The sequence below is a fragment of the Ascaphus truei genome, chromosome 2 (genome assembly GCF_040206685.1).
Source record: "Ascaphus truei isolate aAscTru1 chromosome 2, aAscTru1.hap1, whole genome shotgun sequence".
Taxonomy (NCBI): domain Eukaryota; kingdom Metazoa; phylum Chordata; class Amphibia; order Anura; family Ascaphidae; genus Ascaphus; species Ascaphus truei.
This window is the reverse complement of record NC_134484.1, coordinates 215,113,243-215,257,421: the sequence shown is the minus strand read 5'-3', so window position 1 is coordinate 215,257,421 and position 144,179 is coordinate 215,113,243.

The following is a 144,179-nucleotide window of genomic DNA, read 5'->3' as shown; positions in this document are numbered from 1 at the left end:
AAATCTGTTCATCAATTTTCACCACCTTTTCATACTGTCTAGCAAGGACTGGGTCTTCCCTTTGTTTCTGGCAAAAGTCAGGGAGGTACAGGTCTGGTAAATCTCCAGGGCCCATATCCCCCTCCCTTTGGCCATCCCCAGCCATCACTTGTGACCTCTGACTACTAGAATGGTCACCTTGAGACCCAGATTTCTGCAACCAGTCCTGTTTGTCCAAGCGTCTTTGCTTCTGAGTCTTTTGAACCCGGTGTCTACTGGGATAAAGGTCTGCCGAGAAGGGGAACAGATTGCCAGGGTTCTCCTGAGCCCTAGAAGGAGGCTCCTCATGAAAGACTGGGGCAATTAGGTCCGAAAAAAATAAAGGCCAGTCCCGACCGAGCACAACGGGGGCAGGGAGCCAAGGAGCGACTCCTACTTCGAGGTAAGCCTCCTGACCTTTTACCTGTAGCCGGATTTTGGCCATCGGATAGCGTTTTACATCGCCGTGTATACATTCTATGCTCCATGGGGAGTCAAAAGAACACACGTTGGGCGGTAACAGTTCCTGGAGGACCAGAGTTTTCCCAGAGCCCGAATATACAAGGGCCTGGACATTTTTTCCCCCAATTGGGGCTGAAAGTAGCCAGGGCTTGTAATTTTCCCCAGTAAAAGCCGAGGCAACGGTTCTGCTGAATGAACAATCCATCAGTGGACAGTCCACATACTGGTGGCCTTGTTGTCTGCAGGCAGAACATGGAGAGGGTTCCCTCGCAATAGGGGACTGTAGATAGCGCTCCACTGGACCGGTTACTGGAGACCAGGCATCTGGTGGGTCCTGTGGGCGACGTCCTCGGAAGTTGTATTGCATTGTATTGTATTGTTTGTCTTTATTTATATAGCGCCATTAGTGTACATAGCGCTTCACAGTAGTAATACATGTGGTAATCAAATAAATAACAGATAATATAAATAACAGATCATGGGAATAAGTGCTTTAGACATAAAAGTAACATTTCGGAAGAGGAGTCCCTGCCCCGAGGAGCTTACATTCTAATTGGTAGGTAGGGAGAACGTACAGAGACAGTAGGAGGGAGTTCTGGTAAGTGCGTCTGCAGGGGGCCAAGCTTTATGTATCGGTGTTCAGAATATCCACAGTGCTACTGCACCGACACACTTTATTCGAGCAAATACCCGGTATGTACCTGGCAGATACCTGGAATGCGCCGCTCCTCACCTCTGACAAGCCCCGTTGCGTTTGCCTTCCCAGCCTGGGTTCATGCCTGGCTGATGGGCGGCTGATCTGTTAAATGATAATGATTAGGATTTAATAGGCTGCAATGCTTCGCGTGTCTACCAGATGGCATAAATTCATGAATTGTAATGCAGTATATATATATATACTGTGCAGTATTGCAGCCAGCGGGAATAAAATGCTTCAATCCCTGCTTGGAAAATAACTCAATGCACTCGGGCAGAAAACAGTCACAAACCTCAATACACCCGGGTATACCCGAATTCGTGGGACTAGCCAAGCTCGAATAAAGTGTGTCGCCAGTGTATTCATATGCTTCTTTAAGCAAGTGTGTCTTAAGGTGGGTCTTAAAGGTGGATAGAGAGGGTGCTAGTCGGGTACTGAGGGGAAGGGCATTCCAGAGGTGTGGGGCAGTCAGTGAAAAAGGTTTAAGGCGGGAGAGGGCTTTAGATACAAAGGGGGTAGAAAGAAGACATCCTTGAGAAGAACGCAAGAGTCTGGATGGTGCATACCGAGAAATTAGGGATGAGATGTAAGGAGGGGCAGAAGAATGTAAAGCTTTAAAAGTGAGGAGAAGAATGGAGTGTGAGATGCGGGATTTGATCGGAAGCCAGGAGAGGGATTTCATGAGGGGAGATGCTGAGACAGATCTAGGAAGAGTAGAGTGATTCTGGCAGCAGCATTTAGCATAGATTGTAGGGGAGACAGGTGAGAGGCAGGAAGGCCAGACAGCAGGAGGTTACAATAATCAAGACGGGAGAGAATGAGGGCCTGAGTCAGAGTTTTAGCAGTCGAACAACAGAGGAAAGGGCGTATCTTAGTTATATTGCGGAGGAAAAAGCGACAAGTTTTAGAAATGTTTTCAATGTGAGGGGCGAATGTGAGAGAGGAGTCGAGTGTGACCCCTAGGCAGCGTGCTTGGGCTACTGGGTGAATGATTGTAGTTCCAACAGTAATGTGGAAGGAGGTAGTAGGGCCAGGTTTGGGAGGAAGTATGAGGAGCTCTGTTTTAGCCATGTTGAGTTTAAGGCCTCGGAGGGCCATCCAGGATGATATAGCAGAGAGATATTCAGAAACTTTGGTTTGTACAGCAGGTGTAAGGTCAGGTGTTGAAAAGTATATGTGTGTGTCGTCGGCATAGACGTGATAATTAAACCCAAAATATGTTATTAGGTCACCTAGAGAGAGTGTGTACAGAGAAAAGAGAAGAGGTCCCAGGACAGAGCCCTGTGGTACCACCACAGAGAGATTAATAGAAGAGGAGGAGGTGTTAGCAGAAGAGACACTAAAAGTACGATGGGAGAGGTAGGATGAGATCCAGGATAGAGCTTTGTTCCGAATACCTAGAGTATGGAGAATGTGGAGGAGAAGACGGTGGTCCACTGTGTCAAATGCTGCAGAGAGGTCGAATAATATGAGCAGAGTGTAATGACCTCTGTCTTTGGCAGCATAGAGGTCGTCAGTTATTTTAGTGAGGGCTGTTTCGGTGGAGTGAGCAGTGCGGAAGCCAGATTGTAGAGGGTCTAAGAGAGAATAGGTGTTGAGAAAATGGAGCAAGCGAGAGAATACAAGACGTTCAAGGAGTTTAGAGGCAAAAGGCAGGAGGGAGACAGGTCGATAGTTAGAAAGACAGGTAGGGTCAAGCTTGCTGTTTTTGAGTAATGGTATGACTGTTGCATGTTTGAAGGAGGATGGAAAGGTTCCAGAGCAGAGGGAGGAGTTAAAAATGTGTGTAAGCGTAGGGATTATAGTAGGAGCTAGAGGTTTTAGGAGATGGGAGGGAATGGGGTCAAGTGGGCAAGTGGTAGAGGGAGAAGAGGCGATCAACAGCGACACATCCTCCTCTGAGACAGTGGAAAAAGAGTCAAGGAAGGCAGGAGGAGAGTTAGGAAGAGGTGTAGATGGGGGGAAGAAACAGAGGGGATGTTCTGCCGTATGGATTCCACCTTTTCCTTAAAATAGTCAGCAAAGTCCTGAGCGGAGATGGAGGAAGGAGAGGCAGCTGAGGGTGGTTTGAGTAGAGTATCAAAGACAGAGAACAGTCGGCGTGGGTTAGACTTGTGCATGTTGATTAGTGCAGAAAAGTAGGCTTGTTTAGCTTGCGAGAGGGCAGAGTTGAAACAGGATAGCATAAATTTGTAGTGAAGGAAGTCTGCGAGAGTATGAGACTTCCTCCAGAGGCGTTCAGAGGAACGAGTGGAGGAATGCAGCATGCGCGTGTGGGAATTTAGCCAAGGTCTAGGGTTAGAAGGGCGAGGGCGGCAGAGAGAAAGCGGGGCATGTAGATCAAGAGAGGAGGATAAGGCAGAGTTTTAGTTCCTGACCAGGTTGTCAGGGTCTGTAGCAGAGCTGAGAGAGGAGAGGGAGGAGCGTAAAGTGGACTCAAAGTCAGGTAAGTGAATAGAGCGCAGGTTTCTGCAGAACCAGGGGGTAGATGGAGGTGGAGAAGGGGAGAAGCGAGATAAAGAGAATGAGATGAGATGATGGTCAGAGAGTGGATAAGGGGAAATGGAAAAATCAGAGAGAGAGAAAATTTTAGTGAAAACCAGGTCTAAGTAGTGGCCATCCTTGTGGGTGCTGGCTGCAGTCCACTGTTGAAGGCCAAAAGAAGAGGTAAGAGAAAGAAAGCGGGAAGCCCAAGAGAGATAGGGGTCATCAATGTGGCAATTGAAGTCCCCAAGGAGAAAAACAGGGGAGTCTGAGGAGAGAAAGAAAGAGAGCCAGGATTCAAAGTGAGAGAGAAAGGCAGAAGGGGGATGAGTAGAGGTAGGTGGGCGATAGATGACCGCCACATGAACAGGGAGAGGAGAGAAGATCTGGACAGTGTGAGCCTCAAAGGAGGGAAAAGCAAGAGAGGGGGGAATAGGAAGGGTTCAGTAATGGCAGAGAGAGGAGAGCAGGAGCCCCACGCCTCCACCCCTGCCATCAGGGTGCGGAGTGTGGGAGAAGGAAAGGCCATCGTAGAAGAGGGCAGCTTCCAGAGCAGAGTCAGACTGAGTGAGCAAGGTCTCAGTTATAGCAAAGAGAAGCAGGGAGTGAGAGAGAAAGAAGTCATGCACAGAGAGGAACTTGTTAGAAAGAGAGCGTGCGTTCCAAAGAGCACAGGAGAATGGGAGAGAGGAGGTAGGGTGGCAGGGGATGGGTTTTAGGTTGGAGGGGTTGACACCAGAAGGAGTAGAGGTTGCAGTTGGCAGGCAAGGACGAGCACATGTAGGAATAAGGCAGGGACCAGGATTGGGAGAGATATCCCAAGAAGCAAGGAGGAGAAGCATGGATAGAAAGAGGATGTGTGAAGAGGATTTGTAGGGGTGTTTTTTAGTGCAGGGGATATAGCTGTGTGGTGTCAGAGGACGCAGGTAAGAAAGGAGTTCATGTGAACTGAGAAGTGATGAAGGAAGGAGAGATGGAGATATATGAATGGAGTTAGAGACATACTGCTGCGGCCAAGTTTATTCGAGCATTTGCCCGTTCTTGGCCGCAGCAGTAGCCTGGCGCGCGCCCGAGGGTGACGGGCGCGCGCCGAAGCAGCGGAAGAGCGCCCTCCGATCGGGGCGCTCTCCCTACCGCTGCCGGGTCCGCCGGGTCCCCCGGAACCCCCTGCCACCGTCCCGCGATCGCGGGACACCAGGGCTCCCTCGGGGAGCCCTGGACGCGCGTGCAGGGGGCGCAGGCTCCCGAAGACGCGTGACAGCGCGTCTATGACGCGCGGCACGCCGAGGGGCGGCCACTAGCAAGCCGGGAAATCTCCCGGCTTGCGGTACCGGCCACACTTTAATAAAGTGTGTCGGTAGTGTACTGAGGCTGGTAAAAAGAAGTGCATAATTTGAGAAGAAGTGAAGTCACAGCAAATATAAATGTTAAAGTCAGCATCACAGCAGTAATGATGCAGTCTGGTATAGATGATATCCTCCTTTCCAGCGTAGTTCAAATGCAGGAATCAGGGCCAGTTGGGGTGTCCACTTCTTCCTCACTTCTTTTGAACTTCCTTTTAAACTTCATTTGTTCAGTAGTCATGCCACTTATAATGGGCCACTTGGATAAGGGCTGCAGGCAGACTAGCTGTTCTGACTGGGTTTATATAGGCCTAAAAGTCACATGACAGTGTTGTTCTGTCTGCTTAATTAGCACATCCGAGGCACATTCAAACAAATAGTTTTCTACACAGGGTGTTCCCTGCCTAGGTGGCAACACTTAATTTGATTAGGGGTAGACAGAAATCAGCATTCAAATATGGATTTTACCTAGCATTGGATCACTTGCATATACTACAGGCATACCCTTGTTTAAGGATACTTACTTTAAGTACATTCACGAGTAAGTACATCTCGCTTAATAGGCAAACGGCAGCTCACGCATGCGCCTGTCAGCACGTCCTGAAAAGCAATACCGGCTCCCTAACTGCACCGAAGCTGTGTGCAAGCGGGGAGACTATAGAGCCTGTTACACATGCGTTATTTACATCAGTTCTGCACGTATATGATGATTGCAGTACAGTACATGCATCGATAAGTGGGAAAAGGTAGTGCTTCACTTTAAGTACATTTTCGCTTTACATACATGCTCCGGTCCCAATGCGTACGTTAATGCGGGGTATGCCTGTATATAATACACACAGCAGAGGCTTCAATGAGGATATAGAGATGGATTTTACCTAGCATTGGATCACTTGCATATACTATATAATACACACAGCAGAGGCTTCAATGAGGATTTAGAGATGGATTTTACCTAGCATTGGATCACTTGCAAATACTATATAATACACACAGCAGAGGCTTCAATGAGGATTTAGAGATGGATTTTACCTAGCATTGGATCACTTGCATATACTATATAATACACACAGCAGAGGCTTCAATGAGGATTTAGAGATGGATCTTACCTAGCATTGGATCACTTGCATATACTATATAATACACACAGCAGAGGCTTCAATGAGGATTTAGAGATGGATTTTACCTAGCATTGGATCACTTGCATATACTATATAATACACACAGCAGAGGCTTCAATGAGGATTTAGAGATGGATTTTACCTAGCATTGGATCACTTGCATATACTATATAATACACACAGCAGAGGCTTCAATGAGGATTTAGAGATGGATTTTACCTGAGGAGAGAAGAAGGATAAGATCCATTAGGGTATGAGTTCCTTCCTTTTAAACTTCAGTTGTTCAGTAGTCATGCCACTTATAATGGCCACTTGGATATGGGCTGCAAAGTTCCTCTCATTTTGCGACGAGCTGACATCCGGAAGGAGATGAGGGTCTCTGCGGGGACCAGCATTTGGACTCCGTCCTTGCTGGAACGACTGCTCCTTCCGTTGGACTTGGCGGTTCCGTGACGGGCCGTAGGTTCCCCATTGATCCGACCTCCCTCTTTGGGCGTCCGCAAGTGCCGGTGGAGTCGGGTCCAGGACACTCGCCTGCTGCTCAGCCCCAAGGAAGTTCTCCACGGGTCGGACCGCCAAAGGTAGGGTTTCAGCAGCGTGGCGTTTTACCCATGAGCGTGCTGCAGGGGGTATTATTTGTAGAAATTGTTCCAAAACCACCTGCTCAAGAATTGCCTCCTTAGTGCACTCCTCTGGTTGTATCCAGCATGTACACAAGTCCAATAATCGCTGAGCGAGGACCCGGGGTCTCATCTTAGCGGTGTACTTCATGTTCCGGAACTGCTGCCGGTAGATCTCTGGGGTCAGACCTAAGCGATCCAGTATGGCGGCTTTTACTTGTCGGTAGTCCATTGCCTGGTCTGTAGGGAGGCCCTGATATGAGGCCTGGGCTTCTCCTATGAAGAGCGGGACCAAAGCAGTTGCCCAGCGATCTGCAGCCCAGCCCTGAGCTTTGGCGACTCTTTCAAATGTCAGTAAAAAAGCCTCCGGATCCTCGTTCGGAGCCATTTTCCTCAAGGAGTATCAGAGGTCTGCTGGCCAGTTCTGCAACGGCAGACCCTTGTAATTGGGTCAGCAGCTTGGCAATCCGCTCATCCTGTGCTGCTTGTAGTCTTTCATCTCTCTCCGCTTGCAGCCGGGCCTGTTCCTGCATTAACAGTCCCTGCTGTTTTGTCTGCTCCTGCATTAACTGTCCCTGCTGTCTGGTCTGTTCGCACAGAAAGTCTTTCAAAAGTTCTTCAATTCTTGTGTGTGTGTGTGTGGCCCTTTAACTGCAGGAGCCTTTTGAAAAAAACCTTCCCAATTCTTGACACCATATGTTGCAGGGTACATGCAACTACACACATGGGTTTCTTGACAAGGCTTATTTATTTAGCCTTGCAAAATATACAGCACACAAAACAAAAATAGCTTTTTTCAGCAACCAAAGGAAAATGGCTTTTCTTTAGCAGACAGACAAAAACAGTTTCTCTTTAGCAGACAGTGTATATGGCAGTTGCCCTTTCCCATGCAGGGGACAGACAGTTCACAATTAATCTACTTTTCTAATCAGACCTTGTATCAGGAAACTCTTTAGCAATCTCTTAAGCAGCTTACTCCCCACTCCTCAACTGACCGTCTCCATGTGTTTACAGCCTGGGTTTTAACACACCTTGATTAGCCAGCTGGGATCCAACTAATTGTCCTGAGGTTCCCAGCTGAAGTTAACCTAGTCAGTGCTGCACTGCAGACTAGACATAGGTTTTCCAGGCATATAACTGGTGGCTTTTGTTTACCCTGTCACAACGTCATTTAAAGGAAATGACGCCAGTCAATCAGAATGGCTGTGCTTCATTTGCCTTTAATATGATGTCATCAAAAGAAAGATTGCCGCTGTAGGAGGACATGTGCAGAGGTACACAATGGAGACTGTTGTAAGGTGAAATTATAAGAAGGCTTTATTGTGCCTGTCGCTTAAAACAGCAAAAAAACAACATAAGCGAAATAGTGAGCCAAACAAAGAAAACCTATCTCTGCTTTGGAGACTATTTACACATGTAGCTTAGCCCTCTCTGACTGGGTTGGTTAGCTAGGCTCTTTTCCAGCCCCAAATCATGGAGACATTTATCAATACACAGACCTAGATGATAGTCTTATATGAAAAAGTCTTATCTGTTAGCTGGGCTGCTGTAGGGGAAGCTTCTCTGCTCTCCTTGATCCGCACTCTTGTGTGCACAGAAAATGTCAGGCTCCAGGTTAGAATCTTGTCTCTTTGTCTTGTGGTCAGCTTGTCGCTCAAGATATCTGCCCTTCCTTGGTTCAGCCCAGTTGTGGACTAAGGAATCTCTGCTCTGTCTCCAAAGTTCAGCTCAGGTGTGAGCAAAGGAGTCTCACTTCCTGTCTCAAAAGACAGGCTTTTCTAAGCAATCAGGCAGGTGGTGTTAGTTAATTGCCTACCAGCAGTTAACCACCACACATTTGTGAACAGGGATAAGTCCCCTGTTACAGCCGCCCTCACATGGTACGGTAGCCAATCAGAGCATGGGATTTACATTAAGTTCAGTTGTTAAGTATGAAACAATGTTACCGTTCTTTACGTTGTACTTTGCAGATTCTACAATCTTTTATTTCAGCAATGCAACCTGGAATAACAATGTCTGAAACCTTTGTAGGCGTATACTGAAGTGCACCACCAGAGTGGGAAAGACATCTAAATCTGCTTTTAAGCACTCCAAATGTCCTTTCTATTAGAGACCTTGTAGCTATGTGGGTCACATTGAATCTTTGCTCTGCTTGTGTTTGTGGATTGGCCAGTGGTGTTAACAGTCATGGTCTGATCCCGTATCCAGAGTCACCTAATGAACAGATGAAGATGAAAATGTTAACACATTGCAACGTTGTATAAAACATTTTAATGACACAACATTCTTTCATGCAGTCACGTACAGTGTGTTAGATATTTCTTATTCAATATAGGTGTACGTCTCCATAACATGCGAATATATGGACACATGTATTCATATGTGTTAGTGAACATATTTTAATATTCCATTCGTTTATGCCAAATCCCATCCTAATATAATGTTACAGTACATGTAATTTGTCAAGGAAACATCAGTTGTGGGCAACCTTTTCTGTAGCTATGTTGCTTTTACGAGATTTGTCAGGTTCTATGACATGTGATGTCTTATGTTCATACATTCATACTTTAATGGAATTCATAAGATTTGCATTTTTGCGAAGTTCTTCTTCATATTTCTATGTCATCAGTCTGAATATCAAAACATTCTATTAGCGTTATAACTATGGCTATATTTTGTAATATAGAACTACCATACTGTAACCAAATTGTACGGCTGTGCAATTTAAATTAACACCAATTAAACACTGCTATAACTAATATTATGTAGGGATTTGAAAGTTTATTTTTGGGATCTGGTTGTTGGCCATATCGATTTAGCACCTCTTCCACGACGCTTTCGCGATGATCTGACAATCAAGACTTTTTGGGGTACACTACCGATTAGTTCTGACTGTGGCTGGTTTTCTTGATCATTAAGAATGGATGAGGTCTGTGGCTGTTGTGCAGCTTCTAGATTACTTTGTTGTTGTGGCTTATGCTCACCGGGACTAAGTTCAGTTGTGTCCTTTTGCTGCAGATCATGTTTACATGTACTTTTTGGTGCCTCAGCGTCAGCTTCATTTACTTTTAAAGAATCAATATTTGCCAAATTTTTCCCTTCTTGTACGGACTGTTGTGTCTGGTGATGGTAATTGAAGTACATTTGTTGTGGTGCCATTTGCGGATAAGGTTCATAAGATGCATGTAGTAGATGTGGTGGCTGCTGATGTCGGTAAGGCTCACCAAAGTGATGTTGTGGCTGCTTTGGATATGGTTGCCACAAATATTGTCCTGACTGCTGCTATGAGGATTGTAATGTTTAGGGGCTGCCTAGTGCGTGCTGGGGGTAAACATGGACATTAGGTGTGTGTAACAATTGTTGGTGTGGGTAATAAGGAACCTGTTGTGCGTGTGTATGCTCTGCTAAGCTTGCAGATGTTTCATCATGCCCCTTATGTTGGATGGATTGTGTAATTGGGGCAAGTTGTGTCAATGGTGGGGTGGGAACAATTGAGTGTTGAACAGAAGTCTGTAAAGTCCCAGTACATGAATAATCTGTGTTTGGAATGTTAATTTGTTGTGTGCAACTTGGCCAAGGTGTCTTTACAGAGTGTTGTATACTTGTTGACACAGGGGGAATTATATGTGGTGATGAGAGTTGACGTTAGTTTGTCGGAGAATGGCCTACTGATGTTTGTGTGGAGAACACAGGTGAATCGAATGTTCCCATGTTAGAAGTAGGCCTTCCTGCAGAACAATCGGTTTTGCTGGCACGCCAACGGTTGTGTTCGATGAAACTTGCAGCTACAGTATGGATTGCATAGAACGATTCAGATTTTTCAGCTCTACAGTATTGTCATGCAATATGTCTTTGATGCAGCTGATTTCTGCTATCATTTTCTCCTGCACCTCCATCATTTCCTGATGCCAGGTAATGTGGCTCTGCAGCAAACTATTTTCGGCAAGCTCTATTGCAGCAACAGTATGTTGTGAGATGACAAGAGGTGCATTGGTTGGTCTATCATTTCTTGAAAGTGGATCACTAAGCTCTGCACTATGTAATGATAAACCCGGAGATTCATCAAGTCCAGAAATCAGACTAGGAGAGGGAACATCTATGTACATAAAATGATGACACTATTAACAACGTGTTAATGTCGTTGTGTATTGTACATGCTAAGTATGCATGAGCTGTACATGAAATGTACAACAATTCTGTGATATTTGAAATGATTACATATGGTATTATAATTATATGTATGTGTTGTTTATTAACATAGAATGCCTGAGAGAACTATACTATTTTTCTTAACTGTCAGTTATGAACACAATTGTAGCACTTACCTATCACCATATGTTAGTGCACACGTCTCGATTATACGGATTAACACATTTATAAGTAGATAATATTTCTAGTCACAGAATACTGCCTTTTCGGACTGTCAAGTTACAATACGTTTGGTTACAGTCAAAAATGTAGACAGAGGTTGTTAATGAAACACTGACCTTCGCTAAGTTCAGCTTGAAGTGTTGCTGCTGTCTGTTTGCCTGTGCCAATGCATGCATGTTGTTCTTCTGAATTGAGAGACCAAACAGTAAATATGACATATAAAGATATGTTACTACAGTATAAGATGTGACGCGATGAACTTTTTATTTTTAAACAATGGTATGTAAGCAAGTGGTCCAAATATATAGTTAAACAGAATGTTACGATTGAGTTTTATTAAATGGCAACGCTGCATTTTGAACATTGCTTGTGTATATTATGTTTGCTCTTTATTGCATTCACTATGTATCCATATAGTATGTGTACGACATATGTAATTAACGCGTACTGTACTGTACGTACAGTAATCTTCCATTGCTAACCATGCATCATCGTTACTGTTTTAGTAAAGTACAGCACTACTATAGTAACACACTGAATCGCATGACAGTTCGTAAACACAGAACATTTATGTCACGTTCAATGTCAAGGGGGTGTGTCTTCAGTAGTATAAACTTTGCAGATTGCAACTTCCATTTTGATACATGATCTATTTGCTCATTTATCATGATTTCATCAGTATATGTTGATCTGTAGATTTTTAGCACATAACATACACGAAGCACGAAAAGATACGTTGTTACAACCATCATTTTGATGTATGATCGACACATTAAAGTGATGACGGTTACAATTGCTACGTAGCGATTTTTTCCGGGCAAATCTAATACATGTTAACTACACACTGGGGAATGTTTGTTCTGCCGTTTCTTTGTGAAGTTCTGTTCGGAATATTATTTTTAAATTCATTGAAGAGGCATTCAGCAGCGACTATTGTGAAATGTATGTTTTCTGTTTGTGTCACTTTTCTTTAAAAGTGGTATCTGAGAATGTAGCATTAATGGTGTTAATTTTTCCTTTCACACTATGGTAACTGTTATCTTAATAGGAATGGTTACAATAACATAAGCAACGACACAGTATTTCAGGACGTGTTCATGTACATGCTATACAGTAGGTGCCATAGATGGCAAACTTCATGCAATAACTTTGTTTGTACACGTAAAGACAGTTAATAGTTATCGTGTACATTTGTCTATGTCCTAGGTTTGCATGAACATAGGGTAACATGAAGGCGGAATTGTGTATATGGTATGTCGTGCAATGTTTACATGGCATTCACTTGTTACTGGAGAATAATATGGAGTACAATTACATGTAAGTATACATGCTATATGCATATGTTAGTTACACATCTCCAATCTCTTCATGACCGAAACACAGTTACGCTGGTGAATGTATAGCTAATTAATGACAATGCATAATGGAACAACAAAAAATAAATTGTTGTTCATATACTGACCTTGTGGATTAGTATCAACATATATACCAATGTGAATTTAATTAACACACAAACCAGGCAAGCTCAAATGCCCACACCCACCTAATCTTGACTATATGTAATGCCACATAGAGTGCCACTGGGCTGTGGCACATGAATATAGCAAATGACAGGGGGTGCCTAGTGCTACATCCAAATGACAAAACATACATGGTAATAATTACAAGAAATAATGCTTCAGTACTAATAATAATGCTAATACTAATAATAATAAAATATGTTTTTTTTGTTAGATATTTTGGCCAAAGCATCATAAGCCTGCACACCAAATCGTCAAGGTAAACCATAATAAGTGCAAGTCCTACACTACACTGCATTTGTTCCCTATACCTCTGTATGAGGGGAAGAACCATAATAGATTCCTTACCTGCAGCAATATGAGATCCACCATTAAAAAGGGGGAGGTGACGTGAGCTCTGGGGGAGATGCCACAACCTCCATACAACTAATTCCAGTCAGAAATTAATTAACACACAAACCCAGCAAGCTCAAACGCCCACACCCACCTAATCTTGACTATATGTAATGCCACATATAGTGCCACTGGGCTGTGGCACATGAATATAGCAAACGACAGGGGGGGCCCAGTGCTACTTCCAAATGACAAAACATACATGGTAATAATTACAAGAAATAATGCTTCAGTACTAATAATAATGCTAATACTAATAATAATAAAATATGTTTTGTTTGTTAGATATTTTGGCCAAAGCATCATAAGCCTGCACACCAAATCGTCAAGGCAAATCATAATAAGTGCAAGTCCTACACTACACTGTATTTGTTCCCTATACCTCTGTATGAGGGGAAGAACCATAATAGATTCCTTACCTGCAGCAATATGAGATCCACCATTAAAAAGGGGGAGGATAGTGTAGGACTTGCACTTATTATGGTTTACCTTGACGATTTGGTGTGCAGGCTTATGATGCTTTGGCCAAAATATCTAACAAAAAAAACATATTTTATTATTATTAGTATTAGCATTATTATTAGTACTGAAGCATTATTTCTTGTAATTATTACCATGTATGTTTTGTCATTTGGATGTAGCACTGGGCACCCCCTGTCGTTTGCTATATATACCAATGTCCCTATCCCCGGGCAATCCTTCAACAAGAATTGGAAGCAGTTTTTCCTTTAACTGTTCCTCCAATTGTGTCAGCCTTAGATTGGCAGCTGGTGGTCCACCGCCTGTGCCTGAGGCATGTACATGTTGTTTCTGCACTTTTTCCTTTAATTTACGTTTAATGTCATCAAACCTCTTACGGCAGTTTTGATAAGTCCTTGCCTGATTCCCACAGGCTGAGACTGACATGATGATTTTGGCCCACAAGCCCTTTCTTATAAGTGAACTTGTCCTGCCTGCCATGCAAAACATTACACATTCAAGAAATGCACAGACTAATTAAAATACAAGTTATGTTCAATAACTTATGGTCGTCATGTTATAACCCAATTAACTTTTGATGTGCGCTACTATGTACATGTTAAATGAACATGAACACAAACATGATATATTTAACAGAGATTGTCAACAAAGTATACATTCCTGCCTTTTATAACAGTGCACATTTTTATATCATTACTTTCAGAATTCTTTGAAACAAAGAAAAACCCGGGCGCTCCCTGATTAAGTTCTTAAGAACAGGGGCAATGTGACAATGAAATTTACAACCTTATAAACAAAGGTCCCCTCTGGTATGTCTTCTTGTCCTATGGCTCAGACCCCAATAGGATCCTTATCCAGGATCCTTATTTGTACAGGGATATAGAGAGAAAAAAGAGGGAGCACAGGTTGAAGAATTAGGGGTATCTAGAGTATCTAAATAGATATTTGTGGGTGTGCTTGAAAGATATATTAAATCACTTACACGGCCTTGTGTAAATGCTCTCACAGCAAGGTTTACTTGTCTTAGTGTTCTCTTGGTCGGTTGCCTTCTTCTTTTCAGGACTTGGTTTTCTTTCTGGATATCTTCAACAGTCCTCGGCTTACAATGAGGATGTCTCCCTCGGAGTGAACAGATTGAAAAACAGTGGTTTAGAGCGGAATACAGACAGTATTGATAAAGTCCAATATTTTAACTCTAAATGCATATATATATATAAAGGCAGTAATTACTGCCAGCACTCACACGGGCTAGTGTGAGTACAATCCTAGGGGAAGGTGTCTTTTTATCCAAATTTGGTCTTTACACGTAGTGATCTATAGGTGTAATAAGGGTCTGGTGTGTAATGATATATATAAATCAAATAATACTCACACGGCCTTGTGTGAGTAGATACACATCAAGGTATCTTTATCTTGAAAGTCTCCTTTTCTTCTTTTCAGGTTCTTGATCTTCTTCCTGGTTTTCTTCGGTGGTCTTCAACTTTCAGTGTGGTAATCCCCCTCGGTGTGAACAAATTGGAAAACAATTGTTAGTGGGGAAACATCAGCATAATTCTGTGGTAACCCACTAGAAAAGCCCAAGCAGATACGTAAAAGCAGCAAAATGCTGCAGGCACTCACACGGGCAAGTGTGAGTGCAATCCTAGGGGAAGGTATCTTTTTTCTGTTGGTGTCTTTAAATCTGGTGCCCTGTAAGGGGAATGGTGATCTGATATGTATAGATCTATAAAAATAAAAATAGAAATAAAAATGATACTCACACGGCCTTGTGTGAGTAAATGCACATCAGGGTATCTTTAACTTCTTTGTGATACTGATAGTGTTAATCTCCAAGTGGGCCAGTGTAGGTAGATGACCCCTCCTTGGTGTAGATGTGAAATTGAACACTGTCACGATTTTCGTGGACTACAACAAAATTTATTATAAAAAGCTCTAAAAACAAAACATATATAAAAACAATAGGAAAGATGCATAAAAAGAAAAAGCCAGCCGTCTAAAGGAAATTGCTCGTGGGTCTCGTGGAGCGCAGCTAACTTGCTCCGCGTCCGGATATAGTGTTGCCTCCTCTCAGATCCACTCCTTGACGGTGGCTGTGCTGGGTCAAAATTGCCTAGTGGTGAGAGCAACGCGTCTCGACTTTTGGTCTTCCTCAGGCTCCGTAGTTTGGGGTTAAGGTTCATGGCAGATATTTATATTGATGTCAGCCAATCCCCATTCTACTTTAGGCAATGTCCTCTGTTGTTCAATTAGAACTAATGAGTGCTGTATGATGCACTCCGTTTTCTACTTCGGTATGTCATAGTAGATAAATAATTAAATAAATTGACGCATTCACTGGTTAGAAACTCGAACGTTCATACATATGAATGAAATCATAGTTAAGAATAAAGTTAATACATAACATAGAAAGCAATTAGTGACGTGCTCTACATAAAGTGTGAAATGATATGTGATATACCAAATAAATCTGAAGATGCCTGCGTGATTAGTAAATGCTGATTATTCCATCTGTGACTGGGATAAAATTCCATGAGTGATTAATGTGCATGTAATATTTCTAAGGTGTTTTTTGTGAATGGTTAAGTAAATGAATGTTTTTATACATTATGATTAATAAATATATATATACGACAGTGGGCTTGGGTGTCTGTGTTCCTTATTATACTTATTATAAAGTGTTAAGTGAGGTTTTAGTGAATGAATATGTGCTTATTAGCACACTAATTTTTAGTGAACGTTCTAGATAAAAAGGATAAAACTCAAAATGTGTTTTCACATAAAATAGATGGAAATAATCCATATTCATATTGTAGCCTTGTAGTGCCATAGAGAGTTTACATTTTAAACAAATGTCTTAAAATGATATCTTATATAAGTATAAATATATTTCAATATACACTATCATATTTTAATGAATTCGTGCTAAACTATTACTTGAAACATCAAATATTCTATTGCACTCAATAGTGCAGTTTTTGATACTCTATATATTCAGAATATATTGTATCATGAGATTCTAAAGAATGTAATCTTGAACTTATTTATTCCTCATATGGTGGAGGGTGATATCATATACCCTGTTTATACAAACATTGTCAGCCTATTCTTTAAAAACATTTCTAGTATAGTATACAATCTTAGACAAATATATTAAAAACGAATCCAATACACAGTTTATATTTTAAAAATGTAGTCTGATATACTTTTATACAGTGTAATCGTGTTGTAAACTAAAGCACCCAATATAGTGTTAAAATGACTATAGTAGTCTTTTAGACTGCTATATATAACCTTAAGCATCTATTATATCATGTCATTTCACAATGTGGTTGTGTACATACTTAGAGCATACAGTTTTATCGTACAGTTTCAACTTGTATATTAAAATTGAAGAATTTTTGTTTGATATCGTTGGTGAGTGATATCTGTAAAGAAGATCAGAAATGATAATAGTGAATTCACATGTGTGGTATTGTGATGTAAATAAATGGCGGGTAGGGGGTGGTGGGAGGGTGAGGGGAGACGGGGGGGGGGGAACTTTGGGAAAGATCTAGGGAAAGAGAATGAAGGGTAATGCTGAATGGGGAGAGACGGGGGATACTGGAGCTTAAATAAATGACCCCAGGTCTATATCTATATTCAGACCTTTTGGGGTCAAGGTTTTAAGTTTATATATCCAGTATGTTTCTCTTTGACAGAGTTTCCTTAGTCTATCTCCGCCTCTCCAATGGGGGTCTACCCTTTCTATTCCCTTGAATGTTAGGCCTTCTGGGTTTCCCCCATGATGTAAACTAAAGTGTCTGGAGACGCTGTGTGTTAACACCTGTTTACGAATGTTGCCCATGTGTTCCAATATGCGCACAATCAGGGGCCTGGAGGTGCGTCCAATATATTGGAGACCACGTGGGCAGGCAAGAAGGTAAACAACGTAATCCGTTCGGCAACTAATTGCTTGTTTAATTTTGAATTCTTCTTTTGTTATATGTGAATTAAAAGCTGCCTTGTCACCTTTCTTTACCTGTTTGCAGGCCTTACAACTGATGCAATTAAAAAAAAACATCGGTGGGGGTAACCAATTTTGACTGTTTTCTTTTATTTCTTTCCGGAAGGTGCTTGGCGCTAATTGTGCTTTGATGCAAGGGGCCTTTCTGAAAATTACTTTTGGGATTGGCGGGATGTGCCCCTTTAAAATTGGGTCCATTTGGACGACGTGCCAGTGTTTTTGTACTATTTTTTTTACTTTAGCAGCATCCGAGCTGTAGGTCGTAATGAATGCTGTAGAAAAGGGGGTATCAGTTCGTTTGATTGTTGGTTTTAGCAGAGTTTCCCTTGGGATCAAGTTGATTTGATCCACTGCTTTATTTAACAACTGTTGTTCATAGCCTCTTTCCAGAAAACTATCTTGTAGTGTGTTTGACTGTTCTTTGAAAACCTCTATGTCAGAGCAATTCCTCTTAATCCTCCTAAATTGACCATTGGGGATATTGCTAAGCCATCTTGGGTGATGGCAACTTGATGTTAGTAGGAAATTGTTTGCATCTGTTTTTTTAAAATATGTTTTAGTTTTAATTTCACTATTTTCTACATAAGTGGTGAGGTCTAAAAAGTTGATAGTATTAAAACTGTATTCTGAGGTAAATTCCAAATTCACTGTATTGTCGTTTATATATATAATGAACTCTTTCAGGTCCTCTTCGCTCCCTTTCCATATGAACAAGACGTCGTCTATGTAGCGATGCCATGAGACCAAGTTTGCACTGAAAGGGTGGATGGACCAAATTGTCTTTTCTTCCCAATCTGCCATAAAAATGTTCGCAAAACTGGGTGCAAACTTGGTCCCCATCGCAGTGCCACATAGCTGGAGGAATATTTCGTCATTGAACCAGAATACGTTGTGCTTCAAGATAAAATTAATACTGTCTAGTATAAAGGTTCGTTGTTCATCCCTGATGGTAGTATCTTTTGAGATTATATTATCAATTGCCCTGATGCCATCTGAGTGGTGGATGCACGTGTACAAAGATTTGACGTCACACGTGGCAAGCATAAAACCATTCTGCCATTCTATCTCCCCCAAAATGTTCAGAACTTGCATTGTATCTTTAAGGTATGATCTACCCTTAATGGCATACTTCTGGAGGAAGACATCCAGGTATTCGGATAGATTCTGTGTAAGGGAGCCGATACCCGATATAATCGGTCTTCCTGGGGGTGCCTCTAAACATTTGTGTATCTTTGGTAAAAAATAAAAAATGGGTAAGATAGGTTTATCTCTATGAATATACCCCCATTCTTTCTTGGTCAATATACCAATTGTTTTCCCCCTGTTGAGTATTTCATCTAGTTCCCGTTTATGGTTTGGGGTTGGGTCTCTGTTTAATTTTTGATATGTTTTATCGTCCCCAAAAATTCGTCCTGCTTCATGTAAATAGTAATCGGTGTCCATCACTACCACTCCTCCACCTTTATCGGCTGGTTTGATAGTGATGGATCTATCCTCCGTTAGCGTTTTGAGCGCCTCTTTTTCCTCCTTGCTGAGGTTGTCCCTATGATGTTTCTTTTGTTCTGTTAGTTCCTCTAGATCCTTTGAAATCAGTTGATGAAAAACTTCTAAAAAATGTCCCTTGCTGTTGCTTGGGTTAAAATTGGATTTCTCTCTCAAATCTGAGTGTACGAAATTAGTCTCTGGGTTTTCTGTTGGAGGTATAATTTCGCATGCCCCTACTACTTCCCTACTCTGGGCATCTTTATTGAGAAAGAATCTTTTCATAGTTAATTGTCTAAGAAATTTATTGGCGTCTAAAAATGTGGTAAAACCGCTGCTTTAGTAGTGGGCGCAAAATTCAGGCCTCTAGCTATTACACTTAGTTGATTTTTAGTGAGTATTTTTTTACTTATATTAAAAACTCCCTTTACTTCATTTGTTTCTTTTTGTTTCCTCCTTCTGCCTTTTTTTCCTCTCTTTCTCTTTTCCCTAGTTGTCTCTCCTCTGTGTTTATGTCTATCAGAGGATCGTACCTGTTCTTTGTTGCCGTGGGGTGTGGAGGGCTTTGTTCTAAAAAAGCTACACCAGCGTTTTGTTTTGTTCTTTCCCATACCGGGCTTCTGATTGGGGATCTACTGGCGTATATCCTGCTCTCTCTTTCTCTATCTTTAGGTTTTGATCTTTCTCACCTATCTCTGTATTCCTCTCTTTCATTTCTCCTCTCTGGTGGGTCTTTTCTATCTTCTCTTTCTCGTCTATATTCTCTCTCATGATGATTTCTCCATTCCCAGTCCCTATGCCTTTCTTGACTGCGGTTATCCCTTCTATGATGGTAACTCCTATCTCCATATTCGAATCTTCTATCTCCCCCTCTTGGGTGGTAGGACCTCCCTGGGTGATAGGGTCTATGGTGATAAGTTGCCCTGTCTTGCTCTTTCTTTTCCCTATCCCCTTTACTTATTTCTTCTTTGTCTTTTTTGGTTTGAGGGGGGGGGGAGTGGTGGTGGCGGAATAGGGATTGTTGGTGTGTTCATGTCTTTATTTGCTTTCTTTTTATAGGCATCTCTAGAATGTGTCCTATATCTCCCTGGTGTGTGGGTACTTTCATCTCTAGATCTTTCGTAATTCTTATACCCACTTTTAGACCCCCATTGCAGAGGCGGAGATAGACTAAGGAAACTCTGTCAAAGAGAAACATACTGGATATATAAACTTAAAACCTTGACCCCAAAAGGTCTGAATATAGATATAGACCTGGGGTCGTTTATTTAAGCTCCAGGATCCCCCGTCTCTCCCCATTCAGCATTACCCTTCATTCTCTTTCCCTAGATCTTTCCCAAAGTTCCCCCCTCCCCGTCTCCCCTCACCCTCCCACCACCCCCTACCCGCCATTTATTTACATCACAATACCACACATGTGAATTCACTATTATCATTTCTGATCTTCTTTACAGATATCACTCACCAACGATATCAAACAAAAATACTTCAATTTTAATATACAAGTTGAAACTGTACGATAAAACTGCATGCTCTAAGTATGTACACAACCACATTGTGAAATGACATGATATAATAGATGCTTAAGGTTATATATAGCAGTCTAAAAGACTACTATAGTCATTTTAACACTATATTGGGTGCTTTAGTTTACAACACGATTACACTGTATAAAAGTATATCAGACTACATTTTTAAAATATAAACTGTGTATTGGATTCGTTTTTAATATATTTGTCTAAGATTGTATACTGTACTAGAAATGTTTTTAAAGAATAGGCTGACAATGTTTGTATAAACAGGGTATATGATATCACCCTCCACCATATGAGGAATAAATAAGTTCAAGATTACATTCTTTAGAATCTCATGATACAATATATTCTGAATATATAGAGTATCAAAAACTGCACTATTGAGTGCAATAGAATATTTGATGTTTCAAGTAATAGTTTAGCACGAATTCATTAAAATATGATAGTGTATATTGAAATATATTTATACTTATATAAGATATAATTTTAAGACATTTGTTTAAAATGTAAACTCTCTATGGCACTACAAGGCTACAATATGAATATGGATTATTTCCATCTATTTTATGTGAAAACACATTTTGAGTTTTATCCTTTTTATCTAGAACGTTCACTAAAAATTAGTGTGCTAATAAGCACATATTCATTCACTAAAACCTCACTTAACACTTTATAATAAGTATAATAAGGAACACAGACACCCAAGCCCACTGTCGTATATATATATTTATTAATCATAATGTATAAAAACATTCATTTACTTAACCATTCACAAAAAACACCTTAGAAATATTACATGCACATTAATCACTCATGGAATTTTATCCCAGTCACAGATGGAATAATCAGCATTTACTAATCACACAGGCATCTTCAGATTTATTTGGTATATCACATATCATTTCACACTTTATGTAGAGCACGTCACTAATTGCTTTCTATGTTATGTATTAACTTTATTCTTAACTATGATTTCATTCATATGTATGAACGTTCGAGTTTCTAACCAGTGAATGCGTCAATTTATTTAATTATTTATCTACTATGACATACCGAAGTAGAAAACGGAGTGCATCATACAGCACTCATTAGTTCTAATTGAACAACAGAGGACATTGCCTAAAGTAGAATGGGGATTGGCTGACATCAATATAAATATCTGCCACGAACCTTAACCCCAAACTACGGAGCCTGAGGAAGACCAAAAGTCGAAATGCGTTGCTCTCACCACTAGGCAATTTTGACCCAGCACAGCCACCGTCAAGGAGTGGATCTGAGAGGAGGCAACACTATATCCAGACGCGGAGCAAGTTAGCTGTGCTCCACGAGACCCACGAGCAATTTCCTTTAGACGGCTGGCTTTTTCTTTTTATGCATCTTTCCTATTGTTTTTATATATGTTTTGTTTTTAGAGCTTTTTATAATAAATTTTGTTGTAGTCCACGAAAATCGTGACAGTGTTCAATTTCACATCTACACCAAGGAGGGGTCATCTACCTACACTGGCCCACTTGGAGATTAACACTATCAGTATCACAAAGAAGTTAAAGATACCCTGATGTGCATTTACTCACACAAGGCCGTGTGAGTATCATTTTTATTTCTATTTTTATTTTTATAGATCTATACATATCAGATCACCATTCCCCTTACAGGGCACCAGATTTAAAGACACCAACAGAAAAAAGATACCTTCCCCTAGGATTGCACTCACACTTGCCCGTGTGAGTGCCTGCAGCATTTTGCTGCTTTTACGTATCTGCTTGGGCTTTTCTAGTGGGTTACCACAGAATTATGCTGATGTTTCCCCACTAACAATTGTTTTCCAATTTGTTCACACCGAGGGGGATTACCACACTGAAAGTTGAAGACCACCGAAGAAAACCAGGAAGAAGATCAAGAACCTGAAAAGAAGAAAAGGAGACTTTCAAGATAAAGATACCTTGATGTGTATCTACTCACACAAGGCCGTGTGAGTATTATTTGATTTATATATATCATTACACACCAGACCCTTATTACACCTATAGATCACTACGTGTAAAGACCAAATTTGGATAAAAAGACACCTTCCCCTAGGATTGTACTCACACTAGCCCGTGTGAGTGCTGGCAGTAATTACTGCCTTTATATATATATATATATATGCATTTAGAGTTAAAATATTGGACTTTATCAATACTGTCTGTATTCCGCTCTAAACCACTGTTTTTCAATCTGTTCACTCCGAGGGAGACATCCTCATTGTAAGCCGAGGACTGTTGAAGATATCCAGAAAGAAAACCAAGTCCTGAAAAGAAGAAGGCAACCGACCAAGAGAACACTAAGACAAGTAAACCTTGCTGTGAGAGCATTTACACAAGGCCGTGTAAGTGATTTAATATATCTTTCAAGCACACCCACAAATATCTATTTAGATACTCTAGATACCCCTAATTATTCAACCTGTGCTCCCCCTTTTTTCTCTCTATTTCAGAATTCTTTATAAGAATAATGATTATCGATTAAAATATTTTGTTTCACAAAATAAACGTTTAAATTCATAAAACTGGCAACCTAGGCACAATGAGTAAGTGCAACAAACACACTAGATGGCGCTCAATACCTAATCAACTAAACATGGTGCAAGTGTGTACTAAAAATTTGTAAACAGAAGACCAATGTGAAAGATAAATATAAATGCAAATAAAATCACATGCAAAAAAAGGAACAAATAAACACTCAAACCTTTTAGAAGGACTGTTTCAAGGTCCACACAAACAAGAACAAGGAAGAACCAGGGGAGCGTTGATACCTTAAAAAGAAATAAAATACATAGTGCAACACTGTAGCAATACGTAACAAATGGAGCTCCCAAAAGAGCACCTCTACTGCTAAGATCTAACAGACTAGAGGGCCACCGATGGAGGCTATAAGGAGGAGGTGTAATCTCAAAAGAGAGAGACCCACTCAGAGCCCGGGTAAAAAATCTCACAGTTTATCCAAACACAATAAAAAATGGAGGCTTACAAGATCCCAATGGGATAACAGCATCGAACGTTGGTGATCACAATATCACATCACACCGTCTCTGCTGCTTCAAACCGCCATGGTGCATCACTGCCTGGAGCCGACACGTCACTTCCGGTATTGGAGCCGATGCGTCACTTCTGGTATCGCAGCCGATTGGAAAATGACGTCGCGGGATTCCAAGCAGTCTCTCTCCCTCTCGATCGTAGAGTCTCGCTCTACGCGTTTTGCCGTTTTGAATGACGTCCTGACGAAGCCGTCATTCAGAACGGCGAAACGCGTAAAGCGTGACCCTACGATCGAGAGGGAGAGAGACTGCTTGGAATCCCGCGACGTAATTTTCCAATCGGCTGCGATACCGGAAGTGACGCATCGGCTCCAATATTGGAAGTGACGTGTCGGCTCCAGGCAGTGATGCACCATGGCGGTTTGAAGCAGCAGAGACAGTGTGATGTGATATTGTGATCACCAACGTTCTATGCTGTTATCCCATTGGGATCTTGTAAGCCTCCATTTTTTATTGTGTTTGGATAAACTGTGAGATTTTTTTCCCAGGCTCCATGTGTGTCTCTCTCTTTTGAGATTACACCTCTTCCTTATAGCCTCCATCTGTGTCCCTCTGGTCTGTTAGATCTTAGCAGTTGAGGTGCTCTTTTGGGAGCTCCATTTGTTACGTATTGCTACAGTGTTGCACAATGAGTAAGTGACATGTCATGATTTGAAATTATTTTTTTATAATACCTGCTAGGTGGCCATACTACCTATCATAATGTTCCACAATCCCAGTCATTAGAACATTGTTCTCTTCTTCATTAAAATGGAGATTCCTTTATTTGGCAGATTTTTTGCGCCCTTTTTGCGTCCTTTTTTCGCACCTTTTTCTGCTCCGTCCCCTTCTTCATGTGGACGTGAGTCCATATCACAATCTCCATCCTCTGAGGTGTCACCAGATGCCATGACAGCTACAGTACCTTGACTGCAACTTGCCCTCGGACGATTACTCACAACAGGACAAGGAGACACGGTACAATCATTTCCACTCACAGCAACTCAACTCACAACAACTCCACTCACACATACTCCACTCACAACAACTCCACTTTCACCTCATTCAGTCTCTGCAACTGCACTCACTCCAACTCCACTCCCCTAACTCACACGTACCCTCACACGCTTTCTCTGTCTTCCACCACCGACAGTACCGGCAGCACCATCAGTACCACGGCTCCCGTCCATACCAGTCAAACAGTGAAAAAATTACATGAAATTAGCAAAACACTACAGTTAGTAACAGAAATGTAAACAGTACTGAATGAAAGTAAACACAACGAAAGAAAAAAATGATAAATGTAACGTTGGACAAGGAATACTACAGAAATTCAAACAAAATACAACAATGTAACATTAAAGACACATACAACAATATGTTAACACAATAACACACCACAATTCAGGCAAAAAAAATTAACCACAAACGTATGTTTCACACAACCTCCTTTCTCTACTCTCTATTTGTGTCTCTCACTTCACACTCCCACCAACAAAGACACAGATGACAGGAAACGCTGCCTTAAAACAGAACGCTGAAGAGATATTTATTTTTGATGACTTTCCCGCCCAATTCTACAAGAATTCATAAACAACACGTATTCCGCTAGTTGTAACATGAAGGCGAGTGTCTCCGCCGAATACTCGCAATCTACAAAAAAAACCGGAATAGTCATTTTCGCCATTTACTGCATACCGCTAATAAAAACGGCCACAAACATTGCGATTTATATTCTCTGGCGATTGACAATTCTCCCCGGTTACTGCATAGGCCCCATGGTTTTTATTTTATGTTTTTTTATTTTATGTTTGTAAGGTAAAAAATTGTATCTGTCAGCTATGTTCTTTTCAGGGACTGAATGGGTTAAAACAGTCAAGCTTTATTTTCTCAGAAGACTAGACGGTAAAAGTATTTCAGCTTTGGACCAGCTGTCCCAGAATATCTATTACATAAGAAATAAGATTATAAGAAACAAGACCACTAGTCTTGTTTCTGACCCCAATAGTAGTTATTGACCTTTTATACCTATTCCAACCAATTTAGGCCAGATGGTATATGTAATCTTAGATGTATGATCTATACATGGGAACTCAGTTTGTAACAGTTGTATGAAATTGACACACAATGTATTGTCCTTGCCTTTGGTATAAAAGTTTCATCTGTGAACATATTAAACAGAAGTGAGAACTCAACCACATTGTGTGCATTGAATTTCTGCTTCTCCGGGCTCATATCTATCATATCTGGGACCAGAAGCATATAGCAGATGCGTGATGAATCTCCCTGGGTCGAGTAAAATAAGTTACAGATGGACCTAACAATGTTTTTTTTATTTTATGGGTTCCTTTTTCCTGTGCGTGGATTGGTTCGAGAACATGCTGTTCCGAGTCGGTGAGTGGGTCATCTAATGGTAAGTAAACAAGAAAAATGTATTTTATTTAACTTGTACAGGTTTTGAATTTTTTTTTTAATGTGATTGATTTTTTTTAAATGTCCATTTATTGCCCCTGTATTTATGTATGTCCTTATGTATATACATAATACACAGCTAATAAAAGCTTGTATTGCTCATGTTTGCTTGCTTTTTTTGATGCATTTTTAACTGTATTTTGCAGCTTTGTGTGCAAATGTGTTTGCAATAGTTTATTTCAAGGGGAGGGGGCTTGCTTTTTAATAGTGGCTTTTTGTTGGTTAGATTTTGTTGATTGATGGTAATTTATTTCTGTTTACTTGTTTTGTTTCCAGGATTTGAATAGTGAATTGTGCAATTGATTTGGATTGTATTGTAATTGATTTGGGATTGAATTAGTTGATTGATGGTAATTTATTTCTGTTTACTTGTTTAGTTTTTAGGATTTGAATAGTGAATTGTGTAATTGATTTGGATTGGATTGTAATTGATTTGTGAATGGATTGATTGATGGTATTTTATTTATTTTATTTTATTTAGAGCATTGCTTGGAATACTGTAGTGTACAGTACATGATACACAGATTATTTGCGTCATGTACTGTAAACATTGTAAAATTACATTTTTGGATAGACATTTGTTAGATATTGATTTGTCTACTGTAGGTGCTGTATTCTTGGGAGATGAGATTTATTTTTATTTGCATGGTGCTGTTTTTATTTGGAGATGTTATGTGTCAGAATGTAATGAAGCTGCTTACATTTTTAATTTTTATTTATTGTGTGCATGAGCAGGGGGTCTCCTGAAATGAACAAAGTTTATTTCAGCCTCGGGGACCCCCTCCTTCGTGAGATACAGGCTCCGTTATGGGGTGCCCGTATCCCTTTAGTCCCGCGGTCACGTGACCCACAATTTTAACATGGCGGGGATACCGGCACCCCATAACGGGGCCTGTAACTCGGAAGTAGGGGGTCCCCGGACCTGAAATCAATGCGGTTCAGCTCCGGAGACTCCCTGCTACATAACTGTAATTTTAGAATTTTAATAAAACCCCCGTGATTTCCTGTGAAAAGTGCGCAGTTAGAGTGACTGATTCAGACTCTCTTACTGCGCGTCTATTACACAAAGGCAGACGCCGGTAGCATTCACACAGCAGGGGTCCCTGCTTTGGGCATCTAATGTGCCGTGGTAATATTTTATACACAGCGAATGTTGTCCTCGTTGTGATCACGGTTTTCCGCATTATTTACCGCGTGAAGTGTTCGAATAACGGCCCGCTGCATCAGTATGACCAATGCCTCACTGCCACTTCTTCCCCTGCTAATGGTGTTAACCTATTCGATTTAATACTGACTAACATTAAAACTCACCTCAAAAATCAAGCATCCCAATAGCCTGGACTCATGACTATTGTCCCACACCCACAGTCAATCCTAATAACCCTTGTAGCCAAGCACTGCTATCTACAGCACTTATTCCCTCACCTGCTTTCTCTGTATATCTCCCAACATACCACTTAGATTGTAAGATCTTCGGGGAGGCATTTATTTTCCTATTGTCTAATTTTGCTGCTCTGTGTTATAATAATTTCCTGTACTGTATTATTTGTGAAGCACTTTTGGTGTTATTTAAATAAATATATACATTCATACATATTGGCCAAATGCTTTTTTTGGACATTGTTGTAAGGGTTTTTTCTTATCAATCTCTTCTGATGTCACTAAAACACTTCACACTCATTGGCAGCTGCTTCTCTACTATTCATTAATATACTATTTTTTTGCATTTATTTTTTTTCATTTCCCTGTGTGGAGCATTTAAGAGGGGTGCATTGTGTGTTATCTTATACTGTACTTTGTAAAGGTCATTCTGAATCAATAAAATCCTATTATTCTCCATGAGTGCCTTCCCTTCTTTTCTTTGCTGCCCTCTTATAATTGGATATTCTATTCCAGAGATTCTTATTTGGTACATAATCACTTTAAAAGTAAATGGAAAAAGCATTACCTTATTTGAGGAACTTGAAACAGATTGATTTGAAACCAAAAGGGGTTAAGACACAAACTATGCTTGCAATTATGTTACCCAACTATGTCAACGCTATAAAAACATGTTCAGTATGATTAGAAAGCTTTTTAATGTCACATTTGACCCTCATAAATGTTAATGTACAGCTATTTAAAGATAGGCACATTTTTTAAGGAACAATTCAGTAAGATTGCTGCTTTCTGCTATCATTGTTCAGCTGTTGAACATTTTGTTTTGTTACTTTTAATGCTAATTGAGAATCTGTTGGTATGTACTAATACAATTAAGTTTAAAATAAGCCATTTACACCTATCATTCTATAAAACAAAACATATCAGACATTTTGTCTCACGTTTGTTTATATTACATTACCATTCGAGCAGGAGAGTAACTGTTAATAAGGAAGATATGAGTCAAAATGGCAAATAGTACTTGGATGTTAGGGCTGCAAGAATTGTCTACAGTATGTTATAATGTGTCACATTATTTGTTATTATTTATATCTGCTAGACTTACTGTTCCCTTGACTGCGGAAAACTAAGTGCAACTAAGTGCAATTCGACTCGTACTTCATCGTATGTTGTGGCAACATGAACACTGAGCTGTGGTTGTTTAATTGTGTATTGTGTGTTGTGTCTGCCATATTACTTTTCAGTAATGGTAGATGGTGCTATGGATATTTCACAGAATTGATAAATAATGACTTTCTAAAAATAAATTAGAGAAATATATGTACAGATGCAGCGGACGTTATCCGATCATTTCATGCGTTGTATTCCTTGCACACCCCATGTTGGTTTGAGATTTCTTGATATTTTCCTGCGATAAGACGCAAGTTTACTAGTGTTTTGATCGAGTGCAGAAAATGGCATTTTAGCGTTGACTGCAATACCGTCGAGAAACTCAAGTGGGTGATCGCGTGTTGTTGTCTTAAAAAATCTAATCACAATTCAACCTGTCTTTTATTCTCGTACAGTACTTCAAGTGTGTGTGTAATTGTAATTTGAAGTTTAAAAATATGAGTTTGTACTGTATACAGTGCAGTACATGGGAAAGAAGTTCTTTCTGAGGCTCCTTAACTTTTAGCCATACAAAAATTATCGAACTGTAGAATATTGAAAATATGAACACACACAACAAAAAGTATTTTTAACAAATAAAATGTTTAATTTGTACAGGATCATAAAGTTAAAATGAATAATACAAAAATACAACTTTGCTCCCCTTCCAAATCTAAAATATATAATCCGCACATGCGTTTATGTTAAATTGGAACTTTGTTGAAATGCACATGCATGTCATCACATTTCTGCGCATGCGTGTATGTCAAATTGTCTATTGTATCTGTTGTACAGTAGTACTGCTCTTTGTGTATCTACAGTACAGTACTGTACTTTATATAGTAAAAACACTGTTTATATGCTACAGTATACTGTAGTTATATATTGTAGTATACTGCACAATATCGCAATGAGACATTTTTATATATTTAAATGCATTTAGAACTTTACATTACAGTATGTACTGGATTTGAAAGATTTTTATAGTGTACTGTATATCAAAGATTGACAGTATTTAGATATACTACAGTATATTTAAACTACTGTACATCAGTACTTTATTTTTTTTATAGTACTATTAAAGCACTAAAAGCAACTTAATTTCAAGATTTATATACTTTATATGGTACTTTACTGTATGTCAGATATTTATATATATTTAAATGCCTTTACAACTTTATGTACAGTATGGTGTAGTACTGTACTTGTACTTGTACAGTACTACAGTAAGTATGTAAACAGTAAAACATGAACATACCAAAAAATAATATGTAAAGAATGAAACATTTCATTTTTCTGGATAACAATGGAAAATGCATAATACAAAAATGCAACTTCACCTCTTCTTCCAAATTTACATCTTGGTCTTTAAAGAAAGAGACACTATTATATATTTACAATCGCATCGTACATTATTCAATCCAGATTTTTGGGGTGTTTGGGGAGAAAGTGCATGACAAGGGTAACAGTACATTATGACTACAGTGCCTTGTATCTTCTGCTTTTGGAGGGGGGGATTGTAGGAGACAAAGCATGCATTGTATGTGCTACTGTACTTTACAGTTGTACTAGAGATTTTAGCGTGACTTAGGTTTTGGGGGGTTTAGGGGGAAAGGGAATGACATGGGGAACAGTAAATTATGATTACAGTGCCTTGTATCTTCTGCTTTGGGGGGGGGGAGTTGAGGAGACAAAGCATGCATGACATTGGCTACAGCACTTTACAATAATGTAGGACTACAAGTTTTCAGCGCCTTAGGTTTTGGGTGGTTTGAGGGGAAGGGACATGGCATGCATGTATTTGAGCACTGTGCCTTACCTGGTAGTATTGCTGGGAGAGTTTCCTACACCAATGAAATATGTATTCTGTACCCTAATGTTCAATTTTAACATAATTTTTTCATCTCTTGTTCCAGGAATCATGGACAAAGTATTTTTCCAAGAGCAAATAGTCACCCGTATTTTTGAATACATTAGGCATGATTTTCCATCTGGTGGTCACCGATTCTTCCAGGACAATAACCATAAACATACTGCCTACAGTAGAGGCAGCGATTATTCTAACAAAAACCAGTGGTAATTCCCCAAAAGACCCAGGTACACCCAGGTACATTCTGAATGCATTTCCTTAAACTAGCCCCAGCATTTTTGCATTGATTAATGGCCTATCAGATTAACAGCGGGGGTCCCTGGCAGTCCCATTCAAACTGAATTGGAATACCAGGGATCCCTTCTGTTTTAATCCTATGGGTCGTTAGTCAATGCAGAAATACCTTAAACGTGCCTCAAACTAGCCCAGAACATACCCAGCACATACCCTGAATGTAATCCGGCTAGTTTAAGGCAAATGTTAGAATAAGCGTTGCCTCTACTGTATATTCTTGCAAGCGATTTCAACTGGGTTAAGATGCCACCGGAGAAAGTGCTCCAGTGTTCATGAGCTTTTTCTCATTGTTTTAAACTGTTTGTATCTGTTCAACTAATTCACCATTTTTCCCCTCCTATTCCAGATCACCAGATTTGAACCCCATTGAACTGGTATGGCATGAGCTGAAGAATCATATAAGAAAGGTTGTTAAACCATCCAAAAAGGAGGAATTATTACAAGGAATAATGAGTTTCTTGAATGACATACTGACTGTACAAAGATGCAACAACATAGAAATATTAGAAGCGTTTTGCCCATTCTTTTACAGTGTAATGGGAATGCCACCGACATGTAGTAAGATGCAGTACTGTGCTGTTCTGTAGTAAGGTAAGTACAGGTACAGTAAGTATAGTACAGGTAAATATGATACTGCCAATAACCTGATTAAATGTTATCCTTCTATTAAAGGTAATTGTACGTTAACCATGTTATGTCTGTCATTACTATCCACTTTATATATACTTAATTATATACAGAACTGTTTGTATAGTATTTGTATTAGACATGTGTGTATTATCTATTTTATCTAAAAAATCATTACATTTCATATACAGTATACAGCAAGTAAAACTGTAATGTATTTGTTTTGTGTGGCTTTCAGTAGTGTAAACCAGTCAAGGCCTTCAGTTCACTAATCCTGCAGCCAATTTTTTTTCCTTTTACAGATGCAAAACTTCTTGATTTGGGGGGGGGGGGCGGCTGTCTGAGCTAATTGTACTGTGTGCAAAATGACAGTCAATAGTTTGTCCTAATCCATCCTCTCTAAATGACAGAAGGTCAACTGAGGTGACTCAGCTAAACCCCTAACTCGGCTAAACCCCATGGAATTAAAACACAGATTAGCAAAAACCTGAAATATTAAATATTAGTACAGATGTGTTTTGTGTTTGGATATCCTATTGAGACTGTGAGGTGTGGGGGTACTGGGTGGGGAGGTGCAACCAAAATGTTTCATCTTGATGTATATAATGCTGTGATGAGACTGCCCGATTAACGTTGAAAGAAATCATTTGAAATGTTGTAAAATACAATAAAAGTTATGACTGGACCTTGTGTGTGTGTGATATTTCCATAAATAGTATGATACTGTAAGCAGACCAAGCCTACCCAAAGTTGGAGGTATTGAATATAATTCCCCCTCAAAAAATAATTATTATTTTTGGTGGGGGTTTCTTCCCTAAATTAATTATACAAAAGGTATAATTATAATGCAAAATTCAACATCATAGAGAAAAAAAATGAAGTGATTTTATAAATAGAAAAATTGATAAAATATGAGAAAAAATGCATAACAAAGGTTTCCCTAAAATCACTCATTTATTAAGGCCTGCTCGAGGAAAAAAATATGACTTTATTTAATTTTTTTGGTGACTTGAATTTCACTTTGGCAGTGAAGTCATTGTAGAACATTTAGTATGCAGGACTTCTCAGGCATACACATGTGTGTGAAACGAGGCAAAGTAAATTCTCAGCCAAGAACAAAAAGCTCAAACATAATGTTACTTTCTGTTTAAGGTCCCATGGCCGATGGGAGTGGAGGTATTTATAAGGAGCCAAATTCCTTTTGCTCGGTTTACTGAGGGAGGTGTGGATGAGGGTGCAACTCCGTAAATTGTTTCATCTTTGTGTAATTCTGGGTTGACCATGATAAATTTGATAATATATTCTTGCTGAATAAATTACCTAACACTTGAACAAGTGACCACCAAGGGTCACTAAAAGCCCTATAAATTGCACTCATAAGTTACAGTGTCCATATCAAACACTGTTAAAGGTGGATAATATGTAATGAGTAGGACCAAAGGAAGGGTCCACTGACCCTATGACAACAGACTCAAAAGCATAATTAAAACCAAAAATAACAAAATTGTATTAACACTATTTGTGACAAAACAACATATATAATAGACATATACACACAGGATATAAAATCCTCGGTGGGAGAGACGGTTGAAATTGGGGATGAGCTGGTATATATCTACCCGTTGCTCATACAGGAACTAATGTCCTACTGGATATAAGTTATACAGGATATAAAAACAGTGAGTTGTACAAGAACAAATACTGTTATTAGGACTAGATACTAAGGAATAGTACTGGATGAGTTCATAGTATCTACCTAACACAGCGCAACACAAGGCACATATGTATATATCCCCAAACGATAAAAAAACAAAAATAGAGATATATCATACACTTATACTCGCTATATGGATAATTACCACAAATGGTAAGGTAGTGTGTATTGAACCAAGGTCGTGGAGGAGATTGTATTCTGCTGTGTCTGTCGCTGTGTTACCTTATCTTCGTATCCCCATTACCAAAACGTCTCTCCTGGTGTACGTCATACGTCTGATGTCACCATACCCCGACGTACGTTTCACGTGCTAGGCACGCTTCTTCAGGGGGAGGAGTTGCGATGGACACAGCTGATTATTCCCTTCTCTTCCGTGACTATACCATCACATGGAATGAGGCGCAGAATATAACATTTATTTAGCTGCAATCTCATATATAAACTTTTATGACACAATGCCGGTATACTGAGGAATACAATCTCCTCCACGACCTTGTGTCAATACACACTACTACTACATTTGTGGTAATTATCCATATAGCGAGTATAAGTGTATGATATACCTCTATTTTTGTTTTTTTATCGTTTGGGGATATATACATATGTGTCTTGTGTTGCGCTGTGTTAGGTAGATACTATGACCTCATCCAGTACTATTCCTTAGTATCTAGTCCTACTAACACTATTTGTTCTTGTACAATTCACTGTTATTATATCCTGTATACCTTATATCCATTAGAACATTAGTTCCTGGATGAGCAACGGGTAGATATATACCAGCTCATCCCCAATTTCAACCGTCTCTCCCACCGCGGATTTTATATCCTGTGTGTATATGTCTATTATATATGTTGTTTTGTCACAAATACTGTTAATAACATTTTGCATTTTTTATTTTAAATATGCTTTTGAGTCTGCTGTCATAGGGTCAGTGGACCCTTTCTTTGGTCCTACTCATTACGTATTATCCACCTTTAACAGTGTTTGATATGGACACTGTAACTTATGAGTGCAATTTACAGGGCTTTTAGTGACCCCTGGTGGTCGCTTGTTCAAGTGTTAGTTGATTTATTCTCCCTGTGCACCAAGTTTTTAACCATTTGTACTATTAGGTGAGCGATTAATCACTATGTTTATGCGAATAAATTACACCTGCAAAGCCCAATTATACAGTAAGAAGCAACTTCATTGCTAAAATAATAATGTTGTAATTTGAACAATATAGATTTTGATGAAATATTAAAAAAAGCATTACATAAAGTGTTTCTTCAAATCACTCATTTATGAATCCCTTCAAGATAATAAAAGAAAAAAAAAGGATATGCCTTGTGAAGTCATTCTAGCCAAATTACAGTGCAGTTCTTCTTATCAACCATGCAAGACCCGAAGCACCCATAATGTGTCTTTCTGTGTGAATGTCCGGGATCGGTCGAGGGAGGTGTTGATAACAAGTCGAATTTTCCGAGGTTTTGTGGGGGGGAAGGTGCAACTAAAATGTTTCATATTGGTGTACACTTTACAAGTACACAATGCTGTGAATAGATTGCAGAATTAAAGTTGAAAGAAATAATTTGAAATGTTGTAAAATATAAACAACATTTTCAGTCCCTTGAAGAGTCATAGAGAAATAAAAAAGTAGTGATTTTATAAATGTTAAAATTGATTAAGTTTAAAAAAGAATTAAAATAATACCGTATAGTACATTATATTTACCTTCATTATAAACTTTTCCAAATTGGTGGAGATGAGCCAATGTCAGAGGTGTATTTTGTGTACAAGCTGGGGTCATTCCTGTAGTCAGCATTATCTTTATCTTCATTATATACATTGCCAACAGAGTGGAGATGACGCAATGTCAGGGGTGTACAGCATTGTGCGTAACAGCCGGTATCAGTCATGTAATCAGCATTATAGGTGACAGGTGCCTGCTGAAGCCGGTAACCAGGCGGGGGCAAGGTAGCAAGGATTGCTGCTCACCAGGTTTTCAGTCACGGTCAGCCCATTATTGCAATAGCATTGGGAAGTCGGTTTGGGTACCTGTACACTGCAGGATCTGGAAGTACGTAAAGGTACTGTACAAATCTTAAATGGATGAAACCCGACCTTTCTTCTTTTCAGCCGCCATGAGCAAACATACCAGCAAAAGCTGAGAGTACAGACCAATATCCTCTTGTTCAGGTATCTCCCAGAGGAGGGGCTGTGTGAAAAAAGCAATCATCATTCATTAATGTTTGCCTTATCGAATGCTTCCAGCCACATTGGTTCGGGTGAAAATTTGAAGAATTCATATTTTTCAATTAGATAGTCGTATATCTTTGCTAAAATCGCCTTCTTTTCTGTTCCAGTATTAATTGCAGAAAATAGGAGAAATGCGTAACTACATTGTGGTTTAGTATAAGGATTTGACATGACTTGACATGACATGATGTCCATTCAGCAAGTGCAGGGATAGCAATGTAGAATAATGGGACAAGCATTGTGTATACTGTGGAGATTTTAATTATGAAACGCCTAAATTTGATAATGTCTTCAGAGACAAAGGTCAATTTACAATGGATGACTGCAGTAATCACTCTTTTTATTTAGTTTTTAAACACATGCAAATTGACTAAACACAATTAACTGGTTGCTCTGTGCAAAGGGATTAACTTTTGCCATCTGGCGGAAACACGTTGAACTGCACCCAAACAAATCACAATCACATTAATCATGGACAATCAGAAATGGTAAACATGTGTGTGATTGACAGATTTCATGGAAAATTAACGAGTGAATGCTGCGTGGAATACAGCAGACTTTACGAAAACTGCGATGAGAAATGATCGAATAATGGTTGCTGCATCTGTATTGTTCTGTTGATAAATATGGAAGTCCTCAGCACTAAAACAGAGAATGTTACAGTATAGTATACGAGGACCAGTTTGGATACCAAAGAAAAAATATTCAAAAGAGTATCCAATTAAAACATTTCATTTAATTGAAAATGTTGCATAAAAATATCAAAAGTGAATCACACACAAAAATAAATAAAAAAACCCAGAAAACAACAAGACAAATCTGATAAACTCAGATGATAATCCCAGTGGTGGTGGGGTATGAATCCAATGAATGGCTTAACCTTTTGGATAACACTGACATCATAGATAACGGTTTTAATTCTCAGCCACGAATAGATGTCAGTCAACCGAGTTTGAATGATACCTATGATAATCTCTCTCTCTCACCTTGATAAAGACTGCGTGGCAGTCGAAATGTTGGATTTTGTTTCTGAATTAAACCTGTTATACTGAAGACCAAGTGCCTCAACCTTTCCTATTTCATGGGATTTAAGCCTAAGTCTGTGTTCTATCCCTATGAGTCCAAAGGAACATATATAGAATTGTTCGGAAAATTAGTAGAGCAAGAGTTCCAAAGTCTGTGTAGCAACAATCAGTACTATGTTGCCAATGATAATCTTTCACAGCAGGAAAGACGAGCTCTTAAAGATCTTAATCAAAATGGGGATCTAATTATCCGAAAAGCAGATAAGGGAGGAGGTACGATATTACAGATAGATGACTAAATGTTACTATGTTACTTCAATATAGAACAACCTATCAGTAAATATAATAGAGGATTTACTGTTCCCCTTGTGCCTTAGCAGCTATCTGTCACAGTGGCCTCCTAAGTGCCATATAGAAAGTCACACAACCAAACCGAAACAATATATTCACCTGGTGATGGGAAGTTGTACTATTAAGAAACTTCCCACTATTTTGGGGGAAGACTTAATGGAGTAACATTGGCATCAGCTTATGTTCTGTGCAGCTCAACTATATCATCTCTATTATTAGCAGTGACATGATACATAGGGGCTAACTTTTCTGCTAAGGATACATAGATCTCCTCCTAGGGGTGCATTCCGTTTCAACAAGTATTATCTATCAGTAAATTAAAAAATATACTGTATATACTAAGATATACAACACAGGTACTAATTAACTTATCAGGCAGCACCTGTATGCCTACACGCCTATATCCAATTTTAATTGATGTTACTTTTCTTCTGTTTGCGTCATTGTATTATATTCCCAAACATATAATTTTTCAAAAATTTGTCAATAAGTTTATTTTATAAAGTTAAGGTGTTTTAGTGCAGCATAAAGGGATTGTTACTTTCTAAGTCAATACAATATATTTTGATCCCTGAGAGAACCACCCTTAATCTTTGTTTGGGATTTCACTCAAAACACACTTGTGCCTTCCAAGGCATTGAGCAGGGTTACACCACGTCCTAAAAAGCGTACTCCTTTTCATCAGTCTCTTTACTAAAAAGAGCTGATTCTAATCTGTTTCCTTGTAGTGTAATAGTGGTAGCCACAAAGTTTACTTTGCTTTCACTTACAGACATTGTGAACCCAATGGTGACAAGTGCATGATCCAAATCCCTCACAAAGTGAGCCATGATTCAGAATCCCTTGCCCATAACAGAAAAATTTAACCAATGTAACACACCAACATATATCCAAATTCCAAGAAACCTCCATTATATATACACATTGTTTTTCAAATCTATTCATGAAAATATTGGCTTACAGTGGCGGCCGCCTTTAGTCTAAATTGGCCGCCACCACGGGAATTTTTAAACCGCGGGCACACGCGGGCTTTTTTTTTTTAGTTTGGGTGCCGCAGGCGCTTTCATTGTTCAGCGCCATTAGCGCTGAACGGAAATGCGGCTGGCGTGCGGCCAAGAGATGTGGCTGGCGCGTGGCCAAGTTCGGCTGTAAAAGCAAACAGCCCCGAACAATTCCGGGTAAGTTTTAGAATAAACTCAGCCGCAACAGTATGTAGGTGTGAGATTGGATACCATGGCTGTCCCCTGGCATTACACATAAAAATGATCCTCAAATAGGAAGACATTGTCCCTCAAGATAATATTTAGCAAATCAAAAATGAACATATGCTCCCTTGGTGTGAACAGCTCATAATAGGGCATAGACATTATCAAAGCCTCCACATCATCAGTGTGTGGGTTGGAGGTGAAAAGGATATTCTAATAGAGGGTCAACAGGAGAATCCCCACATCCAGATCTGGGAGAATCTCAATATGATGCCGGAAATCAGAAATATTCTGTATGGATGATTTAGAACCAACCACTAAAGGTTTTAGTAATTTACCTAGGAATACTGCCATTGACTGAAAGATGGAAACTGAGCCCGACACAATGGGGCATCTTGAAGGTTGTGTAGGATCTTGTGAAGCATATAGAATACCTGAATCACAGTGTTCTTCTGAATTACATTTTCACTTTGTTTTTTGAAGATAAAATCACCATCTACAGCTTCCCTGACTAACTTCCATATCTTTTCAGCAATCTACATTGAGGATTGCAGGAAACAGGTTTATAGTTTGAGAGATTCGACAACCGGTTAAGAATTTTGTTCCTATATTATGCCTTGTTCATTAGAACAATGGCACCACACTTGTCAGCTAGTTTAATTACCAGGTCTTTGTCTTGTTCAATTCCCTTAATTATATATTTTTCTCTTTTAGTAGGATTGACATTTTTGCAATGTGATGTTTTTATTTTGGCATGTTTTGGTACTCCTTAAGCATTTCTTTGTATATTGGTTAATCATGCCCATGGGTAATTCTTTTAAAACAGTATATATATATATATATATATATATATATATTTATTTATATATATAATGTGGCAGGATGGTCGTGGTAAGTGAGGAGACAACACGTCTTTTCCGGTGAAATAATGCTGATGTGTTTATTTGTCCAAAAACCGGTAACTAAACAATGGGTACACTGTCCCTTTAAAATTGAAATGAAACAAAATCCTAACCCCGGTCGGGGTACTAGCAAAACAAAAGTGCAGGCTAACTATCTGGCTGGCTAGCTAACCTATTCCAGCCCAATAAAGTACAGCAAATGCAGTTGGCTCCTTACCTGGGAGCTTTATTCTTCCCTCTTGGGACAGGATCGCTTTGGGCAGCTTGTGTCTGTCTTAACACTCCTCTGTCTTCCCTCTATGCCTCAGAGAGAGAGACTGCCGCCCCAGAGGTATTTCCTCTTCCTGTTTTTAAAGCAGGTGAAGGAGCTTAATTCAAATCACCTCTGCTCTGCTTGACAAGCTGAGTTAACCCCTCGTTTACTGGATAGCATGCATACTGCCATCTCCTATTCACATACACAGAGTCAATGACCCTGTCACATATCCCCCTTCCCAGCGTAACGTTACTGAGTGGAGCAGCCCGTGCACCGAGACTGTGCACCCTAGAGAGTGCATCAGCATTACCGTGCAGTATTCCTGGCCGATGTTGGATCGTAAAGTTAAAAGGTTGCAACGACAGGAACCAACGGGTAACTCTCGAGTTCTTTTCTTTATTTCTGTGCATCCACTGTAGTGGTGCGTGATCTGTTATGAGTGTAAAAGACCTGCCTAAAAGGTAATATTTCAATGTGTCTGTTGCCCACTTTACGGCCAAACACTCTTTTTCCACTGTGGCATATCTTTGTTCGCGGGGACACAATTTGCGAATTAAATAGAGGACCGGGTGTTCCTCTTCTCCTACAAACTGGGACAGTACTGCTCCGAGACCTACTTCGGAGGCATCCGTTTGCAAAAAAAACTCATTTTTAAAATCCGGGGCTACCAAGAATAGGTGACTACAGAGCGTTGTGCGTAGGTCTACAAATGCGGTCTCCGCATTACCGTTCCATTTTACAACCTCAGGTGCCTTTGCCTTTACTAGATCTGAAAGCTGTGCAGCCCGGGTTGCAAAATGGGGTATAAATCGCCTGTAGTAACCTACAATGCCCAGAAACATCCTAACCTGTTTCTTTTTAAGGGGACGGGGCCAACTCTCAATGGCCTCAACTTTATTGAGCTTGGGTTTTACTCTCCCCCTTCCCACAACATAGCCAAGATATTTTGCCTCTGCTAGGCCGACTGAACATTTAGCTGGATTGGCTGTAAGACCCGCCTCCCGAAAGGTTCTTAACACTGCTTCAACCTTTACTAGATGTGAGTCCCAATCTGGACTATGAATTACTACATCGTCTAAGTACGCTGAGGCGTAGTTTGAGTGTGGGTGTAGCAACTTATTCATCAACCTTTGGAAGGTTGCAGGCGCCCCATGAAGACCAAAGGGTAAAACAGTATACTGAAATAGACCATCAGGTGTGGAGAAGGCCGTTTTCTCTTTTGCTGACCTTGTTAAGGGGATTTGCCAATAACCCTTTGTAAGATCTAAAGTGGTTAGAAAACGTGCCCTCGCTAACTTCTCAATTAACTCGTCTACCCGTGCCATAGGATAGGCATCAAACTTTGAGACTTCGTTTACTTTTCTAAAGTCGTTACAGAACCGTATTGTCCATCTGGCTTAGGTACCAAGACAATAGGGCTGGACCATTGACTATGGGACTCCTCAATTATGCCTAGATCTATCATTTTCTTTACCTCTGACTGAATAGCCCCTCTTCTAGCTTCTGGGATTCTATAAAGTCTTATCTTAATGACTACCCCAGGCTTGGTGACGATATCATGAGAAGCCATCCTAGTTTTCCCTGGTACGCTGGAAAAGACATCTCTGTTCCTTTTTACCAAATCTACAGCTTCTCTCTGTTGTTCAGGCGTAAGTGCTGCCGATATTTGAACAAGTGGTTCCTCCCCTTTCCTGGATTCGTTAGCTACTACGGACAGACATACCTCTCTATCCTTCCAGGATTTTAACAGTTTTATGTGATAGATCTGCTCTACCTTCCTCCGGTCTGGCTGTCGAATTTTATAATTCACCGGGCCGACCTGTTCTAGAACCTCATATGGCCCCTGCCAATGTGATAACAGCTTGCTTTCGGCCGTGGGAACAAGGACCATTACTCGGTCCCCTGGTCGGAAGTTACAAACCGTAGCCTGTCTGTTGTAGAGGTTCCGTTGGGCCCTCTGTGCCTCTTCTAGATACTGTCTGACTATGGGGGTAATATGCGCAATACGGTCTTTCAAATCTTCCACAAATTGGATGACATTTTTCCTGGCACAGCTTGTTGCTCCCACTCTTCTTTGAGGCTATCCAGAATCCCTCTTGGGCGTCTCCCATACAGGAGTTCAAATGGGGAAAACCCCGTAGAGGCCTGTGGTACCTATCGGATAGCAAACAAGAGATAAGGCAACAAGGTGTCCCAGTTCTTCCCATCACTAGCGACCACCTTTCTCAACATCATCTTCAACGTCTTATTAAATCGTTCTACCAGTCCGTCCGTTTGCGGATGGCACACAGAGGTTCTTACGGACTGTATTTTTAGCTCTACACATAAGTCTCGCATAAGCTTAGATGTAAACAGGGTACCCAGATCTGTCAAAATTTCTTTCGGTATCACGAGTCGGGAAAATTCCTGTAACAATTCCTTAGCTATAGCTTTGGAGGAAGTCTTACGTAAAGGTAGTGCCTCTGGATATCGAGTGGCATAGTCTAGGATCACCAGAATGTACTGATGACCCTTGGCAGATTACTCCAAGGGACCCACTATATCCATGGCAATCCTCTCAAATGGGACCTTAATAATAGGCATAGGGATCAATGGGGCCCTCAAACTTGGTCGGGGGGCTGTCAACTGACACTCGGAACAAGAAGCACAGAATCTCTTTACTGCATTATATATCCCTGGCCAGTAAAACCTTTTTAGGATTCTTTGCTGTGTCTTCTCTAAACCCAGATGACCCCCTCTTAATAATTCATCCTCGACTCAGCAAATGTCGGGATCATCTCCAAATACATCGGATCGAACACCTCCGGAGGCTTTCCCCCACTGTTACAGCCCTGGAAAAGTAATCGAACGTTCGGAGGAGAAATAATTGAGTCTGACACCAATGTGCGATCAAAAATATCTCCTGTTTATTAGGCGATTTCAGTCAGGTTATATAGCCAAGCGAAAACAAAGATGATTACATGCCAATTTCTATTTCCCTTATTTTGTGCTTATGTTAGACATAACAAGATATTAAATCATTTATTTGGAAACTCCCGTACATCACATGATTCAAGATTAAATAGCTGAGACCGTACATAAGTTCCCGTTTGTGCCTTATTTGGTCAATACTTCCTATTTCAACACAGAAGCTCAGCCAACATTAGATACAGAAAAAGGGTAGTTGGAAAAATGTTAGTTAAATCGTGTGACTAAGCATAATGGCAGTGTTAGTATAAAAATGGTTATACAGCAGACAAAATGGAGTCACCCCTGAAATATATATATTATCAGTCCCTCCTTTTGTCATCAAAATGACAACTCCTACACTTCGGGGGTCTCGTACTGGATTTGCATATTATCATAATCCACTAAAGGATAATCCACTAAAGGATAATCCACTAAAGGATAATTCACTAAAGGTATCGGGACACTAGTGGATGGTATTCTAGAGTCGTAGGTTATGGTTGCGGGACCAGGAATAGGGGCGTTAATGTTCAGTGAAGCATACATGTGGCTAACTGACTTAACAGATGGCATCATAAGTTTACATAAAGCCGAACACATGAACTTGCAGCATATAATAATAACAACTAATATTACAAATAAGAGTGTGCTAGCTCTAGGACCTTCCTCACTAATGAACTGGGTACTAACAATTTTTCTATTTCTTGGCCCTCCTTTTGGCTCACATGGTATAACAAATCATTCTTAATATAGAAATATGGATAGGATTCCTTTGTGGTTCCTTCTACCGGGACCCCATTAACTTCTACCGCCTGGCTAAACCCATTTTTCAACTGGGGATCATTAGCCTGTTCTCTACCAAAGTTAGTTAGGGACAGTTCTAGATTTCCAAAACCTTCCTCATCGGGAGTTTGGTCGGTTACCTCCACGGGTAACTCATACACCTGAGCATCAACAGGCCCTGTCTCGGACAACTCTTCTCCCTCTGGTCTCCCTCCGTTAGGAGTAGTGCCCAGTGCTAACTGGGGTGGGGGTGTACCTCTTTTTTTTTCGGTCCTACGTTCTCGTTTTGACTTAGGGGTTTTAGACACCTCGGAGACTAATTCGGGGTCTGTAAACGGAAAAAGCTCATCTGGAGTAGGATTGTTCAAGGTGAGCTGTCCTCTGATCAGGGTGTCAAAACCAGGGAAATTACAGCCTAACACTAGGGAATGGGGTAACTTTGGTACAATTGCTGCCATAGTTTCGATGACTTGCCCCTCGACCTTTACTTTTATCAGAGTCGTGGTGTACATAATACCCGCAACTTCTCACCCTGGGGTAACCGGAGAGGCTTAACCAACTTCCCGGATACCAAGTTAATATTGCTCCCTGAGTCTACCAGTGCGGAGACTGGTTTTCCATTTAACATCACCGTGGTGAGGAAGTTGTGGGTACGTTTTCCCTCGCGGGTCATACCCACCACTCCACAAAATTCATATTTCACAGAACCATATGCACACTCCATTGGCTCAGACAACTGTGGGCAGTGAGCCTTAATATGCCCCGTCTCCCCACACTCAAAACAAACAATTGGCCCAGTTCGTTCTTGAAACCCTTTCTGAAATTTAGAGTTTCTGTCCCTATCCGGGTTTTCTTCCACCCGCTCAAATCGTGCGAACGGTCATGGGTCCTGACGCCAGCTCTGGCCTCTACTGTTCGTGTTGGGACGTGGGTTGTAGTTGGTGCGAGTGGGGCGTGACAGTTCACGGGTAGCCAGAAACTGCTCCACTGCGCCTACCATGGCATCACAAGAGAGGGGATCTCCCTGTCCCACCCACTGTTGAAGGTCCTGGGGTAACGCTCGAATGAAGCGGTCCAACACCACCATCTCAAGGATCCGTGCCGGGCTATGTTCCTCTTGTTTTAACCACTTGGACGCTAGGGGAATCAAATCCCATAACTGGGATCTGGGCGGCTTCTGTTCCTGTTATTTCCACTTATGGAACCTCTGTGCAAAAACTGCGGGAGTCACACTAATAATTGCAAGGATTTCGCTTTTCAGACAGTCATAGTCTGCTGCGGCTTCTTCGTCAAGGTCACAATACGCTTTTTGGGCTTCCCCCAGTAGAAAGGGTGCGATAATCCCAGCCCATTTGGAGCGGGCCCACCTTTCCCGGGAAGCGATTCGCTCAAAGGACCTGAGGTATCCCTCGACGTCATCGTGTGGCGTCATTTTCTGTAGGTACTCGTTCGCCTGGACGGGCCGCGTCGGGGCTGTACTTGACAAGCCCATTTTAATCTGGTTCAGCTGCTCAATCAGCTGCTTCCGTGTGTCTGCAACAACATCAAGCTGGGCTGCAAATAACCAGTTTGTCTCGTGCTGTCCTATCCCTGTTTGTTAGCTTCTTGCTGGACAGCGGTGCTGTGTACTAAGGCCTTCACAACGTCCTCCATAGTGGCAGCTATCGCGTGGACAGTTTCCACCAGACGCAATCTGTAGCTCCACCCCTTTTACAGGGTGTTCGACATCCCACTTCTGACACCACGTGTGGCAGGATGGTCATGGTAAGTGAGGAGACAACACGTCTTTTCCGGTGAAATAATGCTGATGTGTTTATTTGTCCAAAAACCGGTAACTAAACAATGGGTACACTGTCCCTTTAAAATTGAAACGAAACAAAATCCTAACCCCGGTTGGGGTACTAGCTAAACAAAAGTGCAGGCTAACTATCTGGCTGGCTAGCTAACCTATTCCAGCCCAATAAAGTACAGCATACGCAGTTGGCTCCTTACCTGGGAGCTTTATTCTTCCCTCTTGGGACAGGATCGCTTTGGGCAGCTTGTGTCTGTCTTAACACTCCTCTGTATTCCCTCTATGCCTCAGAGAGAGAGACTGCCGCCCCAGAGGTATTTCCTCTACCTGTTTTTAAAGCAGGTGAAGGAGCTTAATTCAAATCACCTGTGGTCTGCTTGACAAGCTGAGTTAACCCCTCGCTTACTGGATAGCATGCATACTGCCATCTCCTATTCACATACACGGAGTCAATGACCCTGTCACAATATATATATATATATATATATATATATATATATATATATATATATATAGTGAATAAATGAGTACAAGGCACTCCGTCAGGTAGATATAGGTGGGTGCAAATCCTATATAAATCAAATAGGCTATACAATACCGTTTGAGTGAATATCAGAGGCAGCACTCCAGAAGGTAGTCAAATTTTTTTTATATTTAGTGTGACATATAAACCAACGTTTCGGTCCTCCACACGGGACCTTTCTCAAGGTGATGAACAAACAGAGTGAGTCATAACACATATATATACCCTAAGCAACCAATACAAACAGGTGCAACATATGATTTAATGTATTAATCACTTACATGCTGTATACAGGAGCTGCCCAAAGAAACCAGGCTGTGAGATGACAGCAAGAACGCTGTAGCACTCCTGCCACGTAGGCAGTGCTTACTGCGCATGTGTGTGTGAAAAGTTGAAGTGTCAGAGTGCTGAGACTCCTGTCACGTGGTGCCGATCCAGTGGAGGGCGCATCTAGGCAAAGGGAAATGTTACTGCGCATGTGTGAGCATAACGCTGTAGCAGGGAGAGATTAGTTCGTGGAGACCCATTGACTAACCATTGCGCATGCGCGAACCGCCTGTAAATAAATAAATAATGCAGAACTGTGCGCGATCAACAGCTAATGCGCTTTGACTCATGCTGGCACACAAAGTATGTTGTGGGTGACCATAGCACGTTTGTGAACTATGTGAAGCCAATCTGTGTCCAAAAACGAGTGCTAATACTCATGTCCCTTGTCTAATGGAGAACATCATATGAACAGTTAAGGGAGCAAATGCACATGTGCAAACTGGCAACAATAATTAAATAAATAATAAACGGAGCAAATCACTTTGAGAGCCTCTGCTCTCTGCTAATACAAATACTGAATGTGGAACCAGGCAAAGCACACCTGTAATGATAGCCCATGGTAAATTGATAAGCTGTATAGCAGCAAGACTATGTAACCAAAAGGAAAGTCTGATGCACTGCATCATGTATGAAAAGCTGCCAGCATATAATGTGTAGTAGCATGAGCTAATCTGTAAATGGGCTATCAAAGATAAGGGTGGGTTAGCCCCTGCAAGACTATCAGCATGAAATAATGTTGCACCAACATAAAACACCAATGTAACAGTGCAATACAGTGATACCCAATACATGTGAACATATAAACTGAGATGAGCTGACGCAATAGTAATACGAATACATCTGTATATACTGTGTTGGATCAACAGAATAAATGTATAAATAGACCGGTGTAATAATGCATTGCACCAACATGCCCAACAACGCCTAAATATCATCAATTAATGGGTAGAGTGCTGAATAGGCCTGTATAGGCAATCTAGGATAATCATTATGCTATGACGCATACCATATGTCATATCGAAATCGTGACAATATATAGCGGTGGCAATCGTAGTGTATATTAGCTATGTAAAGTAATTAGTGTCATAGCACAAAGACATCTACGGTATCAGTGAGGTAGATAAGCAGTAATTGGTGATGATAACCAATGCATAGAAACAAAATAAATCCTGTAGGGTTCAGTAATAATATGTGCGGCCGCAATCAATAATGCAAGCCCCATCCAGTAGGTTCCTGATCTGAGGGCAAAGAGATACATGAAGCAATTAAGTCATTGATTAGAAGCAACCAAGTCCCGATTAAGCTCCGTAACTGTCATGATAGATTGCTCAAAGGAAACAGCTCAGCGACAAATCTTCATTCAGTCCGCGTGGACTTAATGTGTCCAGTTTGTAGATAGTCAGGGCCTCCAATTGAAGGAGAGCTTTATTGCGGTCCCCACCCCTGGGGGACAGTGGAACTTGCGCAATTGGCATGCACCGTAAAGTAGCGAGACTGTGCTGTTTTTCTTTAAACTGAGGAGCCACCGGTTGTTGTGTGAGGTCTTCCTTATTGTCGGTGTCTGCCAAGGCCTTCCTTATTGTAGACCGATGTAAACTGAGGCGTTCCTTAAGCATCCTTATGGTCTTGCCAATGTAGTAAAGCCCACAAGGGCACCGGATGAAATACACCACGTATTTTGAGTCACAATTCATGAAGTCCTTGATGTAAATGCGATGTCCCTGATGTGGATGTGGATAACTTTTGCCAAGCACCATATACTGGCAGTTGACACATCCTCGGCATTTATGCACTCCCACTGGTCTAGTCAACCAGGACTGTTTCTTGCTATATTTGGAACGCGGATCTGCCTGTGTAAGCAAGGCTCCCAAATTACGACCTCTGCGGTAGCAGAACCGGGGAGGGTCCTTGAAATACTGTCCAATTTGCTTGTCGTTGGCCAAAATATCGATGTGTTGCAAGATGCTGCGTCTGATGAACCCTGACGCTGTTGTATAAGTGCTTTTAATGTTGAAGCGGTTATCACCTGTCTTCTTATCTTGCGGTTTTAGCAAGGTACTTCTTTGGATACCTCTTGCCTTTTCCAGTGCCACGGTCACCTCTGCCTGGTCGTAGCCACGTTCCAGGAAGGATTTCTTCATGTCTTCAAGTGCTGCCTCTAGACTTGATGGTTCACTAGTGACTCTGATTACCCTCAAAAACTGTGAAAAGGGTAATCCTTTCTTCATTGGTGCTGGATGGTGGCTGGATGCCAGCAGTAATGTATTTTTATCCGTCAATTTGCGGAAAAGCCTCGTTGCTAAATGACCATTTTCTTTGTACACGATAGTGTCTAGAAAGGCTACCTCAGTGGAGCTAAAACATAATGTGAAGCGTATGGTGGTAGGTAAATGGTTGAGTGTGTCAACAAATGCAAGTGACTCTGCCTCAGTGCCAGACCAAACCAAAAACAAATCATCTATGTAGCAAAAAAACTTGACCAGATATTTACTGTACAATGGATTGTTGAAAAAATGTTCACATTCATAGGAATCCATGAATAGATTTGCATACGATGGGGCCATGTTTGACCCCATCGCAGTGCCTATAAGCTGCAGAAAAAAATCATTTTCAAACTTAAAATAATTTTTATGCAGGATTACGTCCATTAATAACAGCAAAAAATCAGGTGGAGGGCCATCATGTGCAGTAAAGCTCATTAAATGTTCTCTGCCTTCTTGAATGCCATCAATGTGATTAATGTTGGAATATAGGCTTGCAACATCCATTGTTGCCAAAATGTAGTCATCTGCAATGTTTGTCAGAGTAGCCAATTGATTAATGAAATCAGTGGTGTCTTTGATATATGATTTCATTTTAAAGACCATTGGCTGTAGAAAAAAGTTTACATATTGTGAAAGTGGATGTGTCAATGAGCCACGTGCTGAAATAATCGGCCTACCAGGAGGTGCTGTGATGGATTTATGTATTTTTGGAAGAATGTAAATCACTGGAATGATTGGATTGTTTTAGAAATGCACTTGTCTCTTCAGAGATCCATCTGTTTGAGAGCCCAAGATCAATAATAGTATCAATCTCCCTTTTGTAGTTTAGTGTAGGATCCGAAGACAACAGTTTATAATGTGTGGTAACGCCTAATTGATTGCCAATCTCTTGTTTGTAATAACTGTAAGGCATAACCACAACACCACCCCCTTTATCAACTGATCTTATGATGATATCAGTATTTCAGCTGAGTGACTTGATAGCCAGATGTTCTTCCCTTGAAAGATTTGAATAACTGGTTTTATAGTGTTTTAATTTGGCTATGGTATCAAGTCCCACTAAGTGCATGAAAGTGTGAATGCTGTGGTTATGTGTCTGGGGATCGAAGGTACTGCTTGGTTTGAATTTATGCAACTGATTGCTTGTGTCACTCTCTGTAGGATCTGGTGGTATTTTACTAAAAAAGTCTTTTAATTTTAATTGTCTATTAAGACGGTATAGATCGACTTCCCAAGAAAAGGGATCTTGTTTATACGTGGGAACAAATGTGAGGCCTTTTGTGAGGAGGCTAAGTTCAGCAGGTTTGAGAAGATACATATAAAGGACACTAGATGGCGCTCAAACACTATACCTATGTGCAAATAACAGTGAAATAAACAATCAATTAAAATAAAACAAATTATATATAAACTTCACAGTGCAATAAATAAAAATAAAAACACTCAAACCCTTGTAGGACTGTTTCAGGGTCCACACTCAAAGTACAATGGAACGGAACCAGGGGAGCGTCAATACCTGAAAAAATATATACAAACTACCATAGTGTATACTGTATATAAAGCAACATAAAAACGGTAGGGCTCCAAGGAGCAACAGAGTGCTGGATTAGGGAATATAGTCCATAAACAGCATATAATTAGGGAGAATAGTATCCCAGAAGAGAGACAACAGAGCCAAGGATAAAAAAGCCAAATCAAATTTATCCGGAAATGGTAAAATTCAAGGCTTACAAGATACCAGATTCAAACAGGCGTGGGTAACAGGTTTAAAGATGGAACGCCGAGTCGCGACCTCGTGGACCTCCTGCACGTCTGACTTCTCCACCGGTATCTCCTGTACTGCAGACTGGATGCCGATACGTCACTTCCGGGTTTCACGGAACAATTGGCGCCAACGGAACATCAGCTGGAGACTGTCTCCCTCAGGATGGCACGTTGAGGGTTACGCTCTACGCGTTTCGCCGTATAGGGTGGACGGCTTCGTCAGGAGTGACGTAGACCCATGGGAGGATACTATATATACCCTTCCCAATTAAAGTGACCTTTCTCCCCATAGGTCACCACGTATGATGGTCTAATTAGTTGGGTAAATCATTTACACTCACCGCTATAACAGATCTCATCAGAATTTTATACAGATATATTAAAATACAATTTGTTCTTTAATACAATATATAACAATAAAAACCATATTTTTACTCAGAACTAAAAATATATAACAAATGGTAAAACACATCTAACTCAATAGAATTAATAAAATAATCTCCACACATTTCTCTAATTAGGAAAACGTCGATTGATGTATCTCCAAGGGAAAGAAAAAGAAGAAGAAAGACACAATGAGTGTTACTTATAACAGTATATACAATCTATCAAATTCTTTACTCTTTAGTGTACATTTCATTAGTAAGTTTTTGTATATACAAACTTATACTCATAATTAATGTACATCATTCATAGAAAAGCATTTAATTCGAAGTCCACATTAAGTCCCAGTGGAACAAGTGTTTTTAGGGTGAAAATCCAGAAACTCTCTCTCTTTTTCAGAGAGATGATTCTGTTCCCACCTCTCCAGTGTGGTAACACTTGTTCTAATACAGTAAACTTAAGACCTGATGTGTCTCCGTTATGCTTTTGAATAAAATGATTAGACAGAAAGTGTGTTGTAATACCTCGTCTTATATTCCCAATATGTTCAAGTATACGTGTTTGTACTTTTCTTGAAGTTTGACCCACATATTGTAGCCCACATGGGCAAGAAACAAGGTATACTACATGATCCGTTTTACATGTTAAAAGTTGTTTTATACCAAACCGTTTTCCTGTTACGTGTGATATAAAACTAAATTTATCATCCGTCCTGTGTTTACAGGCCGTACATGTAGTGCAACCGTAAAAGCCTTTATTTTGTGTTAGCCACCTGTTTGCAATAGGATTTAATTTTTGCAAAGCACTAGGTGCCAGTTTTTCTTTTAAGGCTTTAGCTCTTTTAAAAATAACATTTGGTTTATCTGGTACAATCTCTCCCAGTACAGAATCATTTTTAACAATATGCCAATACTTATGAATAATTTTTGAGATTTTTTCTGATTGACTATTATAGTTTGTAATAAATGAATACTCAAAGTTATTTTTTGAACTCAACTGATTTTTACTTTTTTCACACAACAAATCTTTTCTGTCTAGATTTTCAGCTTTTATTAAAGCATTTCTTATATCCTTATCTTTATAGTTTTTTTCTTTAAATCTATTCTTTAAAAAAGCTGATTGGGTATGGAAACTGCGATCGTCAGATCAGTTTCTCCTCATACGTCGTATTTGCCCATATGGGACATTTTGCAGCCATTTGGGATGATGACAACTATCCATAGATATATAGTTATTAATATCAACACCCTTAAAAAAGGTCTTGGTTTTAATCAGACCATCCTCAATGTAAATTTCTAAGTCAAGGAAGTTCACTTTTTCCTGACTATAATCACATGTAAAATGTAGATTTAGCAAATTATCATTCAGATAATGGGTGAACTGGATAAGTCCCTTTTCGTCACCTTTCCACACAAAGATGATATCATCTATGTACCTTCGCCACAGGCACAAATTTTCACCCAGCTCCGCAACAGACCATATATGGTCTTCTTCCCATGCTCCCATCAGGAGATTTGCGTAGCTGGGTGCAAATTTCGTGCCCATGGCGGTGCCACATTTCTGTAGATAATATGTACCCTCGAACAAGAAGTAGTTGTGCTCTAAGATAAATTTGATACCATCAAGAATAAAGTTAGCCTGTTCATTTGGCATCTCTAGATCTTTGGCTAATGCTCTGTCAACTGCCTCGTGTCCATCTCGGTGGTTTATACAGGTATATAGTGAGGTGACATCGCACGTCACTAAATACCATCCCTTTTCCCAGACTTGATTGTCCAACATACGCAAGATGTCAGTGGTATCTTTAAGGTAAGAGGGAAGTTCTTTTACATATTTTTGTAAGTAGACGTCTATGTAGGCGGATAGATGGGACGTTAGAGAGTCTATGCCTGCAATAATGGGCCTTCCTGGGGGGTTAATAATACTTTTGTGTAGTTTTGGAAGGTAATAAAATATAGGTCTAACGGGGTTATCTCTATACAGGAAATTATATTCTTCATTGTTTATTACTTCTTCCATTTTTCCTTTATCTAGCAGAATTTTTAGATCTTTTAAGAAATCTGCCGTTGGATCTTTTTTCAAAGGTAAATAGGTATGGCTATCTCCCAGAATCCTATTGGACTCAGCAATATAGTCTTTTCTATTTAGGATAGCTATACCGCCCCCCTTATCAGCTTGTTTTATCACTACAGATGTATCTTCCTGTAAAATTTTTAAAGCTGTTCTCTCAGAATTTGTTAGATTATTTTCAAACATTTTTCCTGATTCTACCAATTTTTCAAAATCTTTTTGTATCAGATTCGAGAATACCTCTAAGTTATTACCCTTTGCAAATTTAGGGTAAAACATAGAAGGTAATTTCAAACCGGAATGGACTAAAGTAGGTGTTCCTATAGACATATTAGTTGAGCAATTCTCTGTAGAATCTTTTTTCAAATTGTCAGATGTTCTCTGCTCTACTTCTTTTGTTCTGAAAAACCTTTTTATAGTGAGTTTTCTAAGGAACCTTTGTGCATCCACAAACAGGCCAAAATTACTGGGACCTACAGTTGGGGCATATTTCAGTCCCTTTGCCATTAATGATTTTTCTGGTTCAGTAAGTACTTTTGAACTAAGGTTGAAGATGTTGTTCCCTATCTCTTGCTTTTTTTGAGATATTTCTTTTTTTCTTCTTCCCCGTTTTCTTCTACTCTTGTTCTCTTCCTTTCTGACGAGGGATCCCTCCTTGCCAGTGGAGCATATTTGTTTGCTCCCTGAAAACAAATATGCTCCACTGGCAAGGAGGGATCCCTCGTCAGAAAGGAAGAGAACAAGAGTAGAAGAAAACGGGGAAGAAGAAAAAAAGAAATATCTCAAAAAAAGCAAGAGATAGGGAACAACATCTTCAACCTTAGTTCAAAAGTACTTACTGAACCAGAAAAATCATTAATGGCAAAGGGACTGAAATGTGCCCCAACTGTAGGTCCCAGTAATTTTGGCCTGTTTGTGGATGCACAAAGGTTCCTTAGAAAACTCACTATAAAAAGGTTTTTCAGAACTAAAGAAGTAGAGCAGAGAACATCTGACAATTTGAAAAAAGATTCTACAGAGAATTGCTCAACTAATATGTCTATAGGAACACCTACTTTAGTCCATTCCGGTTTGAAATTACCTTCTATGTTTTACCCTAAATTTGCAAAGGGTAATAACTTAGAGGTATTCTCGAATCTGATACAAAAAGATTTTGAAAAATTGGTAGAATCAGGAAAAATGTTTGAAAATAATCTAACAAATTCTGAGAGAACAGCTTTAAAAATTTTACAGGAAGATACATCTGTAGTGATAAAACAAGCTGATAAGGGGGGCGGTATAGTTATCCTAAATAGAAAAGACTATATTGCTGAGTCCAATAGGATTCTGGGAGATAGCCATACCTATTTACCTTTGAAAAAAGATCCAACGGCAGATTTCTTAAAAGATCTAAAAATTCTGCTAGATAAAGGAAAAATGGAAGAAGTAATAAACAATGAAGAATATAATTTCCTGTATAGAGATAACCCCGTTAGACCTATATTTTATTACCTTCCAAAACTACACAAAAGTATTATTAACCCCCCAGGAAGGCCCATTATTGCAGGCATAGACTCTCTAACGTCCCATCTATCCGCCTACATAGACGTCTACTTACAAAAATATGTAAAAGAACTTCCCTCTTACCTTAAAGATACCACTGACATCTTGCGTATCTTGGACAATCAAGTCTGGGAAAAGGGATGGTATTTAGTGACGTGCGATGTCACCTCACTATATACCTGTATAAACCACCGAGATGGACACGAGGCAGTTGACAGAGCATTAGCCAAAGATCTAGAGATGCCAAATGAACAGGCTAACTTTATTCTTGATGGTATCAAATTTATCTTAGAGCACAACTACTTCTTGTTCGAGGGTACATATTATCTACAGAAATGTGGCACCGCCATGGGCACGAAATTTGCACCCAGCTACGCAAATCTCCTGATGGGAGCATGGGAAGAAGACCATATATGGTCTGTTGCGGAGCTGGGTGAAAATTTGTGCCTGTGGCGAAGGTACATAGATGATATCATCTTTGTGTGGAAAGGTGACGAAAAGGGACTTATCCAGTTCACCCATTATCTGAATGATAATTTGCTAAATCTACATTTTACATGTGATTATAGTCAGGAAAAAGTGAACTTCCTTGACTTAGAAATTTACATTGAGGATGGTCTGATTAAAACCAAGACCTTTTTTAAGGGTGTTGATATTAATAACTATATATCTATGGATAGTTGTCATCATCCCAAATGGCTGCAAAATGTCCCATATGGGCAAATACGACGTATGAGGAGAAACTGCTCTGACGATCGCAGTTTCCATACCCAATCAGCTTTTTTAAAGAATAGATTTAAAGAAAAAAACTATAAAGATAAGGATATAAGAAATGCTTTAATAAAAGCTGAAAATCTAGACAGAAAAGATTTGTTGTGTGAAAAAAGTAAAAATCAGTTGAGTTCAAAAAATAACTTTGAGTATTCATTTATTACAAACTATAATAGTCAATCAGAAAAAATCTCAAAAATTATTCATAAGTATTGGCATATTGTTAAAAATGATTCTGTACTGGGAGAGATTGTACCAGATAAACCAAATGTTATTTTTAAAAGAGCTAAAGCCTTAAAAGAAAAACTGGCACCTAGTGCTTTGCAAAAATTAAATCCTATTGCAAACAGGTGGCTAACACAAAATAAAGGCTTTTACGGTTGCACTACATGTACGGCCTGTAAACACAGGACGGATGATAAATTTAGTTTTATATCACACGTAACAGGAAAACGGTTTGGTATAAAACAACTTTTAACATGTAAAACGGATCATGTAGTATACCTTGTTTCTTGCCCATGTGGGCTACAATATGTGGGTCAAACTTCAAGAAAAGTACAAACACGTATACTTGAACATATTGGGAATATAAGACGAGGTATTACAACACACTTTCTGTCTAATCATTTTATTCAAAAGCATAACGGAGACACATCAGGTCTTAAGTTTACTGTATTAGAACAAGTGTTACCACACTGGAGAGGTGGGAACAGAATCATCTCTCTGAAAAAGAGAGAGAGTTTCTGGATTTTCACCCTAAAAACACTTGTTCCACTGGGACTTAATGTGGACTTCGAATTAAATGCTTTTCTATGAATGATGTACATTAATTATGAGTATAAGTTTGTATATACAAAAACTTACTAATGAAATGTACACTAAAGAGTAAAGAATTTGATAGATTGTATATACTGTTATAAGTAACACTCATTGTGTCTTTCTTCTTCTTTTTCTTTCCCTTGGAGATACATCAATCGACGTTTTCCTAATTAGAGAAATGTGTGGAGATTATTTTATTAATTCTATTGAGTTAGATGTGTTTTACCATTTGTTATATATTTTTAGTTCTGAGTAAAAATATGGTTTTTATTGTTATATATTGTATTAAAGAACAAATTGTATTTTAATATATCTGTATAAAATTCTGATGAGATCTGTTATAGCGGTGAGTGTAAATGATTTACCCAACTAATTAGACCATCATACGTGGTGACCTATGGGGAGAAAGGTCACTTTAATTGGGAAGGGTATATATAGTATCCTCCCATGGGTCTACGTCACTCCTGACGAAGCCGTCCACCCTATACGGCGAAACGCGTAGAGCGTAACCCTCAACGTGCCATCCTGAGGGAGACAGTCTCCAGCTGATGTTCCGTTTGGCGCCAATTGTTCCGTGAAACCCGGAAGTGACGTATCGGCATCCAGTCTGCAGTACAGGAGATACCGGTGGAGAAGTCAGACGTGCAGGAGATCCATGAGGTCGCGACTCGGCGTTCCATCTTTAAACCTGTTACCCACGCCTGTTTGAATCTGGTATCTTGTAAGCCTTGAATTTTACCATTTCCGGATAAATTTGATTTGGCTTTTTTATCCTTGGCTCTGTTGTCTCTCTTCTGGGATACTATTCTCCCTAATTATATGCTGTTTATGGACTATATTCCCTAATCCAGCACTCTGTTGCTCCTTGGAGCCCTACCGTTTTTATGTTGCTTTATATACAGTATACACTATGGTAGTTTGTATATATTTTTTCAGGTATTGACGCTCCCCTGGTTCCGTTCCATTGAGGTTTGAGAAGATACTCACACATGTTGAACACTACACACTCTACGCTGTGTGCTTGTTCTGACCTCTGGACGTTGTTTGCCGTAACGGATACCTTGTGCTTGTGTCCGCCCCTCCTGGTTTTGTGCCTGTTTTGGGAATGGGGGGGGGAGGGGAGTGGTGGTTTGCCTTGTCCTAAAAAAGACAGAGGGCCCGCTACTGCACCTTCTGCACTGTCTGATTGATCAGTGTCACTAGTGTTGCAAGTGCCACTAGTGGCCGTGGTTTTCTTGTGTTTGGAAAAAAACCTTCTACAGTAGGTTTGTTTTTGGTCTGGTTTGGCTCATTGATCCCAAGCAGCCATCTATACACACGTCTGTCAGAATAATCAGCTTTGACAATTTTAAGCTTTTCCCTTTTATATTTTATCAGATTGTCCCTATATGCATCAATGGTATTCTGAATTTTATCCTGCCAATCAGTAGTCAGTGTCAGTGTCTAATGTGTCGGTGTCTAATGTGTCGGTCAGTGTCAGTGTCTAATGTGCCACCATACTCTTTAGTAATTGTTTCTATATTGCTTTTGATCTTTGTCAGCTCCTTGCTTGACTGCTCAATGACCAAAATCATTAAGTCAAAAGAGCATTTATTTAAAATCCCTATCCACTTTTTGCAGAAATTGGGGTCCCCCCTGCCAATAGTTGGTTGATTGCTGACGCGGAAGCCCCTAGGGATAAGACCTTCTTTATGGTAGTGAGAGATGGTAACACCATGCAAATAGAAGTCAACCTCTTTTTTCTTCAATTTTATCAAATCATTAAATACATCCGATGGTTTATCTGGTCCAAACACAGTTTGTATGTCATCTGTATACCTGATCTGAGCAATCTCAGTATCAGAGAAACTCACTGTATCCGAGATACCCGTGAATATGCCAGCCACATCATCAGTGTACACCATAAGTCACCAAAGGAAATGTTTCAATAATCGCACAAAGTAATATAGTCAATGATTGAACCCTGTAAGTCCTCAGGATCAACCAACACAAAGTAGAGGGTGCACTTAGTCCGTAATGCAATACAGTGAATAAATGAGAACAAGGCACTCCGTCGGGTAGACATAGGTGGGTGCAAATCCTATATAAATCAAATAGGCTATACGATACCGTTTGAGCGAATATCAGAGGCAGCACTCCAGAAGGTAGTCAAAAAAATGTGTATTTAGTGTGAGATATAAACCAACGTTTCGGTCCTCCACACGGGACCTTTCTCAAGGTGATGAACAAACAGAGTGAGTCATAACACATATATATACCCTAAGCAACCAATACAAACAGGTGCAACATATGATTTAATGTATTAATCACTTACATGCTGTATACAGGAGCTGCCCAAAGAAACCAGGCTGTCAGATGACAGCAAGAACGCTGTAGCACTCCTGCCACGTAGGCAGTGCTTACTGCGCATGTGTGTGTGAAAAGTTGAAGTGTCAGAGTGCTGAGACTCCTGTCAATGACTTAATTGCTTCATGTATCTCTTTGCCCTCAGATCAGGAACCTACTGGATGGGGCTTGCATTATTGATTGCGGCCGCACATATTATTACGGAACCCTACAGGATTTATTTTGTTTCTATGCATTGGTTATCATCACCAATTACTGCTTATCTACCTCACTGATACCGTAGATGTCTTTGTGCTATGACACTAATTACTTTACGCAGCTAATATATACTACGATTGCCACCGCTATATATTGTCACGATTTCGAATATGACATATGGTATGCATCATAGCATAATGATTATCCTAGATTGCCTATACAGGCCTATTCAGCACTCTACCCATTAATTGATGATATTTAGGCGTTGTTGGGCATGTTGGTGCAATGCATTATTACACTGATCTATTTATACATTTATTCTGTTGATCCAACACAGTATACTGTATACAGATGTATTCGTATTACTATTGCGTCAGCTCATCTCATTTTATATGTTCACATGTATTGGGTATCACTGTATTGCACTGTTACATTGGTGTTTTATGTTGGTGCAACATTATTTCATGCTGATAGTCTTGCAGGGGCTAACCCACCCTTATCTTTGATAGCCCATTTACAGATTAGCTCATGCTACTACACATTATATGCTGGCAGCTTTTCATACATGATGCAGTGCATCAGACTTTCCTTTTGGTTACATAGTCTTGCTGCTATACAGCTTATCAATTTACCATGGGCTATCATTACAGGTGTGCTTTGCCTGGTTCCACATTCAATATTTGTATAAGCAGAGAGCAGAGGCTCTCAAAGTGATTTGCTCCGTTTATTATTTATTTAATTATTGTTGCCAGTTTGCACATGCGCATTTGCTCCCTTAACTGTTCATATGATGTTCTCCATTAGACAAGGGACATGAGTATTAGCACTCGTTTTTGGACACAGATTGGCTTCACATAGTTCACAAACGTGCTATGGTCTCCCACAACATACTTTGTGTGCCAGCATGAGTCAAAGCGCATTAGCTGTTGATCGCGGACAGTTCCGCATTATTTATTTATTTACAGGCAGTTCGCGCATGCGCAATGGTTAGTCAATGGGTCTCCATGAACTAATCTCTCCCTGCTACAGCGTTATGCTCACACATGCGCAGTAACATTTCCCTTTGCCTAGATGCGCCCTCCACTGGATCGGCACCACGTGACAGGAGTCTCAGCACTCTGACACTTCAACTTTTCACACACACATGCGCAGTAAGCACTGCCTACATTGCAGGAGTGCTACAGCGTTCTTGCTGTCATCTGACAGCCTGGTTTCTTTGGGCAGCTCCTGTATACAGCATGTAAGTGATTAATACATTAAATCATATGTTGCACCTGTTTGTATTGGTTGCTTAGGGTATATATATGTGTTATGACTCACTCTGTTTGTTCATCACCTTGAGAAAGGTCCCGTGTGGAGGACCGAAACGTTGGTTTATATGTCACACTAAATACAAATTTTTTTGACTACCTTCTGGAGTTCTGCCTCTGATATTCGCTCAAATGGTATCGTATAGCCTATATATATATATATATATATACATACACTGGCGACACACTTTATTCGAGCTTGGCTAGTCCCACGAATTCGGGTATACCCGGGTGTATTGAGGTTTGTGACTGTTTTCTGCCCGAGTACATTGAGTTATTTTCCAAGCAGGGATTGAAGCATTTTATTCCCGCTGGCTGCAATACTGCACAGTATATATATATAAACTGCATTACAATGCATGAATTTATGCCATCTGGTAGACACGCGAAGCATTGCAGCCTATTAAATCCTAATCATTATCATTTAACAGATCAGCCGCCCATCAGCCAGGCATGAACCCAGGCTGGGAAGGCAAATGCAACGGGGCTTGTCAGAGGTTAGGAGTGGCGCATTCCAGGTATCTGCCAGGTACATACCGGGTATTTGCTCGAATAAAGTGTGTCGGTGCAGTATATGCAAATATAACTGTATGCTCATCTGCATGTCTTAGGCAGGTCTGCAACCCCGCCTTTCCCCATCATCACCCAGCATACAGCACTTCCACTGCAGCAAGGGATTCTGGGAAATGACATGAAAATGAGCACACAGTGTCACTTTTTGCCTCAATAACCATTTTTAACATGGTTCCCTATAGGCTTAAGCTTGCTGCATGGACACAGCTTTGAGCACAGCCAGGGTTAAGGTGCATACCCAGAAAAACACCCACAGACAGCTGTTTCGACCTTGATGGGTCTCATCAGTGTGGGGTTGATTTTACTGGGAATGCAAGAGAGGCTATGGGATAGGCTAAACCATAATACTGAGTTAAGTTATGGTGAGTAAAAAAAAGTGACAAAAACCCTCCACAGGAAAGCAAATATGCAAACATAACTGTATGCTCATCTGCATGTCTTAGGCAGGTCTGCAACCCCGCCTTTCCCCATCATCACCCAGCATACAGCACTTCCACTGCAGCAAGGGATTCTGGGAAATGACATGAAAATGAGCACACAGTGTCACTTTTTGCCTCAATAACCATTTTTAACATGGTTCCCTATAGGCTTAAGCTTGCTGCATGGACACAGCTTTGAGCACAGCCAGGGTTAAGGTGCATACCCAGAAAAACACCCACAGACAGCTGTTTCGACCTTGATGGGTCTCATCAGTGTGGGGTTGATTTTACTGGGAATGCAAGAGAGGCTATGGGATAGGCTAAACCATAATACTGAGTTAAGTTATGGTGAGTAAAAAAAGTGACAAAAACCCTCCACAGGAAAGCAAAAATGCAAATATAGCTGTATGCTCATATGCATGTCTTAGGCAGGTCTGCAACCCACTGCAGCAAAAGATTCTGGGAAATGACATGCAAATGAGCACATAGTGTCATTTTTTGCCTCAATAACCATTTTTAACATGGTTCCCTATATTGAGGCAAAAAGTGACACTGTGTGCTCATTTGCATGTCATTTCCCAGAATCCCTTGCTGCAGTGGAAGTGCTGTATGCTGGGTGATAATGGGGAAAGGTGGGGTTGCAGACCTGCCTAAGACATGCAGATTAGCATACAGTTATATTTGCATATTTGCTTTCCTGTGGAGGGTTTTTGTCACTTTTTTTACTCACCATAACTTAACTCAGTATTATGGTTTAGCCTATCCCATAGCCTCTCTTGCATTCCCAGTAAAATCAACCCCACACTGATGAGACCCATCAAGGTCGAAACAGCTGTCTGTGGGTGGTTTTCTGGGTATGCTCAAAGCTGTGACCATGCAGCAAGCTTAAGCCTATAGGGAACCATGTTAAAAATGTTTATTGAGGCAAAAAGTGACACTGTGTGCTCATTTGCATGTCATTTCCCAGAATCCCTTGCTCTATGCTGGGTGATAATGGGGAACGGCGGGGTTGCAGACCTGTCTAAGACATGCAGATGAGCATACAGATATATATATATATATATATATATATATATATATATATATATATATATATATAATCAAAGGCTCCTTACCAGGCAGACCAGAGAATCCAGGGAATCCAAAGCAGGCACAGCAAGGAAGAGACAGCACACTTGTTAGCAAAAAGAATTGTATTAGTGAAGCAGGCACAAAACACCAACGTTTCGGTCCTAGAAACAGGACCTTTATCAAGGGAGTGCTTGATAAAGGTCCTGTTTCTAGGACCGAAACGTTGGTGTTTTGTGCCTGCTTCACTAATACAATTCTTTTTGCTAACAAGTGTGCTGTCTCTTCCTTGCTGTGCCTGCTTTGGATTCCCTGGATTCTCTGGTCTGCCTGGTAAGGAGCCTTTGATTGTATTCATTCATATGGGACTAAGCACCTGTCCTCATCTGTATTTGTGTGCCATCTGCTCTGTTACCTATATATATATATATATATATATATATATATATATATATATATATATATATATATATATATATATATATATATATATATCCTGTTTTAAAAGAATTACCCACTGGCCTGTAGTATTGATATTTTGGTATGTTTGAATATCAAAAGGTGTTTTTTGTTCTCCCCTCTTAACTGTGTGCAGCTAATTGACCAACTGGAACTTGTTGGAGCTGATTTTTTGGGGAGGGGGGAGGGTCATGTGACTGCTTTAGCTGTATAAAACTAATACCCCCCCTGCATTTGCAGGAACTGCATTGGCATTATATAGTGAGGCATTTTAAAGCAAGCTTTTTAAGTGAGAATATATAATTAGACTATAGGGTGACTAGAGGTGACTGGGGACTTAATCTTTCTAGTAACTCTACTACACAAGGCAACAAACGGTGAGCTTACATGACCACACTATGACCCTATGCTTGTAGCCTGTTCAATTTAACCCCCCACCCCTTTACAAATTATTTCACTGTAGCCTCACCCAACACTGACTGCACACATCTACCTGCCTCACCCACACAGCCCACGGCAAACCACGAATAGACCCTAGCATTGCAATGCAGCAAAACATTTGACAAGGAAAAGGCACACCCTTGCTGTTTAGTCTACACACTCTTGTCTCACTACAGCTCCATGCAGCATTACCTACCTCTGGCATAATGAACCTGGTATGTACTTCAACTTTGTTCTTTCTCGTGGTCTCACGGAAATATTACTCCCTCTATCCACTACAAACTCCTCCATCCTGGCCCACACCCAACATAACCATACACCCTGGACTACACAAAAGCCTTTCACTATCTAGTGAATGTTGGTGGAGAACTCTGAAAACCAGCACACCAACCACCACACATTCAAATGGCAAACATCATAAAATTACAACTTGCATACAACTACTCAAATTTCTACTCCTACTATTACTCTCTTTAGCAGGTGATATTGGTCCTAACCAAGGCCCTCCCATTTCAACTCTGTCACATACCCCTGAGAATACCACCTTCAAATTCCAAAAGGGGCTATCTGTCGCCCATATAAATATCTGGAGCCTGCTGCCCAAACTGGATGAACTAAGAGCATGGTGCCTTATGCATAAACCAAAAGCCATTGTTCTTACAGAAACATGGCTACCCCTAAAACCCCTGATGCACATATTGCCATTCTAGGAGAGATAGGTCAAAGAGAGGAGGAGGGGTGTTTTTTTATATTGCAGACACCTTACAATTTACACTGCTAAAATTGCCCCAGAAAGCCCACCCTCTTTTGAAATCCTAGTTGGCAGAATCTGCCTCCCCTTTTCTAAGCCCATGTTGCTTGCTGGCATCTACGGCCCCCCTAAAGCCCCTCTACAGTCCCTGACTGATATCACCCAGTTTCTTGGCTTCATTTCCTCTCTGAATGAGAAGAGTGAGCTGCTAGTTCTTGGGGATTTCAACTTCAATTGGCCTGACCCTACAAACCACAAAATCCAGATACAAATCAAATCGCGTAACCTACCGCAACTCATTTCCAAACCCACATGGACAAACCTAAAATCGCACAACCATTCCTTGCTTGACTGGATTCTCTCCTCAAATCCCAACAGAATCCAATCCTCTGGCATCCTTCCTGACATTTTCAGTGACCATGCAATAGTGTGGAATGGAAGGGCTCTGGCGCAACTGCGCATGACAGACTCCAGAAGGTCCCGGATTAATTCAACAAACTTTATTGGCACAAAGAAACAATAGGGCTACACCACGATCTCCCCCTCTATGCGTTTCACCCTCTGGAATAGGGCTTCATCTCCGAGACGAAGCCCTATTCCAAAGGGTGAAACGCGTAGAGGGGGAGATCGTGGTGTAGCCCTATTGTTTCTTTGTGCCAATAAAGTTTGTTGAATTCATCCGGGACCTTCTGGAGTCTGTCATGCGCAGTTGCGCCGGAGCCCTTCCATTCCATGCAATTCTACTGAAGGCTGCACGCGGGAGCTGGAGAACAGAGGAAAGCAGGACCCAGACCGGAGTGGAGACATAGGTAAGGGTTTTTACTTTTTTACCTTCTCCATATACTCCGGTCACTCTAGTGGTCACACATAGCTGCCTCCTACCCAGCCCACATGATAACCCTGACACAATTTGGTGCACTTGCTGAACACCGAAGCGCAGGGCAGGCTTTTTCTTTGGATTACCATGCAATAGTGTACTGTGTATGGAAAATTAAACTGCCCCAATCAAGCCCTAAAGTTCTCCTCACTAGAACATTTAGAAACTTTAACCCACAACAGTTTCTGGCTGACCTTACCAACTGCCCTTGGCACAGAATCAACTTTATTCCCGACCCTGATTCTGCGCTCGACTATTTCCAATCTGAGTTCTTAAAACTCTGTCATACCCATGCTCCACTCTGCAGAATAAGGGTACGGGGTGTCCACCTTCCATGGGTTACACCTGACCAATTATGACTCTACCTATTCAGGGATGCCTTGTGGAAAAGCTACAAAGTAACTGGCACTACCAAGGATCTCAAACACTACAGATGCCTGCGGAACATGTGCACAAGGCAAACAAGACACGTAAAAGCACAATATTACTCTTACAATCTCCACCAGAATACATAAAACCCAGCTAACTTCTGGAAGGTTATCAACAATATATTCCATCCTTCTAACCATCAACATCCAATTAATATCACTACGGGTGATATTACTCTGACAAACCCCACTGACATTGCAAATGCATTCAATGATTATTTTGTGGGGTGTGCTACTAACGTATTAGCGAAACGCAACCCAAACCACAAACCTTAATCTCATCCTGGGAGTACCCATATAGCCCCACCCCCTCCCAACACTGCCCACAATTTTCAATTTGGCCCAGTATCCGAAGGGAAGATTACACAAGCGCTCCTCAAATTAAATCTAATCAGCCCATGTGGACCTGACTTACTACAATCTAGGTTCCTAAGACTTGGTGCCCCAGCAATTGCCAAACCAATTGCTTTCATAGTCAACTCTATCCTGTCTGCAAGCCATATCCCTAAGATCTGGAAAACTGCCAGAGTTGTCCCAATCTTCAAATGTGGGGACAAAAACACTGTCTCAAACTAAAGGCCAATCTCCCTTCTCCCAATCCTATCCAAAGTTATGGAAAAATGTGTCCACTCCCAATTAAGCGATTACTATACCAAGACAAATTTCCCTAGCCAATTCCAATCTGGCTTTCGCCCCAAACACTCTACCGTAACTACCCTGCTAAAAGTTTACAATGAAATCCAGTGTAGAATGGAACGGGTTCAACTCACTGGTACAATATTTCTAGATTTTGCAAAGGCTTTTGATACTGTTGATCATGCTATCCTGCTTAACAAACTCAGAGCTCTGGAAGGGAAGCATGCTTTAAACTTGTTTCAGTTCTACCTATCAGGTAGATCCCAACATGTGTCCATCTAAGGCTCTAACTCCAACACACTGGATATCACCTGTGGCGTCCCACAAGGCTCTGTTCTGGAGCCCCTTCTCTTCTCAGTGTTCATCAATGGTCTTCCCACAGTTTGTAAGGAAGCTTCAATACACATGTATGCAGATGACACAATCCTATATGCACACAGCCATAGCCTCTCCGACCTTTAACTCATTTTTCAGTCTGACTTTTTGAGACTCGAAACCTGGATTTCCCAAAACAAACTGTTTTTAAACACTGACAAGACTGTAGCAATGGTAATTGGAACCAAGACTACATTTTTAAAGCTTCCAGTGACTGAGCTCCAGATCAGAACCAACGCTAACACCACCCTAACTCCTGTTACTAGTTTTCAATACCTGGGCATATGGTTTGACTCCCACTTAACATTCGGAATTCACATTGATACCCTGACATCCAAAACCTTTGCTAAACTAGGTGTACTGTACAGAAACAAATCCTCCCTAAGCCTGCTGGTCAGAAAGCGTATTGCACAGCAGATACTAATGCCAGTTATCGACTATGGAGACATAGTATATGGCTCGGCACCACAAACCCACCTTAGCAAACTTGACACCCTCTACAATTCAATTTGTCATTTTGTTCTCCAATGCAATTACAACACACATCACTGCGAAATGCTCATAGAACTAGAAGTTCACCTTTCCTGTCTTGCCTTCAAATACTTTCTGGGCAAGCTACCCACCTATCTGAACGAGCTCCTTACTCCTACCACATGCAGCACTTATCATCTGAGATCAGACTCCAAAATACTGTTCATGGTCCCAAGGCTCAACAAAGTATCCAGCCGCTCCTCTTCTTACCGTGCACCCCAAAACTGGAACAACCTACCGGAGACTCTCACATCCACCACCAGTTTCCACCACCAGTTTACACTGGCGACACACTTTATTCGAGCTCGGCTAGTCCCACGAATTCGGGTATACCCAGGTGTATTGAGGTTTGTGACTGTTTTCTGCCCGAGTGCATTGAGGTATTTTCCAGGCAGGGATTGAAGCATTTTATTCCCGCTGGCTGCAATACTGCACAGTATATATATATATATACTGCATTACAATTCATGAATTTATGCCATCTGGTAGACACGCGAAGCATTGCAGCCTATTAAATCCTAATCATTATCATTTAACAGATCAGCTGCCCGTCAGCCAGGCATGAACCCAGGCTGGGAAGGCAAACGCAACGGGGCTTGTCAGAGGTGAGGAGCGGCGCATTCCAGGTATCTGCCAGGTACATACTGGGTATTTGCTCGAATAAAGTGTGTCGGTGCAGTAAGTTCTTTCAAAACTAAGGCTGTCTCACATTTTAATCTGGTCTGTAACTATTACATAAGCCAATAATATACATCTTCCCTAACTGTGCATGCAATGTATTGTATGTAATGTATACCCTGTTCATTTATGCAACTGTATTTGTAACCATGTATTATTTGTCATATTAACTATGTCCAGGACATACATGTATATATGTATATGTATATGTATTATATATTATATATTATATATGGGCATGAGGAAGCCACTGTACACATGAATGGGTGAAGAGTGGGGGTAGTTGCCTGGGAAGGCTGGGTGGTTATCGGGGCAGGGTGGGTTAACCCCTTACTTACTTTCACGGTTATTAACCAATAAGGTAATTAAGGGGTTAGGGGACATTGAATGTATTTGCTATGTATTTTTGTGGCAACGGAGGACACCTGCTGTATCCTGATGGGGACATCCATTATTTTGCTGTGGTAAGTAGAACTGTGTTAATTTACTTTATTTATGCTGGTTTATGTGTTTAATAATGGGCAAATAATCTATTATCCATATCTGGTGTTTTCGGTGGTGGTGGTGGTGGTGGTGGTGGTGGGTATTGATTTATTTAAATGTTGGACATGTTTTACTTTTTTTACATACAGGGTTGGAGACCACCTGAGGACCCCCAGACGCCTACGGATACCAACTGCAGACTCATGGGGACCCTTGCGGGGATGAAACGGGGGCCCCAAAGCTGTGATGGCCCCTCGGACCCTCAGCGACCACCCATGGTCCCCCAGACCCCTGTGGGAACCACCTGAAGGCCTCAGACACAAGTGGGGATGGCCCGGGAACCCCCTGAAACCTGCGGGCCCACCTGAGGACCACATTGTGGCACATGGTGACCCGCAGGGACCACCTGTAGGCCCACGGTGCCTTGCGGGGACAACCCAGGGACTCCCAGACCCTGTGGGAACCCCCTCTGGTGCACTGTGGGGCCTGCAGACACCCGTCGGGACAACCAGGGACTACCGTAGGCCTCGGGTATTAAGCCAGTAGGTATAATAATAAATATTTTTTTTATGGGGAGGGGCACAGGGGGTGGGTGGGTTATGTATTCATGTTTATTAAATATGGTAATGTTTATTGTGGGACCTAGGAGGTGGGTAGTGGGGCTATTATGTGTAATGTTTTTATTGTTGGTTGTGGAGAGGGGTGAAGAGTGTATTGTCCCAAAGGGGTGGTGGGTGGGCCTCCCGGGTTGGTAGTGGGGGAGGGTGGTTAGGCCTCCTGGGTAGGTAGTGGGTGAGGGTGGGTTAACCCCTTAATTTCTCTAGTGGTTACAAACCGCTAAGGTGATTAAGGGGTTAGGGGACATTAGATTGGCTCTTTTTATTCATGTGTATTTTTTTCAGCACCGGTGGGCAGGGACGGGGTTGGGATTAGGGCGGCATTCATCGTGGGTGCCTGGCAGGGGTGAGTGCAAGATGTATTTAATTTATTATGTCTGCATCTTGTGTTTTAAATTGGCAAATGCATTATTATCTATATATGGATAATAGTAATTTTGCCCATTACTGTACTGTATGTGTAAGGGGGCGAGAGGGGGGGTGTATTTGAAATAGTAATGTTTATTGAGGGTCTAGGAGGTGGGTAGTGGGACTGTAATGTGTTATGTTTTTATTGTGGGTAGTGGAGGTGGTTGAAGGGGATATTAGCTCCAAGTATGGGTATTTAGCCCTGCAGGTGTGTAGCGGTAGGGGTTAAGCCCATCATTACTGTAGCGGTATCAACCGCTAAGATAATGAAGGGTTTAATTCCACCCGCAGTTCCCTCGCAAGACCTAAACACCCACCAAGGGACAAATACCCCCTTCACCCACCCCCTCTTCCCACAATAAGCCTGGCATGGGTGGTTAACCCCTTCATTGTCTTAGCGGTTAGTCGCTAAGGTAATGACTTTGGCTGTAAATGCATTTTTCCTGCATCGGATGCATGCCGGGGGGCTACGGTGCTGATATTAATGGTTATCAGCTCAGGAGACCCCAGCATCAATCCGACATAGGAAAAGGGCCTGATTGTTTCTAAGTCCTGTCTCTCCCTCCTCGCCGCTTATCCCCAGCTTCTTGCCAACTCTTTGTGCTGGGACGAATTGGAGAGGAATTGTCAATTCTAGAATGGCGAGAAGCTGATCAGGGCTACTAGAATTCAGCGAGTTTAAAAAAGTGGCAAACAGTGGCTTTTCACCGTGCGTCTATGACACGGTAGACAAGGTCTCATCAACACATTAATACCGGGATTCTGGATTGAGCACAACAAGGAGGGCAAAATAAATTGTCATTTATTTTTTTTCAGACAAACACACAAATCTTCACAATTACACTGGATAAACACTTACTGGGATGGGAAAACGAAATCAAATGTCCATGAAAAGAATGACTTGAAAACAAAGTATCTGGGCACCCCTGCACGCATACAAGTGGGTGCGCGATTTGAGCTTTGTGACAGTCCTCGGCTTGCGTAACAAGTTGCCACCCCTTTATCTCCACTGGAGGAAATATGTTTGTTTAGTCCTTACAAGATTCGTTCGGGAATCCTTAGCTCAAATGAATTCTGGAAGAGAGGTGCAAATCTTCATTACGATGTAGTTAACCCCTCACACTCCGGAACCGCTGACGCTATAACGTGGCCGTACCTTGGTTGAACCAGGCGATTCTCTCTAGGACTGGGCTGCGGGCATTTTATAGGGTTAAGGGTCCTATCTTTAACATACCCAGCCAATCCTCCCTTGGGAACAACTTTTCCCACCTATCCCCGACTTGCCATTAACTCACATAAAGGGCATACATTGCTTCCCGGTCTGCTAAGAGCAAGCGCTAAGGTGACACCTAAGCAGCTTAGCATACCGGGCCCAACCACTTACCTGGCGACAGCAAGTCTTGGGTTTGGCTACCAAGTGTGAATAGCCCATACTTCACACCGGTATCTGGTACTTGGCAATATCCCGGCCACCCAAACACCTAGGGTCTCTGAGGCTTTTCAACTCCGAACTTCTCTAGACACTGGGGCGCCAACTTAGCAGTGTGCCCTTTGAAGTACAGAGATGAAAAATCCCTCAGCTCATTCATCCATAACATATTGACATGTTAATGGATTCATTGCTGGACTGGCAGGAAAGGGTTCCTGCCATTACATTTCAAAACCCCACTGAAACACATGGTATTTTTATATATACTTTCTGTATGTGTGGGGGACATAGAAACAATATGTATGTGCATGTTACATTTGCAACTATCTGCATTCCAAAAATTAGAGTGCTAACTGCTTCCTAGCACAGGTTAGCCACTTAATTGAATGGGCTCTTTGATGTGGGTTGCGGTTTGACCTATAATCGTTCCGGGTTACAAGACTGCATAAAATGTATCCATGCTGGCTTTGATCGGTAACTGCAGACTCACTTCACCAATTCATATTAAGTGGATAACAAGATGGCTGGATACATAGTAGCGCTCAGGTACTTCAGCGAGACTGCAGACAACTTATTCAATTGACTTTGCGGTTTAGACGTTTGTGGTTTAGAAAATGATACCCATCTTCAATGCAGCCACTTACTTGCAGGCACACATGCAATTAGCTCTTGGCAAAGCGCTAGAAGCTCCCCCTTGTGTCGTGAATACAGTTTGCACATTTTCCCATTCATTCATAACACTGCAGCTAGCTTCTGAGCTACAAAACAGGGACAATAAAGATATGGTATTGATGCAACGGCCGTTATTCGAACACTTCACGCGGTGTGTAGATCGGAATACCCATGCGGTGGCGCGCAATTTTTTTGAATCGTGCCGACTTAAACACGCGGGTTGATTATCGTTTTGTCCAGATCAGAAAATGGCATTTTAGCCTTGTCTGCAATACCGTCGAGAAACTCAAGTTGGCAATCGCGAGTTGATGTCATAAAATCCAATAGCAATTCAATGTAACATGTTGCCTAAAATCGGCTGAGCTGCCTGCCACGCATGCGGTAGTGCAATAAGCCCTTATAAATTTGCCTTCCCCCCACACACACATTTCAGTGTCTGATAGTCATGTCTGCAATACTGTAGTAGAATCAAATAATCAATAATAGACTTCCCACTTTATAATTATTTTATTATACACAGAGCATCGTGTATCTGTATTATACACAGAGCAGCGTGTATCTGTATTATACACAGAGCAGCGTGTATATTTGTATTATACACAGAGCAGCATGTGTATCTGTATTATACACAGAGCAGCGTGTGTCATACACAGAGCAGCGTGTGTATCTGTATTAAACATGGAGCAGCGTGTGTATTATACACAGAGCAGCATGTGTATCTGTATTATACACAGAGCAACGTGTATATCTGTATTATACACAGAGCAGCATGTGTATCTGTATTATACACAGAGCAGTGTGTGTATATGTATTATAAACAGAGCAGCGTGTCTTATACACAGAGCATCGTGTTTATTATACATGGAGCAGCGTGTGTATTATACACAGAGCAGTGTGTGTATCTGTATTATACACAGAGCAGTGTGTGTCTTATACACAGAGCAGCTTGTGTATTATACACGGAGCAGCGTGTGTATTTTACACGGAGCAGCGTGTGTATTATACACGGAGCAGTGTGTGTATTATACACAGAGCAGCGTGTGTATCTGTATTATACACAGAACAGCGTGTTTATCTGTATTATACACAGAGCAGCATGTGTATTATACACAGAGCAGCAAGTGTATTATACACAGAGCAGCATGTGTCTGATATTCATGCCTGCAATACTGTAGTAGAATCAAATAATCAATAATAGACTTCCCACTTTATAATTATTTTATTATACACAGAGCAGCGTGTATCTGTATTATACACAGAGCAGCGTGTATCTGTATTATACACAGAGCAGCGTGTGTATCTGTATTATACACAGAGCAGCGTGTGTCATACACAGATCAGCGTGTGTATCTGTATTAAACATGGAGCAGCATGTGTATTATGCACAGAGCAGCATGTGTATCTGTATTATACACAGAGCAGCGTGAGTATCTGTATTATACACAGAGCAGCATGTGTATCTGTATTATACACAGAGCAGTGTGTGTATCTGTATTATACACAGAGCAGCGTGTGTCTTATACACAGAGCAGCGTGTGTATTATACACGGAGCAGTGTGTGTATCTGTATTATACACAGAGCAGTGTATGTATCTGTATTATACACAGAGCAGCGTGTGTCTTATACACAGAGCAGCGTGTGTATTATACACGGAGCAGTGTGTGTATTTTACACGGAGCAGCATGTGTATTAAACACGGAGCAGTGTGTGTATTATACACAGAGCAGCGTGTGTATCTGTATTATACACAGAGCAGCATGTTTATTTGTATTATACACAGAGCAGCATGTGTATTATACACAGAGCAGCGTGTGTCTGATGTTCACGTCTACAATACTGTAGTAGAATCAAATAATCAATAATAGACTTCCCACTTTATTATTATATATATTTTTTTCTACATGCCTTTATGACCAACCATTACTGTATATGTTTTGATACTTTACTGTACGAGGTGGTACAGTATACTGTGATTTTTATTTGTATTGGTGGGAGGCACGGGTCAGCACATTTTTAATGAGCTGGCCAGAAGATATGATTTCAGGGGGAAAAAATGTACGGTATTAAAATTTTCGTTAATCCGGTCATCCTGTAATCGTTCACACACTCCAAGAAGCTTTCCCCCAGTTACAGTACTTTCTGTTCTTGTTCTTTCTTAAGCGGTGGACTTCAACTGGATTTGTAAGCAGTATCAACAACACAACACCCCTCCCCACCCCCCACAGAGCCATTCAAGAAAATGTAGCGTGCTTTTCTTGAACTGTTAATAGTAATAAGATTAACATGTTGCCTGAAACAAGTGCGATTAGCCCTACTAAACTGCTATTGTACTGTAACAAAACAAGTCAACTTGAAGTTCACTGCATATCAACAACGCAATGTCCCCCCCCCTCCAACAGAGCCATTCACGTCAATGTACTGTAGCGTTATATCATGAGCTTGGCAGAAAACATGTTTGATAATCCTTCATGCAGGAAAATAGTATTTTTCTTTAGAATTTTATTGGTTAATGAATAATACAAAAATACAGTAGCGCTTTTTCCTACAGTAAATTCCTGTACAAGCTTGTCTTTTTCTTTGTTATGGCTGCATTTGAATCTGTATTGCGTACTGTACAGTACTGAAAATAAAAAGAAACAATTACTGGTACTGAACTGCATGTAAGACATTGCGTTTTAACCAATATTGGACTATGGGAGGGGGGGGGGGGTTCGGCATGAAATTTCTTCTCTTTATCTTCTCCTTAATCTTACACCGCTCTGAAAATTAAAAGAAACATTTAATGCAGACATGGTTATTTTTACTGCCATACTTACTGCACCTGTATCATACTGACCTGTGCATTATTAACAGAAATAATTGATTAAACAATAAAAATATTATATTTTCTTTTTTTATAAAACATATTTTTTTATATATTTTCTCCCCCAAACTAATTAATATACAGTAACTACTGAAAGGAGAGGGTGGTAGAGGGGGGAGAGAGGGGAGTTTGTGTAAGATACAGGTTGGTTTGTACATGAACACAGTACTATAATCTTACAGCTCTGAAAATTAAAAGAAACAATTACTGCAGACATGGTAATTTTTACTGCCATACTGCTGCGGCAGAGTTTATTCGAGCATTTGCCCGTTCTCTGCCGCAGTAGTAGCCTGGCGCGCGCCCGAGAGTGACGGGCGCGCGCCGAAGCAGCGGAAGAGCGCCCTCCGATCGGGGCGCTCTCCCTACCGCTGCCGGGTCCGCCGGGTCCCCCGGAACCCCCTGCCGCTGTCCCGCGATCGCGGGACACCAGGGCTCCCTCGGGGAGCCCCTGGACGCGCGTGCAGGGGGCGCATGCTCCCAAAGACGCGTGACCGCGCGTCTATGACGCGCGGCACGCCGAGGGGCGGCCACTAGCAAGCCGGGAGATTTCCCGGCTTGCGGTACCGACCACACTCGAATAAAGTGTGTCGGTACTGTACTTACCTGTATCATAATTACCTGTGCCTTATTACTTTCCCAAGGCCTGGCCATTACATTGTAAAACAATAGGCATCACAGTCGCAATATGATCGATATATTTATGACATCTTTCTACGGTGAGTATGTTGTTCCAGAAATTCAGTATCCCCTTTTCTAATTCATCCTTTTTTGACGGTTTCCACACTTTTCTGATATAATCCTTCAACTGATACCATACCATTTCGATGGGAATAAAATCTGGTGATTTGGAATACAGTAGGAGGGGGAAAAAAGGTGAATTACTTAAAGAGATATAAACTGTGTAAAACAATGAGAAATGGTTATCCAACTTACTCCACTGGCATCTTAACCCAATTGATACCGTTAGCAAGTATGTGAGCTGCTGACGCGGTGTGTTTAGGATCATTGGAAGAACTGGTGACCAAATGGGAAATCATTCCTAATGTATTCAACAACATGTGTAATTATGTGGTCATGAAAAAAAGCTTTATTCATGATTCCTGGAACAAGAAAAGAAAAATGTAACATTATGGTACAAAATACTGTACAGTACAGCTGTCCAGTGCATAAGGCCACAGCATGTGGATTTGTGCATTATTTTACCCTCAAAGATGATGATGCATCCTGGTCCTTGTCTAGAGATGGCACCCCACACATGCATCTTCACTGGGTGCTTGGGACGCGACTTCAGAGATAGGCGTCCTTTTTTGTAGAATCCAAAACGGGCAAATCTTTCAAGTGCTTCAGTTGTCTCGTCAGTAAAGATGACATCCTGGAAAGTCTCGCCCCTTTCAATCCATGCCCGTGCCTGATCCACTCTTTTTATTTTGTTGGCTTCCCTTATCATAGGATATGCTCCGTAATGACAAGGAATAATGTTAGAGGTACTAAATACTGGAGATATGATGGTTACCAGCACTCAAAAAATGAAAAAATAAGTCAAAGAATCTATAGAAAACTAACAGTAATGTATTGAAACAATACAGTATATGTATTATTGTACATACAGTAGGCCAACCCTATTTACATAAAAATAGAGGACTAAACAATAAATCATAAGTCTGGAGAGGGAGGGAGGTGGGGGGAAAAATGTGGGGAATAACAACCATAGGGGGAAAAGAAAAAGCAGTAGAAATAAAAGTGAAAAACATGGGTGACGTATACCAGTACTAACTTAAAACGCCCATATTTCAATCCCAATTTCCGTCTCATCAACCTGATACTGGTCTCTGATGCTTTTATTTTGTGAGTTGCCTCTAGTGCATTCTTTACCCTTTTGGCACACGTCTCATCATTCTCTTCACTTATTTGGTCCACCAGAAGAGTTGTCGCCCTACAGTGTAAAGAAAAACAGAACAATTTGTTACAGTAGGCAAATTAAGCATCCCAATAGTGCACTGATTTCATATTGTCTGATTTTGCTGCGGCACTTATTGTACTGTGAGTACACTTTGGGCGCTATTGTATTTAAAATAAAAACATACACTTTGTTAAGCGCTGTGTACACTTTTAGCGCTATATGAATATATTAAATAATTTGCCCCTCAAATAAAGCATCCCAATAGCCTGCATTGAGTCACACACTCAGTCACTCCTACCACCCATTGTGACCAATCACTGGCATAAAAGCTGGTGACATACAGTACTGTACTGTTGATGCTTTGTGGGTGTGTGTGTGCAGTAAATGCAGGATTATTAGTTCAAAGAAATCAGAATCTTTTGAAAATATTACACTATCCCACCACCTCCTAAAGTACAGAATACAGTACATTACTGTAGTGTAGAATTACAAAGCTAGTGACTGATTGTAAGAATGGTAAAAATGTTATACTGTACAGTCAAATTTTAAATATTCATAAAATATTAATCACAGGCATACAGTACAGAACAAGACATTGTTAGAGTTATAGAGGACAATAAGTACTTACTCAGTAGTGACTATCGGCGTTCTTTTGACGTTTTTGACCTTCCCATGTGCATGATAACTAACAGTGCTTTTTGCTAAACCGAAGCCCGAAGCAACTAACCAGCGTTGGATCTGTAAAATTCCGTATTCTGTCTTGTACATATCCTGTATTTTCATGCTGAGATCTTTTGAAATCCTTTTCCTTGGCATCGCTGCTGTTAGAAAAAAAATGCAAGCACACACAATTCGTTGTGAATTCGATGTGTATTGAATGTGCATTGAATACACAAAATGGATGGTGTATTTATACTTTAATTTTTTGTGCCTCAACGTCACTCAACAGGTTTAGTACACAGTAAGACCACTTTTAACACCTGCACCTCGTGTCCATGCCCGCGAAAAAATTCAAATAAAAGGTGAGACAAATTGCATAGACTCTCACACACTAATCTCTATATGAACTTGCTGTTGTCCAGATACTACATTGTGCATTCATCCATCTGTTTCCATGTATCGCCCCAGATTCTACCAACACGGAAACCAGCTTGCTTCTGCCATGCCGGTCAAGCAAGAGGCGGAAGCTGTTTCGCTGCCAAAACCTAAGCGACAACCAAAGCAGAATAAAGAAAATATTCCGAAGGCTCCAAAGTTTAAGAACCCTGGGCCTTATTATGTAAAGAAGAAATTTGGTTCTGTTAGCACAGTGCAAGTCAAGTGGAATTCCAATCCTCTCGTTACACCCCCCCGCCCACATGCTCCACCAACCGTATTTGAGGCTGCTGTCCTGGCAACCCCCGGCTCACTTGCTGCACCAACCATCCTTAAGGCTTCTGTCCTTGCAACCCACGGCTCACCTGCTCCACCAACCATCCTTGAGGCTACTGTCCTGGTAACCCCCAGCTCACCTTCTCCACCAACCATCCTCGGCGCTGCTCTCCTGGCAACTCCTGGATCACCTGCTCCACCAACCATCCTCGACGCTGCTCTCCTGGCAACCCCCTGGTCACCTACCCCCTGGTCACTTCCTCCACCCATCCCTGACAACTCTACGGAGCAAAAGGTTGATCTTCTTTTGGAGACCATGTTGAATATTGATATGCGCATGGAAAGAAAGAAGGCTCTGCCAGAAAATTTAAGAAAGACCATTTTGAATGAAGTGGAGCGTTATTTCCATTTTACCCCTACAGTTATGAGAGCTGTGAGAGACACTATAAATGGCCTGTTGAGTCATACAGGGGCTCGTGCTTGGAGGAGCACCCCTCTTGCTAACAACTTTTCCCAAACTCTACCGTAGTGCAAAAGTTACTGTACCAGTAATGAAAAAGTTTTTCATCCATCCCCCAAAAAAATCCAAAAATAAATTAACATTGATTTGTTGTTTAATGTGTTTTATCATTTTCTGTTTTTTTTATTGTTTTGAAATATTGTTATTGTTTAATCATTTCTTTCTGTTAATCAGGCACAGGTAAGTATGATACAGTTACTGTACAGTAAGTACTGTACGGCACTCAAACTAACCATGTCTGCAGTAATTGTTTCTTTTCATTTTCAGAACTGCAGCAGTGAAAAAAGGAAGAGGGGGGAATGTGTAAGATTATAGTACTATGTTTATGTACAAACCAGCCTGTATCTTACAAAAAAAAACCTCTCCCACCCTCTCTCAGTAGTTACTCTATAGAAATTTGTTTGTGCAAAAAAAATGTGTTTTAAAAAAATCTTTAAACTATTGTTATTGTTTAATCATTTATTTCTGTTTCTGTTTTGCATGTCTGTAGGGGGGTGAAGATCAAGTGAAGAATTGTCCCCCCTCATTGTCTTACAGTAAATGCAGAACCAGTAATTACCAGTAATTGTTTCTGTCTATTGTATTTTCAGAGCTGCACCCCCCTCTCTCCCCGATCTCCCCCCATCTCGCATTGACATAACGAAGAGAAAGACAAGACAAGAGCTACTGTATTTTTGTATTGTGCATTAAAAAATAAAATGTATTTTTTGACCGACCCCCTATTGCAGAACTGAAATTCGTATGAACAGTTCAACAAATGTTGAAAAAGCTTCACATAATGTAATGAAAGGGCATTTCTCTTAATGGTTATTTAAAAAAAATGTCCAAACGAGATATACAGTACAGTACAGTGCTATACACGCATGTGCAAACCAGTAAAAGTAAAACAATATTTACTGTTGCAAAAGTTGAAAGCATTGAATAATAAATAATACATACAGTATAGAATAAAAGATATACATTTTTATTTTTGATGTTTATAAGAAATGTTGTGCAATGCAATGTACTGTAAAACAGTAGTGATGATGACAGTACTGTACAATGTAAAAATAAAGAATTGAATATTAAAACAGCTGCAAGCCCATGGCGATAACCCCCCAAAATATATACTGTATTTGTAAAACTTGAATTAAAAAAATAAAATGTATTTTTTGACTGACCCCCTATTGCAGACCTGAAATTCTTACGAACAATTCAACAAAGCATTGCACTTCACATACTGTAATGTAATGCAAGGGCATTTCTCTTACCGGTTATTAAAAAAAATGTCAAAATGAGACATACAGCACAGTACAGTAAAGCACAGTACAGTACTGTACACGCATGCGCATACCAGTAAAAGAAAAACAGAAGTACTGTTGCAAAAGTTGATAGCATTGAATAATAAATAATACATACTGTATAGAATAAAAGCTATATATTTTTATTTTTGGTGTTTATGAGAAAAGTTGGGATGATGACAGAACTATACAATGTAAAAAAAAGATTTGAAGATTAAAAAAGCTGCATACTGTACAGTATAAGGTTTTCTATAAAGCTCACAATTGTTCTATCAATAAAAATGGCACAGTCACTAAATGTTTGCCTACTTGCGCAAGCAACTTTTAAAAAAAAGCAATATTAGAGGTCCATCCAAACCCTTCTTTTGTCTTTTTCCGCTTGATGTCAAAGTTTCTTTTCTGGGAAAAACAAACAAATATGCTAATATTTGGAATTAAAGCAGCCGTTCAAGCAGTATCCTACATGTGTGTCTGTACGATGAGAACAAACTTCTGATTGGCTCTGACTATTAAGCCCCACCCTCTCCCTACATTTTTAAGCTGCAGCAGCGTCACATACTTCAATTAAAGCAGCCGTTCAACTGTTGTGGACGATGAGAACAAACTTCTGATTGGCTCTGACTCTTGAGCCCCACCCGCAGCAGCGTCACGTACTTCAGCGGCCAATCAAATCATTCTTCAAAGTGCACTCAACAGAGAAATATCCCCTCAACTCGCTTACAGTATTGTATTGATGCACATACAGTACTGTACTGTAAAGTACAGTACGTACAGTATTGTTTAAAAAATAATTTTGTTTTGACAAATGGCAGCTTCAACTGCAGCTCCAAACTTAATACTATAATGTACAGTATTGTGTAATACAGTGAAGTACATTACTGTATATTTACCTTCATTATAAACTTTGCCAAATGGGTGGTGATGACTTATTGTGACTCCTCAAGTCTGCATTATAGTTGACAGGTGACAGCTGGCCTGCTACACTTGTAGTTGACAGCTGATGAAGCTGGAAATCGTTTTGGTACTGGTAAATGCAAGCTTGCTGGTACCTGTACGCAAAATCATGCTCAGGTTGGAAATTTTCCAGGTTTTCTGGTGGGGACAGGTACAAAGGACTGCCATTTACCAGGCTATCACTGACGGTCAGACCGGCCGGTGCTGGTGCTGTTGCCGGCACATTGCTAGATTGGGATTGACGAATCTTATATGGGTTAAAAACGACCTTTCTTCTCTTAAATTGCCTTGATCAAACACTGTGAAATTCTGGCATGACACCACAATACCCGCAAATCTCTCCGGCAGGAGGGGCAATGCGAAAAAAAACACTGATCGTTACTTAAGGTTTTTCTTATCGCACGCTTCCACCCTTGAACGTCAGGTGAAAACTTGTAAAAATCGTAGTTCGAAATTAAATATTCATATACAGTATTTCAGATATAGTCGCCATCCTAGCTGCTGCAGCATTAATTGCAGAATAGATTAAAAATGCATAACTACAGTCAGGTTTTTTATACGTCTGTGGTGTATTCATAATGTCCACTCTGCAATTGTGCGGGGAAAGAATGTAAAAAAAAGGCACAAATTGAGTATTTAATGCTTTTTAATAAGAACGCCTAACTTGATAACGTCTTCGAAAAATCAAGGTCAATTCACAATGGGCCACAATAAGTATGTACCAGTATAGACGTGGGTGCTATCTGTTTTAAACACCTGCACCCTTACAAAGTAGTAAAGTTCCATACACATTACAATTTAATACAATTCATTAACTTCTGCCACCTGGCAGATACGCGAAGAATTGCATCCACAGAAATAAGAAACCATTAAATTTCTGCCCGGTGCCGGATTGCGCGAACTTGGCATGAATAGTGGTCAAATGCAGAAATACCGAATGGAATACAGCGGTCAACACGAAAACTGATTCGAGATGTGTTCGAATAACGGCTGCTGCATCAGTATTTTTATTTTATTTATATTTATTTTATAAAATGTTTTACCAGGAAGTAATTCATTGAGAGTTACCGCTCGTTTTCAAGTATGTCCTGGACATAGTTAATATGACAAATAATACATGGTTTGTAGACGGACGTTCACAGAGGTACACAATTGGAGACTTTATAAGGTGAAATTTTAACGAGGCTTTATTGTGCCTTTTCCTTAACATCAGGAAACCATACAAACAAGGGGGAAACACAGCTTCTATTCACTTGGGAGTGGTTCTAGTGAAATAATATGCAATTCACAACTCCCTCAGTTAAGCATGTCTCCCAGCCACAAACACATAGCATGAAATGAACAGATATAAAAAGTCTTGTAATAAAAGTCTTATCTGTTCTTTGTAGTTTGGATGGAAAATCTTCTCTGTCCCTGGTTGCTACCTTTTCTTCCGGGTTTGTCAGCATTCAGGTTTAGAAGTTTCCCCTGTGTCTTGGAAGCAGCTCTGCTGTGTCTTCTGGCAGAGCTCAAGACATGGTCAGCTCCAGAGATCTGTGTTCTCTTGGTCAGTCTCTCCTGGGAGACTCAATAACCTCTGCTCTGTCTCCAAAGTTCAGCTCACACGTGAGCTAAGGAGTTACTTCCTGTCTCAGCAGACAGGCTTTTGTAAGCAATCTAAATCAGGCAGGTGGTGTTTATTAATTGACTACCAGCAGTTAACCACCACACTGCTAGATTAAAGGCACATTACTTGAAAAGGGATTACTCCCCTGTTACATGGTTACAAATACAGTTACATAAATGAACAGCGTATACATTATATACAATACGTTGCATGCACAGTTAGAGAAGATGTATATTATAGGCTTATGTAACAGTTAAAGACCAGATTAAAATGTGAGACAGCCTTAAATTTGAAAGAACTTAAACTGGTGGTGGATGTGAGAGTCTCCGGTAGGTTGTTCCAGTTTTGGGGTACACGGTAAGAGAAAGAGGAGCGGCCAGATACTTTGTTGAGCCTTGGGAACATGAACAGTCTTTTGGAGTCAGATCTCAGATGATAAGTGCTGCATGTGGTAGGGGTGAGGAGCTTGTTCAGATAGGTGGGTAGCTTGCCCAGAAAGTATTTGAAGGCAAGACAGGAAAGGTGAACTTTGCGCTAGACTCGAGTGATGATCAATCTAGCTATTTGAGCATTTCGCAGTGATGTGTGTTGTAGTTGCATTGGAGAACGAAACAAAAAATTGAATTGTAGAGGGTGTCAAGTTTGCCAAGGTGTGTTTGGGGTGCCGAGCCATACAATATGTCTCCATAGTCGATAATAGGCTTTAGCATCTGCTGTGCAATACGCTTTCTGACCAGCAGGCTTAAGGAGGATTTGTTCCTGTAAAGTACACCTAGTTTGGCATAGGTTTTGGATGTCAGGGCATCAATGTGCATTCCGAATGTTAAGTGGGAGTCAAACCATATGCCCAGGTATTTAAAACTAGTAAAAGGAGTTAGGGTAGAGTTATGGCATTTTGGTGGACACACACTTAACCCCTTCAGTCCCAAAAGGGTTTAGGGTTAACCAGCCGGGTATAATACCTTAATTATTGGCCTGGTTAACCCCTTCACCACCACAGTCTGCCGGGAAAAAAAATTAGGCGATAAAAAAACGCGACTTTTTCTGTTCTCGCCAGCTTCTCGCTGCTTACTGAATCTACAGCTGCGGCTGCCTTTATCCTAATGTGGCTGTAGTGGCGCAACTCTGATAACCGCGGGAAGATGCAGTATATTTTTTTTTCCCGGAATATGTTCTGGTATTTTAGCGCTCCTAATATTAGCATTTTATTAGTGCTGTCTGCAATACTGCAATACCGTCTAAAAACTCAGGTGCGTGTTCGCAAGCTGTTGTCTTCAAAGTCTAATACTGTAGCAGTTCAACCTACGTCAGTACACAGTCTGCGTGTGCGCGCGCAGTAATTGTAAATTTGCATATTTATACATGCATGTAAAGTACAGTGCTGTATGTCTCATTTGAACATTGTTGAAACGCATAGGCGTGTACTGTAACAGTATCACATTTCGGCGTATACAGTACAGCGCTCTCCCCTCGCTCGCCCCCGCACATACACAGGCTAATTTACTGCACTGCAGTATTTCAACTTCTTATCTTATCTACAGTACACCTCTCCCACACCATTCCTTTGAATGGGTGTCTTTCTGGTTTCAATCACATTCCTGTCATCACATTCCTGCGTGTGTAATATACAGTCCAGTGCAGTGCAGAGCCTGGTTTGATTTATTCTGTGTTGATTATTAATGCTCATTGGGGAAAAAAAAGTTCAAGAGTGAGTGACCTTTTTCTCGTCATATTTTATTTTCTCAACATGAACATGTGCCTGCCTCAACCATCTTGATATTACGATATTCAATCTGTGCTGTAGCTTTTGACTGCGACACTGTGCATTTGACTGCACATGATTGATTTGTGTGATTTTTATGTATTTGGGGGAGTGGGGATCAAATTATTATGATGACCTGCCTGTTGAAAATATGTCACGTCTTTGAACTACAGTACAGCTACTGCACCGACACACTTTATTCGAGCAAATACCCGGTATGTACCTGGCAGATACCTGGAATGCGCCGCTCCTCACCTCTGACAAGCCCCGTTGCGTTTGCCTTCCCAGCCTGGGTTCATGCCTGGCTGATGGGCGGCTGATCTGTTAAATGATAATGATTAGGATTTAATAGGCTGCAATGCTTCGCGTGTCTACCAGATGGCATAAATTCATGAATTGTAATGCAGTATATATATATATACTGTGCAGTATTGCAGCCAGCGGGAATAAAATGCTTCAATCCCTGCTTGGAAAATAACTCAATGCACTCGGGCAGAAAACAGTCACAAACCTCAATACACCCGGGTATACCCGAATTCGTGGGACTAGCCAAGCTCGAATAAAGTGTGTCGCCAGTGTAATCCTTCATGCAGCTGTACCCTGTATCCCCCTCCCCCACGCACACAAACACAAGGCTCGCTAAACGATTTCAACCTCTTATCGACACCTCTCCAAAACCATTCATTTTCAAAAGCTTGTCTTTGTGCTTTTCAACCTCTCTCAGACCATTCGTTAATTTTCCTAGTGTTGCTTTCCCTTATGTTAATCTGATTATGTAACCAATTATTAAAAAGGTTATCAATTATTAAAACTGTATGTCTTCTTGAAGAATCCCCCCACACACATTCACAGTGAATTTAAATTTCAAAGAAATAAAATCTTAATGTTATTAAATATGTATTTTATTTTATCAGGAAAGAAAAATACAAATACTCATTTGTGTGAATCATGACTGTAGATACACTATTGAAGTATGCAGAAGAGAAATAACAAAATAGTACAGCACAGTTGAAAATGATAATTGATAAATTATTAATAAATTGATAATTAATAAATTGATAATAATAAAAACAGTAATACAAATTTTCCGTCTTTATCTTCTTCCTCATTCTGTGTAGTTCATTGAGAGAGGGGAGGTTTTGTGTAAATCATGACTGCAGTTTAGATACACTTAACTGTACACACAGTTCACAAAATTTACACATGATACCCCCCCCCTCTCCCTGTCCATCCTTTTTTCTCTGAAAAGATAAGAAAAGAAAAAAAATAGTGCAGTTATGTGCATACTGTATTATGGCATTGTGTACTGTATAGCTACTCCATATTGGACTACAGATACTGATGCAGCGGCCGTTATTCGAACACATCACGAATCAGTTTTCATGTTGACCGCTGTATTCCATTCGGCATTTTTTCGTTTTATCACTAGTCATGCTGCATTCACGCAATCTGGCACCGGACAATAATGGTTTATTGTTTCTTTGGATGCAATTCCTCTCGTATCCGCCATGTGGCAGAATTAATAAATTATAGTTTGGCTGCTATTCTTTGCGTATCCGCCAGGTGGCAGAAATGAATGCAGTGAATGAATTGGATTGAATTGGAATGTGTACCAGTAAATTGCATCGCTACTTTGTGTTTAAAACAGATGTACAAATTTACAGTGGTCCTGACTAGTTAGTAAAATCACAATATTACACAAGCAAAACAATAAAAATAAATATAAAGAAAGTAGTGATACTACAGTAGCCCTTCGTGAATTTTGCAGCTGAACCTAGAGAGGATCATCCCTTGATCCTCAAATGTTGGTAGAACCCCAGCAAGCTCTTTTTGGGAACCATTGAGCCCCCTCAAAATATACTGATGCAGCGGCCGTTATTCGAACGCGCCTCACATCAGTTTTCGTGTTGACCGCTGTATTCCATTCGGCATTTTATCATTTTATCACTATTCATGCCGCGTTCGCGCAATCTGGCACCGGGCAACCGGACACGGTTGATCTGTTTAATTTAATGGTTTATTGTTTCTTTGGATGCAATTCTTCTCGTATCCGCCATGTGGCAGAGTTAATGAAATATAATTTGGCTGCTATTCTTTGCGTATCCGCTAGGTGGCAGAAATGAATGCAATTAATGAATTGGATTGAATTGGAATGTGTACAGTACATTGCTTTGCTACTTTGTAAAGGTGCAGGTGTTTAAAACAGATACTGGTGTACATACTTACTGTGGCCCATTGTGAATTGACCTTGTTTTTTCGAAGACGTTATCAAATTAGGCATTCTTAATAAAAAGCATTAAAATACTCAATGTGTGCCTATTTTTAACATTCTTTCCCTGCGCAATTGCTGAGTGGACATTATGGCTACACCACAGACGTATAAAAAACTTGACTGTAGTTATGCGTTTTTAATATATTCAGCGATTTATGCTGCAGCAGAAAAGATGGCGACTGTATCGAAAATATATGAATATTTTAAATCGAACTACGATTTTTACAACTTTTCACCTGACGTTCATGGGTGGAAACGTGCGATAAGAAGAACCTTAAGTAGCGATCATTGGTTTTTTCGTATTTACCATCCTGCCGGAGAGAAATGCGGGTATTGGGGTGTCATGCCAGAATTTCACAGTATGTTTGATCATGGCAATCTCAAAAGAAGAAAGGTGGGTTTTAATGTGTATGCACATGTCAACTACAAGTGTAACAGGCCAGCCGTCACCTGTCAACTATAATGCAGACTTGAGGAGTCACAGTGAGTCATCACCACCCGTTTGGCAAAGCTTATAAGAAGGTACAGTATACAGTAATGTATTACACTGTATTACACTGTACTACAGTATAATGTATATGATAGTCTTAAGTTTTTAGCTGCAGTTCAAGCTGCCGTGTGTCAAAAACAAAATTATTTTTAAAACAATACCGTAGTACTGTATGTATTTTACAGTACATTACTGTACTTGTACTACTGTACTTATGTGCATCAATACAATGCAGTAATTTACTGTATGCGAGTTGAGGGGATGTTTCTCTGTTGAGTGCATTTTGAAGAATTATTTGATTGGCCGCTGAAGTACGTGACGCTGCTGCGGGTGGGGCTCAAGAGTCAGAGCCAATCAGAAGTTTGTTCTCATCGTCCACAACAGTTGAACGGCTGTTTTAATTCCCAATTAAGCGACTTGACGCATGCGCAATACCAATAATAATAACATATTTTTTTGTTTTTCCCCAGAAACGAAACTTTGTCATCCAGAGCAAAAAGACAAAAGAAGGGATTTGGATGGACCTCTAATATCGCTTATTTTAAAAGTTGCATTGTTTGCGAAGTGGGCAAACATTTAGTGACAGTGACATTTTTATCTATCTATTTAACAATTGTGAGCTTTATAGAAAACCTTAAACTGTACAGTACTGTAGTATGCTGCTGTTTTTATATTAATTTTTTTTACATTGTACAGTACTGTCTTCACCACTACTGTTTTACAGTACGTTTCATTGCACAACTTTTCCTATAAACACCAAAAATAAAAATGTATATCTTTTATTCCATACTGTATGTATTACTTATTATTGAATGCTTTCTACTTGTGCAACAGTAAATACTGTTTTCTTTTAATGGTACTGGTACTGTACTGTATGTTTCATTTGGACATTTTTTTTAATAACTGTTAAGAGAAGTGCCCTTTCTTTCCGTATTGTACTTTACTGTACTGGTACTGTATGTGAAGTGCGATGCTTTGTTGAACTGTTCATAAGAATTTCAGGTCTGCAATAGGGGCTCGGTCAAAAAATACTTTTTTTTTTAATGCATACAGAAATAAAAAAAAACAGTTGCTGTGGTCTTTCTCTTCGTTATGGCATTGCGAGATGAGGGGGAGAGAGGTGGCTGCAGCTCAGAAAATACGGTAGAAAGAAACAAGTATTGGTAATTACTGTTAAATTACCAGTAATTACTGGTAAAAAAAGATTAAAACATAACATTTCAAAAGATTTGTAAAAAAAACCAAAACATTTTTTTTCCCCCAACAGGATTTCTAAAAATGTACTGTACTGGAACACTGAGAGACGGTGGAAGAGGGGGGTTTGTGTAAGATACAGGCTTGTTTGTACTTAAAGTAAACACAGTATTGTGATCTTACACCTCCCCCCCCTTCCATTTTTGCACTGCAGCTGCTGAAAATCCTGTATACTGTAAATAAACAGACATGGTTAGTTTGATTAAAAACAACACATTAAAAACACCTTCTATTAATTTTTTTTGTTTTTTGCACAAACGAATTTCTATACAGTAACATACTTACCTGTGCCTGATTGACAACAAATGATTAGACAATATACAGTAAGTATTTAAAAAAAATTAAAACCCATTTTTTTTTTTGCACAAACAAATTTCTATACAGTAACATACTTACCTGTGCCTGATTGACAAAAAAATGATTAGACAATATACAGTATTTAAAGAAAATTAAAACCCATTTTTTTGTTACACAAATGAATTTCTATACAGTAACATACTTAACTGTGCCTGATTGACAAAAAATGATTAGACAATATCAATATTTCGACACAATAAAAAACAAACTAAAAATGATTAAACACATTAAACAATAATTTTTGTAATTTTTTGTAATTTTTTTTTGGGGGGATGAAAAATTGTTGAACTACTGTAGAGTTTGGGAAAAGTCGTTAGCAAGAGGGATGCCACTCCAAGCATGAGCCCTTGTATGCCTTAACAGGCCATTTATAGTGTCTCTCACTGCTCTTATAAGGGTAGGGGTAACACGGACATAACGCTCCAATTCATTCAAAATTATCTTTCTTAAATTTGCTGGCAGAGCCCTCTTTCTTTTATTTCCTTCATAATTTACACTGTGGGTGCCACCGCTGTACATCTCAAAACTGACGTGGTGTTTAAATATTGCCAGGGCAAATTTCTGGGCTACACAAGTAGATCCAGTCTTGTATTTCTCCCTGTCTTGCTGGGTCAGGTCGGTCAAGATGATATCCGGCATCGCTGGAAGCCTGGGTGGTGCTGGGGTACTTCTGGCAGCGGGAGAAGGTAGGCGGTGTGGGAGGATGCTTTCCTCCTGTTGTGGCCTTACCGGGGTTGTCACCTCATCCTCAAAGGCATACTCGTACATGTATTCTGATGTATGGTATGAGCGTGAGATGCTTGGTAGTGAAGGAAGCGTGAATGTCATGTCATGCTGGCCACCCTCCTGCTCATGTGTCGGACGTACAGGGACAGGGACAGGTACTCGAGAATACATCCCCACAATCTTCCTTTTCATCTTCTCCATCTTCCTTGCCATCTACTCCATGTTGCTTTCCATTTTCTCCATGCGCATATCCATACTCAACATGGTCTCCAAAATAAGATCAACCTTTTGGTCCGTACTGTAGACATCTGCGTAGGTGGGTGGTGGAGAAGGCGACCAGGGGTTTGCCAGGAGCAGAGCATCCTCAGAGATGGTTTGTGGAGCAGATGAGCCGGGGGATGACAGGAGAGCAGCAGCGTAGAGAATGGGTTGTGGAGCAAGTCAGCCGGGGGTTGACAGGAGAGCAGCAGCGTCGGGGATGGGTTGTGGAGCAGGTAAGCCAGGGGGTGCCAGGAGAGCAGCAGTGTCGGGGATGGGTTGTGGAGCAGGTGAGCGGAGGGGTGCCAGGAGAGAATCGGGATTCCACTTGACTTGCACAGTGCTAAGCACGCCGATCTTCTTCCTTACAAAATAAGGCCCAGGGGTCTTAACCTTGGGAGCCTTCGGAATATTTTCTTTATTCTGCTTTGGTTTTTGCTTAGGTTTTGGCTGGGAAAAAGCTTCCGCATTTCGCTTGGCTGGCACAACAGAAGCAAGCTGGTTCCTGCATCCGTAGAATCGGGGGCGATCCATGGAAGCAGATGGACAAATGCACAATGCAGTATCTGGACAAGGACAAGTTCAGATAGAGATCAGTGTGTGAGAGTCTATGCAATTTGTCTCACCTTTTCTGTAATTTTTTTCGCAGGCATGGACACGGGGTGCAGGTGTTAAAAATGCGCGGACTGTGTACTAATCCTGTTGAGTAACGTTGAGGCACATTAAATTAAAGTATAAATACACCATCCATTTTGTGTATTCAATGCACATTCACATCGAATTGCTCTGTGTGTGCTTGCAATTATTTTCTATCAGCAGCGATGACAAAGAAAAGGATTTCAAAAGATCTCAGCTTGAGAATAAAGGATATGTACCAGAATGGACATCGCATTTTACAGATCCAACGCTGGTTAGTTGCTTCTGGCTTCAGTTTAGCTAAAAGCACTGTTAGTTATCATGCGCTTGGGAAGGCCAAAAACGTCCAAAGAAAGCCGACTGTCACTACTGAGTAAGTACTTACTGTATTGTCCTCCATAACTCTACCAACGTCTTGTACTGAACTGTACAGTACTAGTATGCCTGAGTTCAATATTTTATTAATCTTTACAGTACCTTTCGACTGTACAGTATAACATTTTTGCCATTCTTACAATCAGTCACTAGCTTTTTAAGTCAACTCTACAGTAATATACTGTGCTGTCTTCTGTACTTTAGGAGATGGTGTGATAATGTAATCATTTCAAAAGATTCTGTTTTCTTTGAACTAATAATCCTGCAGTTTGAGGGGCTATTTATTTAATATATTCAGTCTGTAATCTGTAGCGCCCAAAGTGTACTCACAGTACAATACAGTAAGTGAAGCAGAAACATCAGACAATAAGAAATCTGTGTGCTATTGGGATGCTTAATTTGCCTACTGTAACAAATTGTTCTTTTTTTCTTTACACATTAGGGCGAATACACTTCTGGTGGACCAAATGAGTGATGTGAATGATGAGACGTGTGCCACAAGGGTAAAGAATGCACTAGAGGCTTCTCACAAAATAAAAGCATCAGAGACCAGTATCAGGTTGATGAGATGGAAATTGGGAGGGAAATATGGGCGTTTTAAGTAAGTACAGTATACAGTACGTCACCCATGCCCTCTTTTTTTATGTTAGGCTCCCTCCTAATACAGTATCATACTGTACTGTATGTCCAGCATTTTGCGGCTCTAACATTTTCCCTTGTCATTACAGAGCATATCCTATGATAAGGGAAGCCAACAAAATAAAATGAGTGGACCAGGCACGGGCATGGATTGAAAGTGGCGAAACTTTCAATTATGTCATCTTTACAGACGAGACAACTGTAGCACTTGAGAGGTTTGCCCGTTTTGGATTCTACAAAAAAGGACGCCTATCTCTGAAGCCACGTCCCAAGCACCCAGTGAAGATGCATGTGTGGGGTGCCATCTCTAGACAAGGACTAGGATGCATCATTATCTTTGAGGGTAAAATAATGCACAAATCCACATGCTGTGGCCTTACGCACTGGACAGCTGTACTGTATTCAGTATTTTGTACCCTAATGTTATATTTTTTTTCTTGTTTCAATGAATCATGAATAAAGCGTTCTTCCAAGATCACATAAATACACATTTGTTGAATACATAAAGAATGATTTCCAATCTGGTCACCGGTTCTTCCAGGACAATGATCCGAAACACACAGTGTCGATGGCTCACATTCTTGCCAGCGGTATCAACTGGGTTAAGACGCAAGCGGAGTAAGTTGGGTAACCTTTTCTCATTGTTTTACTGTTACTCAGGTGCTGCCCTCAGACCAGACCCGTCCCTTATACTGAGGTGGGGACGTATATGTGCATGCACCCGCAGCAAAAGGAGCGTGTTCGGAGTGTGGTGTTTTAGGCGTTGCCAGGCCAGGTGGTGTTATCTTTAGCAATATTTGCCGGTTCCGGTAAAGAAGAGCCATAGTCATTGCCGTTAGCCAAGATCAGGAGAATTCCGGAAGATCGGTGTCAAAGCAGGGGTCGCGAGCCAGAAGTTGACGTCCGCTAAGCCAAGTTGTGACCTGAGTGAATGAAGAGAGAAAGTGCCAGAGTAGACATCCGCAAGTGGAGACTATGTCGAGCGATGTGGGAATGGCAGGACAGGCATTATATAGTGCGGCTGGCGAATGGGAAGATGGGCAGACCAGGAGAAGTGTATGGAGCTGTCCTGGATAGGCTGCCTAAAGAAAAATATAGATGAGCATTCTTAGAGCCTGATTGTAGGGTGTGTGTGTGTTGGGGGCGGGGACTCACTGCAGGAGCAGAGAATAAATTAACAAGAATAGGCGCGCGCTCTATAATGAGGGAGGGCGCGCGCCCGTGTACAGCAGCAGCCATCATAGCTCGAGCCACCTGCGGCTCAGCGACCGCCCGCCAGGGACGAGGAGGGAGTCCCCCAACCACGGAGATTGGACGGGACCGGCGAGGGGGGCGCCCTGCATTAGCGGCTGGGACATAAGGTGAGGGGAGGTCATGCCGCGGACATCGTGACCCCCGGATCCTCACAGTACCCCCCCCCCCCCCTCAGGGTCAGCCTCAGGACGATCCTCCCAGGGTTTAGACGGAAACTTCTTTCGGAAACGTTTGAGAAGTCCAGGTGCATGGATGTCTTTTTGAGATACCCATGATCTCTCTTCGGGTCCAAAGCCCTTCCAATGGACCAGGAATTGAACCTTACATCTCGAGAGGCGGGAATTCATTATGGCTTGGACCTCATACTCTTCGTTGCCTTGTATGATAACTGGGTCTGGTCTCAGAGTGTGGTCCGGAAAGAGAGGGCAGGAAATTAAGGGCTTGAGAAGAGATGTGTGAAAAACATTAGGAATTCTCATGCTTGGAGGTAGTTGAAGACGGAAGGCCACCGGGTTTACCTGCTAAACGATAGGAAATGGCCCCAGAAACCTCAGTGTCAATTTAGGGAAAGGAGTTTTGAGGTGGATATTTTTTGTAGACAACCAAACCTTGTCCCCTGGTTTGTAGTTGGGTGCAGGTCTGCGACGGCGATCAGCCTGGATCTTAGAAGACAGGGAGGCCTATTGAAGTGCCGATTAGATTCTAGCCCAAGAGTCCTGTAAGAGGGAGATGTGTTCATCCACAGCTGGAACTCCAGAGGAGATATTGGAAATGGGTAGGCGAGCCAGGTGAAAGCCGTAATTACTAAAGAAAGGAGTCTCACCAGTAGAATCATTCCTTGAGGAATTAAAGGCATACTCAGCCCAGGAGAGTAATTCCGCCCAGTCATCCTGTGAGTCAGAGACGAAGCAACTTAAATACTCTCGAGAGATTGATTAACCCTTTCGGTCTGTCCATTAGATTGAGGGTGATATCCCGAAGAGAAGGAGGAAGCAATTCCCAGTCTACTGGTGAAGATCCTCCAGAATTTGGAAACGAATTGAGAGCCACGATCCGATACGATGGATGTGGGTATGCCATGGATCCGAAAAATTTCTTTGGAGAAGATATCGGCTAGGGTGGGTGAGGAGGGTAATCCTTTGAGAGGAATAAAATGTGCCATCTTGGAAAACCGATCCACCACTACTAGAATGGTGTTCATGCCATTCGACCGAGGCAATTCAACAATAAAGTCCATGGATATGTGTGATCAGGTGCGCTCCGGAATGGGTAAAGGTAAAAGAAGACCATGGGGTTTCTGACGAGGAATTGTATTGCATGCACATACCGGAAAGGCCCGCGTAAATTCAAGAATGGATTTGGCCATATTGGGCCACCAGAAGGTGCGACGGATGAGATCCAAAGTTTTCTTGAATTCTGGATGTCCTGCCGAGCGGGAGGCATGTCCCCAATCGAATATCTCAGGAATGAACGTGGGCTCTACGTACAAAGTGTCCTTCGGAACCTCAAGACCAGTCGAAAGATGTTTTTGTGATTTGATGATCTTCTCAAGATTCTTGAACGCCGCAACTGCTAGGGTCCTTTGTTTAGAAAGTATGGACTCGGTGTTCTTTTCCGGTCTCTCTTCAGAAGAGTATTGTCTAGAGAGAGCATCTGCCTTGACGTTTTTTGTGCTGGGAATATATCACAGAATAAAATTAAACCTGGAGAAGAATAACGACCAACGGGCTTGGCGAGGACATAAGCGGCGGGCATTCTAGATGTACAACAGGTTTTTATGGTCCGTCAGAATCGTGAATGGCTCTTTTGACCCCTCCAGAAGGTGCCTCCATTCTTGAAGAGCCAGCTTGACAGCCAAAAGCTCCCTATTGCCCTCGTCATAATTTCTCTCCGCTGGAGAAAACATTTTAGAGAAAAACCCGCAAGGGTGAAGTTTGTCCTAGGGAGAAAATTTCTGAGACAGAACCGCACCAGCCCCACAGTCAGAAGCATCAACCTCTAGGGTGAATGGAAAATTAGTGTTCGGATGTCGAAGGATGGGAGCAGAAACAAAGGCTTGTTTCAACGCTTTGAAAGCCGTGGCTGCCTCGGGTGACCAAGATGCAGGATCTGCACCTTTTTGGGTCAGTGCCGTGATAGGAGCGATGATGGTGGAAAAGTTGCGAATAAATTTCCGGTAGTAGTTGGAAAATCCTAAAAATCGCTGAATAGATTTGAGGGAATTGGGTTGTGGCCAATCCATTACGGCTTTCAGCTTCTCTGGGTCCATGGCCAAGCCTCTGTTGGAGATAATGTACCCAAGAAAGGAAGTGGTAGACTGGTGAAAAAGGCATTTCTCCATCTTGGCAAACAACCGGTTCTCTCTGAGACACGAAAGCACAAACTTCGTGTGGATGATATGGTCCTGTAAGTTTTGGGAAAAAATAAGGATGTCATCCAGGTAGACAATTACAAAGCGATTAAGGACATCCCGAAAGATGTCATTGATAAAGTCCTGAAAAACTGCAGGTGCGTTGCACAAACCGAAGGGCATCACTAGGTATTCGTAGTGCCCGCTATAGGTGTTGAAGGCAGTTTTCCATTCATCGCCCTCTCGGATACGAATGAGATTGTATGCCCCACGGAGGTCAAGTTTGGTAAAGTGGTTGGCCACCTGAAGTCTGTCAAAGAGTTCGGAGATGAGTGGGTGTGGATGACGATTTTTCACCGTAATATGGTTCAGGCCCCGGTAATCAATACACGGTCTGAGAATACCATCTTTCTTCTTGACGAAGAAGAATCCAGCCCCGTGGGAGAGTTGGAAGGACGTATAAAGCCCCGCTTTAAGTTCTCACGAATATATTCATCCATGGCTTCTGTCTCGGGCAACGAGAGGGGATAAGATTTGGACTTTGGCAAGGTGTATCCAGGTACCAGGTCAATCGGACAATCGTAGGAACGATGAGGGGGTAAGAGCTCAGATTGCGTCTTGCTAAAAAGGTCCAAAAATTCTGCGTACGGGGAAGGTAACTTGTTCCGTAGATGAAGAAGATTCCTCTGACCTTGATCTCCAGACAATGGGATTAGGGGAAACCCAATCGATGCGCATATTGTGCTTCTGCATCCAGGGCAGGCCAAGTGTGACTGGTGTACCCGGGGCATGAATCACGTCAAAGCCCAGGGTCTCTTTGTGGGAGTAAGAAGAAAGGGTGATTGGTCCGGTCTCCAAGGAGATATATGCCGGAGTGAGTGGCCGATTATCAATCCCGACCAAGGCAACGGGGGACTTCTTCTTAGAGAGTGGGATCTGATTTTGTTCAGAGAAGGTCTGATCCATGAAGTTCCCTCCTGTGCCAGAATCAATAAATGCTGCTGTGGAGGTGCGCAAGGTAGGGCCAGAAAGGGAGACGGGAATGGTCAATTTTTTAGGGAGTTCCCTTCTGGATCAGGGACAATGAGATTTAGCACCCAGGGAGAGACCCTTCGTACTCACTGGGTTTGGTCGTTTCCCGGAGATGGTGGACAGTCACGGGTACGCTGCTCAGAAGATCCGCAATGATGGCACGACTCTCCGGTTGAGCGAAATGGTCGTAAGGGTGCCTGAGGGTGCTGGACTCTGATTTGCATTGGCTCTGGGGATTCCAGCGCAGGCAGCGGGGAGAAGACGGGTCTCGAGGTAGTAGAGAACTTGGAGAAAGGAGCACGGAAAGATGTAGACCGGGGTTGCTGACGCTTAGCGCGGCGTACCTGGAGACGCTGGTCCATACGAATGGCCAGGGTGATGAGGTCCTCCAGATGTCCTGGCCTGGGTTGAGAAGCAAGTTCATCCTTCAGGGAGTCTGATAGGCCTTTCCAGAAGACGGAGACTAAGGCCTCCTGGCCCCAATGAGTCTCAGCTGCTATGGTCCTGAATTCCAAGGCGTATTGTGCTACAGGCCGACGTCCCTGTGTAAGCTGCAACAGGGAATCAGAAGCAGTCTCTTGTCGTGCGGGGGTATCGAAGACCTGTCGAAAGTCTCGTATGAAGGCTGCGTAATCTCGAGTAATATCGGGGCGTAGTTCCCAGATCGGGGAGGCCAATGCCAGTGCATTACCTGTGAGCAGACTGTACACATAAGCTACCTTTTTCCGACCAGTAGAAAACAGCTGTGGAGCCATCTCAAACTGGATCTCACATTGGTTGAGAAAGCCACGACAAGCGTGAGGATCCCCTGCGTAGGGTTTCGGAGCCGGAATCTTTGGACCTGAGGATGAAGTGGATGTAGAATCTGACTGCGCCGGCGGTGCAGCCGCAAGTGGTGCCTGTAGAGAAAGGTCCTGTACCTGTTGGGAGAGGAGAGCCACTTGATCCGTTAAGGCCTGGATTTGTTGGTACATGGCCGTCATCATAGAGTCCACATCTGTCTGGTCTGCGTCTTGTGCGCTCGACATAATGTTACGCCGGTGCTGCCCGCAGACCAGACCCGTCCCTTCTACTGAGGTGAGGAACGTATATGGGCACGCACCCGCAGCAAAAGGAGCATGTCCGGAGTGTGGAGTTTAGGCGTTGCCAGGCCAGGTGGTATTAGCTAGCAATACTTGCCGGTCCAGGAAAAGAAGTGCCGTCGTCGTTGCCGTTTTGCCAAGGTCAGGGATTGGAGAATTCCGGAAGGTCGTTTGTCCAAGCAGGGGTTGAGAGCCAAGTCGTAACCTGAGAGAAATAAGGGAGAGAATGCCAGAGTAGTAATCCAAGTGGAAACTATGTCGAGCAATGAGTGAGTAGGAGGACAGGCAATATAAAGTCCAATCGGAAGTGGAGTCAGACCTGGAGGAGTGCGTGGAGCTATCTTGGATAGGTCCACTTGATTGGCAGGCAGGTGAGAACTCTTATTTTGGCAGGGAGTCCTGTTCATCTGCTGAGGGCGTGGTTTCACTGCTAGAGCAGTGAATAAATTATCTTCACCCGGCGCGCGCTGTTCACGCGCATGGCCGGTACACATGGCAGCCGCATGGGAGAGGGAAGAGCTAGCAGGAGCGAGAGACCGTCGGGGACGGCGGGGAACCCCCAGAGCAGCAGGAGGTAAGTGGTGCCAGTGAGGGGCACGCACTTCAGCAGCGGGAGGTAAAGAAGATGAGAGGGGGCCGGGCCGCGGGCGCCGCGATCCCTGAATCCTCACAAATACCCATTCAATGGCGTGCAATTTGATCTAATCGTGCCAAGTTAAACACGCGGTTTGATTATCGTTTTGTTCGGATTTGAAAATGGCATTTTAGTGTGTTCTGCAATACCATCGAGAAACTCAAGTGGGCAATCGCGAGTTGTTGTCATCAAAATCCAATAGCAATTCTATGTCACGATTAACATGTTGGCTGAAATCGCTAAGCTGCCTGCCACGCATGCGCAAATTCCAAAGCCCTTTTACTGTAAGCTGTCACATTTCATTCATGTCTGCGATACTGTAGTCCAGTAGAATCAAATCATAAATAATAGACTTCACGCGTATTGTTTTCTACATGACTTTCCTTGGTTAAGGTGAACTGCTTATTAAAAAAAATTCTAAATGCCTTTCCGATCAACCATTATGCTGATTCGTAATGCTGCAGCCCATTAACAGAGTGAAACAGGGTTTGATTCTTTCCTCAGATGGTTTAAAATAGCCGAGCGGCTTTTTTACAGTACACCCGAGTGCGAATAGCAAAGCAGCATCCATTTTCAAATGCTTTGCTTTGTGGTTGCATTAATCTTCCCGAGCCTGCTCTCACCATTCTGCGCCTGCGTGTAATTCTCTTTTGTTCGGACCTGGGACCTTCTTCATTATTAATGCGCATGCGTGTATAACTTCCCATTCATTTGGAAGTTAGTTCAAGTTTTAAAAATATATACTGTACTTTATGCCTTGTATTTTTTATTTTTTTTGGTTATCGCCATGGCTTGCATAGCAAGTATGGATATTCTGAGATTCAAGTTTTATAAATGCAGTATATATTTTTTGGGGTTATCACCATGGGCTTGCATACTGTAGCAATTATGGATATTATGAGAATCAAACAGTACTGTTGCTTTTTAATTCCACACTAGTCATGTACGTTCTTTCAGAGGTGGGTGGCATACTGTAGTACTGTTTTTTTTTTATTTGGGGGTGTGGGGAGCAAAACATTATGATGACTTGTTGAGAATATGTCTTTAAACTACAGCTTGGAACTTCATACAGCTAGCACAGCTCGCACCCCCTCCCCCCCACCCCGCACACACACGGCTCAAGGATTTCAACCTCTTATCAACACCTCTGACAAACTATCCATTTTCAAATGCTTTGCTTTGTGGTTGTGTAACGGGTATTCCCCCCCCCAATCACATATATGGCGTATGTAGGGGAACCTAATGTTACCTGGTGTGGTGCTTTACCTGTTAGGCTCACAGGAGGGCTGAGCTTCCGCCGTGGGGAACCTGGGGCAAGTATAATATGAGTAACCCTGTACTCGGTGCAGCGCCTCCACCTCCGATGGCTCCCATCAGAGGGGGAGTGGTTCCTCGCAGGACAATATATATCACTCAACACACAGTATGGATAACAACTAATGCCTTTACTAGATGACCGTACTCATGCATCACAATTCAACAATTCAACAGGTGTCCCTCCCTAGAGGAGACACTAATTAATGCGTCTCGCAGGACGCTACCTCCACCTGCACCTCCACCGGATGATCACACCCAGTTACCAGTACCCTAACACAGTTCATCCCACCCTCAAGTGAGATAGTTATGTGTGACTGCGCAGCCACTATGTCCCGTGTGAATATGATATGACTCGTTGGTGCACTTGTTGATTGTTACCTGCCAGGCACTCCGGTGCCCAGGCCTGCCACGGAACTTCACAAAGGATCCTGATGTCGGCTGAACACAGGAACTGCCATCTGGGGCCATCCCACCCGGATGACAACAGGAACTACCGTCCGGGGCGATCCCACCCGGATGACTGCTGCAGCAACCACGAAGAACTGAGCCCAAACTTCTAGACGAACGCGCCGTGTCCGCTGGGTCCCTAACTGGCTCTGAATAGGGTCCCTAACCTGGGGCCTGTCCCTGACACAACTCACTCTACTGTGTGGCTCAGGGCTATCTCGGGCCTCGGGGGCTGCTGGCCTAGTACAGTTAGTCACTGACTCCTGCACCCTACCTTCTTCCCCTGGCTGCTCCTTGCACTGACTGACTAGCGTGGGCTCAGCACACAAAATGTATCTATTTCTCCTGCAGGGCAATCCTTCAGCCCTATTGGCTACTCGGGGGCACCTGGTGCCTTTCCCCCTTAGCCTCCTGGGAATTGTAGTCCCGTGGAGGCTATTTCTACATAGGGGCTGCGTGCGCAATTTTTCTGCGCATGCGCGACTCCCTATAAGCCATTGCAACTCCCTAGCTGCAACCGTGCATGCGTGATCCTAGCGCCTGCGCGCGAAACCATAATGGCGGCCCCCGCTATCCGGGTGCGCCGCCGAGCTTCCTGCGGCTCGGATCGCTCCCTGCTCGGCCCCCACCTTTGGGAACAGCCGGCGGGTCCGTCGCTGCCTCCGGCGGCACCTGCAACCGTGCTGACCCAAAGGAGGGGGGTCTCTGGGAGCCGGAGGGCACCGGGGCTACAGTTACATTAATCTTCCCGAGCCTGCTCTCACTGTTCTGCGCCTGCGTGTAATTATCTTTGGTTGGGACCTGGGACCTTCTTCATTATTAATGCGCATGCGTGTATAACTTCCCATTCATTTGGAAGTTAGTTCATGCCATGAAATTAGTTCATGGTACTGTATGCCATGTAATTTTATTTTTTTTGGTTATCGCCATGGCTTGCATAGCAAGTATGGATATTCTGAAATTCAAGTTTTACAAATGCAGGATATTTTTTGGGGGGTTATCACCATGGTCTTGCATACTGTAGCAATTATGGATATTATGAGAATCAAACAGTACGGTTGCTTTTTAATTCCACACTAGTTATGTATGTTCTTTCAGAGGTGGGGGGCATACTGTAGTACTGTTTTTTTTTATTTGGGGGTGTGAGGAGAAAAAAATTATGATGACCTGTTGAGAATATGTCCTTGAACTACAGCTTGGAAATTAATACAGCTAGCACAGCTCGCACCCCCCCCCCCCCCCGCCGCACACACACGGCTCAAGGATTTCAACCTCTTATCAACACCTCTGACAAACTATCCATTTTCAAATGCTTTGCTTTGTGGTTGTGTAACGGGTATTCCCCCCCCCAATCACATATATGGCGTATGTAGGGGAACCTAATGTTACCTGGTGTGGTGCTTTACCTGTTAGGCTCACAGGAGGGCTGAGCTTCCGCCGTGGGGAACCTGGGGCAAGTATAATATGAGTAACCCTGTACTCGGTGCAGCGCCTCCACCTCCGATGGCTCCCATCAGAGGGGGAGTGGTTCCTCGCAGGACAATATATATCACTCAACACACAGTATGGATAACAACTAATGCCTTTACTAGATGACCGTACTCATGCATCACAATTCAACAATTCAACAGGTGTCCCTCCCTAGAGGAGACACTAATTAATGCGTCTCGCAGGACGCTACCTCCACCTGCACCTCCACCGGATGATCACACCCAGTTACCAGTACCCTAACACAGTTCATCCCACCCTCAAGTGAGATAGTTATGTGTGACTGCGCAGCCACTATGTCCCGTGTGAATATGATATGACTCGTTGGTGCACTTGTTGATTGTTACCTGCCAGGCACTCCGGTGCCCAGGCCTGCCACGGAACTTCACAAAGGATCCTGATGTCGGCTGAACACAGGAACTGCCATCTGGGGCCATCCCACCCGGATGACAACAGGAACTACCGTCCGGGGCGATCCCACCCGGATGACTGCTGCAGCAACCACGAAGAACTGAGCCCAAACTTCTAGACGAACGCGCCGTGTCCGCTGGGTCCCTAACTGGCTCTGAATAGGGTCCCTAACCTGGGGCCTGTCCCTGACACAACTCACTCTACTGTGTGGCTCAGGGCTATCTCGGGCCTCGGGGGCTGCTGGCCTAGTACAGTTAGTCACTGACTCCTGCACCCTACCTTCTTCCCCTGGCTGCTCCTTGCACTGACTGACTAGCGTGGGCTCAGCACACAAAATGTATCTATTTCTCCTGCAGGGCAATCCTTCAGCCCTATTGGCTACTCGGGGGCACCTGGTGCCTTTCCCCCTTAGCCTCCTGGGAATTGTAGTCCCGTGGAGGCTATTTCTACATAGGGGCTGCGTGCGCAATTTTTCTGCGCATGCGCGACTCCCTATAAGCCATTGCAACTCCCTAGCTGCAACCGTGCATGCGTGATCCTAGCGCCTGCGCGCGAAACCATAATGGCGGCCCCCGCTATCCGGGTGCGCCGCCGAGCTTCCTGCGGCTCGGATCGCTCCCTGCTCGGCCCCCACCTTTGGGAACAGCCGGCGGGTCCGTCGCTGCCTCCGGCGGCACCTGCAACCGTGCTGACCCAAAGGAGGGGGGTCTCTGGGAGCCGGAGGGCACCGGGGCTACAGTTACATTAATCTTCCCGAGCCTGCTCTCACTGTTCTGCGCCTGCGTGTAATTATCTTTGGTTGGGACCTGGGACCTTCTTCATTATTAATGCGCATGCGTGTATAACTTCCCATTCATTTGGAAGTTAGTTCATGCCATGAAATTAGTTCATGGTACTGTATGCCATGTAATTTTATTTTTTTTGGTTATCGCCATGGCTTGCATAGCAAGTATGGATATTCTGAAATTCAAGTTTTACAAATGCAGGATATTTTTTGGGGGGTTATCACCATGGTCTTGCATACTGTAGCAATTATGGATATTATGAGAATCAAACAGTACGGTTGCTTTTTAATTCCACACTAGTTATGTATGTTCTTTCAGAGGTGGGGGGCATACTGTAGTACTGTTTTTTTTTATTTGGGGGTGTGAGGAGAAAAAAATTATGATGACCTGTTGAGAATATGTCCTTGAACTACAGCTTGGAAATTAATACAGCTAGCACAGCTCGCACCCCCCCCCCCCCCGCCGCACACACACGGCTCAAGGATTTCAACCTCTTATCAACACCTCTGACAAACCATGCAACGCATGCGCGCCATAAGCCCTTCAAAGCTTCTTCTATTGTGCTGTGCCAAGTCATCTTGGAGTTCACCGCTTATCAACAACACAACACCCTTCCCCCCCACAGAGCTGTTAGTAAGATATTACCACTAGTAATAAGATTAACATGTTGTGTGAGATACAGGCCTAGCTAAGAAAGCCCTTCTAAAACTGCTATTGTACAGTACTGTAATAAAACAAGTCAACTTGAAGTTCAAAGCTTATCAACAACACAACAACAGAGCCCTCCAACAGAGCCATTAACGTAAAAGTACTGTTGTGTGATTATCATGAGCTGGGCAGAAGATATGTTGGAAAATCCTTGATTAAACAATAAAAATATAATAATTTTAATAAAGCATTTTTTGTCTTTATATATTTTTTTATAAACTAATGTGAAGTGCAATGCTTTGTTTGTTGAACTGTTCATAAGAATTTCAGGTCTGCAAAGGGGGTTTAAAAAATAGATTTTATTTTTTAATGCATAATACAGTACAAAAATACAATACAGTAGCTCTTGTCGTTCTCTTCATTATGGCATTGCGAGATGGGGAGAGAGGGGGCTGCAGCTCTGAAAATACAGTATTTAAAAAGATTTTTAAATACATGTTTTTTTTTGGCAAACATGAATTTCTATACAGTAACTACTGAGAGAGGTGGGATAGGGGGGGTTTGTGTAAGATACAGGCTGGTTTGTACATGAACACCATACTATTATTTTACACACACCCCACCCTTCCTTGCTTGCGGCAGTTCTGAAAAGCAATAGAAACAATAAATGCAGACATGGTTATTTTTAGGGCCATACTTACCTGTATCATACTTACCTGTGCCTTATTACTTTCCCGAGGCCTGGCCATTACGTTGTATAACAATAGGCAACACAGTCGCAATATGATCAATATATTTATTGCATCTGGCTACGGTGAGTATATTGTTCCAGAAATTCAGTATCTCCTTTTCCAATTCTTCCTTTTTGGACGGTTTCCACGCTTTTCTAATATAATCCTTAAACTCATGCCATACCATTTCGATGGGATTAAAATCTGGTGATCTGTAATACAGTAGGAAGTGAGAAAAAGGTGACCAGACTGACATGGCCTCTATGATGATGGCCATGTACCAACAAATAAAGGCCTTAACGTATCAAGTAGCTCTCCTCTCCCAACAGGTACAGGACCTCTCTCTTCAGGCACCACCTGTGGCTGCACCGCTGGCGCAGTCAGATCCGGTATCCACTATGTCCCCAGGTCCGAAGATTCCGGCCCCGAAGCCGTACGCAAGGGATCTGCACGCCTGTCGTGGTTTTCGCAATCAATGCGAGATCCATTTCGAGATGGCTCCGCAGAAGTATTCCTCTGGTCGTAAAAAGGTGGCTTATGTTTACAGCCTACTCACAGGTAATGTGCTGGCATGGGCCTCCCGATTTGGGAAGTGCGACCCGATATTACCCGAGATTACGCAGCCTTTAGATGAGACTTTCGACAGGTCTTCGATACTCCTGCACGCCAAGAGACTGCTTCTGACTCCCTGCTTCAGCTTTCACAGGGACGTCGGCCTGTGGCCCAATACGCATTGGAGTTCATGACCATAGCAGCTGAGACACGATGGGATCAGGACGCTTTAGTCTCTGTATCTGGAGAGGCTTATCAGACTCTGTGAAGAACGAACTTGCTTCTCAACCCAGGCCAGGACTTCTGGAGGACCTTATCTCCCAAGCCATTCGTATGGATTAGCGTCTTCAGGTACGCTGCGCTCAGCGCCAGCAACCCCGGTCTATACCTTTCCGTGACCCTTTCTCCAGGTTCTCTTCTACCTCGGGACCACCTTCTTCCCGCAGCCACTCTGGAGGTCCCTGAGCCGATGCAACTCGGAGTCCAGCGTCCTCGGGTATCCTTACGACAATTGTGCCCAACCGGAGGGTCGTGTTAACATTGTGGATCTTCTGTGTATCTGACCCGTGACTGTCCACCGTCTCCGGGAAACGACCAAGCCAAGTGAGTATGAAGAGGCTCTACCTGGGTGCTAATACTCCTTGTCCCCTTTCCAGGAGGGAACTTCCTTAAAGATTGACCATTCCCGTTTCCCTCTCTGGTTCTATCTTCCGCACCTCCACAGCAGCATTTATCGATTCCGTCGCAGGAGGGAACTTCGTGGACCAGACCTTCTCTGAACAGAATCAGATTTCACTCTCTAAGAAGAAGTCTCCCGTTGCCTTGGTCGGGATAATTAATTGTCCGCTCACCTCGGCATATATCTCCTTGGAGACCGGCCCCATCACCCTTTCATCTCATTCAAACAAGTAAACCCTGAACTTTGACGTGATTCATGCTCCTGGTACACCGGTCACCCATGACCTGCCCTTGTTGACGAAGCACAATCCGCACATCGAGTGGGTATCTCAAAAGCCCACTGTCTGGAGGTCAAGGTCAGAGGAATCTTCTCCATCTATGGTACTTCCGCCACAATTGCTGGCTAACACATCCAATCCTAAGAGAGATTTACCCTCCCCATACGCGGATTTTTTGGATGTCTTTAGCAAATCGCAATCCGAGCTTCTACCCCCTCACCGTTCATGCGACTGTCCGATTGACCTGGTACCTGGATACACCTTGCCCAAGTCCATATCCTACCCCCTCTCTTTGTCCGAGATGGAAGCCATGGACGAATATATTCGCGATAACTTGAAGCGGGGCTTTACACGGCAATCCAACTATCCCACGGGGGCTGGATTCTTCTTCGTTAAGAAGAAGGATGGGACTCTCAGACCGTATATAGATTATCAGGGCCTGAACCACATTACAGTGAAGAATCGTTATCCACTCCCACTCATCTCTGAGCTCTTTGATTAACTTCAAGTGGCCAACCTCTTTACCAAGTTTGACCTTCGTGGGGCATATAATCTCATTCGCATCCGGGAGGTTGACGAATGGAAAACTGCCTTCAACACCCATAGCGGCCACTACAAATATCTCGTGATGCCCTTCGGTTTATGCAATGCGCCGGCAGTTTTTCATGACTTTATCAATGAAAAAAGGATTCGTATTGCAAAGGCGCCTGATGGTAAAAGGATATATATCAAACCAGTTGGAATGCCAGGATTAGGCTCCAGATGGAAAGGTTGTGCTTAAAGGGAGATAAAAACACAATACATAGCGTAATACTGTATGGTAAGGAGACAAACAACATATAATACACACAACATATATGACTAATGACTATCAGCTGAGATCAAGAGGTGAAGGAATAATTAAAAAACATTTAATAAAACATATATTAAACCAATGGACATATGAGAAATAAAAAATATAAAAATGTATTATATAAAGGTCAAAGGAAATTTCGGACCAACACACTGCTGCAACAGGTGGACTGCCCACTCACCGGATAGAAGATGTAAACGGGCGGTGGATAATTTGGAGAGTATCCCCTCTCTGCTGCTCACACAGCCACTGCAACCGGTCTGGTCTGTAGGTGGAGAGTTGCACACGCCAGCCGGCGTGTGTGCGTGTAGCCTCTCTCGACACTCAGTGAAGGACGTGCAGATAGGATTAGATGAGCCACAGCAGATTCGCTTGAAGTTAGACAATAAGCGTCGGTTTGCACCAGCTGATTCGCCACCGGATCCGATCGGGAAAGTAGGAATAAACCTGATGCCGCAGTAGAAGTCCAAAAGCCACCCTACGCATTTCGAAAGCGTGCTGATTTCTTCCTCAGGGGTTCTATAATAGTGTCCAATAGTGTCCGATTAAATAGGAGTCCAAATTAGTCCAATTTCACCTGGTATTTGCTGCACATGCGCATTAGGCACTCACAATAGTCAGTGTTCGTACTATGATATTAGGCACATGCGCAGTGATTGATTCAATCATTGAAAGGATAGTTTACTATATAATAGCAATCTCAGCTGAAATATATAGCTACTCTAAGACAAACTACAAAGAAGAATGAAAGAAAATATATAATGTGTGTAGTGAAAAAAATTATGTGTATAAACCTCTTATTTAGATAACATATACTAAATGTGTGAATTGAATTATAAATTATGGACACTTATATGTATAGTGCTGAATGTGTTACCTTATAACCAATTTATAAATAAAAACTATGTGTGTAAGTTTTGACATAAGGTAGATAACCCTTGGTGGAGTGATGTAACTAATAATAAATATTAAGAATCAACTCTAACTACTTAGTGTATTAAGGCTTAAATTACATAGATATTTAAACTAAGTTTATAAATCAAGACTATGTGTGTGAACTTTAACTAATATAAATCAAGGTGAACCCTTGGTGGGGTGATATAACTATTAGTAAATATTAAGAATCAACTCTTATTACTTAGTGTATTAAGGCATAAGTGACATGGATATATAAACATAATGTATTATGGTAACAAATTGCATTGTACAATAAACATACAGTATTAAATATATATATTTTTTATATAATTACACTATTACCAAATATACTAAAAAAAAAAATTCTTTACATACAAACTATAAACTCAAGGAACAACATGGATATAACACAATAAAGATTAATTAACCAAAAAAGCTTTTAAATCGAAGTCAACGTTGAGGCCCAGAGGGGACAGAGTGCGAAGTTCACAGATCCAAAAGGATTCTCTCCTCTCCCTGTAGGCTCACAACGTTGCCTCCTCTCCAATTAGGAGTAATGGTTTCGATCGCCATACACTTTAATCCTGTAGGATTTTGACCGTGCACTTGGAGAAAGTGATTTGATACGTTATGTGCAGTTAACCCTCTTTTTATGTTGTACACATGTTCGTATAAACGTCTTTTGACTGATCTAGTGGTCATGCCCACATACTGCAGACCACAGGGACATTCAAGCAAATAAATTACATATGAACTTTTGCATGTTATGTGAGGTTTGATAGAATAATTTTTTGAGGTGTTGTTAGATGTAAAATTTGATTTTTTTACACTATATTTGCACGCTGTGCACCTATTACACGGAAAATATCCTTTATGTGTGACAATGTTGCGTGGAGTCGCTTGCAATGATGGACAACTCAGAGCCAGCTTCTGTCCTATATTAGGTGCTCTAGTGAATACAATCTGGGGATGTTCTGGCAATATGCCCTCTAGTTCTTTATCTTTTTTAAGAATTGGCCAGTATTTTTTTAAAATTTCTTCGTATATTGGGTGCCATTTGGTTGTATTGAGTTACAAAAGCTAAATTTACAGATTTATTTGTATTTTTATTTTTATATTTCAGAATATTGGATCTCTCCATTGCTGCAACTTCAGTTATTGTATTGTCTAAGTCTTTAGAGGAATATTTCCTTTTTATGAATTTTTTCTTTAAATCTTCAGCTTGAATATGGAACGTTTCAACACTTGAACTGTTTCTTTTTAATCTAATAAATTGGCCTTTAGGTATGTTTTTAACCCATGATGGGTTATGGTGACTGCGTGCATGTAAGTAATTATTTGCTTGTACCGGTTTGAAATATGTGCTGGTTTCTATGCAGTTATTTTTTGCTGAAATAATTGAATCTAAATATTCTATTGAAGTAGAACTAGAATTAAATGTAAATAAAAGATTATAAATGTTATTATTCATGTGTGTTTTGAATTCTTCTAACTGTAACAAAGTGCCCGACCAAATAAAATAATATCATCAATGTAGCGCCGCCACAGGACCAAATTTGCTCCAAAGGGACAGCTGGACCAAATATGGTGTTGCTCCCAGATGCCCATAAATAGATTTGCATAGCTTGGAGCAAATTTGGTACCCATGGCGGTTCCACACATCTGTAAATAATATTTATTATTAAAATTAAAAAAATTGTGGGTTAAAATAAATTTAATACCTGAAATTATAAATGATTTAAGCTCCTTGGAAACAGGCTGATCGTTGTTTAATGTTTCCAAAATAGCTGCACACCCTTGTTCGTGATTTATGACAGTGTATAACGAATTAACGTCTGCTGTTACAAAATGATAATGTGGTTGCCAATGAATGTCCTTGAGGGTCTGCAGTATGTGGGTTGTGTCTCTTACTCTTACTGGCTCAATAGAATTTTGTTTAATGCTAGGAATGGTTTTTCTATAATTTGATGGTATTTTGTGGGAGTAATATTTTGATAAATATAAAGATAATAGTGAATTACCCATGTTGGAGACCAGAATTAAGAACAAAATGGATAAATTACAAAAAGAAACCATTATTTCAAAACAAATAAAGTTGCAACGGGACAAAGTTGACTATGCCACCGGTTGCTACAGGAATTGGAAAAGACCCAAACAAGAAAATGAAAGATATAAATCTAACAAAGAGAAGTATTCAAAAGATTACTCCCACAAAATACCATCAAATTATAGAAAAACCATTCCTAGCATTATACAAAATTCCATTGAGCCAGTGCAATTTGTCTCTCCCAAAACACAAAAGAAAACTTACATACAGCCCAAAACAAATTTGGTCACTCCACCAATAAGATCTAGCATCTTAGCCCCCTCCATGCCACCACTAAATCAATTAGAGTGAGATATGGACAATATTTTTGAGCAATACAATCATCACAATAAATACCAACCTCTAATTGATTTAGACAAGGAACGCCATCCCACCACCTCCAGTCGTGAAGAAGCGAGAACTACATTCTCTTTTTTAGATTGGAGACAATCCAGGGATCCAAAACATGCAAAAGAAGCAATAAGGGATTTATTGGGGAAAGACGGCCCCACAAGAGACCCACACAACAAAAAACGAAAAAACACCTTAGAGGAACGAGAGGAGGGCGAAAGAATGGAAAAGGTAATAAAACATTAAGATCAAAACCTATATATAACAATACCTTTAATATTAGTTAGCACCCTATATCTGTAAAAGAAAGTAAACTATTATCTAAAGGTTTATCCTTTGCACCAGTTACAGGCCCTGACAGTTTCAAACTGTACATAGACGTTCAACGCTATGTACGAAAACTGTGCCTTAAGAAATACTTTCTTAGGGATGCCTTGTCCAAAGCAGACACTAATAGCAATTTGCCCATGCCAACCGTACCACAAACTAATATAACATTTAAGAATCCATCTACTTTCTTCCCGAGATTTGTAAGTGGTCCTTTTGTGGATACCTTCGCCCAAATTGTCACGGATGACATGGACACTCAAAGCCGTAACTTTAAAATTAAAAATTATAATCTCAGTATTGACGATAAAAACACACTACGTGCACTTGAGGAAAATGATGCAATTATTATAAAACCAGCAGACAAGGGGGAAGGGTTGGTAATTATGCACAAATCCTATTACATCGAGGAATCTTTAAGAATCCTGGGAGAAAGGTCCACTTACCAACCCCTCCCCTCTGACCCCACCATTCAATACCAACAATTACTTTTTAATTTTTTAACAACAGGTTTAAATCAACAAATCATCACCAAACAAGAGTTCGATTTTCTTTATAATTCATATCCACGAATACCCTTGTTTTATATAATACCCAAGATACATAAAAATTTAGAATTTCCCCCCGGTCGTCCGATAATATCATGAATCTATCCCAGTACATTGACAATAAACTACAACCATACGTAGTGCAGTTGCCCTCTTATGTAAGAGACACAACCCAGATACTGCAGACCCTCAAGGACATTCATTGGCAACCACATTATCATTTTGAAACAGCAGACGTTAATTCGTTATACACTGTCATAAATCACGAACAAGGGTGTGCAGCTATTTTGGAAACATTAAATAATGATCAGTCCGTTTCCAAGGAGCTTAAATCATTTATAATATCAGGTATTAAATTTATTTTAACCCACAATTTTTTTAATTTTAATAATAAATATTATTTACAAGTGTGTGGCACCGCCATGGGTACCAAATTTGCTCCAAGCTATGCAAATGTATTTATGGGCATCTGGGAACAACACCATATTTGGTCCAGCTGTCGCTTTGGAGCAAATTTGGTCCTGTGACGGCGCTACATTGATGATATTATTTTTATTTGGTCAGGCACTTTGTTACAGTTAGAAGAATTCAAAACATACATGAATAATAACATTTATAATCTTTTATTTACATTTAATTCTAGTTCTACTTCAATAGAATATTTAGATTTAATTATTTCAGCAAAAAATAACTGCATAGAAACCAGCACATATTTCAAACCGGTACAAGCAAATAATTACTTACATGCACGCAGTCACCATAACCCATCATGGGTTAAAAACATACCTAAAGGCCAATTTATTAGATTAAAAAGAAACAGTTCAGGTGTTGAAACGTTCCATATTCAAGCTGAAGATTTAAAGGAAAAATTCATAGAAAGGAAATATTCCTCTAAAGACTTAGACAATACAATAACTGAAGTTGCAGCAATGGAGAGATCCAATCTTCTGAAATAATACATTATGTTTATATATCCATGTCACTTATGCCTTAATACACTAAGTAATTAGAGTTGATTCTTAATATTTACTAATAGTTATATCACCCCACCAAGGGTTCACCTTGATTTACATTAGTTAAAGTTCACACACATAGTATTTATTTATAAACTTAGTTTAAATATCTATGTAATTTAAGCCTTAATACACTAAGTAGTTAGAGTTGATTCTTAATATTTATTACAGTATTAGTTACATCACTCCACCAAGGGTTATCTACCTTATGTCAAAACTTACACACATAGTTTTTATTTATAAATTGGTTATAAGGTAACACATTCAGCACTATACATATAAGTGTCCATAATTTATAATTCAATTCACACATTTAGTATATGTTATCTAAATAAGAGGTTTATACACATTATTTCTTTCACTACACACATTATATATTTTCTTTCATTCTTCTTTGTAGTTTGTCTTAGAGTAGCTATATGTTTCAGCTGAGATTGCTATTATATAGTGACCTATCCTTTCAATGATTGAATCAATCACTGCGCATGTGCCTAATATTATAGTATGAACACTGACTATTGTGAGTGCCTAATGCGCATGTGCAGCAAATACCAGGTGAAATTGGACTAATTTGGACTCCTATTTAATCGGACACTATTGGACACTATTATAGAACCCCTGAGGAAGAAAGCAGCACGCTTTCGAAATGCGTAGGGTGGCTTTTGGACTTCTACTGCGGCATCAGGTTTATTCCTACTTTCCCGATCGGATCCGGTGGCGAATCAGCTGGTGCAAACCGACGCTTATTGTCTAACTTCAAGCGAATCTGCTGTGGCTCATCTAATCCTATCTGCACGTCCTTCACTGAGTGTCGAGAGAGGCTACACGCACACACGCCGGCTGGCGTGTGCAACTCTCCACCTACAGACCAGACCGGTTGCAGTGGCTGTGTGAGCAGCAGAGAGGGGATACTCTCCAAATTATCCACCGCCCGTTTACATCTTCTGTCTGGTGAGTGGGCAGTCCACCTGTTGCAGCAGTGTGTTGGTCCAAAATTTCCATTGTCCTTTATATAATAAATTTTTATATTTTTTATTTTTCATATGTCCATTGGTTTAATATATGTTTTATTAAATGCTTTTTAATTATTCCTTCACCTCTTGATCTCAGCTGATAGTCATTAGTCATAAATGTTGTGTGTATTATATGTTGTTTGTCTCCATACTATACATTATTACGCTATGTATTGTGTTTTTATCTCCCTTTAAGCACAACCTTTCCGTCTGGAGCCTAATCCTGGCATTCCAACTGGTTTGATATATATCCTTTTACCATCAGGCGCCTTTGCAATACGCATCCTTTTTTCATTGATAAAGTCATGAAAAACTGCCGGCGCATTGCATAAACCGAAGGGCATCACGAGATATTCGTAGTGGCCGTTACGGGTGTTGAAGGCAGTTTTCCATTCGTCACCCTGCCGGATGCGAATGAGATTATATGCCCCACGAAGGTCAAACTTGGTAAAGAGGTTGGCCCCTTGAAGTTTATCAAAGAGCTCAGAGATGAGTGGGAGTGGATAACAATTCTTCACTGTAATGTGGTTCAGGCCCTGATAATCTATACACGGTCTGAGAGTCCCATCCTTCTTCTTAACAAAGAAGAATCCAGCCCCCGTGGGACAGTTGTAATGCCGTATAAAGCCCCGCTTCAAGTTCTCGCGAATATATTCGTCCATGGCTTCCATCTCGGCCAAAGAGAGGGGGTAGGATATGGACTTGGGCAAGGTATATCCAGGTACCAGGTCAATCGGACAGTCGCATGAACGGTGAGGGGGTAGAAGCTCGGATTGCGATTTGCTAAAGACATCCAAAAAATCCGCGTATGGGGAGGGTAAATCTCTCTTAGGATTGGATGTGTTAGCCAGAAATTGTAGTGGAAGTACCGTAGATGGAGAAGATTCCTCTGACCTTGACCTCCAGACAATGGGCTTTTGAGATACCCACTCGATGTGCAGATTGTGCTTCGTCAACAACGGCAGGCCATGGGTGACCGGTGTACCAGGAGCATGAATCACGTCAAAGTTCAGGGTTTCCTTGTGGGAATGAGAAGAAAGGGTGATGGGGCCGGTCTCCAAGGAGATATATGCCGGGGTGAGCGGATGATTAATTATCCCAACCAAGGCAACGGGAGACTTCTTCTTAGAGAGTGGAATCTGATTCTGTTCAGAGAAGGTCTGGTCTACGAAGTTCCCTCCTGCGACGGAATCGATAAATGCTGCTGGGGAGGTGCGGAAGGTAGAACCAGAGAGTGAAACGGGAATGGTCAATCTTTTAGGAAGTTCCCTCCTGGAAAGGGGACAAGGAGTATTAGCACCCAGGTAGAGCCCCTTCGTACTCACTTGGCTTGGTCGTTTCCCGGAGACGGTGGACAGTCACGGGTCAGATACACAGAAGATCCGCAATGTTAACACGACCCTCCGGTTGGGCACAATTGTCGTAAGGATACCCGAGGACACTGGACTCCCAGTTGCATCGGCTCAGGGACCTCCAGAGCGGCAGCGGGAAGAAGGTGGTCCAGAGGTAGAAGAGAACCTGGAGAAAGGGTCACGAAAGGCGTAGACCGGGGTTGCGGGCGCTGAGCGCGGCGTACCTGAAGACGCTGATCCATACGAATGGCTTGGGAGATAAGGTCCTCCAGAAATCCTGGCCTGGGTTGAGAAGCAAGTTTGTTCTTCACAGAGTCTGATAAGCCTCTCCAGAAGACAGAGACTAAAGCCTCCTGATCCCATCGTGTCTCAGCTGCTATGGTCATGAACTCCAAGGCGTATTGGGCCACAGGCCGACGTCCCTGTGAAAGCTGAAGCAGGGAGTCAGAAGCAGTCTCTTGGCGTGCAGGAGTATCGAAGACCTGTCGAAAGTCTCATCTAAAGGCTGCGTAATCTCGGGTAATATCGGGACGCACTTCCCAAATCGGGAGGCCCATGCCAGCACATTACCTGTGAGTAGGCTGTAAACAGAAGCCACCTTTTTACGACCAGAGGAATACTGCTGCGGAGCCATCTCGAACTGGATCTCGCATTGATTGCGAAAACCACGACAGGCGTGCAGATCCCTTGAGTACGGCTTCGGGGCCGGAATCTTCGGACCTGGGGACATAGTGGATACCGGATCTGACTGCAACGGCGGTGCAGCCACAGGTGGTGCCTGAAGAGAGAGGTCCTGTTCCTGTTAGGAGAGGAGAGCCACTTGTTCTGTTAAGGCCTTTATTTGTTGGTACATGGCCATCATCATAGAGGCCACGTCAGTCTGGTCACCTTTTTTCTCACTTCCTACTGTATTACAGATCACCAGATTTTAATCCCATCGAAATGGTATGGCATGAGTTGAAGGATTATATCAGAAAAGTGTGGAAACCATCCAAAAAGGAAGAATTGGAAAAAGGGATACTGAATTTCTGGAACAATATACCCACCGTAGCCAGATGTAATAAATATATTGATCATATTGCGACTGTGTTGCAAATTGTTATACAACGTAATGGCCAGGCCTCGGGAAAGTAATAAGGCACAGGTAAGTATGATACAGGTAAGTATGGCCCTAAAAATAACCATGTCTGCATTTATTGTTTCTTTTCATTTTCAGAACTGCCGCAAGCAAGGAAGGGTGGAGTGTGTGTAAGATAATAGTACGGTGCTCATGTACAAACCAGCCTGTATCTTACACAAACCCCCTTCTCCCACCTCTCTCAGTAGTTACTGTATAGAAATTCGTGTTTGCCAAAAAAAAAAAAATGTATTTAAAAAAATCTTTTGAAATACTGTATTTTCAGAGCTGCAGCCCCCTCTCTCCCCATCTCGCAATGCCATAATGAAGAGAAGCTACTGTATTGTATTTTTGTACTGTATTATGCATTAAAAAAAAAATCTATTTTTTAAACCCCTTTGCAGACCTGAAATTCTTATGAACAGTTCAACAAACAAAGCATTGCACTTCACATTAGTTTATGAAAAAATATATAAAGACAAAAAATGCTTTATTATATTTTTATTGTTTAATCAATCATTTCTGTTAGTAATGCAATAGAATGATAATCACACAACAGTACATTTACGTTAATGGCTCTGTTGGAGGGCTCTGTTGTTGTGTTGTTGATAAGCTTTGAACTTCAAGTTGACTTGTTTTATTACAGTACTGTACAATAGCAGTTTTAGAAGGGCTTTCTTAGCTAGGCCTGTATCTCACACAACATGTTAATCTTATTACTAATGGTAATATCTTACTAACAGCTTTGTGGGGGGGAAGAGTGTTGTGTTGTTGATAAGCGGTGAACTCCAAGATGACTTGGCACAGCACAATAGAAGAAGCATTGAACGACTTATGGCGCGCATGCGTGGCATGGTTTGTCAGAGGTGTTGATAAGAGGTTGAAATCCTTGAGCCGTGTGTTTGAGGGGGGGGGGGGGGTGCGAGCTGTGCTAGCTGTATGAATTTCCAAGCCGTAGTTCAAGGACATATTCTCAACAGGTCATCATAATGTTTTGCTCCTCACACCCCCAAATAAAAAAAAACAGTACTATAGTATGCCACCCACCTCTGAAAGAATGTACATGACTAGTGTGGAATTAAAACAGTACTGTTTGATTCTCATAATATCCATAATTGCTACAGTATGCAAGCCCATGGTGATAACCCCAAAAAATATATACTGCATTTATAAAACTTGAATCTCAGAATATCCATACTTGCTATGCAAGCCATAGCGATAACCAAAAAAAATAAAAAATACAAGGCATACAGTACAGTATATATTTTTAAAACTAGAACTAACTTCCAAATGAATGGGAAGTTATACACGCATGCGCATTAATAATGAAGAAGGTCCCAGGTCGAACCAAAGAGAATTACACGCAGGCGCAGAACGGTGAGAGCAGGCTCGGGAAGATTAATGCAAACACAAAGCAAAGCATTTGAAAATGGATGCTGCTTTGCTATTCGCACTCGGGTGTACTGTAAAAAGCCGCTCGGCTATTTTAAACCATCTGAGGCAAGAATCAAACCCTGGTTCACTCTGTTAATGGGCTGCAGCATTACGAATCAGCATAATGGTTGGTCAGAAAGGCATTTAGAATTTTTTTTTAATAAGCAGTTCACCTTAACCAAGGAAAGTCATGTAGAAAACAATACGCGTGAAGTCTATTATTTATGATTTGATTCTACTGGACTACAGTATCGCAGACATGAATGAAATGTGACAGCTTACAGTAAAAGGGCTTTGGAATTTGCGCATGCGTGGCAGGCAGCTTAGCGATTTCAGCAAACATGTTAATCGTGACATAGAATTGCTATTGGATTTTGATGACAACAACTCGCGATTGCCCACTTGAGTTTCTCAACGGTATTGCAGAACACACTAAAATGCCATTTTCAAATCCGAACAAAACGATAATCAAACCGCGTGTTTAACTCGGCACGATTAGATCAAATTGCGCGCCATTGAATGGGTATTTGTGAGGATTCAGGGATCGCGGCACCCGCGGCCCGGCCCCCTCTCATCTTCTTTACCTCCCGCTGCTGAAGGGCGTGCCCCTCACTGGCACCACTTACCTCCTGCTGCTCTGGGGTTTCACCGCCGTCCCCGGCGGTCTCTCGCTCCTGCTAGCTCTTCCCTCTTCCATGCGGCTGCCATGTGTACCGGCCGTGCGCGTGAACAGCGCGCGCCGGGTGAAGATAATTTATTCACTGCTCTAGCAGTGAAACCACGCCCCCAGCAGATGAACAGGACTCCCTGCCAAAATAAGAGTTCTCACCTGCCTGCCAATCAAGTGGACCTATCCAAGATAGCTCCACGCACTCCTCCAGGTCTGACTCCACTTCCGATTGGACTTTATATTGCCTGTCCTCCCACTCACTCATTGCTAGACATAGTTTCCACTTGGATTACTACTCTGGCATTCTCTCCCTTATTTCTCTCAGGTTACGACTTGGCTCTCGACCCCTGCTTGGACAAACGACCTTCCGGAATTCTCCGATCCCTACCTTGGCTAAACGGCAATGACGACGGCACTTCTTTTCCTGGACCGGCAAGTATTGCTAGCTAATACCACCTGGCATGGCAACGCCTAAACTCCACACTCTGGACACGCTCCTTTTTCTGCGGGTGCGTGCCCATATACGTTCCTCACCTCAGTAGAAGGGACGGGTCTGGTCTGCGGGCAGCACCGGCGTAACATTATGTCGAGCGCACAAGATGCAGACCAGACAGATGTGGACTCTATGATGACGGCCATGTACCAACAAATCCAGGCCTTAACGGATCAAGTGGCTCTCCTCTCCCAACAGGTACAGGACCTTTCTCTACAGGCACCACCTGCGGCTGCACCGCCGGCGCAGTCAGATTCTACATCCACTTCATCCTCAGGTCCAAAGATTCCGGCTCCGAAACCCTACGCAGGGGATCCTCACGCTTGTCGTGGCTTTCTCAACCAATGTGAGATCCAGTTTGAGATGGCTCCACAGCTGTATTCTACTGGTCGGAAAAAGGTAGCTTATGTGTACAGTCTGCTCACAGGTAATGAACTGGCATGGGCCTCCCCGATCTGGGAACTACGCCCCGATATTACTCGAGATTACGCAGCCTTCATACGAGACATTCGACAGGTCTTCTATACCCCCGCACGACAAGAGACTGCTTCTGATTCCCTGTTGCAGCTTACACAGGGTCGTCGGCCTGTGGCACAATACGCCTTGGAATTCAGGACCATAGCAGCTGAGATGCGTTGGGGCCAGGAGGCCTTAGTGTCCGTCTTCTGGAAAGGCCTATCGGACTCCCTGAAGGATGAACTTGCTTCTCAACCCAGGCCAGGACTTCTGGAGGACCTCATCATCCTGGCCATTCGTATGGACCAGCGTCTCCAGGTACGCCGCGCTAAGCGTCAGCAACCCCGGTCTACATCTTTCCGTGCTCCTTTCTCCAGGTTCTCTATTACCTCGAGACCCGTCTTTTCTCCGCTGCCTGCGCTGGAAGCCCCAGAGCCGATGCAAATCAGAGTCCAGCACCCTCGGGCACCCTTACGACAATTTCGCTCAACCGGAGAGTCGTGCCATCATTGCGGATCTTCTGAGCAGCGTACCCGTGACTGTCCACCATCTCCGGGAAACGACCAAACCCAGTGAGTATGAAGGGTGTCTCCCTGGGTGCTAAATATCATTGTCCCAGATCCAGAAGGGAACTCCCTTAAAAATTGACCATTCCCGTCTCCCTTTCTGGCCCTACCTTGCGCACCTCCACAGTAGCATTTATCGATTCCGGCGCAGGAGGGAACTTCATGGATCAGACCTTCTCTGAACAAAATCAGATCCCACTCTCTAAGAAGAAGTCCCCCGTTGCCTTGGTCGGGATTGATAATCGGCCACTCACTCCGGCATATATCTCCTTGGAGACCGGACCAATCACCCTTTCTTCTCACTCCCACAAGAGACCCTGGGCTTTGACGTGTTTCATGCCCCGGGTACACCGGTCACGCTTGGCCTACCCTGGATGCAGAAGCACAATACGCGCATCGATTGGGTATCCCCTAATCCCATTGTCTGGAGATCAAGGTCAGAGGAATCTTCTTCGTCTACGGAACATCCACCTTCTAGCTAACACATCCAATCCTAAGAGGGAGTTACCTTCCCCTTACGCAGAATTTTTGGACCTTTTTAGCAAGATGCAATCTGAGCTCTTACCCCCTCATCGTTCCTACGATTGTCCGATTGACCTGGTACCTGGATACACCTTGCCAAAGTCCAAATCTTATCCCCTCTCGTTGCCCGAGACAGAAGCCATGGATGAATATATTCGTGAGAACTTAAAGCGGGGCTTAATACGTCCTTCCAACTCTCCCGCGGGGGCTGGATTATTCTTCGGCAAGAAGAAAGATGGTACTCTCAGACCTTGTATTGATTACCGGGGCCTGAACCATATTACGGTGAAAAATCGTTATCCACACCCACTCATCTCCGAACTCTTTGACAGACTTCAGGTGGCCAATCACTTTACCAAACTTGACCTCCGTGGGGCATACAATCTCATCCGTATCCGAGAGGGCGATGAATGGAAAACTGCCTTCAACACCCGTAGCGGGCACTACGAATACCTAGTGATGCCCTTCGGTTTATGCAATGCACCTGCAGTTTTTCAGGACTTTATCAATGACATCTTTCGGGATGTCCTTAATCGCTTTGTAATTGTCTACCTGGATGACATCCTTATTTTTTCCCAAAACTTACAGGACCATATCATCCACACGAAGTTTGTGCTTTCGTGTCTCCGAGAGAACCGGTTGTTTGCCAAGATGGAGAAATGCCTTTTTCACCAGTCTACCACTTCCTTTCTTGGGTACATTATCTCCAACAGAGGCTTGGCCATGGACCCAGAGAAACTGAAAGCCGTAATGGATTGGCCACAACCCAATTCCCTCAAATCTATTCAGCGATTTTTAGGATTTTCCAACTACTACCGGAAATTTATTCGCAACTTTTCCACCATCATCGCTCCTATCACGGCACTGACCCAAAAAGGTGCAGATCCTGCATCTTGGTCACCCGAGGCAGCCACGGCTTTCAAAGCATTGAAACAAGCCTTTGTCTCTGCTCCCATCCTTCGACATCCGAACACTAATTTTCCATTCACCCTAGAGGTTGATGCTTCTGACTGTGGGGCTGGTGCGGTTCTGTCTCAGAAATTTTCTCCCTAGGACAAACTTCACCCTTGCGGGTTTTTCTCTAAAATGTTTTCTCCAGTGGAGAGAAATTATGACGTGGGCAATAGGGAGCTTTTGGCTGTCAAGCTGGCTCTTCAAGAATGGAGGCACCTTCTGGAGGGGTGAAAAGAGCCATTCACGATTCTCACGGACCATAAAAAACTGTTGTACATCGAGAATGCCCGCCGCTTAGGTCCTCGCCAAGCCCGCTGGTCGTTATTCTTCTCCAGGTTTAATTTTATTCTGTCATATATTCCCGGCACAAAAACATCAAGGCGGATGCTCTCTCTAGACAATTCTCTTCTGAAGAGAGACTGGAAAAGACTTCCGAGTCCATCCTTCCTGAACAAAGGATCCTAGCAGTTGCGGCGTTCAACAATCTTGAGAAGATCATCAAATCACAAAAACATCTTTCGACTGGTCTTGAGGTTCCGAAAGACACCTTGTACGTAGAGCCCAAGTTCGTTCCTGAGATACTTGACTGGGGACATGCTGCCCGCTCGGCAGGACATCCAGGATTCAAGAAGTCCTTGGATCTCATCCGTCGCACCTTCTGGTGGCCCAATATGGCCAAAACCATTCTCGAATTTACACGGTCCTGTCCGGTATGTGCACGTAACAAAATTCCTCGTCAGAAACCTCAGGGCCTTCTCTTACCTTTACCTATTCCGGAGCGTCCCTGGTCACACATATCGATAGACTTTATTGTGGAGTTGCCTAGGTCGAATGGTATGAACATCATTCTTGTATTAGTGGACCGGTTTTCCAAGATGGCACATTTTATCCCTCTCAAAGGATTACCCTCCTCACCTGCCCTAGCTGATATTTTCTCCAAAGAGATTTTCCGGATCAATGGGATTCCTATATCCTTCGTTTCTGATCGGGGCTCTCAATTCGTCTCCAGATTCTGCAGGAATTTCACCAAGAGACTGGGCATCTCATCTTCCTTTTCTTTTGGATATCAACCTCAATCTAACGGACAGACCGAGACTGTTAATCAATCCCTCGAGAAATACTTCAGGTGCTTCGTCTCTAACTCTCAGAATGACTGGGCAGAATTACTTATCTGGGCTGAGTATGCCTTTAATTCCTCCAGAAACGAGTCTACCCGTGAGACTCCTTTCTTTATCAACTACGGATTCCATCCGGCTCGCCTACCTATTTCTAAAATCTCCTCTGGAGTACCAGCCGTGGACGAGCACATCACTCTCCTACAGGACTCTTGGTCCAGAATTCAATCTGCACTGCAAAAAGCCTCCTTGACATCTAAAACCCAGGCTGATCGTCACCGCCGACCGGCACCCAACTACAAACCCGGGGACAAGGTTTGGCTATCATCCAAGAACATCCATCTCAAGACTCCTTCCCCTAAATTGGCACCTAGGTTTCTGGGTCCTTTTTCCATTGTGGAACATGTAAACCCGGTTTCCTTCCGACTTCAACTACCTCAAAGCATGAGAATCCTGAATGTCTTTCACACATCGCTTCTCAAGCCGTTCATCTCCAGTAGCCTCTTTCCGGACCACACTTCTAAACCAGACCCTGTGATTGTACAGGGTAACGAAGAGTACGAGGTCCAGGCTTTACTAGATTTCCGTCTTTCGAGAGGTAATGTCCACTTCTTGGTCCATTGGAAGGTTTTTGGACCCGTAGAGAGGTCGCGGGTACCCCTTAAAGACATTCATGCCCCCGGACTCCTCAAACGCTTCCGAAAGAAGTTTCCATCCAAACCATGGAAGGATCGTGCTGAGGCTGACCCTGAGTGGGGGGGGGGGTTACTGTGAGGATTCAGGGATCGCGGCGCCCGCGGCCCGGCCCCCTCTCATCTTATTTACCTCCCGCTGCTGAGGTGCGTGTCCCTCGCTGGCACCACTTACCTCTTGCTGCTCTGGGGGTTCCCTGCCGTCCCCGGCGGTCTCTCGCTCCTGCTAGCTCTTCCCTCTCCCATGCGGCTGCCGTGTGTCCCAGCCGCGTGCGTGAACAGCACGCGCCGGGTGAAGATAATTTATTCACTGCTCTAGCAGACACCCCCAGCAGACGAACAGGACTCCCTGCCAAAATAAGAGTTCTCACCTGCCTGCCAATCAAGTGGACCTATCCAAGATAGCTCCACGCACTCCTCCAGGTCTGCCTCCACTTCCGATTGGTCAGCCGCACTTTATATTGCCTGTCCTCCCACTCACTCATTGCTCGACATAGTTTCCACTTGGATTACTACTCTGGCATTCTCTCCCTTATTTCTCTCAGGTTACGACTTGGCTTGGCGGACGTCTATCTCTGGTTCTCGACCCCTGCTTGGACAAACGACCTTCCGGAATTCTCCAATCCCTGACCTTGGCTAAACGGCAACGACGATGGCACTTCTTTACCGGTTCCGGCAAGTATTGCTAGCTAACACCACCTGGCCTGGCAACGCCTAAACTCCACACTCCGGACACACTCCTTTTGCGAGGGATGGGTCTGGTATGCGGGCAGCACCGGCGTAACAGTATTCCGATGTACACACCGCGTGGTGTTCGAATAACGGCCGCTGCATCAATAGTACTGTCAAACTAGTCTATACTGGAACTACTGTATACTGGAACTTCTGTTAAATACTTTGTAACCAAATGGCTAGTGCTGCTCTCTCAGGAAAGAAAAAATCTGTGCCATACTTACCTGTATCATACTGTACTTGGTGTGCCTGTACTTACAATACTACAGTACAGTACTATACCATACTACCTTCCTGATGCTTGCCCATTACGCTCGATCACAATGGGCAACACAGTCGCAATATGGTCAATATATTTATTGCATCATTCCACGGTGAGTCCTTTTTGGAGGGTTTCACGACTTTTCGGATATGATCCTTCTGCTGATGCCAGACCATTTCGATAGGATTGAAGTCTGGCGATCTGACATTGGAGGGGATAAAAAGGACAATTAGTTAAAGAGATACAAAGTAAAAACAGTGGGAAAAAATGAGACACGGTTACCGCACTTACTCCGCTGGCGTCTTCACCCAGTTGATACCGCGCTCAAGAATATGCGCTGTTGACGCGGTGTGCTTCGGATCGTTGTCCTGGTAGAAACGGTGACCATCTGGGAACTCACGTGTGATGTATTCCACAATCTCAGGCACAATTTGCTCTTGGAAAAAAGCTTTATTCATGATTCCTATAACAAGAAAAGAAAAGTGTTCAAAAAACTGCACACTAGTACAGCACAGTGCATAAGGCAAAAGTGTGTGACTTATTTTATCTTCAAAGGTGACAACCCATCCTGGTTCACACATAGAGATGGCACCGCACACATGCATCTTTACTGGGTGTTTTGGTAGCGGCATCATACTGCTGCGGCCAAGTTTATTCGAGCATTTGCCCGTTCTTGGCCGCAGCAGTAGCCTGGCGCGCGCCCGAGAGTGACGGGCGCGCGCCGAAGCAGCGGAAGAGCGCCCTCCGATCGGGGCGCTCTCCCTACCGCTGCCGGGTCCGCCGGGTCCCCCGGAACCCCCTGCCGCTGTCCCGCGATCGCGGGACACCAGGGCTCCCTCGGGGAGCCCCTGGACGCGCGTGCTGGGGGCGAACGCTCCGGAAGACGCGTGACCGCGCGTCTATGACGCGCGGCACGCCGAGGGGCGGCCACTAGCAAGCCGGGAAATCTCCCGGCTTGCGGATCTGGCCGCAGAGTAATAAAGCGTGTCGGTAGTGTAGATATGCGACCTTTTTTGTGGAATGCAAAGGTGGCAAATCTCTCCAGCGAAACAGTAGACTCGTCAGTGAAGATGCAATCCTGGAAAGTTTCTCCACTGTCGATTCATGCCTGGGCCTGGACCACTCTCTTGATCTTGTTAACGTCCCTTATCATAGGGTACGATCTGTAATGACAAGGAATAATTTTATAGGTACAATACACTTTCTTAAACAACACTTTAACCTACTGTACTGTCCAGTACTAATGATTTGGATCAGAACAACCGTCTGTAGAGTATCTGTCCCCGTCCTGATTAGTTTCCTACGTAGGTAATGCGTGCACTGAGAAAAAATCACGCTGACACACGTTCAGTATGATAATGTCTGACTTTATTCCTACAGAGCCTGCGTTCATATACAGGGGCTGTAGGGGAGGGGGTTTGTATGCAAAAGAGCTAGACAGCTCAATGATTCTTTGTTAGGTCTCAGTCCTTGTATGGTCTTGTTGTTATGATTTATGGTCTTGTTTTTGTAGTTTTTGAACATATCAGCATTGGAGTAGAATTCCTCGGTGCCATCTTCCTTACTTGAAGGGAGGGGTAGCTGTGGTAGCCATTTTGAGTAAGGAATCATAGCAAAGTATTACAGATGAAGAAATAGGCATTTTATCCAATCCATCACAGTCCCCCCTAGAAATGTCTATTTCTGAGTCTGTCCCTAGATGTGTACTAACTCATCTGTCCAGATGTGCCTGGGAACTCATTTGTGCTGTACGTTAGACGAGTCATGGCTTGTCCATGACCCCCCTTGCCACAGACTTTGCACATAAGGAAGTCAGATGCTGTCCCTATGGATTTATACTATTGTACTTAACTGGGAGGGACTGTAACGGAGTAAATGGACCATCTTCCAAGAGTGGAGTATTATTATCTGACTGCAGAAAAAAGGTAGGAGTGCTATTGTCAACAGCTTTGGTCATGAACTTTTTAAAACATGGGAGAACACAGCAGACAATAATCACAAACAAAACAAAAATAATAACTATTGCGATGCCTATTTGGGCAAGAATCTTTTGCCATCCTGTCTTTCCTTGCTAGACCATTTTGTGGTCGGTATCCCCAATCTGTTCCCGTGTTCCATCCTACTGCTCCCCAGTAATCACATTCCTTTCCCCAGTAGGAATCCGTTACGCATATATAAATAGACCTGAAACCGGAATTGCTATATCGATTATATTGCCAATGTGTTGAGGGGCAGCGGACTATATTACAATAATCAAAGGAGAAGGTAGCTACATGAGTATTGGATGAATTATACCAAAACGTGACTACTCCTTCATGTTGGGTGATAGCAACATTTTGTGCCCCCCCTAGACCCAACAAGCAAAGGATATATATCATCATTTTCCTTCTGAGGTTTCCTCGTTGGGAGCTGGAACCTTCTTGCAATGAGAGGCGTGTATCCAGGTGTTCTTGCCAGCTAGCTTGACTGATGTCGCTGTGGTCAACAGAACTTGGAAAGGACCATCATATCTGGGCTCTAGGGAGTGCTTCCATACAAATTTCTTCACGAGCACCCAGTCTCCGGGCACGAGTCTATGAGTCCCGGTATCTAGATCTGGATCTGGAATAGAAGAAAACACTCGACCATGCATATTGGTTAGTCCTTGCGCTAGGGCAGTTACATATTTTGTCAAAACATCAGACTGCATCTGTAACTGCTGTGGGTAGTAACAACCAAGTTTGGGGGCAGTACCAAACAGTATCTTAAATGGGGATAGAGCATGTTCCCCTCGTGGGGTGTATCGAACACTGAACAAAGCAATGGGTAGACTATCTGGCCAGGGCATATTTGTTTCCTGGGCCATTTTCAACATTCTAGTTTTCAGTATGCCATTCATTCTTTCTACCTTTCCGCTACTCTGGGGATGATATGGGGTGTGGAAAGCAAGGGTGGTCCCTAACGCGGACCAAATTTCTTTAGCTAACGTAGCAGTGAAAGCGGGGCCTTGCAAGGTGTTTCTGCGGTGGTTTTTCCACACATCCTGGGTTACACTTTGCACAAATTGTACATAATTTGCAGAAATTACTAGTCATTGGGGTAATTCCAGGCGCCACATAGTATTTGTCGATCAGTGCATTCATAAGAGTCTTCGAGAGATGTGCTGCTCCATGTGCCCATTGTACCACAGCAGGATACAGTGCCCGTGGCAGACAGAGTTTCTTTTTGTACTCATAAATTCCTTCTTGGGGTGATGCACCTCTTTTCTTCCAGCTTTCCTTTTCTTCTTTTGTTGCAGATTCTTGCAACTTCTTCAGATATTCTCGATTCACTGGGAGGTTCTGCATTAACGGAACCATCCTTGTCGTGTCCACTTGATCTTCCACTTCTCGTATCCCGCTGGCAGCTTGTTTTGCCGCAGCATCCGCCAGATGGTTTCCTCTGGCTTCTTCTGTGTTCAGTTTCCCATGGGCTATTACCTTTAGGATGGCCATATGGCTTGGAAGGAGTAGGGCGTCCATCAGAGCTTGTATGGCTGAGCTGTGTTTCACTGGTGTTCCTGCTGCTGTCAGAAATCCCGTGGTTTGCCAAATGACGCCAAAATCATGTGCTACACCAAAGGCATATCTAGAGTCAGTGTAGATATTCGCCGTTTGTCCTTCTGCCAGTTTACACGCTGCAGTGAGGGCTTGTAGTTCGGCTTCTTGTGCAGATGCTATTGACGGTAGTGTGCTTGCCAGTAGGACCACAGAGTCTGTGGTGACCGCATAACCCGTATGGTAGGTGCCTTGTTGATCAGCATATCGAGAACCATCCACAAACAGGATTAGATCTGGGTTCTGTATCGGCTTTTCACTCACCGTGGGAAGATGAGCAGTTTCTAGCTTCATGAGTTCGAAGCAATCATGGGGTAGGTCGACTCCAGCTGTGCTTTATTCTTATTCGTGTCCCTGCACATCTCCCCCCTCGGGAAGTGGAAGAAGAGTGGAGGGGTTAAGCACTTGGCACCGGAGAACGGAGAAGGGTGACATTGTCTGGAATGAGAAGCGAGCATTGCAACCTGAGGTGTCTGGCAGTGAACAGATGTTTTGGCTGTGTCTGATTAAGAATAGCAGCAATGTCATGTGGTGCCAGGAGAATGAGGTCATGCCCTAGAACGATATCCGAAGTTTTATCCAGCAGTGCTTGAGCAGCAAAGACAGCATGAAGACAGGACGGTCCACCACGAGCCACAGCATCGAGACGGCTGGAGTAATAACCAATAGGTCGACATCGGCCAGCGTGTGGCTGTGTTAACATTCCAGTTGCATGTCCATTTCGTTCTGATACGAAAAGTTTGAAGGGTAAATCATAGTCTGGGGGGCCCAAGGCAGGGGCCGAGGATATTACCTGTTTGAGAACAGTGAAATTCTTGGAAGCCTCTGGGGTCATCTGGAAAAGATTTGTTGTTAAAACATCGTACAATGGTTGCATATTTTACTGCTTGAGGATCTTGAACCATTCTATACTTATCAGGTTCACCCTTCGCGGTGCGTTTCTTCACAGGGAAAAGAGGGGTATTGCAGTTTACGGGGAAGCGGGCCCCTTATTTGAGCTTTACAACAATGGGCGGTACCCTTAGGTGCCCGTTATCCTCAGGGCCGGTGGATCATAATTTGGACGGGATCCTATCCATGACAGCGGGCGGTATACTGGCAGCTGAGGGTTTGTCCGCTAATGCCAAAAGTATCGGAAGGGAACAAAGGGCAGAGACATCTGACTCCCAGAGCAGGGAGGTTACATCAATGGTGCCGTCCTCTGAGAATATTATGGAGGCCTGTAACCTGGATAAAACATCAGCGCCAAACAGATTAAGCGGGCAAGTAGAGGAAACTACAAATCGTGCAAATAGTTCAGGGTAGGGACCTATCTGTAGGGGTCGTGTTAATGGGCTAGAGCACGGTGTGCCATCTACCCCCACACATGAAACATCAATATCAGACAAATAGGAAGGGTCGGGTATGTCTGCAGCTCTAATTACGCTCCTGGCTGCACCTGTGTCTACCAGGAAGGGGGTGAGGTGACATACATTATTGGGGCGCCTTCTACCTGCTTGGGTGTCTGCCCATATAACCTTGGGCAGCGGTCGGGTACTGGGGGGTGTCTGGGGTTAGTATTCCAGGTCATGTTTGCCTCCTGTGCAACGGCCTGTGACTCACTATCTGAGTCAAAACTACCAGGCGTACTATAGTGGACACTGCTGCTGGGTCTGTGTGCTATTGTTGTGTCAGGGTAGACTTGAATCCCTACCGCTGGGGCAGTGGTTGTTTGGGGTGAAAGGGCTGGCATTAGGGGCACAGTCGGGGTGTAATAGGAACCATCCGCCTGCATCACAGGATATAGTTGTGCTACATAAACAGTCAAAATTGGTTTGTCATTCGTGGGCGGGGTAGTGGGTTGTATAGGTGGGGGTGATGCTGGAGCTGAGAGCGAAGGTAACAAAGGAGTGAGTATAGATAAATCAGTCACACCACAATTAAAACAATCTTCCCTCCCTTTTCTATCTCCTGCTCGGTCCATTTTTCTCTGGACAGCCTTGGTAACATTAAACCAGGCTTCTGCTATCTTCAGCAGGTTGTTATCATTCAAAATTCCTCTCTTTTCTTTCAATATCTTTCGCCACTCTTCTGGCTGTAACCTGCCTTTTGCTGCAGTAATACTACATACTTTAAACAGCCTACTGGCTTTATTTTTCACTTGTTATTATATTAACTTCTGTCCTGGCAATGATAAAATAAATGCAGCAGGACCCTTCTGTCCCTCAACAGAATTATTTTGACTCATACTAACGTAAGGTATGTTTCCCTGTGGGATTCAAAAAAAACACAAGACTGCTCTCCCTGAACTTCTCCCTCCCACAGAAAAAGACCCCTCTTTCTAGTTGCCATTAGAACAGAAGGAAAAATAATATTTTCTGGTTTTAAAAGACCCATTCGTGTGGCCAATACGAACAAATCTTTCAAAAATAAATAAATCTTTACCAGTTACCGGGAAAGCTGCTCCCATTCCTCTTCGTTCTGTTCTCTCTCTTTCTGCCACTAGGTGGCAGGCTAAGACTCATTTCCCTGTCTTACTTGCCTGTGCTCAAATGTTAAAACTGCACCTTTTTTTTTTTTTTTTTTTTTTTTAGCTACACTGCAATTACTTGCAAAAATGTCCTGCCTTTTTTCACTTAGAACACTTTCTAATTGTATCCCAATTTCTGCATATAAACTTTTCATAAAAATAACCCTCAATACTTACTTTCACAACACAATCATATGCCTTTATTATCTATCAGCAAATTCACTTGCCTATTTCTTTCCTATTCACTTTCTTTCTTTCTTACTGCAAAGCGTACGTTAACGCGGAAAAAACAGGAGTTCGGGCAGTTTAACGTCTAGGGGTTATCGCCCAAGCACCTATGGGCTATCTCTTCTACTCTCAACAATCCCCACCCGTCCTCATGAATTCTCAACACTAATACACAAACACATTTTGGACATAACATACAACTTGATTACGAGAGAGGGAAAGGTTGTTCAGGGATCAATCGACAGGATTCCGCGCAGTTACCAACCGTAACGCGCCTTTAACACCCCTCCCTCTGCAACGCGCCAACCACGCAGTCACTCCAGGGACCATGTGTTCCTCTCTGAACCGACTATACCTTACTCCCCCTTTACCCCTCCTTCCACCAAGTTTACAACGGACAATGACACGACCTCTAGTCAGCCAATAAAAATCCCACTACACTTCGGGCTCCAACTTGCGGCACTGTCTAACATATACAACATGTAAACATATACCGAGTGACAGATAGTCTAGGTAACAGGTTTGAGTTTAAAACGGGCTCTGGGCAAGATATCTACCTGTCTTTAGGTGACCTTCGGAGAGCCGTATGAGACACAGAAATAGACCAACAGCGGAGACAGTGCGTATCGGTAGATAATAAATGTTATCTTACCGTACTCCAGAGGTGATCAGTCTCCTGCCGCGTCCGCACTTGGTCCACCTCGGTCCCTCTGTGCACGGCTGTCTGTTGGTTCACAACCCAGGGCCCCACGTTAGAGCGCCAGCTGATTTGGATCAGAACAACCGTCTGTAGAGTATCTGTCCCCGTCCTGATTAGTTTCCTACGTAGGTAATGCGTGCACTGAGAAAAAATCACGCTGACACACGTTCAGTATGATAATGTCTGACTTTATTCCTACAGAGCCTGCGTTCATATACAGGGGCTGTAGGGGAGGGGGTTTGTATGCAAAAGAGCTAGACAGCTCAATGATTCTTTGTTAGGTCTCAGTCCTTGTATGGTCTTGTTGTTATGATTTATGGTCTTGTTTTTGTAGTTTTTGAACATATCAGCATTGGAGTAGAATTCCTCGGTGCCATCTTCCTTACTTGAAGGGAGGGGTAGCTGTGGTAGCCATTTTGAGTAAGGAATCATAGCAAAGTATTACAGATGAAGAAATAGGCATTTTATCCAATCCATCACACTAACCTCACATGTCCATATTTCCATCCAATTCTGCGTCTGATCTTCTTTATGCTGGTCTCGGATACAGTGAGATTGATTTTTCTGCAGAGTGTATTTGACCCTTAAGGCACTCTTCTCAACATTCTCTTCACTTATTTTGTCGACCAGAAGAGTTGTCTCCCAACAGTGTAAAGAAAAACAACAATCCTGAAGTTACAGTGCAGTAGGCCACAAGTACAGCACATCATTTACACTAAACAATAATAGATAGATACTGTATACTGTATTATATAGTAATATAAATAAACAGAAATAACTATAATATTAGATATATCTTTACTATATAGTAATATTAATATGCAGCAATATAAACAATAATAGATAGATATACTGTATTATATAGTTATATAAATATACAGAAATAACCATAATATTAAATAGATCTATACTATATAGTAATATTAATATGCAGCAATACTGTATAAACAATAGTAGATAGATATACTTTATTATATAGTTATATAAATATACTTGCGCGTTAGTTACCGTTGGTGTCCTCGTGCATGATAGCACACGGTGGTTGTTCGTGAAACGAGGCCAGAAGCAGCTAACCAGCGTTGGATATCTGCAATTCATTGTCCGCTCGTGTACATCACCTTAATTCTCATGCTGAGATCCTTTGAAATCTTTTTAACAGGCATTGCTGCGAGTAGAAAGAAATACAAGCACAGGAATGTATATTCAATGTTTAGTCGATGTGCATTCAATGTGCATTGGATCCACAAAATGGATGGTGTATTTATACGTTAATGACTCACATTAGAGTACGCCCACTTTTAACACCTGCACCTCGTCACCATGCATAAAAGGTTGCACACTTTGCATAGCCCACCACTCGATGATCTGTATCTGAACTTTCCCTTGTCCAGATACTGCATTATGCCATCTGCTTCCATGGATCAACCCCGATTCTACGAACGCAGGAACCCACTCACCTCTGCCGTGCCAGTCATGCAGAAAAAGCGAAAGGCGGCAGCCGTTTCCAAGCCAAGGCCAAAGCGAAAGGCTACGGCTAATAAAGAAAACCTTCTGCTTACCCCAAAGGATAAGGGTTTTAATACACGTAAGCTTTATTATGTCAAGAAGAAATTCGATGACACTCAAAGCAAAACAAATGGCAGCCAATAGATCGAACCCGCAGGCCACTTCCTCGATTACGCTTCGACGACTCTGCCACTGCTCTCCCGGAAATCCACAGCCCATCTTCTCCACTACTTGTTCACGATGCTGCCGCTGCTCTCCCAGAAATCCACGGGTCAGTTTCTCCATTATGCTTAGACGACTCTGCCGCTTCTCTACCGGAAATCCACAGGTCACTTTCTCCATCCCTCTTCGACGACGCTGCTGCTTCTCTCCCGGAAATCCACAGGTCACCTCCACCATCCTTCTTCGACGACAGATGGAGAAGATGGATCAACGGATGGAGAAGATGATCAACGGATGGAGAAGATGGATCAACGGAGGGAGAAGATAGAGACTGACATAGCGGGGATACATAATTTGCTCGGAGTTCATGCCCCTGTATCTCTGACGCCAGAGCAGGATGGTGGCATGGATGGGATGAATGGGACCTTCGACAGCCTTCCATCACAAAGCGCAGCCCCTCCACCAGAAGAATATGTGTACATGTATGCCGTTGACGAGGATGACATGACAACCCCGTCAAGACCACGCCAGGAGACAACACGGCAACCAAGACAGGAGGAAAGCATCCTCCCAGACAACCTACCCTCGCCCACCGCCACAAGCACACCCGCTCCCAGAAGAACACCCACTGCCAGAATCCAACCCACATACACTTGCATCGATACGGTGCCTGACATCATCCTGCGCGAGCTGCTCAATCCACTCAGGGAGAAGTATAGGGTGATGAGTGCTGGTTTACCCCAGAAGTATGGCATGTTAATTTTCAAGCACCACGTATCCTACTTTGGTGTACTGCGGGTGGGCCAACAATGTAAACTACGAAGGAAATCGCGAAAAAAGGGTGCTTCCTGAAAATTTAAGAAGTACTATTGTGGAGGAATTGCGGCGCTGTTTTTCAATTACAGATCCTGTAATGAAAATCGTGAGAGACGCCATAAATGGCATTTTGCGTCATGCAAGGCATCGACCTTGAAAGGTCAATCTGGTGGGGATTGAATTTGCATGACTGTTCAAATGTTGTTTATTTTTTGACTTGTTGCTTGTTTTAACTTGTATTAATAAAGAAATGTTTTTACTAACACCATACTGTTGTGCTGTAAATGTTTTGACTTTCTGTACTTTAATAAAGGAGATGTTGCGTGTTTTAACTTGTATTAATAAAGAAACGTTTTTACTAACACCATACTGTTGTGCTGTAAATGTTTTGACTTTCTGTACTTTAATAAAGGAGATGTTGCTTGTTTTAAATTTTATTAATAAAGAAATGTTTTTACTAACACCGTACTGTTGTGCTGTAAATGTTTTGACTTTCTGTACTTTAATAAGGAAGATGTTGCGTGTTTTAAATTTTATTAATAAAGAAATGTTTTTACTTACACAAGACCTGCACAACTCCAGTCCTCGAGGGCCGCAAACAGGCCCGTTTTTTAGAATCCTGAAAACCGGGCCTGTTTGCGGCCCTCGAGGACTGGAGTTGTGCAGGCCTGACTTACTGTACTGTTCACCATCCTACTGTAAAAGTTTTTACTTTCTGTACATAAATGTTTTTACTAGCAGTACACCATACACCTGTAAATGTTTTGAAATGCTGTACATTTTAAATGTTTATAAATTGTATTTGTAAATAAATGTTTTTACTTACTCCATAAATGTTTTTGTACTTACTCCACCAATAAAAGAAAATGTTGATTTGTTTTAAATGGTTCCAATGTCTCCTTTTATACTGTAACAAAATACAGTGTTTCTAGAACATACAGTACAGTACTTTCCAGGCATACTGTACAGTACTGTACTGTATACTGTAGGCATGCTCAGTACATTACAAGAGTAATAAAACAATATATGCTGTACGGGTATAGAATACACATATGTGTCATGGGAGAGGGGGTTTGGCCGGTATTAACGGGGTTACACCCCATTTTGCCACCTCCTGCTCTCACTGGGAGGCGAGGGATTAACTGGAATGATGTCCAGTACTGTAGTTATGCCCCTGCTTCAGCACCAACTTTGTATCCCCCTGTGAATATGTATTGTTCCCATTCCAGTGTCTGCACCGACCCATACACTGGGATCTATGCGGAAGGGAAAGGGTTAATGTTAATTCTGTGTTTATGGCCCTTTGTCCCTTTTCCTGCCTTTGCAGGCTCCATTTTGCAGTCTCTCCAAAGGTGGAGATTCCGGCGATATTGGCCTGATATCGTAGAAGACCTGCAGGTGGCGCTCGAGAGGAGGAGCGGCGGTTCCCCATTGAAAGTGAATGGAGTAATGCAGTTCAATGAGGATTCCTGGAAGCCGACCTCCAGAGATGAGCTGGCAGTCAGCCAGACTGCAAAACCGCAAGAGCGGAAACATTGTCAAAAAAGAGCTTTGATCGCGCAATTGGCGTTGGAACGAGGGCCTCGGTCAAGTTCACGGCCAATTGATGTGGGGACTTCTGTTGTAGGGCACCTAGAAATAAAATTCCTTTAGCCCCTAGATGCTAGGAACCCCCTCACTTGACCCCAACAGGGTTCGACAAGTACATGGCAATTTCCAGCCCTCTCCCCTCAACCGGACGGAGTAGGGTTTACTGTTAAAAAGTGTGTGTTTCCCATTGACTTCAATGGTAGCGGAGGTCCCATTGAAGGCTATGGCCGCACCGGCCCTAATGATTCTAATGGAAGAAAGCCGCAAGGCTTTGAAACGGCTAAGTCCAAATGTGTATAAAGTGTAAACCTATATCTCCAGTTCTGTGAGTACCAGAGGGCTGGGATTTTGGTCGTATGTAGTCACTGTTCCGGCATGACTGCATGGCCATTTCCAGCCCTCTCCAATCAACCAGACGGAGTATGGGCAAATGTGAAAATTGTGATTTCCCCATTGACTTCAATGGCGGAGTTGCTCCATTGCAAGCCTATAGCGGCGGAGCCCATTGATTTCAATGGAAGAGTGAAATGCAGTGATTTATTTTAGCTTATAGCGGAGAATCCTGCATTAAAGTTAATAGGGGATTTTAACTTGATTTCTGTATCTTCGGTTCTGGGGGTCGTGCAAGGCTGATATTTGGCCACTATGGCAAGGGTCCTCCGGCATGAGGACCTGGCAAATTTCAGCCCGCTCAGACCCACAGAATGGATTATTTTAATATGTGTAGATATTAAAGAATGTACTGTTTTGCAAGGCTGGTATAAAAGCCCGGGAAAGTTACTGGCTCTGCTTTATGTTAATGCTCAGGAGGGCGACCCTTTGTCTACAACAGTCCCCTGATCAAAGGTAAAACCACCCTGATTGTGTACAATTGGGTGGAGAAAAGCAGAGATTGAGTGGTCTGTAAGTGTTGTAATTCACACCTACAGACAAAGGTTTTTCTGTCCCAGGCAAACCTTGAGGAGCCTAGCCTTTTGGGAGGGGGCTAGGGAAATGAGCCCATGATTAGAATAATGCACACCCAGTGGGCAGGTATTAATTTGCCTCTCAAGTGAGGTGGCAAGGAGGGATTGGGTGCAGATAATTGTCATCCAATGCCTTGCACCTCATGTTAGGGTATGGGGCTGAAACTCAATATAAATGAGTGTAAGCTCTATGCCCAGTGTCTTTTTCGTGATGTCTTCATTTGTATCCTGTATTGCTGAATTAATTGCCAATCCTGTACCTGATTGCTTCATTTTCCAACACCTAAGTTAGTGCTATATTTTGTCTGTTATTTGTATCATCTTGTGTGTTCACCTATCTAAGGAATAAACTATATTTATTATATCTCAGTCGTGTTCAATTCAACCCAGATATTTGGTGTATATTATAACCTATCACTAGCTACCGTGACAATATGTACTGGAATACATGTAGAATAAATGCATACTTTTTATTTTTCGAGTTTATTATTCAGTATACAGTATATATCCCTCCATTTGCCGTTTTCCACATGAGATGACAAAGTTTTCTTTTCTGAGGAAAAAAAAGTAAAAGTTTTACTGTAATGGTCAGTCAGTCCCCTAAAGAAGTTCCCACAGTCAGTCCCACCAATAATTTTCTCGGGGGGCATCTCCTGTTCACATGCGTATGCGCCTACTGTTGATGTGATGACACGCATATGCGTTTCAAGAAGGTTCCAATGCGCATGCGCCTAGCTTTCCACCAATTGTTCAGTATCTACTGTAGAAGCTTCTCAGTCAATGATATTTCTTACAGGAGAATCGCTTGACTGTGCATTGATATTGATATTTCAAAAACAGAATAAAATACGACAACATTACTCACCATAGACTTTGCCAATCAGCTGCGCCGAGCCACTGCCAGTCCCGTATTCTTGATTATACACGTAGTTGACAGGTGACAGCGGGACTACTACACCTGTAGTCAGCTGATGAGGCTGGAAATCGTTTTGGTACATGCAAGCTTGCTGGAATCTGTACGCTAAATCCGGCTCAGGCTGCAGGTATCCGGGAGGGGAAAAACAGCAAGGTGTTGCCTGTCACCAGGTTTTCACTGATTGTCGGACCGTTTTTGGAAGCCGGTGCTGGCGCTGGCGCATTGCTTGCCTGTGACTGACATTTCTTAGTTGGTTTTAACATGACCTTTCACCTTTTAAAGTCTCCATGATCAAAGATACGGGAAAAATCTGGTGCTACATACCAATGTGTGCTTTAACACCGTGTGCAGGATCAATACGAAAAAAACACGGATCGATACATAACTTTTTCCTTTTTCCCCGCTTCCACACATGAGCATCTGGTGAAAATTTGTAAAAGTCATAGTTTTCGATAAAATACTGATAAATTTGACCAACTGTTGCCATCTTATCATCTGTTGCATTAATCGTGGCCCATATTAAATAAGCGTATGTTATGTCGGGTTTTTGGAACACGGACTGCAGTGGTGCACTCATCTCGGAACTCTCAGGACAATAGAATACCAGACACTGCGCATTTAGTTTTTAATATGAAAAGCCTAAATTGATACGTTATTGTAACTTCTTCAGTACCAGGTCAATTTACAATGGACCACTGTGGTATTTTTTTAAACACCTGCAAGTCGACACATTACTGAAGCGCATGCGCATTACAATTCATGAATATCTGCCACCTGGCGGATGCGCGAAGTATTGCAACCAATTAAATTTGAACCATTATCAATAAACACATCAATAAACATATCAACCACGGGTGACGCCGGCATGAATGCAACATGGACGCGGTGAAGTGCGTGGCATTCGGAAAAAATCCCGCAAAAAATTCGGAGATGTTGGAGAATAAAAGGGGCCGTGGCTGTAGCAGGCATTTTGGGTGAGAAACTGGTGAAAAGTGCCTTTTGGCCACTTATTGCATAGACCCCTATAAGATTTCGTAACAGGTCTAAAGACTTCGTAAGAGCTGAGGTTCCAAGTACCAATACCACAGTGGCAGAATGAACGAACCAGCTCTGTTGGAGTACACAGTGTTGGCAACTTGCACCGCTGACTGAGTTTCCAGCTCTGTTTGCTTGCAGCTCCCACTCCTAGGAAATCCTAGAGACTCTGTTTTGCAAGATTTCGTTTTGGGAATAAGATATTTTGTTTGAAACCATCCCAGTAAGTATATTTTCAGTCTAATTGTGTAACATAGTGTGTATGTCATTTGTGGAAATATATTACAATGAATTTCTTCGCTTTGATATCCCGGGTATAAAGATGTTAAAAGTGCTAGTCTCCCATGACAGGTTTTTTTCTGGTGGCAGCATTGGGATAAGATTGAACCTATGGTATAGCATCCTGCGGGATCCTATAGCATAGCAGGAGACTCGAAGATTGCGAGCTCCCAAAGCAAGTGGCAGCATACACACGTTACACAAGACCACCAAAAAATATAGTTTCACCTTTGTCCCATAATTTTGCGCCTGCAGGTGCAGGTGAACAACGATAAGCGATCTGAATGGTTCCAGTCCTGGGATCGTGCTCGAGTCGTGGACCGGTGTGAAAGTTATGGACTACCGATCAAAGGTACAATTGGAGGAGGACTTGGAACAGCATAAAGCCATCATTTCTTCACCTTAGGGCAACGAGCCCTTACCTGCAGCTGCAGTGATTACACTTCAGCCCCCCAGGGTGCAGGAGTTTCATCTATCCCCAGAGGGAGATGTACATGGGAAGGGAGAGGGCGAAGACTGGGATAATTGTGAAGGTCTGGTTCTTGGGAGTGCGGCCGGGGTAGCCCCCATGGCTACTGGACCCGCCACCCCTGGAAACACTGAAATTCTTGTCTCATGGGGAGAGAGGGCTACAGCAGATGAGAGGATTTGGAAGCTTGCTGCAGTACAAGGTAATGTGTCCCCTCACTCCGACCTAATCAATGGGGAGCAAGACTTTCCCGAGTGGATCACCACAGTTTTAACAAGTTTGTGGATGGCACCAACAAAATAGATGGATTCCTCAGTGACTTTGAAACCCATTGTCATAGATACCGGGTGCCACCACAAGACTGGGCGTTGCGATTACACCCCTTGTTGTCCGGAGTGGCCAAAGAGACTGTGCAGGTAGAGTGAGGGCAAGTGCGTGTTTGACAAGCAGTGAGACACCCATAGTAAATACAGATAATAATAGAAAACTTCTAAAGACTAAACCAAGTGGGCGCAGAAAGGAAGGAGCAGATAAGATAATAGTAAAGGCTGAATAAAACTTACATGCATGCTTGCTAACAAAAGAACCTAACTGAAATATCCTAAACAAAATAGCGCAAGACCTACAAAATGCACACATAAAAAATGACAAATAACATAGTTAACAAGTGAAAAGTGATTATAGCCACTAAAGGACCTGAATGAGGATCACCTGTTGATGGATGCTGCCTAGGGGACCCCAATAACAAATTTCTCAAAGAACCTGTTATAGAGGTAACACCATACACAAATGAAATCCCCGGCGCATGGAATGGACAGACAACAGAATGGATTACCACTAAAGTTGACAAGTTTCCAATAGATATCCACAGTTGATAAAAGTCTGGATATTTTCCATATAAAAGTTCTGCTCCAGTGCTGTCCTCCTCAGCGAACAGCACCGGAGCAGCAGAACTTTTATATGGAAAATATCCAGACTTTTATCAACTGTAGATATCTATTGGACTCTTGTCAACTTTAGTGGTAATCCATTCTGTTATTATTTATTTATTTTATTTATTTATAAAATATTTTACCAGGAAGTAATACATTGAGAGTTACCTCTCGTTTTCAAGTATGCCCTGGGCACAGAGTTAAGACAAATAATACATGGTTACAAATACAGTTACATAAATGAACAGGGTATACATTATATACAAGACATTGCATGCAGAGTTAAAGAAAATATATATTATGGGAGTATGAAACAGTTACAGACCAGATTAAAATGTGATACAGCCTTAGATTTGAAAGAACTTAAACTGGTGGTGGATGTGAGAGTCTCTGGTAGGTTGTTCCAGTTTTGGGGTGCTCGGTAAGAGAAGGAGGAACGGCCAGATACTTTGTTGAGCCTTGGGACCATGAACAGTCTTTTGGAGTCTGATCTCAGGTGATAGGTGCTGAATGTGGTAGGGTTGAGGAGCTTGTTCAGATAGCTGGGTAGCTTGCCCATAAAGAATTTAAAGGCAAGACTGGAAAGGTGAACTTTGCACCTAGACTCTAGTGATGGCCAATCTAGTTCTTTGAGCATTTCACAGTGATGTGTGTTGTTGTTGCATTGGAGAACAAAACGATAAATTGAATTGTAGAGGGTGTCAAGTTTGCTAAGGTGGGTTTGAGTTGCCGAGCCATATACTATGTCTCCATAGTCAATAATTGGCATTAGCATCTGCTGTGTGATACGATTTCTGACCAGGAGACTTAGGAAGGATTTGTTCCTGGAAAGTACCCCTAGTTTGGCATAGGTCTTGGTTGTCAGGGTATCAATGTGCATTCCGAATGTTAAGAGGGAGTCAAACCATATGCCCAGGTATTTAAAACTAGTGACAGGGGTTAGGGTGGTGTTAGCGTTAGTTTTAATCAGGAGCTCAGTCGCTGGAAGCTTTAAAAATTTAGTCTTGGTCCCAAATAACATTGTTACAATCTTGTCAGTGTTTAAAAACAGTTTGTTTTGGGATGTCCAGTTTTCAAGTCTCAAAAAGTCAGACTGAAGTATGTGTTCAAGGTCATAGAGGCTGTGGCTGTGTGCATATTGGATTGTGTCATCTGCATACATGTGTATTGAGGCTTCCTTACAAGCTGTGGGAAGATCATTAATGAACACTTAGAAGATTAGGGGCCCCAGAACAGAGCCTTGCGGGACACCACAGGTGATATCCAGGGGGTTGGAGTTAGAGCCTGAGATAGACACTGTAGAGGGAGAGGGGGATGGGCCCAGTATTAAAGGGGTTGCACCCCATATGGCCACCCCCTGACCTCACCAGGGAGGCAAAGGGTTAACTGGACTGCGGTTCATGAATGTGGTTTTTACCTTGCTGCAACATGAAAATGTGTGTTTCCCTGCTTTAGTGTATTATCACCATGTAAGTGTCTTAACCATACAAACAATGGGAACCAATCGGGAGGACAAGGGTTAATAGTTAGGAAGTGATTATAGCCATTTGTTTAATTTTCCCGCCTTTCAGGCACCATTTTGCAGAGTCCCATAGGTCGCCATTAGAGCTCCATTCAATTCAATGGCGGATCTAGCAGTTTTGGACCTGTTTCCCTCGAAGACCAGCAGGTGGCGTCCGAGAGGAGGAGCGGCGTTTTCCCATTGTAAGTCAATGGGCCCATTGACTTCAATAGAGATTCCTCGACGGCGATCTCCAGGAATAGGTTGGCAGCCATTCAAACCGCAAAACCGCAAAGAGGAAACATTGTCTAAAAAAGAGCTTTCATCACTGTTAGTTCAAGGTCAACGATAAGTGGCGTGGGAATCTTAGGTTCTAGGGCACCCAGGAATAAAATTATTTTTGCCCCTAAACCCTAGGCCTCCCCACACTTTACCACCACCGGGTCCAAGAATCCAGGACCCCCAGAAAGGGTCGCGCTGGCCGAGCGGGTCATGCCATAGGCTTCAATGGCGGCGAGAGAAGCAGCGCGAGAAAACGGCTAAGTCCAAAACCCTGAAAAGTATAAGCCAATATCTCTGGTTCTGGAGGGACCAGAGGGCCGGGGTTTGGGGTGCCTGCAGTCACTGTTCCGGCATGACTGTAGGTCCATTCTCGACCCTCTCCGTCCAACCCGACGGAGTATGGACCACCGTAAAGGTCCGTAAGTTTTCCCCATAGACCTCAATGGCGGCAGTTTCCCCATTGACCGGCTATGGCGGAGACGTCCCATAGACTTCAACGGCGGCGGTGCCCCATTGTAAGTCTATGGCGGCGGACTCCCATAGGCGCCAATGGCGGAGTTTCCCCATTGAAAGTCTATGGCGGCGGGGCCCGTTGATTTCAATGGGAAAGAAGTGAAAAACTGAGATTTATTTTATAGCGGAGAAATTTGTAATAAAGAAATAAACGGTTTAACTTGTATTTGCATATCTCCGGTTCTATGGGTCGCAGCGGGCTGAAACTTGGCCACTATGGTGAGTCAGTTCCGGCATGAAGAACTGGTTCATTTCGACCCGTTGGGCCCAACAGAACCGGTTATTTTAATATGTGTGTATATTAAAAACTATACTGTGTTTCAAAGCGGGGACAAAAGCCGCGAAGATTCCTGCACACTGAGGAATGCAAATGGTCAGAGGGGTGACCTAATGTCTAAGAAACAGACCCCTGATCAAAGGCTCAGCCTCTCTAACTGTTTACATGAGGGCGGAGAAGCACAGGGCTGGAGTGGTTTGTAGGTGCCATAACTCACACCTACAAACAAAGAATATCCTGATACCCCATCTGGTAGACTGCCCGGTGCCCCTGACTTGGGTGTGGGGCTACAGAAATGAGACCCCCAGGGTCCCAGTACGCATGTACCATCTAGCTGGCGGGCATGGGTTAACAATGATCCCACGTTAGAGATTGGGTGCAGGTAATTGTCCTCCAATAGCCGGCACTCAATTGTAAGAATAGGGTTGAAAAGATATATAAACTGATGTCAACCCTACAGTCTTTGTCTTCTTGTTACATCTTGATTGATACCTGATTGCTGGAGAATTGCTATTTGACTACTTCTTCATTCCAACCCCTAAGTAAGTGTTACTTTCTTGTCTGTTAATTGTACTATCTCATTGTGTTCACCTATCTAAGGAATAAATATACTTTATTATATCTAAGCCTCGTTCAGTTCAACCCAGTTATTTGGTGTATATTATACTGTATCTTGTCATAAGTTACCGTGACAAGCTTATAATAAACTGGTGGCAGCGGCAGGACTGAACTGAACCTGTATTACAGTTTACTGCGGGACTCTGTAATACAGTGGGAACTCAAGGTGAATTGCGAGTTCCTGGGACTAAAGAAACAGTTGTGCAACATTTAACACAAGTTGTAACACCACCTCATTGCTTCGACTGAACATCTATCAGCCTTGAACCATGAGTGAGGGTGCCGGCTCAACTAACGTCCAGACCCGCGCTCAGCTACGGAAAAAGTGCCAAGAAGATGACCTGCCCACGGAGGACCAGGATGCCGAGCAGGTGATAGAGGCGATCAGGACACACGAAGCCCGGCTTGCAGGGCCCCAGGGAACGGCTCAGCTTGTCCTTGTGCCGCCGCCTGGAGAGCAGGGAAGGAACCCGGTGCCGGGGCGGCAGGATCACGGGGAGGGAGCAGGAGCACCTCCCGGGAGCAGTGCAGCAGGAGGGGTATTGGTCGCTGCGGCTACCAGTCCGTTCACCCCTGAAATTCTGGCACTAATTACTGCGTGGCATGACAGAGGGACACCGGAGGAGCGGCTGCAGTTTATCACTATGGCAGTGAACAGACCCGCTTATTACCCCCCTACCCCCCACGACAGAAATGTTCTCAAACTGGACCATCACAGCCTCACCAAGTTCGTGGAAGGTACTGATCAGATCGACAGTTTCTTAAAGAACTTTGAAACACAGTGCCGGCGGTACAAAGTGCTTCCCCAGCATCGGGTTGCACGTTTGGACCCCTTACTGTCCGGCTTGGCTAAGCAGATGATGATGGCACTTCCAGGGGAATATGCTGACGACTATGATCACTTAAAGGAGCTGTTGTTATTTCAATATGGTCTCACCCCTGAAACCTGCTGGAAGAAAGACAGCCCCTGGAGTCCTATGTGACTTACATGACCTGCATGGCCCTGCATGGGCTCAGATGGGTGGAGGGCTATGAGGCCAGGACTTACCAACTCCTGCTGGATCTGATTTTCCAGGAGCAGCTCATGCAGCAGTGTCCGCTGGCGGTGAGGCTTGGGTGTATGACAAAAATCCCAAGACTTACAAGGAGGCGGCGAGGCTCGCAGATGATTATGTCGCCAGCCGGGCGCTGATGCCCGCCAAAGCAGCAGCCAAAGCGGCAGCGGCGGTCCCAGCTAAAAGACTATCAGTACTCCCCAATGGAATCAGAAGCCGCCTGCGGGCAGCAGTCCACCGAAAGTAGGAGAGCTCCGGCACAAGAGCCGGTGCTACAACTGTAACCGCACTGGTAACATCCGACCAGATTGCCCAGAACCCCTGCATTCCGGCGGACCCCATCAGGGGCAACGCACCCTAGCTGCAAAGCCGGTAGCCCGCGTGCGGGTGGCTTCCACCAAAGAATCCGGACCAGTCATGGAAACAACTCCCAGCGAGACGTCCCTTGCAACGCCGGTTTCATCAGTGCCTACAGCCATGAGTGGAAGACATCTCAGCACAGCCCTGCAGCAGGCGGATGGCCGGAGCAGACACCTCACCCCGGTCACAGTCGGGGACCGGCAAGCAGTCGGCTTGATGGATTCAGGTGCTGCAGTAACCCTGGTCCGACCTGATATGATCCGGCCAGAGGAATTGCTCCCAGGACCTGGGATGCAGATTACTGTGGCAGACGGAGAGCCACGTTTCCTGCAAATTGCCAGGATCTTTTGGATTGGGTGGAGGGACAGGGTGTGCGGGAGGTGGGGGTTATGCCGGTTTGGATGCCGAGGTTCTTCTTGGCAACGATCGTGGACCGATGACCTGCACCTACGACCGGGTACCAAGACCCGCGGCGGTGGCAGCAGTCACCCGGAGCCAGACCGCGGCGATGGCGGCGGTTACAGTCCCCCTGCCTTTGGTACCAACGTTAGCGGAGGGCACTGAGGAGCTCGGGGTGGTAAGCCAGGATCAGTTGCAATCACCAACTGACTTACTGTTTCCCCTCAACGTATCCCATTCCCCTGACATAGATGTGACTGGGGGGTGACCAGAATTAGGAGCCCAGTTTAGGGAGGCAGTAAATGAAGACACTACCCTGGCCGGCGTGAGACTTCGGGCGTCCGAATCTCAGGCAGGGGAGGGCACTGAGCGCTGCCTATGGCACCGGGGACTGTATAGAGAAGCGGGGAACCCCGGGATAGAGCAGGGACCGACTGGTAAGCGACACTAGTAGTGCCCCATGGGTACCGACAGCAACTGTTACGGGTAGCTCACTCTATTCCGTTAGCGGGGCATCAGGGGGTCAACAGAACGCGAGCCCGGTTATTACAGCGCTACTACTGGCCGGGGGCATCCCGGGATGTGGGCACTTTCTGCCGCTCCTGTGATTCCTGCCATCGGGTAGGTAAGGCGGGCGACCATGTGAAGGCACCCTTGAACCCACTACCGGTAATAGGGGAACACTTCCAGAAGGTAGAGATGGACTTGGTAGGACCCCTCATGATTCCTAGCAGGTCAGGGCAGTGCTACATCCTCATGATGGTGGATTTTTCCACCCAGTACCCTGAGGCGGTAGCGCTTGGCACCATAGATGCCAAGACAGTAGCAGCAGCGTTGCTGAACATTTTTGCAAGGGTAGGTTTCCCTAGTGAGATCCTAACCGATCAAGGGTCGCAGTTCATGAGTGAACTGTTACAGTGTCTCTGGGATGCATGCAGTGTACAGCATCGGCGCACTACCCCTTACCATCCCCAGACCAACGGATTATGTGAGAGGTTTAACGGTACCCTGAAGCAGATGCTTCGGACCTTTATAGAGATGGAGGGGAAAGACTGGGAGATTCACATACAGCACTTGCTGTTTGCCTACCGAGAGGTACCGCAGGAATCTACAGGCTTCTCCCCCTTTGAGCTACTATATGGCCGCAGGGTACGTGGACCTCTGGACCTATTCCATGAGGGATGGGAAGGGGAGGCTACTGCTACTGATGCTTCAGTGATCCAGTATGTAGTAGATCTCGGAGACCAGTTGGAGATGCTCATGGGGGTGGCCCAGGACCACCTCAGGGCCGCTCAGACCAAGCAGAAGCAATGGTATGACTGGAATGCCCGTAGCAGGGAATTCATCCCAGGACAGCAGGTGCTTGTTCTCAAACTCACTCGGGAGAACAAGCTGATGGCTGCCTGGTCGGGACCGTACCCGGTCACCCGAAAGGTGAATGAGTACAACTATGTTGTACAGGTAGAGCCAGAGAGGCATAAGACATATCACATTAATATGTTAAAAGTGTACAGAGCACCGAGTATGGGAGCAGTGATGGCAATTTGTAGCCCACTGCTGGAGGATCTGGCGAGCAATGCTCTGCCTGATCTCCTAGGGGTGGCTAGGCAGGGAAACACTGTAGAACAAGTGGAGATAGGGGGGCAGTTAAGTGCTAGGCAGAAGGGAGAAGCCATGGACATGCTAGTTAAGTATAGGTCTCTCTTCACTGACATGCCAGGGAAAACACATCTCACAGAACACCCAGTGGACACAGGGGACCTGCGACCTCTGCATAAGCATGCTTATAGAGTGTCAGCAGAGGTCAAGACCAGTATAGAGAGGGAGATAGAGGAGATGCTGACCCTAGGTGTAGTTACCCCATCCCTAGAGTCCTTGGGCAAGTCCGGTAGTCCTAGTCCCTAAGAAGGACAAGACCACCCGGTTTTGTGTGGACTACCTCTTGGTCAAAGCTGGGACGGTGTCAGATGCCTATCCCATGCCCCGCATGGATGAGTTACTGGATGAATTCACTGGGGCAAAGTATCTGACCACCATGGATTTGAGCAAAGGCTATTGGCAAATCCCACTGACCCTGGAGGCTAGGGAGAAGTCAGCATTCATCACTTCAAGTGGCCTCTATGAATTTTTAATGATGCCATTTGGGATGAAGAATGCCCCGGCTACCTTCCAACGCCTGGTCAATCATTTACTGGAAGGGATGCAGAGCTATGCCAGGGCTTACTTAGATGACATTGCTGTCTTTAGTAACTCCTGGGAATCCCACTTAGGACATCTAGCTGCGGTGCTGGATAGGATTAGGGAGGCTGGGCTTACCTTGAAGCCCACAAAGTGTATGGTAGGGATGGCAGAAGTCCTGTACTTAGGGCACAGGGTGGGTGGAGGACACCTCAAACCAGAGCCAGCCAAGGTAGAAGCCATAGTTCAGTGGCCTGTTCCAAAAACCAAGAAACAGGTAATAGCATTTTTGGGCACCGCAGGGTACTATAGGAAATTTGTCCCACAGTACAGCGCCGTGGCCAAACCCCTGACTAATTTGACCAGAAAGCAACTGCCTGTGCTTATTACCTGACTCCTGCCTGTGAAACTGCGTTTCAGGCACTGAAAACTGCCTTGCTGGGGCCCCCATACTGGCTGCCCCGGACTATACCAAACATTTTCTTATACAGACTGATGCCTCGGACTTTGGCGTTGGGGCTGTACTGAGCCAGGTGGGGGAAGACGGCAGAGAGCACCCTGTGGTGTACCTCAGCTGCAAACTACTCCCCAGGGAGGTGGCGTATGCCACCATTGAGAAGGAGTGTTTGACCATTGTATGGGCACTCAGAAAGCTCCAAACCTATGTGTATCGGAGGGCTTTCACGGTCATCAAAGACCACAACCCCCTGAGTTGGCTACAGAGGGCATCAGGGGAGAATGCCAAACTGTTTAGGTGGAGCTTGGCCCTGCAAGAATTTGAGTTCACTATCCAGCATAAGAAGGGTAGTGAAAACAGCAATGCTGATGGACTTTCACGTCAGGACTATCCCTCTGAGACTGAATTCATTAATGGTGCCAACAGTGACCCACTCCCCGTGAGGACCAGTGGGCCACAGGTCACCTATTGTTATGCCGATGCTGCCCGCAAACCAGACCCGTCCCCTGAGCTGAAGGGGGAAGTGGTAATACATGCATCTGCAGCAAAGGGAGCGTGTCCGGAGTGTGGTATGAAGCATTGCCAGGCCAGGTGTAGTAAGGTAGACAATACTTGCCGGTACCGGTTGTAGAGATAGAGTGAATGATGCCTTGCCGAAGTCAGGGAGTGGAGAGTGGA